Source organism: Acomys russatus, chromosome 17 (assembly GCF_903995435.1).
Source record: "Acomys russatus chromosome 17, mAcoRus1.1, whole genome shotgun sequence".
Lineage (NCBI taxonomy): Eukaryota > Metazoa > Chordata > Mammalia > Rodentia > Muridae > Acomys > Acomys russatus.
In genome coordinates, this window is record NC_067153.1 from 45,607,229 (window position 1) to 45,721,959 (window position 114,731).

The 114,731-nt window shown below is 50.5% G+C and overlaps 4 protein-coding genes and 1 non-coding gene across 8 annotated transcripts; 2 read left to right on the top strand and 3 right to left on the bottom strand.

Moving 5' to 3' along the window:
- The first annotated feature begins 15,686 nt into the window (after positions 1-15,686).
- On the top strand, positions 15,687-38,229 carry Serhl2 (serine hydrolase like 2). Of its 2 annotated transcripts, XM_051160093.1 has the most exons (12): positions 15,687-15,794; positions 17,434-17,583; positions 17,662-17,775; positions 18,112-18,153; positions 18,531-18,550; positions 18,892-18,966; positions 20,203-20,312; positions 21,024-21,103; positions 32,800-32,834; positions 36,281-36,363; positions 37,483-37,579; positions 38,096-38,229. In XM_051160093.1, the coding sequence occupies exons 1-12, from the start codon at positions 15,791-15,793 to the stop codon at positions 38,216-38,218; spliced, it is 933 nt and encodes a 310-aa protein (XP_051016050.1). In that variant the 5' UTR covers positions 15,687-15,790; the 3' UTR covers positions 38,219-38,229. The 2 variants fall into 2 exon arrangements, with proteins under 2 accessions (XP_051016050.1, XP_051016051.1); XM_051160094.1 differs by lacking the exon at positions 18,892-18,966.
- Positions 38,230-38,767: 538 nt separating this feature from the next.
- On the bottom strand, positions 38,768-46,316 carry Rrp7a (ribosomal RNA processing 7 homolog A). Its single transcript, XM_051160095.1, has 7 exons — positions 46,162-46,316; positions 45,438-45,580; positions 41,943-42,068; positions 41,256-41,373; positions 40,248-40,345; positions 39,719-39,917; positions 38,768-38,971 (listed from the first exon to the last, which is right to left on the bottom strand). Exons 1-7 carry the CDS (start codon positions 46,232-46,234, stop codon positions 38,886-38,888), a joined length of 843 nt encoding a protein of 280 aa, XP_051016052.1. The 5' UTR covers positions 46,235-46,316; the 3' UTR covers positions 38,768-38,885.
- A 6,981-nt stretch (positions 46,317-53,297) lies between these two features.
- On the bottom strand, positions 53,298-79,261 carry Poldip3 (DNA polymerase delta interacting protein 3). 2 transcript variants are annotated; one of them, XM_051160096.1, is made up of 9 exons: positions 79,095-79,261; positions 66,814-67,204; positions 66,044-66,130; positions 63,336-63,431; positions 61,068-61,247; positions 60,476-60,553; positions 57,379-57,508; positions 54,923-54,989; positions 53,298-53,814 (listed from the first exon to the last, which is right to left on the bottom strand). In XM_051160096.1, exons 1-9 carry the CDS (start codon positions 79,151-79,153, stop codon positions 53,637-53,639), a joined length of 1,266 nt encoding a protein of 421 aa, XP_051016053.1. In that variant the 5' UTR covers positions 79,154-79,261; the 3' UTR covers positions 53,298-53,636. The 2 variants fall into 2 exon arrangements, with proteins under 2 accessions (XP_051016053.1, XP_051016054.1); XM_051160097.1 differs by lacking the exon at positions 66,044-66,130.
- A 270-nt stretch (positions 79,262-79,531) lies between these two features.
- Positions 79,532-79,682, top strand: LOC127201908 (U12 minor spliceosomal RNA). The gene has a single exon (XR_007832244.1). It is a non-coding gene; the product is annotated as a U12 minor spliceosomal RNA (small nuclear RNA).
- Positions 79,683-82,928: 3,246 nt separating this feature from the next.
- Positions 82,929-100,924, bottom strand: LOC127201492 (NADH-cytochrome b5 reductase 3). 2 transcript variants are annotated; one of them, XM_051160098.1, is made up of 9 exons: positions 100,788-100,924; positions 94,200-94,331; positions 90,494-90,566; positions 90,102-90,208; positions 89,034-89,163; positions 88,617-88,700; positions 88,424-88,509; positions 87,325-87,424; positions 82,929-83,375 (listed from the first exon to the last, which is right to left on the bottom strand). In XM_051160098.1, exons 1-9 carry the CDS (start codon positions 100,806-100,808, stop codon positions 83,203-83,205), a joined length of 906 nt encoding a protein of 301 aa, XP_051016055.1. In that variant the 5' UTR covers positions 100,809-100,924; the 3' UTR covers positions 82,929-83,202. The 2 variants fall into 2 exon arrangements, with proteins under 2 accessions (XP_051016055.1, XP_051016056.1); XM_051160099.1 differs by lacking the exon at positions 100,788-100,924 and adding an exon at positions 98,460-98,610.
- Between the last annotated feature and the right edge of the window lie 13,807 nt (positions 100,925-114,731).

Sequence of the window (114,731 nt, forward strand, 5' to 3'; positions counted from 1 at the left end):
GACGTTGCCTTTATGCCCTTATCTAAACTAAGGCACACAAGTCATACGTGTGTCGCCTGTTTTGATGTAAAGCTTGCCCACTCCTCTCTTCCCCTGTCATTCTAAATTCCAGGCCAAAGTTCAAGCAGGACATGACTGCAAACAGCTGAGTCAAAGGTCCTGAAACCAGGTGACCTGGATGAGGCCCAGTCACCCACGTTTACTTCCTTGCTCAACCTCTTATGTCAAAATATGATTGGTCAATGCAGCAGCCCACCCCTGCACCCCCTCGCTTTGTGTTCCCATCCTTTTAAAATGTTGTGCAATTGCAATCTCCCTTTGGGGACGCCATTCAGATCCCTGAACTGGCTGCCTCCCTGCATGTGCGCAGAAAGTAAAGCTTGCATTTAAGCTTTGGTCTCTGAAGTGAGTGTTCTCAGCTTCCCCCCTGAACCCAACGTTGCTCATAGGTGGGGAGGCTTCCTGTCAGACACTGACCACAGTGCGCCGTGTCCTCCAACCTTCCCGGTGAGCAATTCAGACCATGGGACCTTGTACTGAGAAAGCCGATGAGGTGATTTGGGAAAGCTGGGAAGCGCCCATCCCGGATGAAGAGGGAAGAGGAGAGAAAAAGAAAGCTTAGGGTGGCCAGCTTTCCTGTAGCAACCGCCATGCCAGGAGGACAAGAGATGCTGGGCCTCTCACAGCTGGAAGGCAGAAGAGTTCAAGGTGTCAAATCAAGGAAGTCAGTCTTCTGCATCTAGCTCTGCCATCTCTGAGACTATAGACTGAGTGTTTGTGTGTCCTCCAGAGCTCACTTACTTATGGAATGCTGAGACCTAATGATTCCTGGTATCCAGCTGGTGGGAGGAGAGCAGGAGCTCTGGCAAGATGTCCCCTGAACACACGGGGGTGGAGTGGGGAAAATAAATGTAAAATTATACACACACACACACACACACACACACACACACACACACACACACACATATATATATATATATATATATATATATATATATATATTTCTCTGTGTTCCAGACGGCACCCAGGGCCTCTCATACTTTAGGCAAGTACTCTGCCACTGAGCGAGAATGCTAGCCCCCATATGGTGGTGTAAGAATTGGGAACTTTGGTAGTAAATGCATGCAGATGAGGTCATGAGGGTGGGGCACCAGGGATGAAATTAGCACCCTTACATAAAAAGAAATGGGAGACCTCCTCCTTCCCACCCTCCCAGCTTCTCTGCTCTACATGTAAAAGTGGAACAAGAAAGCAGCCACCCAAGCGCTCGGGAGGCAGAGGCAAGCAGATCTCAGTTTGAGGCCAGCCTCGTGTACAACCTGAGTTCCAGGACAGCCAAGACTACACAGAGAAACCCTGTCTCAACAGTACAGCACAGCCACCCTAAAGCCAGGAGGCAGGCTCTCATCACACACAAATCTGCCCACACTTGATCTTCAACCCATGAGAAACAGCTATGTTTAGGCCCGCCCTTCAGGCTGTAGTGTTTCATTACAACAGCGGACACCTGTGATCCTGGCTTGCATCAGCATCACTAATTACTAACCCCTGCCTTTGTTTTTCAGCGGCCTCTCCTCTCAGGGACATCTGTGTGAAATCTCCCTCTTAGGACAGCAGTCAGCCTTAAGCACCCCCCCCCCCCCCGACCCCAGCTAATCCAGTGTGACACTGTCCTATTTCTTTTTTGTTTGTTTTTTCAAGACGGGGTCTCTCTGTGTAGCCTTGGTTGTCCTGGACTCACTTTGTAGACCAGGCTGGCCTCAGAGATCCACCTGCCTCTGCCTCCTAAGTGCTGGGGATTAAAGGCGTGCGCCACCACACCCGGCTACTGTCCTATTTCTAAATCAGATTACACACTCTTGAGACAGGTGGAATTGAGGCTGGACAAGGGATGTTGACCATCCTGGTACTTTCATTTACAGATGCCTATTCATGGGTAAGGGTCCCCAGACAGCCTGCACCTCAACTCCGACCTCCTCACTCACCCCTTACCTCCTCACTCACCCCTACTTCCTCACCCACCCCAACCTCTTCACCTACTCCTACCTCCTCACCCACCCCCATCTCCTCACCCATCTTTACCTTTTAATTCACCTCTACCTACCTCTCACCAACCTCCTACCTCCTCATGCATCCCTACCTCCTACTCCCTCCCCTACCTCCTACTGCCTCACCAACCCCTGCCTCCTCACCCACCCCTACCTCCTCCCCTACCTCCTACCTCTTCCCCTACCTCCTACCACCTCACCCACCCCTGCCTCCTCACCTACCTCCTATCTCTTCACCCACCCCTGCCTCCTCACCCACCCCTCCCTCCTCCCTCCTCACCTACCTCCTACCTCCTCACCCACCCCTGCCTCCTCACCCACCCCTCCCTCCTCCCTCCTCACCTACCTCCTCCCTCCTCACCTACCTCCTGCCTCCTCACCTACCTCCTGCCTCTTCACCCACCCCTACCTCACCTACCCCTGCCTTCTCACCCACCCCTGCCTCCTCACCCACCCCCTGCCTCCTCACCCATCCCTTGCCTTCAAGCTCCCCTAGCAAACAAAGCCACTTGCTCAGAATTGCTTCTGTCAGCTGTGGCTCTGCACATAGGCAGCCCCTCCCCCAGCCTTTGATAGCACGAAATTATTTTTTTATCAATTCATCCTGCAGCCCAGTTTCAGAGAGGATCAAATGCAGTTATCATCCCTCAGATACGCCCCTTCAGCCTGCTTCTCCCTGCAAAGTACTTATCTTAGAAAATCTAGGCAGAATCGGCATTTATCTCACAGGTAATTGGAATAGTCTGCCAGGGTCTCTACCAAATGGTTCTGCTCATCCCAGCGGGGCCTGCCTGCCTTTCACTGCAGCACAAAGGAGGCTTGGGGCAGAGGACTGGCACTGCGTACAGCCTGTGCTCCCTGGATGTCAGAGGCTGCCTCTGTGGATGCTCAGTGTCATAGCCTTTCATTCAGGTCCACAGGAAGCACTGGCCTCTGCTACACCTTTAATCCCAGGCAGAGGCAGGCGGGTCTCTCACCCTGGTCTCCCGATAAGGGGGTGGGGGGAGGGAGAGAGAGAGAGAGAGAGAGAGAGAGAGAGAGAGAGAGAGAGAGAGAGAGAGAGAGAGAGAGAGAGAAGAGAGAGAGAGAGAGAGACAGAGAGAGAGAGAGAAGAGAGAGAGAGAGAGAGAGAGCTGTCTCTTACTTGGAACCGCTCTGGGGGCATTCTCTGTTCCAGAAAGACAATGGAATACATTAGCAATGTTTTGCTTCCCCTTGCTCTGCCAAGCAAAAGCTGGAAACCTTTGGGGAATTCACTTGACAAGCTAAGAACAGAAGGCCTGTGACTGCACTGTCACCATGTGTGTGCTGGTCCTGTGGCTCCTGTGCCTGGGAAGGCATGGCTGTGTGTTAGAGCTGTGTGTGTGTGGTTCTCAGGGGATGAAGGTGAAAGTGAGGAGTGCAATGGGTGGGTGCATGGCACAGTGGTTCCAAGCAGTGACTTCCCCCCTCTCAGTACTGAGGGTGTCTCCATTACTCCCTTGGAAGCAGACACTGCCAAGAGGATGAGGGGAATACAAGGCCTGGTGAGCCTGCTCTCCTCTTCCTCTTCCACGCTTCTCCTAGCTGGCCCTGAGTCTCTGCTGTGCCTTCGTCAGTGTAGGCATCTTCACTAGTGGGATGGACTAATGCTGCTTCCAGCACCACGTTCCTGAGGGAGCACCCAATTCTCATGCTTTGAAAATCCCCCTGAAGGCCAACGGGACTTGCCATGCAAGCTTGACCGTCTGAGTTTGAGCCCCAGAACCTACAGTGGAAGGAGAAAACTGACCCACAAAAGTTGAGAACCAACTCCCAAAAGTTAACCTCTGACTTCCACATGTGCGCTCCCCCCCCCCTCTCGCTCTCGCTCTCTCGCTCGTTCTCTCTCTCTCTCTCTCTCTCTCTCTCTCTCTCTCTCTCTGTCAGTCACGTTTTTTATACTTTAATTCCTACTTCAGTGATAGAGACTGGCCTTTCCCCCTTAAAGAAACTCAGCTGCCCCTAAGTCCTTTCGATATTGTCACTGGGCTTATGTTAGGAAAAAAAAATGAATGGGACTGGGCAAAGTAGCACATACCTTTAGTCCTCAGCACTTGGGAGACGGAGGCAGGTGGCTCTCTGAGTTCTAAGCCAGCCTGGTCCACATAGTGAATTCGAGAAGAGCCAGAGCTACACAGAGAAACCCTGCTTCTAGAAAAACAAAACAAACAAGCAGTAAAAAGACCTATTTACAACCAACTTTTGAAAAGATTTTTTTTAATTTTAATTATGTATGGGTACCTGTATGTGCTTAACGTGTGCAGAGGCCAGAAGACAGCAGTTATAGGCGGCTGTGAGCTCCTAATGTGGGTGCTGGGACTTGAACCCTAGTCCTATGCAGTAGACACTCTTAGTCGCCAAGCCATCTGTCTCCAGCAGCTTCACACTCCAGTCTTTTTTATTATTTTTAAATTATGTGTATGTGTGTGGATCTGTGTTAGTAACTATGTATATGAATGCAGGTATCAGAGGACGGCATCAGGTCTCCTGAGCTGGGCTTACCTTCAGATCCACCATGTGGGTGCTGAAAACTAAACCCAGGCCCTCTGCAAGAGCAGTGAGTGCTCTTAAACATGGCACAATCTATTCAGCCCCTAATTTTAGAAAAAAAAAAATATAAACGGAGGATGTAGTCCTCATGGAGAGGAGGAGGAAGAAGAGGAGGAGGAAGAGGAGGAAGAGGAAGAAGAAGAAGAAGAAGAAGAAGAAGAAGAAGAAGAAGAAGAAGAAGAAGAAGAAGAAGAAGAAGAAGTCTTGAACCTATTATTTTCCTTCTGTTCCTTCTTTGAGCATGACTACTAACAAACTGCCATCAACCCCCCCTGAATGACCCACAACCACCCACTATACCTCTCAGGGCCTAGCATTCATATACCCTCTGAAAAGTTCCCAGAATTCCAAAGGACACACAACCACAGAAACTATCTGCAGCTGGCAAAACCACGCCTCTGCTAGAGCGCTAGGCAAATCATTGTCAGCTGCTGCGGACAGTCTGTGGCAGCTCCACATTCCCACACCTGGGATTAAACGAAAGCGCGTTCTTATACTATTGCTATGATTTTAAAGAAACCAAAAAATCCCAAACTGTCACTACAGGAGGATTCAAAGGGTTTAGTTCTGATTGCTTAGGGACAGATTGTCCTTTACTGTGACAGAGAGCCTGAGAGATAAGCAGGCCTGAGGGTAGTAGATGGGTTTGTGGACTGGGGTGTGTGAAGTCTGAGAAAGGGGGGGGCTGTAAGAGCTGTCTGACACATGGAGGGGTTCAGGGTGAGGCTGTAGGCAGAGAGGGAGCCATGGGAATTGCTAGGCGTGATCAATCCTACAAGAAAGACCTTCTTCTAAAGAAAGGGTAACATTTTAAAGTTAATTCTGGCCAACATAGAAGTGTTAATACCACCCCCCCCCCAAAAAAAAAAAAAAAAAAAAAAACAAGGCAGCAGAGATCTCCCCTAGGAGTTTACAGAAAATCCTGCTTCTTTTCTCTGCCTGATGCCTCTGAGGTCTCTCATGAGGCCTGTCCTCCACAGCACTAGGTCACCTCTTATCTGCTGGCCGCCCTCAATGGCAGCTCCTCTCCCAGTGCCAAAGACATCAGGAAGCCACTAGACACCGTGGACACGGTGAGACGACCAGCTCAACAAGGTCATCGGTGAGCTGAATGGAAAAAAACATTGAGGATGTCATCGCCCAGGGTGTTGGCAGGCTCACCAGAGTGCCTGCTGCTGGGGCTGGGGCTGTTTCTGCTGCGCCTGGCTCTGCAGCTGCCCCTGGCTCTGCAGCCCCTGCTGCTGGTTCTGCCTGCCTGCCCCTCACCACTGCAGCAGAGGAGAAGAACTGAGGGGTTGGCTGGTGACACGGGCTTTGGCCTGCTTGATTAAATTCCAGCTCCCCTGCAAATAAAGCTTTTTGGGGAGGCAGCTTTCATGTATTTTTGCCAAATGTGGAGCTGGAGATGGGCAGTGGGGTCTTGTGCCTGCTGGGCAGTGCTCTACCCCTGCACCCTTGCACCTCTGCTCCCTTGCACCCCTACACTCCAACCCAGTCCCAGCCATTCCGAAAAAATAAAATATGGCACAAGCTATAACGAGCAGAGGACTCTTTCAGCTCTGCTTTCAGGTCGCTGCCCTTGAACTTATTCTTACCAGTGTTTCACAAGTGGGAAGACAGACGCAGACAGGTCCCAGCTGCCGAGACTGCAGAGAGACAAGATGCGAGGCCGCTTGAGCCTCAAGAATCAAGAGAGCAGCCGGGAGGCTCAGTTCCTTTGCTGTGATAAAAGACCCTGATAAAAGTGACTTAAAGGGGGCATCCAGTTCAGCACGGCAGGAAGACTTGGCAGCAGCCAGGGATGGCATGCTCACCGGAGCAAGAAGCTGCGCGGTCACACTTCATCCACTCAGAACGTAGAGATGAAAAAGTGCGCTGGCTGCCTTTCTCCATTTGCACAGTGCAAGCACCTCAGCCAGCGAACAGGTGCCAGCCACGCTGGACGGAGCTTCCCACCTCAATTAAAGCAATCTAGTTAACCTCCCGCAGGCATGCCCAGAGGCCTGTCTCCCAAGGAACTCCATGTTCCGTCAAGTTGACAACTGGCACTCGCAGGAGAGCGAGTGGCCTCGGGTCATCTTAGCTTCTACCTTCTTTCTTGAACCAGGGTCTTACTATGTAGCCTTGCCTGACCTGGCGGTGATGATGTACACCAGGCTGGCCTCAAACTCACAGCGATGCACCTGCCTCTGCCTCCCAAGTGCTGGGATTATAGGCGTGTGCCACCCCAACCAGCTTTTCTTTTTTTGTTTTTTGTTTTGTTTTTTTGTTTTTTGTTTTTTGAGACAGGATATCTCTGTGTAAGCCTGGCCATCCTGGAACTCACTCTGTAGACCAGGCTGGCCTCAAACTCAGAGATCTGCTCACCTCTACCTCCTGAATGCAGGGATTAAAGGTGTGTGCCACCACTTCCAGGCATACTTTCCCCCCTAAGATAGAGTCTCTCTCTCTCTCTCTCTCTCTCTCTCTCTCTCTCTCTCTCTCTCTCTCTCTCTCTCTCTCTCTCTCACACGCACGCACGCGTGCATGAAGCTGATGGTAGTAATAACATGACAATGCTGCTTTGCGGGGGAGAGGTTGTTTGGGGGTTTTGCTGGCTTACAGTGTGGTAGACATGGCTGAAGGTTTCCTGTTGCCATAACTGAGTAGGAGCTTCCTGGACAGACTTCCCTTCTCCTTCTGCTTCCTTTGAGCAACTTCATCCATTCTGTGTGGTGAGCACTCACGTATTGCTCCAGCCAGAGGCCCTTTCCCCAGAGACCTACCAGATGGACTGTCACCCTGGGAGAGGGTGATGTGACATTCCTGCTCCTGGAGCCACCACATGAAGAGGATAGAAATCACAGAGGCCCTGGGTCCCACATGTGGCCACCATATGTCCACACTTGGAGGCCCTGACTGTCCTCACTAACACCAAACACCACTGATGGGTAAATTTATAAAGAATCGTTGACTTGGTTCCTTGTTCTAGGAGCCGGGACAGCAAGCTGGAGGGGCAGCCCATGGGTGGGGTGGGGTGGGGTGGGGCTTCATGCTGAGCTACCGAGAGGACCAGAGCAGAAGTGGCCAAGCCCTCCCATCAGGAACCGCCTTCTCCATAACCAGCCCAAGCCACTCCTACACCACCAATCCAGTTGGGTGTGGTGGTACACGCACTTTGTTCAGTGCTGTGATCACAGAGCTGGGAAAGTACAGGTAGGTGGAGCTCTGACTTTAAGGCCAGCCTGGTCTACTAGAGGGTTCCAGGGGTACGTGGCGAGAGGGGGGTGGGGGTGGGAGTGGGGGAGAAGGGTAGAAAGGTGGTAGGGACTGGAGAGACGGCTAGGTGGTTAAGTACTGCTTTTCCAAGGGACCCAAGTCATTACTGGCTCTACGTGATGGTTCAGCTCCTGGCACTCATGTGGCCCCTCAGAAACCAATACCCGTGTCTCCAGTTCTGCAGGATCCAAAGCTTCAGGTCTGCACAGGCACAGACACTCACATGTACATCTGCCCCATCCACCTCCACCCCACCCTGCGCCCGGAGCACACACACGCACGCGCACACACACACATAATTAAAAACACTTTTTTAAAAGGCACTAATTGGTTCATAAGGGCCCTGACTTAGCCACCTGTTGGCTTCCACGGTTTGATTCTGCAGCCCACAGGTCCACACCTGATGCCAGCCAGGCCTTAAAAACAAAACATGTTCCTTAGATTTTGTGAACCACGCACACCTGGAAAACTTCACCCACGCAGATGTGCGGTCTTATTTATTCACGTAAAAAAAAAAAAAAGCAACCCCTCCTCTGGGTTTTTCTTTCCAAGTGAAGGCGAAACCACAGGACTGGTAGACACTGGATAGGCAAATAGCAGCTAAAATGGACAGGGGAGACTGGCATTCCCAGACTGATAAACTTAAGGATACCACCAAGTGAGCCCACTGACAACCCCAACTTCTGACCATGTGTCAGAGGCAGCAGGGGAGCGTGCTCACCCCGAACCAGCTGGCCCTGGCTGGGTGTGGTGGGTGATTCAGGAACTCACTTCTGCTTCCTAAATGACAGCAGAGAGCCCGGGATGAAATATGTTTCTGCAAGCTTGTCTGTGGACCTCTGAGCATCTGTGCCGTCTTCAGCCCGAGGCTTTCCAGGCTCTACGTGGGAACTGCCTGTGCTCTCGCTGCAAAGAGGAAGCGCCAGGTGCCAGGTGGAAACATTTGAGCGGCTGCTGCGCTAATGCTGCTCAGGGATCGCTAACTGCGGATCTGAGCAGTAGTGAGCCCCTCCCGGAGTGCCCCGCGGATAGTCAGGATCCCTTGCCTCTCAGCCCTAGCACAGTGGCATACCAACGGAGCTGAGGGCGGCCCGGGGAGCTTGACTTACCTGCGTGCTTCTAAGCTGAAGGTCCACCCTCAAACTGCCTTTCTTTAGTAAAGATTAATTTATCCAGGACCAGCAAAGACAGAGACCGCCCTTGCAGGCAAAGTGAGACCTTCAATTGTTACTTCCTAAGCGTCTTGGAGCAACTCTCCGCCTTCCGTCTGAGGTAGGTTTAGCTCTCCAGAGACTCTGTTGCGTCTGTGAGATGGGCTCTTTTGGGGCAGAGGAAGACGCAGGTCTAGGTGAACACAGCCGGGGTGTTCTCCACCTTCACAGACTGCAAGGATTTATAGAGCTAGGACCACCCTTCTGTGTTGTTCTGAGCCAAGAGCAAGGGCTGGGCCTTTGTACCACTGTACCCACTGGTCACTGCTACGAACTGCCCTCTGGAAAACATACATACCCCGGAGCAAGGCAGCTCCCCACAGTGAAGGACAGTTCCCTCAGCTAAGGGAACCTTTCTGCAGCTGACGAAAGCCCCCATGCATTGTTTCCCTCTGGGCCCTGAGCCTAGCTTCTCCACCCTCTGTTCTTCTGTACACTTATTTTCCTTTTGTCATGTAGTCTATAAAAGTAGAAAGTGGTCCATACTACAGCTTCTTTAGAAAGTTGGAGGCGGGGCGTTTATTTTTCTCAGACTGGTTGAGATTGGAATTAAAAAAAAAAAAAACACACCTAACTTTTTTGTTTTGTTTTGTTTCTTGAGACAGGGTTTCTCTGTGTAGCCTTGGCTGTCCTGGACTCCCTTTGTAGACCAGGATGGCCTCGAACTCACGAAGATCCACCTGCCTCCGCCTAAGTGTTGGAATTAAAGTCGTGTGCCACCACACCCGGCTCTCTTTTTTAATTTTTAATTTTGGTTTTTTGAGACAGAGGTTCTCTGTGTAACAGGCCTGGCTGTCCTGAACTCACTTTGTAGACCAGACTGGCCTCTAATTCACAGAGATCCACCTGCCTCTGCCTCCTGAGTGCTGTGATTAAAGGCATGTGCCACTACGCCTAACCCCAAAACCTAACTCTTAATTTCTGGAACAGAAACTTTGATCCAAGGGTCAGGTAGCCAACCCTGGTGACTGCTGTGACCTGGTGACAGTTACAAAATCGAAATGTGACTTTACAAGGCCTACTCATGTGACTCTGTTGATGGGAGAGGAGGGGACCCCCGCCCCTGACACACACACACATGCTCACAGAAGAGGTTTTTCAAATTAGGCACACACTTCAAAGGTAAGTCCTGCGTTCCATAGGTAACAGCACCCAAAATACAGTTCAGCTTCCAGGCTGAAGAAATACCATATGCCCAGGCACCAGCGTGTGAAGAGCTGTGACATGTTCAGAGCAGTCATGCATTTATTCATTCAACAAATATTTACTGAGCACCTGCTATACTCCAGGCGTGAGCTCAGGCTGGAGGCACAACTGCGAAGAAAACACAGCCCCTGCCCTGGGAGAGCTGACATTCAAGAAAACACACACGCGTGCGCGCGCACACACACACACAACTACCAAACAGGTGGCAACCACGTGGCAATAATAAACCTCTTGAGAAGGGAGGAATGTATATGACTGGTGCGGGTCAGTGGTGCCAATCCCACAAGGTCATGGAGACTGGTCTGAGATGGGAGCACTGGAGAAGAGGACTGAGATGTGGATGATGCGTGCCGGAGGCTGAGGCCCGGCAGGCTTCCACACGCTCTCAGGACCTTGGCTGTCTTTGGGCATGGAGGGTAGACAACACTGGGGCCAGCTCCAGGCCTCCTCTCGCATGGGAGATGCATGCAGTGAGTTGGGGCCAGAATCTCCTGACACCCTCCAAGTGTAGGACGAAGCCACACCCATTATCCCGTGTTAAGGTACTGGGAAGCTGAGCCATCCCCCAAGAACTCAATGGCAGTAACACTGAGTGTGAGACCAGGCAGTGAAGACGTATTCTAACATGGTCTGAGTGGCTCCTTTTCCAAACAGGATTGGAAAGAAAAAAAAAAAAAAAAACAACACCACCTCCTCCATTAGACAGTGGGAGTTGGAGAGTCTAGTCGATGTTTCCTAGTCAACCATACAAAATGCAAGGCCAGCGAGTTACTGAGATTAACGAAGAGGATGCAGGATGCCTGCAGAGGACGTGCCTGGAGGGACAGGAGCAATGAGACACACTTATTAGCATAACGATTTGTGTGGCTTTTGTGCTATTTTTTTCCTCTTTGGTTCAGGAACTAGGAGTAAAGAGAATTACAGAAATAAGTCCCTTTCATTGATTGTTTTTAGACTTATTTATTGTGTGTATGTTATGGGTGTGTTATAGGTCTGTGCACCGTGTATGTGCTTGCTGCTCTCAGAAGTAACAAGAGGGCACTGGACTCTGTGGAACTAGGGCTACGGATGGTTGTGAGCCATCACGTGGTGCTGGGACATGAACCCAGGTCCTCTGCAAAAACTGATCAGCGCTTTTAACTACGGACCCATCTCTCCAGCTCTTGTTTCATTGTTTTGTTTTTGATTATGTACATATGCTTATGTTTGTGCACATTGAGTACAGGGCCCATGGAAGCCAGAAGGCTTTGGGTGACCTGGATCTGGAGTGACAGATGGCTGTGAGCCTCTGTGTGGTGCTGGGAATTGAACCCAGGGCCTCTGAAAAAGCAGCCAATGCTCAACTGTGGAATCATTGAACCATCACTCTAGTTTGTTTTTTGTTTTTTGGTTGGTTGGTTGTTGGTTTTGAATGCCTTACTACGTTGTTCAGGCTGGCCTTCATCTCTTGGCCTCAAATAATCCTCCTGCTTCAGCTTCCTGAGTGGCTGGGATACTTACTGTGCCCGAGTTTCCCTCTCCTTTTTAGTTCTTGGAACACTGCTGGGAATTGAACCCAGGGTCTTGCGGTGCTGGGCAGGCTCTACCCCACAGCTCCCAACCTTTATTGGGTTTTGTTGTTGTAGCTCTGGCTGTCCTGGACTCACTCTGTAGACCAGGTTGGCCTCGAACTCACAGAGATCCATCTGCCTCTGCCATCCCGAGTGTCGGGATTAAAGGTGTGCACCACTGTGCCCCGGCTCTCCTGATAAGTTTTGGTTTTGAGACAAGTTCTTGTTACATATTCTACACTGGCTGGTTTGTGTGTCAGCTTGACCCAAATTAGAGTCATCAGAGAGGAAGGATCCTCAGTTGAGAAAATTTCCAGCTGTAAGGCACTATCTCAATTATTGATCAATGGGGGAGGGGCCAGCTCATGGTGGGTGGAGCCATCCCTGGGCAGGTGGTCATTGGTTCTATAAGAAAGCAGGCTGAGAAAGTCATGAGGAACAAGGCAGTAAGCAGCCACCCCTCCGTGGCCTCTGCATCAGCTCCTGCCTCCAGGTTCCTGTTGTGCGTGAGTTCCTGTCCTGACTTTCCTGGATGATGGATCTGGAAGTGTAAGCTAAAAATAAACCCTTTCCTCGATAACTTGCTTTTTGGTCAAGGTGTTTTGTGGTAACAATAGAAACCTTAACTAAGACAAATTGCTACCAACATAATGGGGTATCTCTGTGACAGACCTGGCCATGTATTTTGGGAGGACTGTGAAAGGACTTTGGAACTTTGGGCTAGAAAAGCCATTGAGTGTTGAGAGCTCAGCGGGGCGCTCTGTGGGAGCTTGGATGTAAGAATGTTGAGAGAAGTGCAGAGGATGGAGACCTGGCTTGTGAAGTTTCAGAGGGAAGGTTAAAGACTCCACCAGGGCTGTTTGTTATTTTGATGTAAGATTCTGTGGTCCTGGTTAGCTGGGGCTGAAGAATCAGTTGTGATTAACAAGATCCCAGAACTGCTAAAGTGAAACCTTTGCGTTCCTGAGACACACGAGTTAGAGTCATCAGAGAGGAAGGAGCCTCACTTGAGGAAATGCCTCCATAGATCCAGCAGTAAACCGGGCAGTGGTGGCACACACCTTTCATCCCAGCACTTGGGAGGCAGAGGCAGGCAGATCTCTGTGAGTTCGAGGCCAGCCTGGTCTACAAAGCAGGGCAGGCAAGGCTACACAGAGAAACCCTGTCTCAGAAACAAAACAAAACAAAACAAACACTGGCCCACTACTGTTAGCTACATTCTAGGCTTTAGGTAAACTCCCCAGCCTTTCCTCCAGTGTGCTTTCTCTGTTCCAGGATCCAATCCAGGATCCCAGCTGTGTTTAGTGTCAGGGGTGGGGACTTCCTCTTGCTGGTGTTTCTGGGGAGCTGTCATCTCTCTCAGTTGGGGATATGAGTGCTTATAAATCCTTTTAACCTCCCTGGAGGTGGAATTGGAACGGGGGGGGGGGGGGTGGACCTTGACCTAAGACCTTAAAAACCACTCACAAATTTTTCCTGCCCTCTGTGCTACTGCGGCTGCTGCTGCTGCTTGTATGGGAGAGCCTGGGGCAGCCTGCCCTTAGCAGTTCTCAAGCAATCCAATGTGCAGTCACTGATTAAGCACCTCCTGGGTACAAGGTTCTATCTCTGGTAGATGTTAGGGGAAATAGTTTGAAAACGACTGACCATATTCTACTGTTAAGAAGCCAACATGCGGGCTGGAGAGATGGCTCAGCAGTTAAGAGCACTGTCTTTTCCTCCAGAGGTCCTGAGTTCAATTCCCAGCAACCACATGGTGGCTCACAACCATCTGTAATGGAATCTGCTTACCTCTTCTGGTGTGCATGAAAACAGAGCACAGATTTAAGTAAATCTTTTTTTAAAAAATAAACAGATTTAGATAAATCTTAAAAAATAAAAAGAAGCCAACATGCATTCAGAGAGAGAGTCAGGTAGAGCCAAGTCGGGGTGCGAGGCAGGTGTAAACAGAGGCAAGGGGCGTTTCCACTTGGGAGGACTGAGACAGCACAGAGTTCTCATGTGAAGGGGGAAATGAGGGCCCCCACACCGTCTAATACTATGGCAGGAGATATACCCCTCAGCTGATGGCGAGAAGCACCTGGATTCTCACACGGAGGTAAAGATAAGAGCTGGGCAGAGGGGCTGGGTGGCGGTAATGTAAGTGCAGTGGAACGGAGAGTACGGCAGGAAGTGATTGTCTTATGGGGTCATATTAGACAGAGGTCACAGGAATGAAAAGAGGGAGGAAAGAGATGAGATAATAATGGAACACGTGGCTAAGAGGAGGAGGCTGGATGGAAGGGAGGGCCACTGCGGCCATGGGCCAGGAGGACGGACAGCAGCCGGCTGAGGCCAGGTCTGTCGAAGGGGCTGGTTGAACCAAGGGAGTTTTGAGGCCAAAGGTGCTAAGAATGCCAATTGCAAGTGTCCCTGGCAGTGTGTCCTCAGGGGGAGAGTGAGAAAAGACAGCAGCCTGCACGGTGCATGGCACCATGTTCCCAACGCCCCTGCTACGCAAGTATCTGCTGTCCTCCCCAACTCAGGAAAGATCCCTGGCCATTTCCTCAGCTGATAACACTGCTTGTGCCCTGTAGAAATGCTCTCAGGGGGCTGGGGTCATAGCTCAATTGGTAGAGTGCTTGCCTGGCGTATATGAACCCCTGTGTTTTGATCCCCAGCATTGCATAAACCTGGCATGTAACCCCAGTATTTGGGAGAGGGAGGCAGAAGTCTCAATCCAAGGTCATCCACAGTTATGTGGTGAGTTTGAACCCTGTCTCAAAAAAACAAAGAATAGAACAGAAAATTTTTTGAATCGTCCCCAGCTCCTAACCTCCCCTAAGTGAAATCGTTCAGAAAAGTCCTGTCACAACCTGGTGGTCCCACTTTCCAGGTCCTGCGTCTACCTTGGCCTGCTGCCCAGCCTAAACTTCTGCCCAGCCTCCCACTGCAGCCCGTGTTCTGCTTTCCTCAGGGTGTCATCCCTTTGGGTGAGCCCACTGTACAGATTTCCCTCATGCACAGGTCTGTGGTTCATCGGTTAGGGCAGTGAGCTGTTCAGCGTTGGGACCCACCTCCCGTTCCTCCAGAGGTTCACCTGGCAAATTTCAAAAGCCTGAGAGGTGTGAGTTTATTCTTTTATTGAAAAATTTAGGGCTTGCATGTGCCCGTTTTGAGAAAGCCTTGTGGTTTGGGTTCCTAGAGTTTTGTTTTAGGGTGGGTTTGCGGCGTTGGAAACGGTCTCTCTGTATACCCTAAACTGGCCTCCAATACCCATCCACCTTCCCCAGCATCCTGAGTGCATCATGTCCACAGCCTGACTCCGGGTTCTCCATCTTTTCTGGACTGAAACTGTTTAGGATCGATCCTTCTTTGCCTGGGGGTGGTTTCCTCCAGAGCCCTCAATTTATACATTCATTTATTCATTCAGGTGGTGCAATTGATTATCGAAGGTGCATAGTGCCAACTGCAGTTAAGGGGCCTTGGACACAGTGGAGGCACAAATGACAAGAAACATCATCGTCCCATCTCTATGAGAATAAGAGAGGTTTCTCCGGGAGCTTTGTTCGCTGTGGGGCGACAGGGCCCTAATCCAGATACTGGTGCCATGCCAGCCTGCCCAGGTATTGGTCCTGCCAACTGCTTGTCCTCCAGAGCCTGCCCTTCTCTGCTCGCTCTGACTCCGCTGGGCAGCCGATGTAAAGTCCCTAGCAGAAGAACACAAGAGGGCGGGATTGTGGGGAGAAAGGGACCAATGTCGTGGCGGGGCGGGGCCTGGGAATGGTCAGGGCCTTTTAGGGGTGTGAGGGTGGGTGAGGTTGGGGGTTGAACAGTGCTTGTGGGGCGGAAGCCACGGGGCAGAGGGCGGGACTGGAGGGAAAGTCGGTGGGCGGGGCGTGAGCTTCCCAGTCCTTCACGTTCCTGCGACCTCTGCGGAGTGACAGCCGCACAGAGGAGAGCAATGGGTGAGAATGCCCCACTGAGCCCCTCAGACCGAAGTGGGTAGGGAGAGGCCCGGCGAGAGCTCCCACGCACCCACCCACTCACTCGAGTCTGTCATCGCCCTCGCCCATTGGGTGTCCGAGCTCAGTCCGCCGCGCCACCGCCGGGGATCCAGCAGAGCCACACTGGGGTCTCCGGACCATCCCGAGAACCCCCTAGATCAGAGGAATGTGCGCATAGCTGACTGGGGTTGCACTTTGGGGCCCGGCAGCATGAGAAAGGCAGCTCTGGGGACACACCAGACTTGAGTAGGCCAAGCTGGAGTCCCGGAGTCAAGCTGTGTCTGCCCTAAAATCCTCTTTCCCCGACTCATCTATCCAAAAGAGCTTGGCCGCCTTCTTCACCTCTTTGTGCCTCAGTTTCGTGGTTTGCGCAGTGAGATAGCAGCTGTCCAATTCACTGCGTGGGCTGTTGGCTTGTACGAAGTGTCTGGCATCCACTCTGAAGGCTTAGAAAATATTGGCGTCTGTAGTCGCTCAGTTTGTTTCCAAGGATTCTGTTCCCCAGTGTCTAAAATACGTGGGGCAAAGTCCACTTTTGAGCTGCATGGTACTCTGATGCGTGTCTTAAAACCGCAGCCACCTTACCGCCTTACCGTCTCCCAGGACTGCTCGGGGTTTCTCTGTGTGTAGTTTTAGCTGGTCTGGAGCTCCCTAGACAAGCCTGTCCTGCCTGGTTGCAGTGCTCTTGTCTCTGCCTCCTCAGGGCTGGGATTGCAGGTGTGTGCATAGTATACTTGGTTCTTATACAATATTGTTTTGTTTTGTTTTGTTTTGAGACAGGGTTTCTCTGTGTTATCTTGGCTGTCCTGAACTCGATTTGTAGACCAGGCTAGCCTCGAACTCACAGTGATCCTCCTGCCTCTGCCTCCCAAGTGCTGGGATTAAAGGCATGAGCCACCACGCCCGGCATTATACAATATTTTTAGAGGCCGAGACCACTGCACAGATTTTTTTAAAAAGATTTATTTATCATATATACAGTGCTCTGTCTGCATGTACACCTGCATGTGAGAAGAGGGTACCATATCTCATTATAGATGATTGTGAGCCACCATGTGGTTGCTGGGAATTGAACTCAGGACCTTTGGAAGAGCAGTCAGTGAGTGCTCCTAACCTCTGAGCCATCTTTCCAGCCCCCCACTGCACAAATTTTTATTGCAGTATATTTGCCTTGTTTTGTTGCTTTGAAGGTTTATGACACAAGGTCTCATGTAGTCAAGGATGGCCTGAAATTCCTGACCTAGCTGTGTCCGCCCCTTGAGTACTGGGATGGCAGGCATGTACAATACAGTATATTGTTATCAGCATTGTATTTTATTTATTGTTGCGTATCTCTCTACTGTGCCGAATTTATAAATTAAACTTTATCATATGATAAAGTTTAATTTATAACCTGGAAAAAAAAAACCTATTCAGATCTTTCTCCTCCAGGGGATCCAGTTGTCTTTCCCTCCTCAAGGTACCTGGCAGTCTGTCTGTCCAGAGCCAGGCCGTAGGCCAGTAGCACAAATGCGCATGTGTGCTGACACATACACAAGGGTGTAGTTTGTGCTGGATTCGTGAATGCAGGGTGTGAGTGATTGGGCTCTCTGTCTTGCAGGTTTGCTCTCAGAGTTGAAGTTGGCTGTGCCCTGGGGCCACATTGCTGTCAAAGCCTGGGGCTCCCAGAAGAACCCCCCAGTTCTCTGCCTGCATGGCTGGCTGGACAACGCCAACTCCTTCGACAGGCTCATCCCTCTTCTTTCACAAGGTAGGGCTGAGGGCTGAAGGGCAGTGGAGGGGTGGAAGCAGCCGTGCAGACCTCCTTTCTTCCTCCTCTCTGCTGCAGACTACTATTATGTGGCCATGGATTTCGGTGGTCATGGGCTCTCGTCCCATTACAACCCAGGTCTCCCATATTACCACCAAAATTTTGTGAGTGAGGTCCGAAGGGTGGCAACAGGTGAGCAAGAGCCAAAGTGATTGTCATGAAGAGGTTGGGGAGGCGGAGGAGGGAGGGGATGTCCTCTGCGACGTCCCCTCTCATCGTAGGCTGCAGGATCTAGGGGGCCATACTGGCCTGGGAATGGATGCCTGGAGTCTGGCTCCAGGTCTCACATCATCTGAAAAGAGCTTGCTTCCTCCACTAGGAGCTTCCCACAATGGAGCTGAGCCCCCTCAGCTGGTCTCCTGGGTGGGGTGCTGCAGGTATTTGGGGGGACTCCCAAGCCAAGATACAGGAAAAAGAACAGAGTGAGCCTGGGCCATGCAAACCTCCTCTCGGGCTTTGTATTTTCAGCCTTTAAATGGACTCGGTTCTCCCTCCTGGGCCACAGTTTTGGTGAGTTGGCTCAAGCCAGGACCCCGAGTTCTGTGGTGGGCTTTTAGGAAAGAGGGAAAATTTACCACTGTGGTACCTGGGACTTTTCCCTGCCCCTATGAGGAAGGGTAAGAGAACCCTCCAATGCTCATCATGGGGACTGTAACCTCAGGCCTCAGATGACAGAGCAGTGGCTTGTGAGTGTTTTCTGATGGAGAGACTTTAGTGGCCCACAGAGAGGCCCAGAGTTCATTAAGATGGAGTCCTAACCCTGTGGTGGGGGAGGAGCTGCGGGGGGTGGGTGGGATAACCCCCAGGAAAGAGCTTGCCTGAGAATCCTGGGAGCTGGGGAGGGGGGGCGTCACAAAGGATGTCACCATTGCTCTCTTGTCTGGCAGGTGGCACTGTGGGCGGCATGGTGAGTAGCTGGCCGTGCTGCGGGTTGCCTGGGGACCTTTTGTGGGGTGAGGGGTTGACGGAGTGGGGGCAGGGGGTGGGGCAGGCGGAAGGTAGGACAGGAAGAGCCCCTTCACCGCTCCTTCTTAGCCAGGCAGTTTCCACACACACACAAACACACACACACACACGGTGTTCTAGTGAAGGCCCCTTGTAGAGTTTCCTCATGGTCCGGCTACCATCCCCAAGACTCTCAAGCCCAGGGTTGCCGGGGTCTACGGTCTAGGTGACGGGACAGAAGACTTCTGCTTGGGTGAAGCCTGCGCCTTCCCCACCCACTCACCTGCCTTGTCATTTCCCTAGTTTGCCTGCATCTTCCCGGAGCTGGTGGACAAACTTATCTTGCTCGACTCAACGCCATTTCTCCTGGACTCTAATGTAAAGAGAGGCTTCATGGAGGCTGCTGTGGGGACCCGCCCCAGACTTTAGGGGTGCCTTCAGCTCTGTGCCCTGCGGTAGACATTAAGGAGGCAGGAGCATGTGGCAGAGGGTGGACAAGTTAGCCAGGGATCTCCCCGCAGAGAACGGGCAGACCTTGACACTTATGCCCCCAACGATGTCAGGGACTCAGGGTATTGGGTACTCTTGGGAAGCCCAGAGTGTGGCCTGGATCCTGCAGAACGCTGGTGGATCCAGTGTAGACTGTGAAACAGCCGAAGCTGGATGAGAGGAGCAGCCACAGTACAGGAAGTTCCCGCCACAGCACATTCCCTGCACTAACACTTAGCCAATCCTTTGTGCTGTGCACACAGAAGTGACCATACGCATAAACCCCAGGGGTTGCTGTCCCTGAATCTGAGACTTAGCTCTCTCCTTAACTATTGTGTGACCGTAAGAGAGTTTGTTCCAGAGGAGTCGGCTATGTCAGTTTTCTTTTCTTTCTTTCTTTTTTTTTTTTTTTTTCCATTTACAAAATGGCTACTGCTTCCCTGAGGTCAAGAACTCTTGGCAATCCTCTTGCCTCAGCCTCCCAAGGGTAGGAATTACAGGCATGAGCCATCATTCCTGGCTCTGTGCGTTTGCATTTCTAGCTCCACGCCTGCAGCCCCTGTGCACTGTAAGCCCCTAGTAATTTTCCATTGCATGAACCAATAACTCCTGGGTTAATAGGTTACCACCAGATGGTGGTAAAAATTCATCCTTTGGCCTCTCTAATGTGCCACTGATGACACAAGTATAGAGCCTTGGGGCTTCCTTCTGAGTGGAGCTGGGTGCCAGTGAGCCCCCAAAAACCTGGACCTGCCAGTCGTCTGCCGCTGGGGACACGGAATACGGCAGATGGAATCTCAGACCCGACCCACCTGGTTCTAGTGCTTGTCATTAGCCATGACAGCATTGATTGAAATCCGTGAGGCTGCCTGTCCTCAGTGGAATCGTAGTGTCACACCTCTGGCAAGCACTTGGCAGTTAACAGAGATGCTCCATTCCTCCTCATCTGTTCCCTCTAGCTATCCCAGGCAAACCTGTGCTCAATGAGAAAGAACACTGAGGGGGCTGACTGGCAGGGCCTGATCCCTGAGAGGAGCACTAAGGACAGCGGTCAGGGACCAGGGGAGGGGCTGGGACCCCTCACTTGGGGCTTCCCTAACTCAGTAGCTGTGGCTGAACCCTTAGGAAACGGAAAACATATTGACCTACAAGCGGCGAAACATAGAGCACACGCTGCAGGTGGAGGCCTCCCAGAAGTCCCCGAGAGTGCTCAGCCCAGAAGAGATGTTACAGGGGTGGGTGCTGGGAGCAAGGGTAGGAGGGGTGGGTCGGGGTGGGGGTGGGGGTGGGACTGCCATGTCCTGGGAGGAAGCCCTCTAAGTCAGGGAGAAGATGCAGCCTCCTCTCCGGGGCGTGGTGGCGCACGCCTTTAATCCCAACACTTGGGAGGCAGAGGCAGGTGGATCGCTGTGAGTTCAAGGCCAGCCTGGTCTACAAAGTGAGTCTAGGACAGCCAAGGCTACACAGAGAAACTCTGTCTTGAAAAACCAAAATTGCAGCCTCCTCTTTACCCCCCCCCCCCGCCTGCTGCTGCTCCCTCTCCCCCAGGGTGTGTCACTCAGCACCCCCTGGACACACACAGAGTATCAGGCAGCCAGGCTGATACTGTAAGTACCCCCACCAGCTATGAAAGACATGCGCATCCTTCATGGGTCACCTCGTTCCCCTCCAACTCCCCTTCCTCCTCCTGTCCTTTCTGGAGGTTGAACCCTGAGCCCTGGCGGTGTGTGCTAGGCAAGCGCTTTACCCCTGAGCCACGTCCTTTACGCTTTTTGTTTGTTCGTTTGTTTTAGAGAGATTTAGGTGTAATTCAGGCTGGCCTTGAACTTGATTCCAGGTGTTGGAATCAAAAAGACACTGCGGCATATCTAGCTGCCTTTCTGTCTGACCCCAGGGCTTGATGGATGCCTGGTTCCTTTAGTGTCTTCCTGTCTCCCCGCCCCCAGGTTCCTGAGTAACAACAGCCATGTGAAGAAAGAGTGTGGGGAACTCCTCCTGCAGAGAGGAGCCACGAAGGTGGCCACAGGTAAGGACTTGGCGCCTGACAGATGACATGGGGCCTTGCATGGTGCCAGGTTGATGCTCGGTGTACACAGCATTACCCTGGTTGTTCCATTGCCTCATATACTGCCTTGTGAAAGCAGGAGAAACCGAACCTGCAAATTGTCAAGTACCTGACACACAGTCACATAACCATTGCATAAAGACCCTCTGAGAGGGTTGGCTAGGTATTGAGACTGAAGTTGATGACTGCCCTGGCCGTACCCTGTTGGGCCTATGTGGTGGTTTTCAGAACAGGTGGGAAAGATGCTCATGCCTTTTTTTTTTTTTTTTTTAAACAATGGTACTCTGCCTCTATGTACGCCTGTGTGAGGGTGTCAGATCCACTGGAAGTAGAGTTACAGACAGTTGTGAGCTGCCACGGTGGGTGCCGGGATTTGAATCCGGGTCCTTTGGAAGAGCAGCCAATGTTAACCACTGAGCCATCTCACCAGTCTTGTACTTTTTTTTTTTTTTTTTTTTTCATTTTACATCCCTTCTGCAGCCCCCTCCCTCCTCTCCTTCCCGTCCCCACCTTCCACTCTCTTCCCCTTTTTCCTCCTTTGTCTTGTCTTCAGAAAAGTGGAGCCCCACCACTACCAACCCGCCCTGGCATCGGGACTAAGCTCATCCTCTTCCACTGAGGCCCAGCAAGGAGGCAGCCCAGCTAGGGGAACATGATCCAAAAGCAGGCAACAGAACCCATGTCAGAGACAGCCCCTCCTCCAATTGCTAGGGGACCCTCATGTAGACCAAGCTGCCCGTCATCAGGTACCTAGGTGTAGGAGGGGCCTAGGCCCAGTCAAGGCATGCTCTTTGGTTGGTGGTTCAGTCTATGTGAGCCCCCATGTGCCTAGGTTAGTTGATTCTGTTGGTCTTCTTGTGGAGTTCTTGTCTCTTCCGGCGCCCTCTATCCTTCCCCCAGCGTTTCCACAAGACTCCCGGAGCTCTGTCTAATGTTTGGCTGTGGGTCCCTGTATCTGTTTCCATCTGTTCCTGGGTGGAGCCTCTCAGGGGACAGTTACTGCTAGTCTCCTGTCTGCAAGCATGGCAGAGTGTTGTTAAATAGTGTCAGGGGTTGGCTCTCTCCCATGGCGTGGGTCTCCAGTTGGGCCAGTCGTTTGACCCTTCCCTAAATCTCTGCTCCATCTTTATCTGCACACCTTGTAGGCAGGGTTGAAGGTTTTGTGGGTGCACTGGTATCCTACTTCCTCCACTGGAAGTCCTGCCTGGGTATAGGAGGTGACCACTTCAGTCTCCATGTGTCTCCCGCTGCTGGGAGTCTCAGCTAGAGTCATCACCATATCCTCCCAGGATCCTACCCCATCCAGGGTCTCCAGCTTGTCCCAGAGATGCCCCCCATTGGTTTCCCTTCTGTTTCCCAGCCCTCTCACCTCCCATCCACACCCTCCTCCTACCCGCATTCCCCCTCACACCCCCTCCCTATCCATTTGTCTCTCTTCACCCACTTACAATGTCTATTTTATTTCCCCTCTGAGGGAGAGTCGAGCATCCTCCCTTGGATCCTCCTTGTTACTTCGCTTCTTTGGGTCTGTGGGTTGTAGCGTGGTTATTCTGTAAGGTATGGCTAATATCCACTTATAAGTGAGTACATACCGTGTGTGTCTTTCTGGGTCTGGGTTACCTCACTCAGGATAATATTTTCTAGTTCCATCCATTTGCCTGCAAATTTCAATATCTCCTTTTTAAAAAATAGGTAAGTGTAGTATTCCTTGTGTAAATGTAGCACACTTTCTTTGTCCATTCTTCGGTTGAGGGAAATGTAGTTTGCTTCTAGGTTCTGGAAACCGCTGCGGGCTGGAGAGATGGCTCAGAGGTTAAGAGCACTGTCTGCTCTTCCAGAGGTCCTGAGTTCAACTCCCAGCACCCACATGGTGGCTCATCTATAAGGAGATCTGATGCCCTCTTCTGGGCTGCAGGTGTACATGCAGGCAGAGCACAATATACATGCTAATAAATAAATAAATCTTCAAAAAACAAACAACAAATCAGCTAAGAGCATAGTTGAGCAGGTATCCTTGTGGTATGATGGGGAGTCTTTTGGGTATATGCCCAGGAGTGTTATAGCTGGGTCTGAGAAAGTGCCAGATTGATTTCCAAAGTATCTGAACAAGTTTGCACTCCCACTAACAATAGAGGAGTGTTCCCCTTGCTCCACATCCTCGCTAGCGTGAGCTGTCCCTTGAGTTTTTGATCTTAGCTATTCTAAGAGGTGTAAGATGGGATCTCAGGGTCGTATTTCCCTGATGGCTAATGACATTGAACATTTCTTTAAGTGCTTCGGCCATTAGAGATTCCTCTGTTGAGAATTCTTAGTTTAGTTCTGTATCTCATTTTTTTTAAATACTTTTTCAAGATTTATTTATTTATTATGTATACAGTGCTTGCCTGCATGACAGAAAAGGGCATTAGATCACATTATAGATGGTTGTGAGCCACCATGTGGTTGCTGGGAATTGAACTCAGGACCTCTGGATGAGCAGTCAGCGCCCTTAACCTCTGAGCCATCTCTCCAGCCCCTGTATCTCATTTTTTAATTGGATTATTTGGTTTGTTAGTGTTTAATTTCTTGAGTACTTTATATATTTTGGATATTAGCCCTCTGTCGGATATAGGGTTGGTGGAGATCTTTTCCCAATTTTAGGCTGCCGTTTTGTTCTTTTGACAATGTCCTTTGCCTTATAGAAGCTTTTCAGTTTCAAGAGGTTCCATTTATTAATTGCTGATTTAGAGCCTGAGCTGTTGGTGTTCTGTTCAGGAAGTTGTCTCCTGTACCAATGAATTCAAGGCTATTTCACACTTTCTCTTCTATTGTGGAATTAAGTTTTGTGCAGGGTAATAAATACAGATCTATTTACTTCTACATGCAGACATACAGTTAGACCAGAGCCGCTTGTTGAAGATGATTTATTTTTAACTCATTAAAAGATCTATTTATGTATTTATTACATATACAGTGTTATGCCTGCACACTAGAAAAGGGCACCAGATCTCACTGTATCTGGTTATAAACCACCATGTGGTTACTGGGAATTGAACTCAGGACCTTTGGAAGAGCAGCCAGTGCTCTTAACCTCTGAGCCATCTCTCCAGCCCCCTGAAGATGCTTTCTTTTTTCCATTGTATGGTTTTGGTTTCTTTGTGAAAAAGTCAAGGTGTGTGAGTTTATTTCTGCATCTTCGGTTTGATTCCATTGATCAACCTGTCTGTTTTTATGTCATGCAGTTTTTATTACTATTGTTTTGTACAGCTTGAAGTCAGGGATGGTAATACCTCCAGAAGACTTTTTTTGTTGTACAGAATTGTTTTAGCAATTCTGGGTGTTTTAATTTTTACATATGAAGTTGAAGGATTGCTCTTTCAAGGTCTGTAAAGAATTGTGTTGGCATTTTGATGGAACTGCACTGAATCTGTAGATGGCTTTTGGTGAGACGGCCACTTTTACCGATCCATGAGCATGGGAGAACTTTCCATCTTCTGATATCTTCTTCAGTTTCTTTCTTCAGAGACTTGAAGTTCTTGTCATACAGGCCTTTCCCTTGCTTGGTTAGAATTACACCAAGATACTTTATATTATTTGTGGCTACTGTGGAGGGTTTTGTTTCCCTAATTTCTTTCTCAGCCCATTTATCATTTGTATAAAGCAGACCTACTGATTTTTTTTTTTTTTTTTTTTGAGTTAATTTTGTATCCGGCCACTTTGTTGAAAATGTTTATTAGCTGTAGGAATTCTCTGGTAGAGTTTTAGGAGTAATTTATGTATACTTTTGTTTGTTTTGTTTTGTTTTTCCAGACAGGGTTTCTCTGTGTAGCCTTGGTGGTCTTGGACTCACTCTGTAGTCCAGGCTGGCCTTGAACTCACAGAGATCCGCCTGCCTCTGCCTCCCCAGTGCTGGGATTAAAGGCGTGCGCTACCACGCCCAGCTTTATGTGCTCAGTCTCTTATCATCTGTGACTAGAGATACTTTGACTTCTCCCTTTCCAATTTGTATCCCTTGATCTCCTTTAGTTGTCTTATTGCACTAGCTAGAACTTCAAGCACTATGCTGAGTAGATATGGAAAGAGTGGACAGCCTCGTCTTGTCCCTGGTTTTAGTAGAATTGCTTTAAGTTTCTCTCCATTAACATGATGTTGGCTCTCAGCTTCCTGTATATTGCCTTTATTATGTTTAGGTATGGGCCTGTGTTGCTTCTCTGTGTATTTGTCAAGAATTCTTGACTGAGGGTCAGAGCAGTGCAGTTCCCCACCAACACTATGAGTGTGGCTGGGCACGGTGGCACACACATGTAATCCCAGCACCTAGGAGGCAGAGGCAGACAGATCTCTATGAGTTCAAGGCCAGCCTGGTCTACAAAGCAAGTCCAGGAGAGCCAAGGGTACACAGAGAGACCCTGGAGAGAGAGGGAGAGAGAGAGAGAGAGAGAGAGAGAGAGAGAGAGAGAGAGAGAGAGAGAGAGAGACTGAGACTGGGTGTGGTGATCAGCCACATTACCCCAGTCTCCATGGGGTCAGAAATCTATAGGGGTCCAACTCCAGGGGTACTTTTGTAGAAATGACACCTCCTAGGCCTGAGCAAGGAGGGGCCGAGCAAGAAAAGTACATTTTAGGAGGGAAAAGATGATAGGCAAATATTAGACACTTGTCTGTTGCTGCAGCAAATGACCTGACAACTTCAAGGAGGAAGGGTGGAGTTTGCCACACGGTCTCAGGCAACTGTCCATCATGATGGGGCGGGTATGTCAGCGGGAGCAGGAGGCAGCTGGTCATGTGTGTGCACAGCGAGAAAGCAAAGAGAGATTGACGCTGATGCTCAGATCACTTTCTCTTTTATTTAGCCCGGGCCTCCAGCCCATAGGAAGGTGCTGCCCAGAGTCACGGTGCCCCCAAAGAGTACCCCAAATCGGGTATAAAATCCAGGACTCGGTTCCTGTTGGTGCCAGCTGATCACAGGACTCCCCCAGTTTTGTCAGGAAACAGGCAAGGTCATTAGGTTGCTGCTCCCACAGGCTGATAGGGTTCAGTTGATGTTGTGAATATGACAGTTTCTGAAGAAGCGAAGGAAATAGGTATCACCCACCCACCCAGGGCCTGTTGTGGGGATGGGGCAAATGGTGAAGTCCTACTGGCCAGAAGGGGGACAGTAGGGAGTGCTGGGGACCGGAGCCAACAGACCTTGACAGAGACAGGTTGTCACGTGGGAACGTTGTCACTGTAGGTAAGGATAACCAATTATAAGGTGAGGGTCGCAGGGAGCAGGCCCAGAGTGTTTGGGTGCCACACTGCCATTCTGATCTATTGGGATTTGTCAGTCCTGAGCCGTTCACTGTCTCCCCTCCCTACAAACACATAGGAAGGTTGAGGGCCCCCGCTTCTGTGTTTGATAAAGATGACCAAACCAGGGGTTCCCTGTACCGAAATGGGGTAATCCAGAAGAGGCATGTTCCCAGCCAGCCCAGGGAATCCAGCTGAGCCCAGAGTTACCTGGAAAGTGGGGCACAGATGCTGAACAGTCACTGAGGAGACAAGTGGGCATTGCTGAGAAAGTGAGCCCCTGTGCTGGGGAGCACTGTGGTAGGAGCATCTCTCTCTAGTAGAATTAGCTTAGAAGAAGGTAAATCCAGATCCTGTTGGCTCTCCGGATATGGACAGTGTTAGGAAACCATTGTTCCGGGCCTGCCCCGTCCCTGTTCTGTGTGTGTGTCTCCGTGTCTCCCCTGCCTCTCTGTCTCTCTGTCTCTGTCTCTCTGTCTCTCTTTCTCTCTCTCTCTCTCTCTCTCTCTCTCTCTCTCTCTCTTCTCTCTCTCTCCGTCCTCTCCCGCTCCCTCTCCTCTCTCTCCTCTCTCTTCGTCTCTCTCTCTCTCTCTCTCTCTCTCTCTCTCTCTCTCTCACACACACACACACACACACACACAGGTGACTTCTGAGTAATTCAAGTAAGGAACTAGTCTTAGGCATCCACTTCGAGCCAAAGGGAGTTTTCCAACAAAGCCAAGACATGAGGCTCTAAAGCTGCTTTAACCAGAATGAGGAGAGAACCATGAGACCCAGCCTGAGGCACAGTCTTGTCTAAACACAAGTGTTCCAGCCCAGAGCCCCAGAGCTTGCTTCAAGCCAAGTGCGGCTACCGGCCTCCAGCCCTAGCACTTGGGAGGTTGAGGCAGGAAGATAATGCCGCTGAGGCCAGTCTGGGTTACATTTCAAGACTGACACAGGCGAACAACAAAAGCAACACCTCCCACCACATATACTCCTGGCTGGAAGTATTCTGGAAGGAGAGAGGACAGGGTTCTGTCCAGGACCCCTGAAGACAAAGGGGCAACCCCACATCAGGCTCTAGCTAGGGAAGCCCTGCCCCTCCCTCCAGGGTGCTGAAACCCTTATCATAAACCCAGCTGCATTCAGTCTGGCTTGAGCAGTTTCACAGAAACACTTGGCAGGGGAGCCGGGGACAGCTGCCCGTGTTTGAAAGAGAAAGGCTTTGTAGAAAAGCAGTTTTCTAGCTGCTGGTGAGAAATGGAGAGGCCTAACAACACAGTCGTCCCCCACAGGCAACAGGCAGAGGCTCTGAGGGCCATGTCCGTGGGCACAGTGCCCTCTCCGCCGGCCTCTGCTGAGTCTGTCTGTGACCTTGACTAGTCCCAGGGGAGACAGGGAGCAGGAAGATTAGGGAGTTTGCTCCTCCTCAGATAGCTGGGCCTCCTAGGTGGGAAGGAGGCAGGAAGGGAGAGGCACCCGAAGCAGAGTAGCAACCGCTGTCTCTCCTAGGGGCTGCCTGTGAGCCCTCAAAAATCAGGACCTGTTTGATTTTTGTTTTGTTTTCAATTACAGTCATGGCTGTGTGGGCACATATAGAGGTCAGAGGACAGCTTGTGAGAATAGGTTTCCCCCATCTATCATGTGGGTGCCAGGGATTGAACTCAGATCTTCAGGCTTGGTGGCAAGTGACTTTCCCCACAGAGTCATCTTAATGTCCTCAAGGGACTCTCAGTTTGTTAAAACACACACACACACACACACACACACACACACACACACACACACACACACAGTCCAGAGACAGGGACCTATGACCTACTTTCTGTCCCAGGTGGATGTTCCTCATCCTCCACACGGTTGGCACCTCTGTCAGTCCTGAGGCCAGCCTCTTCCACCCGTCCCTACAAGAGGAGCTATGCAGCCTTGCTTTGGGGGCAGAGGGGTGGCTAGGGTGACATCCTTGGTACTTCCAGTTGTATAATGTGGAATTGCCAGGGGGTACTGCTAAAGCAGGCACAGAGAAGACCAGCAGATACAGATGCCTCACTGTGGCAAGGACCTGCCAGAAAGCTGAGGGGAGGGGACGGTGAGAGGCTTCCGAGCACAGGGCTAGAAGTTAGACCAACCAAGGCCAAGTCCGCACTGGGGGAATCCATGGCTTCATGCAGTTCAACACAGCCTAGGCTGTTTTTCCGTCCAGGATACAGGCAAGATGGCAGGGACCAGGCACTGTAGTCTGAAGGTGTTTTAGGCATCAACGGGACTTAAGACACATAGCTGGGGCTCCCTGGAAGCCACAGCCCTCAGGGGACTCACCTTGCCTATCTTGAGAAGGAGTTTCCCCCACTTGACACCACCTGGCCATTGGCCATGGCTAGCAGTGTCCTTTGAGGGCCACCTTCATTCTCATCAACAGGTTCTCCAGTTTCAAAAGGGAGGAAGGTCCAGCTCCGGGACAGAGAGAGGTCAGAAGTAATGTCCACTTTGCAGCCACTTTTGTCTGTCCCCAGAGCCCAGGTGCCCTTGCCTAGAGGTGCACAGGGATGCGGCGGGGGGGGGGGGTCCCTTCTAGTGTGGGGGGTCACAGGACAGGGAAGGGGTAATGGTGAGGGGCAGTGGGCAGAGCTCTGGCACACTGAGGCATAGAAGTATGGTAGCTTAAGGTTTGTGGGGGTTTTGTTTGTTTGTTTTTGAGACAAGGTTTCTCTTATAGCCTTGAGTGTCCTGGACTCACTTTGTAGACCAGGCTGGCCTTGAACTCACAGAGATCCACCTGCCTTGGCCTCCCGAGTGCTGGGATTAAAGGTGTGTGCCACCACGCCTGGCATCTTAAGTTCTTGAATAGCCTGTATAGCAGCTGTGAGGAAAGGCCTCAGGAAGCAAGGTGAGGTTGTTCTCGGGAGCTGGGTTAGGAGCCCTAGGGACTGAAATGACTTGGACTTTAATTACTGCCTGTGGCCAGCAGGTGATCACCTGAAACCCTCCTGAGATTGGCGCCAGAAGTGACTCTCAGGGATCCCAGGCCGGGGAGGAAGTTGCAAGGTGCTTGAGTGGGATCGCATCTCTGGTCCAGCCATGCATCTCTTCCTGCTGGGAACTCTGGGCTTGTCCCTCCAGCTTGCTAGCAAACATGTCTTCTTGAATCAGATGCTCATTCAAGAAATCGGAACCTGCCCAACTTCTAGGTCTGAGAGATGCAGAGAAATGACACCTAGCCCCTTCAACCGGGAAGCTCCCTGTCCCACGGGGACAAAAGCAGCGAGCTAAGTGGTAGTTTGTGCTGGGGAGAGGGGTCACTTCCCCTGGCCTCAAGGCAGAGAAAATAGTATGTGTGATTTGAAGGGGGGGGTCCCCTGGTCTCTTAGGGTTACTCTAACACAAGGAGAACCCTCCTTATAATTGTGTGGTGTGTGTGTTCCTGTGCATTTGTATGGAGGCCGGGGGAGAATGTTGGTATCTTCCTTGATTGCACTCCAGCTTTAGAAAATAAAGTGCATGTTTTTATTTGTGTGTGTGTGTGTGTGTGTGTGTGTGTGTGTGCGCACACACATGCATGCGCCTGTGGGACCTGACTACAGCAGCGAGAACATGAAGAAAAGCAGAAATACCTGGGTTTGGGTAGACTGGGCTTTCGGCTGGAGAGGCTGCAGCACTCCCGAAGCTCAGCATATTGATTACATAGAGTTGAACAGAGAGGTGAGGTTATCGCATACAGCGAACAATGAGACCGGGTTATTACATCCAGATAAACAAGGAGGCGGGGGCTTATGGTAATACAGCTGGACCAAGGAGACAGGTTGAGCTAATCTTGGTGGGAGCAGACACTGGGGGAGAGCAATCTTCAGGCTGTGAATATCCAGGGGGAGAAAGTTATGGTGGTCGTTTGCTGCGCACACTGTCAACACCCACAGTTAGACCAGAAGCCTCTGCCGTTTCTCTCTGAGCGTCGGTGGCCTGTAGGGGGCGGCGGGGGGGGGGGGGGACATAGGGGACACCTTACCGTTCTTCCATGGGTGTGAGGCTCTGGGATCCTTGGCATAGTCATGCCCACGTCCACAGCACACATTTACTCATGTGTGTGTACTAGCTAGGTCAGAAGATAACCTGTGGGAACCAGTTCTCTGCTCTCGCCTTCCTGGCCCACCAGGACCGAACTCAGGTCTTCAGACTGCACAGCTTACCTGCTGACCATCTCTTCTGGCCCTCCACCTCATTTTTTGAGACAGGCTCTCACACTGAAAGGATTCGGGTAGATTGGCTGGCCAGCACTACCCCAGCACTATAGTACAGCCACATGCTGCCATGTCTGCATGTCTGTGCCGGCATCAGACTCAGGTCCTTGTGCTCGCACTGCAAGCACTTTACCGCTGAGCCATCTCCCCTATCCCAAGGACTCTCTTCCTGAAGCAGTTTCACATTGAGCAGCCAGACCCCAGACTCCAGATCTGAAGGGAGGTCCAGGCTGGAGCAGGGCTCCACCCTGCAAGCACAGAGAGGACCCTTCGTCTAGCAGAGAGATTGGGTGACAGTGCAGGGTGGCACTGTGCCTCCACCTGGGATTGATTAGGCTGAGGTGTGACAAGTGTAAAACCTCTCAACCACATGGTCCCCTAGCACAGAGTCACAAGTGCCTGGCTAGAGCTCTGTTAACAGTTAAACATTTCATTTATCATCTAAGAGTTCCAGGGTCTCTAATTAGAGACAGAATCCTAATAATTACAGAAAATAGCATTCCTAAATGTTTCCATAATTGCTTTTTCTCTCACAAAGTAGCAGCTAGACTCATGCATTGCTTTTCCTATGCAGAGGCTGACTTGTCTCAACCTTTCCCAGATGTCTGACCAGCCCAGTCGTTGTTTTGATATCTTTCTTTTTCTCCTCCTCCTCCTCCTCCTCCTCATGTTTTTGGTTTTCGTTTTTTGAGACAGGGTTTCTCTGTGTAGTCTTGGCTGTCCTGGACTCACTTTGTAGACCAGGCTAGCCTCGAACTCAAGAGATCCGCCTGGGATTACAGGCGTGTGCCACCACTGCCTGGCTTCTTTTCTTAAAAAAAAAAAAAAAAAAAAAAAGATTTATTTTGTGTGCATTGGTTTGTTTTGCCTGCATGTGAGTTCAAGGCCAGCCTGGCCTACAAAGTGAGTCCAGGACACCCAGGGCTCTATTACACAGAGAAACTTTGTCTTGAAAAGAGAGAGAGAGAAGTTAAGGTTTGGTGTGTAGCTCAGTGGTAGAATACTTGCTCAGCATGCATGAGGTCCTGGGTTCCACCCCAGCACTGCAGAAAAAGATTTAGTTGAAGGCCCTGGAGATGGGAGGCCTCGAGTGCAGTATGGGCACCCGGCCTGTCTTTATCCAGTCCTTGGCTTTATCTGAATTTAACAACTTTCCATGTTGGGGATGTGGAACTGTACACAGTTGTCCTCCACTGTCACTTATCTCTTCTCCTGGAGGGGTTTCTCTCTTTTCTTCTTGAGTGCAGAATTGTGGTGTTGCCATTGGGTGTGTATCCTTTTTTATGGATTCTGCAAATTTGAATCATTTACTTGTTTGGTTCTAATGTTAGTTACGGCTTATATTTGCGTTTAAGGCTTAACACATGGGTACTTAGCAGACATGCATTTGGATCTGACTTTACCTTTTCTCTGGTGGCATGCACAAGGTGGTTGAGCAGACTTGTGGAAGACCTGTCTTCTCTCTGCTGACACTTGCAGCCCGCCCCATTTCCTTTGCTGGAGCTTGGTCTTCAGAGTTGGCTTTTTCAGCCGCTGCCAGCTCCTAGAATCTCTCCCAGGGCTTATGAGTTCCTACAGGGTGGCAACAGGGGCTGCTCATCCCCTCCCCATCTCTACCCTACACAGTTCTTCAGGAATCATAGATGTGGCACGGGAGGGCGTGGCCAAGCCTTCCTGGGGGGCGGGGGCGGGGAAGCTGTCCATCATCCATGGCAGGGCCCGAGTTGGAGCGTGAAGTTGGTGACGCGCAGCCTCTCCATTCCTCTGACAGGGGAGCGCCATGGTTTTCGGTTGCTCTCTATTTCCTAGTTTTAAGTGTTTAAAGATCCAAAGGAGATGAGAGCTGGAGCCTAGAGTGCTGGCACATGTCTTTAATCTCAGCACTTGGAGGCAGGCAAATCTCTGTGAGTTAAAGCCAGACTGGTCTACAGTAGTGAGTTCCAGGCCATCAAGGGCCACATGGTGAGAGCCTGTCTAAAAAAGGAAAGAGAAGGAGGGAGAGAGACTTCTTGTCTCCTCCATCATCCTGCATTGTCCCTCAGGGTCTCAGGAGGTACCCACTTGCCGTGGGCAGACAGCGTCGGAAGTCCAGGGCTAGCTGACATCAGGGTGGGAAGCCAGGCGAGTCCCTTCCTGTGACACTAAAGCCACCGTGCTTTGTGCATTCTCTAGGTCTGGTGCTGAACAGGGACCGGAGGATCTCCTTGGTAAGTCCACTGTCGTCCATCTTTATTTGTAGTTTTCCTGTGGTCGCTTTTTAAAAATAGTTTTAAGGGGCTGGAGAGATGGCTCAGTGGTTAAGAGCACTCTGCTCTTCCAGAGGTCCTGAGTTCAATTCCCAGTAACCACATGGTGGCTCCCAACCATCTATAATGAGATCTGGTGCCCTCTTCTAGCATTCAAGTGTACATGTAGATAGAGCACTCATACACTAAATAAATAAATCTAAAAACAAAAAAAAAAATTGTTAAAACTATTAGCATAGCATAGTATAGACACACAGGTACATTACTCATTTTAGCTGCCTGAAAGTGCACTGTTGGGTGGTATTAAATACATTCTGTATCCATTACCAACACCTGCACCCCAACCTTTGTCATCCTCAGTAAACGCTTGAACCCATTAAACACTTAAGTCCTCACTGCCCATCTCTCCTGTAACCTCAAATGCACTTTGCTGTCCCTGTGAAGTTCCTGTTAGGTACTTTGGGCAAGTAGAATCAGTATTTGTCCTTCTGTGCCTTGCGGCTTCCGCTCAGCACCATGCTTTCCAGATCCTTACATGATGAAACACACACCCACGTTCTCTGCTTTGTGAGGCTGAGTGTTAACTATGCCTTGTGGTGTCTTTAATCCCAGCACTCGGAGTTGAGACCAGCCTGGTCCACTACCTTTTCTCTCTCTTTTCTTTCATCTGTCTGTCTTTTTTTCTTTTTCTTATATTTTTGTAAAGATTTATTTATTATGTATATAATGTTCTGCACGCATGTATGCCTGCAGGCCAGAAGAGGACATCGGATCTCATTATAGATGGTTGTGAGCCACATGGTTTCTGGGAATTGAACTCAAGGACTTTTGGAAGAACAGAGTGTGCTCTTAACTTCTGAGCCATCTCTCCAGCCCCCACTATGTTTTCTTTAAACATTTTTAACATTTATTTATTATTTATCAATATATTTATATGTGTGTGAAAGAGAGAGGGGAGGAGGAGGAGGGAATGTTGTGTGTAAGTCGGAGGACAACTTGTGAGTCTATTCTTCTACCATGTGTCATGGATCAGACTCAGGCAGCTTGGCAGCAAGCATGTTTACCCATCGAGCCATCTTGCTGGCCCCACACCACATTTTCTATGTCCATTCCTCAGCTATGGACATCAGGGATTCAGGCTTTGGCAATTGAGGACACTGCTGCTGTAACCTGAGGTGCGAGTGTCATAGTCCTTGCTTCCAGTTGTTGGACGTGCCAGAAATGGGCCGCTGCGGCCCATGCTAACTTGGCACTGATCTTTTGAGAGACTGGGGCTGTTGTCTATAAGGGCTGCACTATTTTATGTTCCCACCAATGATGCACAAGGGTTCCGGCTTTGTCCGGTGTCTGTCTGTCTGTCTGTCTGTCTGTCTGTCTGTCTCTCTCTCTCTCTCACACACACACACACACACACACAAGCCCTTGTACAGGCTAGCCAAGCATCTACACTGAGCTACATTCCAGATCCTTTTCTCCCATTTATGTCTTTTCATACATGGATATGAACACACACCCTTGTCTCGGGACTTTGTGTTGTTGCAACATGCCCTTGCTAAAGGAAGTCTCTCACAGACATCTGCAGAGTGAAGGAGAGAGAGCATAGAAGTTCTCCCCTCGAGGAGGATCCCCCTGAGTCTGGGACAATAGCAGGGCACATTGATCTGGATACAGGTCTCACACCCTGTGTCCAGTGCAAAAGGCCCCAAAGCTGGCAGTTTCACTTTGACCTTGCTGTCCATCTAGGGCTACACAGAGAAACCCTGACTCGAAAAACCAAAAGCCAAAAGCAAACACACACAAAAAAAGTAGATCTGGACATGAAACTGGAAGAAGCTAAGAGACAGATGTTGAGGGAGAGAGGCAGCTGACAGAAGGACACGGGTGAGGCCCCCAGTGTGGTTTTCATGAAGGAGTAAGCTGCCATAGAAATTTCAAAGACCTCTCATGTCTGCAAGCATGTCCCTTAATCCTTGCCTTGGGACAAACTTAACATTAAATCTGAGGCCTGACCTGGTGCCCATGAGTGAGATAAACCCAGTTCCTGAAGCCAAGGCCTAAGCCCCACACCTGACTGCATCTGGCGCCACCTCCTGTGAGCTATCGGCTTTGGCCAGGGCTGTGGCCAGGGTTTGGAGCCTCTGCCACCCCTGGTCCCCCACCTTGCACCCCATCCCCCACCCCTGTGAAGCTACTGTGCAGCTTGCACTCCCCGGGAGGCAGCCTTGTCACAGCTCTGAGATGTGAAAACCAGAACGAGGCTGAGGGTGACGTGGGTGATGAAGGAGCTCTGTTTTTAAGAATGGACCCATGGTGATTTTAGTCTAAGGAGCAGGACAAAGAGTGACTCTGTTGTGTGTGTGTAAGTGTACATGTCTGTAAGATGTATTTGTGCATGTGGAGGTCAGAGGACCAACCTTCAGTGTTGTTCCTCAGCCACACATTTATTTATTTATTTATTTATTTATTTATTTTTGAGATGGTCTCGAACTTCCCAGATAGGCTAAGCTGGTCGTCCAGCAACTCCAAAGATCTACCTCTTAAGGGCTGAGATTATAGGAATGTCATACCATGCCCGGATGTTTTTTATTTGTGAAGTCTGAGGATTAGATGCAGGTCTTGTCACAAGCACTCTACTGACCGAGCCATCTCTTCAGCCCAGGAGTGACTTTTTTATGGTGTGTATAAGACTGGGTATCAGATATTCCCGAGGGCCCAGAGCTGTCTGCTGCTCACCTACATCCTCAGCCCCCTACATCATTTCTCCTACGAAGTCTCCTAATTCTAGCACGCATATCACGTCTGCTGTGCAGGTGACCTACAGTATCCGGCAGTAGCTGCATGGGGCTGGGGGCCTTCGTGTTGCGCACGGCAGCAAAGCCATATTAAACAGCAAGGACACAGCAGTCAGGGCTAGGTGGGGATACAGGTATGGTGGACCCACTCTGTGTTGTGGTCCTGACACATTTCTCACGGGATGCTGTCTCGAGAAGGCAATGAGCCCTGCCTGACAGAATCCTGAGCCCACAGCTGGACTGTGCACTGGGAAGGGTCTGCAGGAAGGCCCCTCAGTCCTGAGCAGGTCTAGAAGTAACCTCTGTTGCTTCTCTGCCTCCTCCCCATCAGCCATACCCAGCTGTAAAGGATTCCGTGAGTGGAGTCTGGCTGGGCAGCTATGGTCCCACCAAGAGGGAAGACTAGATAAGGGCGGTGGGGGATGGAGGTGGGAGATAGGACTTTGGTGGATGGAAGCTAAGAGCCCTTAGTGAGTAAATGACTTAGTGGACACTGGCCTCCTGGGTGGGTGGCCCAGCTGGCCTCCCTGGAACCCAGCCTCCCTAACCTAAGGACTCTGACTGCAGCAGCACGAGACTTTGCGGTAAGGACTCACCCTGGTTTTGTCTGTGCAGCCAGAGAACAGCTTTGAATTCATGAGCAGGGAGCTGTTCGTGCACTCTACCAGGAGCCTGCAGGCCAACGTGCTGCTCATCAAGTGAGTGAGACCCAGAGGTAGGACACCACAGCGTTGCTAGCTCAGCCTTTCTCAGCCAGCATCTTTGTCAGCGGGTGCTGGGAGGGTGGACTGGGAGCAGGGGACAAGGTGAGGACAGCACAGGGGCTCAGCTGGTCTCTGGGAGAGCCTGACTTGTGGCTGACATCCTCGTGCACTTCATAGGACTGCAGAGGCAATCTTGGGAACGAGTGTTAAGTCCTACTCTATTAGGAAAGTGTCCTCTGGCTGAGCTTCAGGAGGGATGCCCTTGGAGGGATAAGGAAGGGGACACGTCCCTAGCCAGATCAGCCAAGAGTGGTCTAACAGCACAGTTGTCGGCACAGCTGGGAACTTTTCCTGGGCTAGCAATACAGTTGGTCTAACCTGGTCCCTTCTTGATGCTTGGCAGCAGCAGCAACAGTGAAATAGATCAGAGGGAAGTCTGACACTCTGCAGCCGGCTGTTGTTATGCTTTTAACTTAGATTCTCAACTCGTTATGGAGTTGGGGGCATGTCAACACCATCAGAACTCAAGGCACATCTGAACTCAGAACCATGGAACTGGCTGGGCATGGGGGCTCACACCTGTAACTCAGGACTAGGAGAGCAAGGCAAGGCTGGGACAAGTCTGAGGCCACTAGGCTACAGTAGGCCTCAGATGGAGAGGGGGATGGCTGAATGACATGCACATTACACCTCAGTAGGTTTTGGAGTTTCTTTTTGTTTTTGTTTTTTTTCCTCCAACAGCGTTTCTCCGAGTAGCACTAGCTGTCCTGGACTTCAAACCCAGAGATCTGCCTGCCCCCACCTCCCTCGTGCTGGGATTAAAGGCCAGGCAACAATAGGTTTTGTTTTAAAGAAAAGCCTGGCCTTGAGAGATGGCTCAGAGCCCTCTGCACAGCACTGAAAGCCACTTCCTGTCAGGTATTCAGCGTGTGCCAGCCTGCTACCAGCTCTAAGAAAAAGCTGGTACTAGAGGCAAATCTAGGCTCAAAGGGACATAGCTGAAAGAAAACTAGGGGGCAGCCCAGGCTTGGCCTCTTCAAGGCCTAAACCCCAGACAGGGCAGAAGGCTGTGAAGATGCAGAGCTAGGAGGCACCCCACTTCTTGCTGCCCAGAGCGATGTCCGGGTACTATGACGTGAGACGAACGAATGATGACAACAAGGAGCCCGTGGTCTTCATGGTGGACACACTGAAAACCATCCTGAGAGAGGTAAGGTGTGGGGACTGAGGGGCCAGTGGGCTGAGCGCATCTCTCTGCTCTGAACCCGTCATCCAGTCCAATTGCTTTATTTCTCCTGGGCCTGTAATCAAGAGTTCAAGAGAGACAGCTTTGGTGGCAGAATCTTGTTTTATTGTCCTTCTGTAACCCCTGGTCAGGCTGAATTCTGGGCCGCACCTCCCGGAAGCAGCCTCACGCTTGCCTCCATTGCTCCTGGGACCATCATGTTGGCTATAGGCTAAGGGGAGGCTTGGGCAGGTCCTGGCCCTTTATGGTCATCATCTACACACAGCTTGATGCTATCACAAAGGGGCAAGCTCCAGCAGTGGCCTGCCTTCCTCCAACAGAACTGATCGTGGCTGTCCCAGTTTGGTACAGTAGGGCCACAGCTCAGATGGCTCTGAGTCCCAGGCTACTGTGAGCAGATGAGAGGCAGTCAGGGGTTGCCTCTGACCCACTCTTGAGCAGTGGGCAGCCAGCATCTCACCACCAGCCCCCTTTCTCCAGCGGTTCCAGTTTGTAGAAGTCCCAGGCAACCACTATGTCCACCTGAACGAGCCCCACCTTGTGGCTGGAGCCATCAACTCCTTCCTACAGAGTCAATCCAGGATGACCCACTCGAGGCTCTAGCTCTGGACCAGACTCATTCTCAGACTCTAGCTCTGGACCGGGATCCTGTTCACACACACACTCTCTTGCTTCCACTGGGTCTCAGGTACCCTCACCCTACAACATGGGTGGGGTGGGGTGGGGGTGGCTCTCACTGGACTTGAAGACGAAGAAGGGCGGCAGAGAATCCTTTGGCAGCGCTAGGGGCAGGGAAGAAAAGATTCTGACCTAATCTGTGATTTTGAGAAGGGGACAGGGAATCTAGAAATATGTGGTCAACTGAACTGAGTTGGTATCGCTGAGGAAGCAGGGCTGGGCCTCTGGGCTCGAAGGCTTCTGGAGCCTGCCCTTGCCACCAGCCTGTGTGGAAATAAAATCTCTCATCTTCACCGCGTTCCAAGTGGCTGCTGCCAGCGGGACTTCATGGGGGAAGGGAGAGGGGCAACCGTGTCAGAGCAGGCAGTCAGTCAGGTTCCCTGGGAGTGTCTTTACAGGCACAAAGGGGCAGGGGCAGCTCTCTGAAAGCTAAATCCTCCCCCAGGGCAGCCCTGCGCTTCACTTGCAGCCTGTGTGGGTGCAGAGATGGAGCTCTGGGGCACAGCGGCTCCTTGGCTGCTACTGGCTCCCTGGAACATGGTTCCTCAGGGAACAGGCCTGCTGGTCTTTGTGCTCTTGCAGTCCGAGCAGCTTAGTAGGGTCGGAACTTGCGCTGGGCACGCATCAGCTCGATCCTCTGCTTGTCCTCCTCAAACTTCTTCCTTAGCTGCGCCAGGTCTGAGGATGAGGGGACACAAGGTAGGTCACACAACATATCTATGCAGGAACTGCCAGCTACCCCACTGAAGGGCACTCCTTACCCCCATATCCCAGGTGGCTCTCCACCCTACACCCCATATTTTTGTTGCACCCTCGGTCAGGGTCAGGATCCTGCAGGGAAGCAGAACTGGACACTTGAGCCACTCTAGAGGGCTGGGCTGAGGTGGGAGATGGATGATAGGCCCAGAGAAGAAAGTAGGGTTCCTAACACTTCTGCTCCCAGAAAAGAAGTAGGCCCCAGGGCACCATTCCCTGGATGCGGCCTTAAAGTAAGGGGCTCTAGAGTTCAGCAGGTAAGTGGTCACCAAGTAACCAACCAAGTCAGAGGTGGGTGGATAGCACCTGCTCAGGTGAAGGTGCAGCTTGGGGCTTAGGAACAGGGTAGGAAAGACAGTAGGGCAGCTGGCAGTGCCAACAAAGAGTGGGGTATGAAGGCAGCTGCTGAGCCCACCCCATGCTCAGGAGGGGACCAGGGCCTTCTCAGACCTTCAGGGGAAGTGTCCTGTGAGCAGGGTGCTTATTGGCAGCACCAAGAGCATGCACTCCCACCTGGAACATTCAAGTAGGTCCCCCAAGTACCCAATCCCCCCACCCCCCGGGCTAGGTCCCTCAGCACAGTGACCCTGACCGCAAGCCTGGAGGATGTGCCTGAGGACGCCCGGGTTCCTGCCTCAGACTTGTGGGGTGCCCTCAAGAGTCTCTTACGCTCCATCTTGGTCTCTCGGTGCTGCCAGGCATAGAAGTTGAGCAGCTCCTTGCGGGCACGCTTCCGTTTCTCCTTCTCCAGAACGCGTAGGCTGGCCGCTTCCGTCCGAGGAAGCACAGGCCTGCGGCCCCTGCGAGTCACCTTCACCCAGCCCTCCTCATCAGGGACCCCCTCCTCCTCCTTGGCTTTAGTCTCCTCCTGCACAGAAGAAGCTGTTGATGGGCAGGGCTCTGCAGCAGGAGGATGCCCCTGACTGGCTAGAGGCCCACTGCTGCCTCCTACATTGACGAACACTTTGGGCACACAGTGTCTGCTGGTCAGAATGCCCCCACAATCAGTGTTGGGGAACAGACATATCAATGATGCTTCCATGTCACCCAGCTGGCTCAGGTTTCAGCAAGTAAAAATGGAAGCCTGTATTTCTTGTAACCAAGGGCAGACTACCACCACCCCAGCCTCACGGGCACCACACTACCATATACCTTCCCACGGGAAGGTGTCACCCGGGGGACCTGCTGGAGCCCCTACCTCAGCTATCTTCTTGTCATAGGCCTCCATGAATGTGTCTACTTCGACCCTCAGGGCCTCGGGGTCGAGCACTGACTCTTCATAGTCACTGATCCACTCTGAGGGAAAAGGGGACATGGTGTCATGTGATCTACCTTGGGAAAGCATCATGCGCTGTTAAAGCTTGTTCAAAGTGGGCAAGATGGCTCGGCTGAGATGAGTACCGGTTGCTCCTGCAAAGGACCCAGGCTCAGTTCTAGGAATCCACCCTCACACACACACACAAAATCTTTAAAAAAGAAAAGTAGACTCGAAGAGGCCCTCCCCTGTCTCCTCCAAAACCTCATCCTGGGTCAGCCTGGCTCCCTGGGCTTTGTACCAGGCAGAGGGAAAACCAACAGGCCACTAAGAGTCCCTGAAAATAGCTAGCAGACAAATACTTCCAGCAGATGGCACTATTTTCCCATGGGGTATAAAAGCACTTCAGTAGGAAGTCAGGAGGAGCCTCCCCAGTCACCCTCGGGCCCCATTTGATGCTGTTACCTTGGCCTGCTCCCAGCTAGGCTACTGCAGCTGCCTCTGCTGATGTTCTATCAGTCTGCTGCTTGCTGCCTGCCCTCGCCCTTTACTTAATAAACACTCAAAACCAAACCCCACAGTTGCCATAGAGTATTCTCCAGGTCATGCAGAACACAAGGAAGTGACTGACTCAGAGTGGACACTCAGGCTCCACCCAGGTATGGCCGGCAAGCTGGGATCCTCTTGCAGAGGCCCCTGAGTCCAGGGACTTGAGGCCCAGGTTCAGGTGCTAGGAAGAGTCTAGTGGCCGCATGCTGGACCCCTACCTACTTACCTGGTGCCAAAGGCTCAGGCTATTTCTGATGTGTCTCAGAAACAGCCCCACCAGCCCAGGCCCTTAGGAAGAGGAGGGACGCAGCTTGTGGCATTTACAGATGCTGCCCATGGAAAGTATCTCTCACCAACCCAAGGCCCAGGGAGGAAGCAATGGATGCTGCCAGCATTACTGACTATGAATCCCGCTCTTCACAGGGTGGCTCTCTGTAGAAACCAGCAATGGGCCCTTGAGGTTCAAGGCAGCTGACACTCCACTTGGCCTCTGGAACACCACATACGCTACCTGGAAGCCCTGCAGGGAGAGAGATGTCTGTGTGGAGCCTTCCCACTGTGGCCCAAGGTCCCAACACCTGCCCAGGGCCAGGGGAGATGACGCTAGGCAGTTTCCTGTTACCATCCTAGTCTCAGGGAGGGACAGCCATGCTCCTAGCTAGTCACTGCTGCTGGGACACTTGTTCTAGCTGTTCCCTCAGGAGGGGCACATGAGGACTCAGTGAACAGCAGGCTCAGCCCACCCTATGGCAGGTCATAGACAGAGTGCAAACTCAGGGTCAGACCCCCTTGTACCTACCCCAAGGACATATGAGGGACCTGGGGAGAGGGGACAAGTGCAGGGCTCCTGCAGCCAGGGCACTAGCCCTGAAGAGGAAGCTGTGGACGTGGGAAATGGGCTCTGGGAGACTGCAGGACAAAGAGGGAAGTCAAAGAATGTGGCGCATCTGAGAGAATCAGAGGCCACCACCCTCAGAGGCCACCCCAGGGCCACAGGGAGTGGTCTCTCTGAAGGTCTACTGCTGAGCCCACCCGGGGCCCAGCCCCTGCCCCCACTCCAGTGGACTCTGGTATTACTGGGCAGCCTACCGGCACAGGCTTTGGCTGAAAAAACTTGGACTTCGGCTCCTTAGGGCTCTCTGAAGGGTCAGGCTTCTCCTGTAGCTCTACTGTCTTGATGGAGCCACAGGAGGACAGAGATCGAGACAGGCTCTCCTACCAGGGCCAGAGGGCAGCAGAGCGTCAACACCCACAGGCTCCTCAGAGCCCCCTGAAGGACTCAGAGTCCAAATCTACGAAACGGGGCACGCGCGCACACACACACGACACCTAGCTTCCCTAACCCTGACCAGCTCTCAGAAGAGCATGGAGTCAGGTGTTCCCAGGCTGGGACGGAAGGAAAGGGCTTTCACATGACAGCTCATTAGGCTTTACAAGCTAAGTCTGAGAATATCACTCCTGTGTCAGTCTCAGGAGCTTGGGCAGAAAGAGTATCGGGATTTCTCAGATCTGTGCTGATTACACCAGGTGTGCTCAGGGTTAGGGTTAGGGTTAGGCTACACACCACACACACACACACACACACACACACACACACACACACACACACACACACACACACACACACACACACACACACACACACACACACACACACACACACACCACACACACACACACACACACACCACACACACACACACACACACACACACACACACACACACACACACACACACACACACACACACACACACACACACACACACACACACACACACACACACCACACACACACACACACACACACACACACACACACACACACACACACACACACACACACACACACACACACACACACCACACACACACACACACACACACACACACACACACACACACACACCACACACACACACACACACACACACACACACACACACACACACACACACACACACACACACACACACACACCACACACACACACACACACACACACACACACACACACACACACACACACACACACCACACACACACACACACACACACACACACACACACACACCACACACACACACACACACACACACACACACACACCACACACACACACACACACACACACACACACACACACACACACACACACCACACACACACACACACACACACACACACACACACACACACACACACACACACCACACACACACACACACACACACACACACACACACACACACACACACACACACACACACACACACACACACACACACACACACACACACACACACACACACACACACACACACACACACACACACACACACACACACACACACACACACACACACACACACACACACACACACACACACCACACACACACACACACACACACACACACACACACACACACACACACACACACACACACACACACACACACACACACACACACACACACACACACACACACACACACACACACACACACACACACACACACACACACACCACACACACACACACACACACACACACACACACACACACACACACACACACACCCAGATGGCCCTTGAACTCACTCACTCTGTACCCAAAATGGGCCTAGGGTTAGGCTACACACCACACACCACACACCACACACACACACACACACACACACACACACACACACACACACACACACACACACACACACACACACACACACACACACACACATCCAGATGGCCCTTGAACTCACTCACTCTGTACCCAAAATGGGCCTTGAACTTTTGATCCTCCTTCCTCCAAATCTGATTTATGTTGTGCTAAGGATCGAACCCAGGGTTTCAGGAATGCCAGGCCAGCACTCTGCCATTGAGCTACATGCCTAGCTTTAACATTTCACAAGGAAGGAAGGAAGGAAGGAAGGAAGTTAAGTAACCCCACCAGGCATGTTGACACACACAGGCCTGAAACCCCAGCTCTCATTGTGTGTATCTGTGTCTAAAATGCAAAAAATAAGAGTCAGGCGTGGTTGCCTTTAATTCCAGCACTTGGGAGGCAGAGGTAGGTGGATCACTGTGAGTTCGAGGCCAGCCTGATCTACAAAGCGAGTCCAGGACAGCATGGCTACACAGAACCCTGTCTCAAAAAACTAAAAAGTAAATAAATAAAAATGCAAACAATTAAAGGGGAAATATAATCTCAAGCCGAGCAATTCATTTTTCTTCTGTAAATTTACATAATAATATAAGTCTGTGAATGTGGAGGGCTGGCCTAGTATGGAAATGCCCTGGGTGCTTTCTCCACCATAGCAAGTACATAAATTTAACTTCTTACATTTTTTTTTTCCTGTTTGTTTTTTGAGACAAAAGTTTCTCTGTATAACCCTCTGTGTCATAAAACTCTCTACAAAGCAAGTCCAGGACAGCCAAGGCTACATAGAGAAACCCTGTCTCGTAAAACAAACAAACAAACAAAAAACCAACAAAAACAAAAAAACAAAAGGAGGCAGAGGCGGGTGGATCTCTATGAGTTCCAGGCAAGCCTGAATTACAGAGAAAGTTCCAGGACAGCCAGGTCTACATGGAGAAACCCTGTCTCAGAAAACAAAGCAAATCAATATTTTTAAGTTGGGTTTGTGTGTGTGTGTGCATGCACAGGTGTATGTTGCTTCCATGTTACATGTGCGGAGGTCAGAGGACAAGCTGGAGGAGTGAGTTTTCTCCTTCCGTGTGGGTCTCAAGAGATCAAATTCAGGCCATGGCACTTGGTGGCAAGTGCCTTCACCCGCTGAGCCATCATGTTGATCATCATCTTGCCAGTCCTCAGCCTCCATTTTACACTAAGAATAATGGTACATGCCTGTAATCCCAGAACTTGAGCGGTAAAGGCAGGAGGATCACAAGTTCAAGGCCAGCCTCACCTACATAAGGAGTATGAAGCCACCTCAGGCTACAAGAGACCCTGTCTGAAACAAAACAAAATAAAAGTACATAGACCTGCAGTAATTTTTGTTTGACTTGTCTTTAAAAAAAAAAAAAAAAAAAAGAAGAGGAGGTAGAGGAGAAGGAAGAATTAGAAGAAGAAGAAAAAAATCCTTGGGCACACCTTTAATCCTAGCACTTGGGAGGCAGAGGCAAGCAGATCGCTGTGAGTTTGAGGCCAGCCTGGTCTACAAAGTGAGTCTAGGATGGCCAAGTCTACACAGAGAAATCCTATCGCAAACACACACACACACACACACACACACACACACACATCCTTGGAAGGATAATTTCCAAGGCAGACGTGACCACTCTTAACTGTAATGGATGTGAAGGGGTAAGGAGGGGTGCAGAAATACAGCAAATTTGAGGTTAGCCTGGGCTATGTAGTGAGTTCCTAAAGAGGGGGGTGGGAGGTCATGAGATCCTGTCTAGACAGGACAAAAAAGCCCATATTCTCATTCTGAGAGCCCCAGTCTTCTCGACATCCTAACCGGGGGCATGTTGGCATGTCCACTTGACCGTCAGGATTCCGTGGGGGCCCGTGGCAAGCCCCCATTCAAAACCCACTAGTCCCCTGCCAGATGCTTACCTCTGTGCAGTAAGGGGGCACATTGAGGATAAAAAGGGTGCGATTGGGAGGCCACGTGGACTGGGTGCCTTCGCGAACTCTGTGCTGTCTCACGTAGAGGTAATGAGACGCCTGCTGCTTTTCTGAGAACTTGACTGGAACAGCTAACAGGAATCGAGTGGAAGAGAGAGTTTGGGGTACCCTGAGTTGAGGCCTGTGTCTACGTCGCACACTTTCCTCTCTCTCCTTTTCTAGCTTTATCGGCCCGTCTGATCCTCCACCCAACCAAGGGAAGCTAGGGCGGGGCGAGGGGGCTCAGTGAGCCGGCGGCTCGGTTCAGGTGCAGCGCTCTCAGGGTACCCGCTGCCTGCCCCCATCACACAGGCTGCTGCGCTTGGCACAACCACTGTCTTCCCTCTACCCATCCTTCAGATTAGGGGGCTGACGGTCACGGACCCCTCATCCCGAGCTAGCCCCACCTTCCCAAGTCTACACAGGTGGGTTGGGGGTGATGATACAGCTGCGGCCTCCACCCTCAGGAAGCGCTTGTTAAAGACGCGGGTGGCAAGCTCCTGTGGAAGGCGAAGGCGCACGCTGGGCGCCAGGTACCGCCTGGGGGAAGCGCTCCCAAGGCCGCTCTCAGGAATGCCCGTGGAGTCGGTACCCAGAGCTGGAGGGGCCGGGTCCTGCGCCCCGAGACCTGACCACTTCCCCGCGAAAAGGCCCCCAGGCCTCAGTTGCTCACCTGAATAGCCCGGTGGGCTCGGTATATTCCCCTCGTGGCCGCACGCTTTTGATTTCCTCTTGCGGGACACCATTTTGCGGACCAGAAGCGCTGGGGGCAGCTGGGAGTTGTAGTTCTGCTTTCCGGCACGGCTGCGTTTCTATGACCACGGCGCTACGCGGGGCTCCGCCCTCCCAGTCGTAGGACCGCCTCCCGGAACTTGCCCAGCCCCAAGGTTCAGCCTTGTCAAAACCGGAGGAAAAGGGAGGCTGGAGCAATGAATGGCTGGAAGGTTAAGAGCACTTGGCTGCTCTTCCAGAGGATCCGAGTTCGCCTCGAATCACTCACAACTGTCTGTAACCACAGCTCCAGGGAGATCTGACGCCCTCTTCCGGCCTATGTAGGCACAGCCCAGTATACACGTGGTCCACAGACACATAACAAACAAATTAACTGTGAGAGAGCAAGGGGCTGACCAGCCTGGGCCTGGGGCTGAGATGGTAAGCAAAAAGCCATGGCAGTAGGAAGGGCAATTGCAGCCAAGCCTGACAGCCCGAATTACATCCATGGAAGAAGAGAACTGACTTCTGCACGTTGTTCTCTCACCTCCACAGGATTCCATGGCATATGCCTCATGGCATGTGCTCTCTCCCACAAGAAATAAAAGTTAAAAAAAAAAAAGTATGTGTTATGTTTTGAGACAGGATTTCACTATGTAGCCTTGGCTGGTCTGGAGCAAGCTATGTAGATCAGGCTCAAAAGATCTGTCTGTCTGCCTCCGCCTCCTCCAGTGCTGGGATTAAAGGTGGACATGACCACACCATGCAGATTTTTTAATTTTTACAAATTGAAGTGAGTCTAAATAAATTTTTCCTGACACTTTCATGTTCCAGGCTGTCTCAGGTTAAAGCAAGACCCCGTGTCAAAGCTTCGAGGAGGTGTGTGTCATGTAGCCCAGATGGGCTTGATCACCGATCCTCCTGCCTCCGTTTCCCAAATGGTGCACGCCTTTAATCTCAGCACTTGGGAGGCAGAGGCAGGCGGATCACTGTGAGTTCGAGGCCAGCCTGGTCTACAAAGCGAGTTCAGGACTTGGTAGGGCGGGTTCATCCTAGCCCAGTTTCTACTGTTTAATCCCCAAATTCACTGCCCTGTTCCTTTCCCCTCCATTGCTTGTTATCTTAATTCTAAAAGATTATTCTAAGAGCTGGGTGTGGTGGCACATGCCTTTAATCCCAGCACTTGGGAGGCACAGACAGGTGGATCTCTGTGAGTTCAAGGCCAGTGAGGGCTACAAAGGGAGTCCAGGAAAGCTAGGACTACAAGAGAAACCCTGTCTCAGAAAAAAAAAAAACTTCTTGGCTAAGACTTTCAAAATTTTATTCAAGTGTGTATTCATAGTTGCCCATTAAAGTATTTTTATGATAGTTACTTAAAATCCTATTAAAATTGGGAGTTGTACCCCATTTCTAATCTCCATGAAAGCCCGGGGTTAGAGGATCAGATTATATGTTCAAGGCCAGTCTTGGCTAGATAGTAATATTGTAAAACCTTGTGAAAAAAAAATAAGTAGCAAGAGAATTTAAAAGCCTCTTCAGGAGTTGGAGAGATGGTTCAAAGGTTAAGAGCACTGGCTGCTCTTGCAAAGGTTAATTCCCAGCAACCACATGGTGCCTCACACAATTTATAATGAGATTTGGTGCCCTCTTCTGGCAGGCAGGCAAACATACAGGCAGAACTCTGTATACACAATACATATTTTAAAAAAGAAAACCTTACCAATCCCATCACCTCTGCCATGTGGGGGTTGGTGTCCTTCAGAGATTTGCTGATTCTTGTTGTTACTGTCAACTAAGACATAAACATTTTGGGTATTGTATAGATTCTGGATTTACTTAAACCTGCATTACAGCCAGTCTGCTGCCTTTTCTCAACTTTGTCTTTTCTCAAACCTTGATTCATCAACATTCAAAATGTCCACAGCTGATCATGACAGGATAGGGCTAGGTACTATTCCATCCTATCCCTATCAACAAATAACGACATTTCTGATGCCATAGATGACCCAAGCAGTGAGGTAGTCATGTGAGATTAAGTTCTTCAGAGCAAGACACCGCTCCCTTGTTCACTGTCCACAAATGCCTAGGTCTGTCTATAGCGGAGCAAACCAGGCTGCGCAACTAGTGTGCTGGCTAGTTATGTCAATGTGAGCCAAGCTAGTTACGTGAAAGGAGGGAGCCTCTACTGAGAAAATGCCTCCATAAGATCCAGCATTTTCTTAGTTAGTGCTCAATGGAGGAGGGCCCAGCCCATTGTGGGTGGGGCCAGCTTTGGGCTGGTGGTCCTGGGTTCTCTAAGGAATCAGGACAACCTGCACCCCTCCATGGCCCCTGCATCAGCTCCTGCCTTCTGGTCCTGACTTGAGAGTTCCTGCCCTGTTTTTGATGAGCTGTTATATGAAACTGTGAGTGAAATAAACCCTTTCCTCCCAAGTTGCTTTTGGCCATGGTGTTTCAAGACCAAAACAGTAGCCCTGATGAAGACACCTACAGTCTCTGTGCAGGCTTCCCAGCTATTGCTGTTTATTTATTTTCTGTTCTATACCGAGCTTCAGCGTCACAGGTGAAGGTCAGAGCTGAACTAAAAAACGTAGAGGCAATGGGGCTGGAGTGATGACTCAGCGGCTGACAGTGGCTACAGCTTGTGAATTCAGTTCTCAGCACCCACGTCAGGTGCCTTATAACTGCTTTTATTTTATTTATTATTTTGTTTTTGTTTTTTTTTAGACAGGGTCTCTCTGTGTTAGCCGTGGCTGTCCTGGACTCACTTTGTAGCCCAGGCTGGCCTCGAACTCACAGTGATCTGCCTGCCTCTGCCTCCCGAGTGCTGGGATTAAAGGCATGCGCCACCATGCCCGGCCTATAACTGCTTTTAAACGCCAGTTCCAGGGGAATCCAGCATCTTTGTCTTAGTAGGCACCTGCATTCACATGCACAAACCCACACCTGGACATGCGCTCCAGTAGACACACATAATTAAAAGTTTTTAAAACTTTGCAAAGGTAAAGGGAAGAAGTGCTTACTTTCTGGTGTAAGCTCCACTAAGGCCACTGTGATGCTTTTTATTTTTTTTTAAAGGTTTTTCAAGACAGGGTTTCTCTGTGTAGCCTTGGCTGTCCTGGACTCGCTTTGTAGACTAGGCTGGTCTCGAACTCACAGCGATCCACCAGCCTCTGCCTCCCAAGTGCTAGGATTACAGGTGGGCGCCACCACGCCTGGCTTTTTTTTTTTTTTTAAAGATTGTTTATTATGTATATAGTGTTCTACCTGCGTGTATATTTGCACACCAGAAGAGGATATCAAATTTCCTTATAGATGGTTGTGAGCCACCATATGGTTGCTGATATTGAACTCAGGACCTTTGGAAGAGCAGCCAGTGCTCTTATCCTCTAACCTCTGAGCCATTTCTCCAGCCCCTAGACATCACTTTCAAACATGGGTGCTTCCTTCTTCATTGTTTGGGATTCAAGGCACAACTGGCCCTAAGTGTTTCTCTACTTGGAACTTGCTCTGTACCAGGCTGGCCTTGAACTCAGGTCTGCTTGCCTGTCTCCTGGATTAAAGGTTATGTTTGTATTCCAGCAGATTCACATAGACCTAGGTCTTTGGATATGATCTCGTCAGTACAGCCATGTTCTGAATTAAAATTCCTTTACAGCACACACCTTTAATCCCAGCACACTAGGAGGTAGAGGCAGATGGATCTCTGTGAGTTTGAGGCCAGCCTGGTCTCAAACTTTGTCTCAGGAAACAAAAAACCAAAATGTTAGAAACAGAGCTTAATAGACCATTCTGGTGGGAACTCAAAGGATAACACTCAGAGAAATATGGACAGCAGGGGCCTGGCTTTTGAGCTTTGAGGGGGACGAGGACCCTAACCAGAAACAGGGCTAGGAGCCAGTCATGTGGTAATTTGGCAAAGAATCTGCCTGCATTCTGTGTCTTGAGAACTTATCTGAGGCTGAATTTAAAACAAACAAACCAAAAGCCAATTTCTAGAACAGTATAACCCTGAGTGTGCAGCACGGTTATCGTGGTGGTTTGAGTAGGCGTGGCCCCATAGACGTGTGGGTTTGAATAGTGCCCATAGGGAGTGGTACTGTTAGTAGGTGTGACCTTGCTGAAGTATGTCACTGCGGGGAGGGCCTAGTGTGGCTGGGATTTTTGCTGCCTGTGGATCAAGATGTAGAACCCTCAGCTGCCTCTCTAGCACCATGCTGCTGTGCTCTGCCATGCATTCCGCCATGATGATGATGGACTGAAACCATACGCTAGCCCCAGTTAAATGCTTTCCTTTACATGAGTGGTCACGGTGTCTCTTCACAGCAATAAAACCTTAACGACGACAGTGCTCAATGGTTTACTCTGATGCAGGCCAACAGAGCAAGTGGGGCAGGGAAAAAAAGGATGCGCCACTTAGAAAGGAACAGCTTGAGGAACCTTATGCTGAGCAGCTCAGTCATGTGCTGAAAGAGGCTGTAACTGTTAAGAGTAGTGGAGGTAGAGACGCCTCCTGCTCTCCGCCCACAAGACCACTCCCAGCTCAGCTTCTGAGTAGAGGACAGGACACAAAGTGGTTCCCGGCTCCTAGAAAGCAACTGCCTAGCCAAGTCTACTAACTCCCATACAGAAGCTGCCACTGCTGTGCTCCACGGGGCCAGGACGCAAAGAGGTTGGCCAGACCTGGCAGTGCCCTTCATGTTGGTACTGGAGTATGTAACGGGTGGAGTGAAGCAAGGCTCTTATAAAGCACAACTGTTATGGCGAAGCCTGGTTACCAGCGCCATGGATATGCGACAGAACGTTGCATATAAGAAATGGAACCAGCTGAAGAGTTATTGCAGAGAGCAAAGCTGGAGGGGAGGAACTATCTAAACTCTGACACTGAAGCCTCCATCACCATCACTGGACGTGGAGGCACGAGGTTTGGTGTCTGTGCTGCACGCCTTGGTCTTACTGTGGTCCAATCTTCTGACTATGCCCTCATTCCTTTCCTCCTTTTTGGGATGGAAATGCGCACTCACTCTATGACACTGTACATTGGAAGTACATGATCTTTTTTGATTTCAGAGGGCCAGTTAAGAATTTGCTTTGAGAGCTGGGCGGTGGTGGCACATGTCTTTAATCCCAGCACTTGAGAGGCAGAGGCAGGCGGATCTCTGTGAGTTCGAGGCCAGCCTGGACTATAGAGCAAGTTCCAGGACAACCAAGGATACACAGAGAAACTCTGGAGCGATGACTCAGTGGTTAAGACGACTGCTCGTCCAGAGGACCCAAGTTTGATCTCAGCACCTCAAGGCAGCTCACAGCTTTAACCCCAGTTCTCCAGGGAGGTCTGATGCTCTCTTCAGGCATCCAGTATGTCATCATATCATCCATCGTCGTTCCCTCCCACCGTCCCCCCCACCCCCCAGAATGGGAGACAGAGAGGAGGGGAGAGGGGAGGGGAAGGGAGAGAGAATATGAATACATAGGCTACGGCCAATAAAATGGCTCAGTAGGTAAAGGTGTTTACTTTAAGCCTGATAAACTGAGTTTGATCCACAGAACCCATGTGGTGGAAGGAGAGACTTGGACTACCCCAAGTTGGCCCCTGACCACCACACACGAATCATGAAATGCACACACACAATGCAGTAAAGGCAAGTTTAAAAGACATTATAGCTCAAAGTTAGAAATAACAAACATTTATTGAGAAATGGAAAGTAACAAGCCCCTCCATCCTGCTTTTTCTCTCCTGAACAAGACAAAGAAGTGATGCAAGGGAGTGGGGACTCATGAGGGCTGGCCCATCTTTTCTGTTTCCCAAGATGGTAGTCTGAAATGCAGGAGGAACAAACACCACACTCCCCAAAGTACCACATAGCCAGGAGGCCGAGATTCACTCAAAACTAAGTCCAAAGCATGCCTGGCTCACAAAGAGCAGGGAACCAGGAAAGCTTCGGCCATCCCTTCTCTACACAAACCAAGAGGCCAACTGTTCCCAGTGGCAGAAAAGTCAGGCCCTAGTGTCTAGGGGTGTTCTCTTGGGCCAGAAAGGGTGAAACATGGAGGAATGTCTTCCAGTTGCTGAGAAAACTGTAGCTTGTACCCATTTAGAAGGGTTTCCAAGAAGCAAGGTTCTTTAAGTAGGAAAATGGAGCGCCCAGATGCCATTGCTTGATTGCTTGGCTGGGCAACCTCAGAGCTCAAGGACTGACTTTGACTCAAACTAGAGCCTTCTAACTGGGCAGACCTAATTCAGGAAAATATGAATTAATTGAAGTTCTCTTTACTGGCCTAGCCTTGACGGTGTCGAGGTGCCTTAGCTTCCTTTACAGCACACACTACTGAGATGCGCGCCCTTAGAATCTTGTTCCAGCTATGACAGCTTAGAATCTCTGTTCCCACCATCAGGGGACTACTGACCAGCTCTGGACTGCTGCTGCTTGACTCTCAGCAGCTGCCCCACAGGTGAGCAGAGTCCCACAGTTCTACACTAACAGTCTAAGAGCATGCTGTAGAAAACAGCCCCACAGCTTGCCTGGTAGACCGGCTCCACTGGAAGACCACTCGTTGCAGCGTGGATCACTTACACTAGCAGAGACAACGCCCTGGTGGCAGCTGCACTTTGGGCAACCCTCATCGCTGTTCTGTAGATAGCCGAAGCCAGAGAAGCAGAGCCAGAGCAGCCAACAGCTCTCATTCAGCCTCCCCCGAGCCCTCTGTGCTGCAGCAGCCTGGGATGGAGCCTGGAGAAAAGACCAAGTAACCTGGAGCTGGCACCTGCATCAAACCAGGCTGTGATGTTGTGCTGGCACGTGAGACCAAAGAGGGCTAATGGCACAGGTCCCTTCCTCACTCCCATCTGAAGCTGAGAGAGCTGGGCACATGGCCTCTGGGATGCTGGCTTTTGGACTACCCTGCCCCTGTCATAGAACCCTGCACAGTAGCAGTCAGGTCTGGAAATGACAAGAGGCCAGCGACCTAATGCAGGCCCCAAGCTTGACCTAGTGCCCACCAAAGGGCAAGAGGTTCCCTTCGTCCCATTTTGTTTGAAAACTTGAACAGAACAAGAAAACTGAAAAAAACAAAACAAAAACAAAACAACAGTCCCCTGTGTCCTGTGTCCCATGAGGCCACAAGAAGGCCACCCAGGGAAACAATGCACCATTTCTAGGGAAGAAATCAGCTTGGGGCCAAGGGTAGGGGAGGCACACCAACAAACACATCCTACCTTGGTGATGAGTGGAGGAAAGAGCAAACACTACAGAAATACAACTTTACACAGAGGGCAAAGTGTAGAACAGAGAAAAGTGGGTCCCGTCCAGTGAGGAAGCTCTCCCTGGTGCCTTTCCTTGCTCAGGGGGCTTCAGTCCAACGGCCCATTGGGCTCAAGCTTTGCCTTAGGAAACAGAGCCACCCTCTGCCCTGTTTCTGGCTGCCTCGCTCCCCTCCTCAAAGTTTGATTTTGAATTCTGTGGGCTGCGTGGTCATAGAGGCCCCCGACGACTTGAAAAGCGCTCTGAGAATGGTGTCAGGGTCCACTTCAGCAGGAGGGTTGGAAGAAGAGGCAGGGTTTCCCCGCCTAGGTGGCTCACTCTCCTTTTTCACTGAGGGGCTGTCACTCAACCTCCTGTGAGAGCAGAGAACAAAATCCCTGTCAGTTTCCCCTCAGGCGGTGCTAGGTCCCAGGGAGCATCTGACGGGAGCCAGGAGAGGAGTACCATGCTCCCACCCCTATCTAACTTCACCTGGGAGGAAACTGCCATTTTTTTTCTTATTTACTGTGAAACAAAACAAAACACCTAGCTGCAGGTGGCTGAGTGCTGAGTTTCATATCTGGAAACACTGCGTGTTCTCCTGGGTGGTCACACATGGCGACATGTTACGCAAATCTTTCCAAGTCAGCCACACTGACCTGCCTGTCCCAGTGATTTCCTAACGTATCAGGTCATCAAAACCTCCAATATTTTTATTTTTTTAATTTTAAATTATGAGGCTGGAGAGATGGCTCAGCAGTTAAGAGCATTGACTGCTCTTCCAGAGGTCCTAAGTTCAATTCCCAGCAACCAGGCTGGCCTTGAACTCACAGCGATCCACCTGGCTCTACCTCCCAAGTGCTAGGATTAAAGGTGTGCACCACCACACTCAACTTAGTAGTATGTACTCTTCATAACCGAACTGTCTCTCTAGCCCCTTTCTAAAACATTTCTAAAGCACAACTTACTCCTGGGTCAGTTTTATTGACTGGTCCAATCAGCATCTATTACCCAGGTTCAAATCCTGCCTTTGCATGTCCAAGTCCACTCTAGCCTGCCTGGCACAATTCCACCCACCCTGGCATTCTCACCTTCCCCCTTTCAAGAAAAATGCTATCCTGCCAGCCTCAATATTCTATGCACCTGAGGCTCCAGAAAGTCCTCAACAGTGAGCCAGGTACATGTGCCCAGATGTGGTCCAGCACCGCCTTAACACAGTCAATTACACGGAAGTGCAGTTACTTTCCACTAGGAAGATGGCGATCATACAAAGGGGATGTGAGAGTTGCTCTCCACTTCCTGCAGAGACGCTGGACACTGTCATATTAGTCCACTGTAATCAAACCCTGGGGAGAGTTTGAGACAAACCGCTTGGTTCTAATTCAAGCATCCTGACTGACCACTGAGGATCAGAATAGAAGAGGTGACTGTGCAAAGTAAACCAGCAAGGAATCTGTCCCAGCCTGTCCCCTTGGCACTTACAGCAGGATGGGTTGGTCTGAGGTGATGACATTCCCATTCATGTGAAGGTTGCACTTCATGGGTTGCCCTGGAAACCAAAAAAAGAAAAGGCTCCATCAAGAGACTTGTTCCTCATCAGAGGGGAAGGATAACCGACTCCATAACCAAGGGTCAAATTCTACCACTGAAGCCAGGCATGGTGGCACAGCTGGGAGATCTAAGTATTGGCAGAAGCTACCTAGCACGGGAGGTCTGGGGCTGCAGCTACCTGGCCATTTTCTGAACGTGTATCCTACAGAGCTGTGAAGTCTGATCTATACCTTGGACTACAACGAGTCTTTCACCCATTAGACCCTACACTCTATGCTTGGAAGGCATTGAGTGTCTCTCCCCACCTCCCTGCTTGAACTTAATAACCCTGTCATCTTGTGTAAAGCACATGGTCACTGAGGACGGCACACTATGTGACGAGAACAGGCCTAGTTAGTAAATCCTTGTCTAAGCCAAACCAATGTCAGTGCTGCTCTGAACACCCCAAATACATTTCTTTTCTGTAAAAAGAATACAGCCTCAAGTATTTTATCACAGCTACAGAAAACACACTAACATGTAGACACTAAGGAAACCTGGGACTGGCAGGTCCTTAGTAATGAGGCCAGGAAACAAAAAGGCCAGAACTTTGCTTCACAGTGGAGATGAGGACTGTGGGGCAGGAAGGAGCTGCACAGCGAGAAGCCACTCTAACAAGTTTGTTAGGCACAAAGTAAATGTGTAGCTACGACCCTGTGTGAAAGGCTTGTTATACGAAGCTTGCCTTGTCCATCAAGGATCAAGTGCTAGGAGGCTGTACTCCACTGTGAGACATGCTGTGCAAAGGGACCAGATGCTGCAGGAGAGCATTCTGTGCCCAAGTCAAGTCACTATTAACCTGAAACTAGTTCTGATCAATTACAACGTGAACCCTTGAGCAATCACAAGTAAAATGACTCAAAAATACACATTGAACTCTTTCAAGAAATCAAAAATCTGATTATTAGGAATGCCTGTGGAGATGACTGAATCTGCTCAAAGGAAGGAGAGGGTGCAACTGGACTGAAGCCACTGCTAACCACAGGCCCAGCCCATCACGCTGTGTGTGCTCTGCTTTACAGTGCCTGGCAGGGTTAGGCCCTTCCTTTCTTCAAAGTAAAGGTTCCTAGTCCCTAAATGAAAGAGGAGGTTATCAGTGCTATTTTCTTTTTTTTGCAGGACCAGTACTCACTCTATGTCCCTGTCACATTTGGTAAATCTGCACTGCCTGGAACTGCCTCAGTATTATCACGTCTGCCATCAGATACAGTAAGATGTACCCAGACGTGGCAGAGGCAGGCAGAGCTCTGTGAGTTCAAGGCCAGCAGACAACATTCTGCCAAGTGAGAGAAAATAAGCAATTGTTCACCCTTTACTTCCTGAAAGACCTGACCTAAGAATTACATGAGGAACCCTGTGCATGGCCTAAGGATAGGCCTGTGTTCTTGTGGAGCCAGAGGTCAACATCAGCACCTCACTCTACTGCGCTTCACCTTACGAGCCTTTCCCAAGCCTTGTGATTATATGAAGAACCTTTACAACTCAGGATTTTCGTTTGGTTTGCTTTGGTTTTTCGAGACAGGATTTCTCTGTGTAGCCCTGGCTGTCCTGAACTGGCTTTGTAGACCAGGCTAGCCTCTGCCTCCCAAATACTGGGATAAAAGGTGTATATCATCACAGCCCAGCTTTTTTTTTTTTTTTTTAAATAATCCAGTTGGGCAGTGGTGGCACACACCTTTAATCCCAGCACTTGAGAGGCAGAGGCAGGCAGATCTGAGTTTGAGGCCAGCCTGGTCTACAGAAAGAGACAGGGCTACACAGAGAAACTCTGTCTCAAAAATCAAAAACAAACAAACTCAGCTACAGCCTGCGAAAAACTGAATAGACATTTCTCTAGAAGACACGCATATGGGCGACGCTCGGATCAATACCATTAGCCACCAGGGAAATGCAAATCAGAGCACCAAGGCCACCTTTCTTATTCTCTGCCTCCCCTGATCTGATGCAGGGCCCTGATCCTCAGCAGGCTCTCAGCGCACACACAATGAGCCAGTGGAAAGAAGCCTGGCTCAGAGCTCCTCTCAGCCATTTAGCTGAGCTATAAAAAGGACGATCTCATCCAGAAGCCAACACATAGCCAAGAGCCCCGGCCACTGAGAAAGCTGGCTCCTAGCAAGCCCACAGGTGAAGAGAGAGGCTGTGGCATCTGGCTTTTAGAGCCTTTAAGAGACTCATCCACAGAGACGCACTACTCAGTGCACATCACTGCCTCTTCCTGCTACCCAGAAGGCCCTAAGGGATGAGTTCCCTAAGATGTCTTTGTAGCAATCTCAGAGGACAGCTTACTCCACAAGCCTACTGCTTTCAGACAGAGAGGGAGCGTGGTGGCAGGTTCCCCTCTAACTTACCATCCAGACATCGGTTATTATATTTCTTATAAGCAGTGATGGCATCATCCTTCTTCACGAACACAACCTCTGCTACCCCAGGATGGACCAGCCGAGCTCGCTTAAGGGCTCCACACACACAGAAAAGCTCCTGCAAGTGAGCACAAATGAGGTCGGGAGGGAACTCCTGACTCCCTGCTGTTAACTCTCCCCAAGGACTGCATGCAGCCTCATGCCCAGGACTTCAGGGCAGGGCCTTTGCTGCTGCAGCTCTTCCTTTCTTGGCTTGCAATACCTGTGACCCCCCCACAAAGTCATGTCCCCACCCCCAAGTTCTCCCTGTGCAACCATGGACCTCACAGCACTCCTTGTCAGAGCAGGGCCCAAGCTTATCAAATGACTTTCAGAGAGCACTGTGATAGAGCCACAGGACAGGTGCAGAAGCTCATTAAAGTCAGCTGCTAATGCATCCCAGGGAGGAAGACTGTTGGAACTATGCGTGCTGGTGTTCTACTCAGCCCGGGGTGAGTGAGAGTCACGGGGTGCCTGACACTTTGAGCACTAGGTCAGTAGAGCCCCAGTAAATTAGGCACAGACGGACAATGGGTGCTGCCTTCTGCTGGCTGAGTGATTACTACTCGTAGGCTGTGTCCTCCCCTAGCTCCCTTCCTGCCACAGCCTTTGCGACACTTAGCACTGACTACAATATAAGTGTGAGCTACATACCAGCTTCAACTAAAACCTTTTTTTTGTTTGTTTTGTTTTTGTTTTTTGGGCTTTTCGAGTCAGGGTTTTTCTGTGTAACCTTGGCTGTCCTGGACTCACTCGGTAGACCAGGCTGGCCTCAAACTCACATCAATCCACCTGCCTCTCTCTGCCTTCTGAGTGCTGGGATTAAAGGCGTGCACCACAACCGCCTGGCCCCCCCCAAATTTTTTTTTTTAAAGATTTATTTATGTATGTATATGAGTGCTCTATTTGCATGTACACCTGCAGGACAGAAGAGGGCATCAGATCATATTACAGATGGTTGTGAACTACCACGCAGTTGCTGGGAATTGAACTCAGGACTTCTGGAAGAGAACTTAGTGCTCTTAACCGCTGAGCCATTTCTCCAGGCCCAAAAATCATTTTTAAAGGAGTGCTTTGTACGTGCTGTCTTCATTTTCTAACCACCTCATCTTAGTGACAAGGGAGGCAGAGGCCAGAGAGGGACTATCATGTGAAGATGTATGAGAGAGGCAAATCAGAACTTAAGCCACTTCTGCCACTCACTTCTGCTTCTGCCACTCACGTCTATAATGCTCTGAGAACAAGGCTAATGACAAGATCTCTAAAATGATTTCATGAGCCGGGCGTGATGGCGCACACCTTTAATCCCAACACTCAGGAGGCAGAGGCAGGTGGATCACTATGAGTTCGAGGCCAGCCTGCTCTACAAAGAGAGTCCAGGACAGCTAAGATAACATAGAGATCCTGTCTTTAGATAGGTAGATAGGTAGGTAGGTAGGTAGATAGATAGATAGATAAGATAAGATAAGATAGATAGATAGATAGATAGATAGATAGATAGATAGATAAGATAGACAGACAGACAGGCAGACAGAGGGCTAGAGAGATGGCTAGGAGGTTAAGAGTACTGGCTGCTCTTCTAGAGGTTGGGAGTTCAATTCCCAGAGATCACATGGTGGCTCACAACCATCTATAATGTGATCTGATGCCCTCTTCTGGCCTGCAGGTGTACATGCAGGCAGAACACGGTATACATAATAACAAATAAATAAATCTTAAGGGGAAAAAAAAAATGATTTCACTATGCACCCTTGGCTGTCCTAGAACTCACTACGTAGACAAGGCTGGTTTTAAAGAGCCAGCAACCAAGAGCTGCTGAACCTAAGATGTGGCTGCAGGGAAAAGCTGGAGTCTCCAGTTGTAGTCATCACCATAGGACAGTCCAAAGGACACTTGAGTCTCTAAATGAATAGCTCCACTGAGTGCATACTATCCCTGCTGAGTGAAAAGGAAGCACTGGCTGCTTCCAGGCTCACATTTATCAGGCATATTAGCTATGCTCATAACTCTTATGAAGGCAATCTACAGAGGTCACCCACCAAACCTGCCAAACCATCCTGCTCCTTCAGATAGCAAAGGAGACAGGATGCTACAAAGACTGAAGGGAAAATACCAACCAGCAACCCTGCACAATGACAATGCCCCCATAAGCTTGCATTTGAATGCTTGGTCCCCAGTTGGTGGAACTGTTTGGGAAGGTTTAGGAGATGTGGCCTTGTTGGAGGAGGTGTCACTGGCTTTGAGGTTTCAAAGAATTCTCTGCCTCCCACTTGTGGAACAAGATGTGAGCTGTCAGCTGTTCCCACTGCCATGGGAACATGGCTCTCATCATCGGAAACCCTAAGTCCCTTTTAAATGCTTTCTTTTCTAAGTTGTCTGGTCATGGTGTTTTGTTACAGCAAAGTAAGACAGGTATGAAAGGCAACCTCCTAGTCCTGTCATGAAAGACACTCCATGATGCAGGCAGGCTGGGCGGAAGCTGTCTAGAGGTTGTGCAGAAGAAAGCAAACAGAGCTGCACCAATGCTGTGCTCTCAACAGCTGCCTCCACTGCTCTTTCCTCCTAAAGATCACTTTTGCCACCCCAAGACAGCCCATGTGAGGCCCTTGGCTGGTGTCTGAAAACTGGGCCTCCCAGTTTTGTAGCTGACGGAGCAGCTCACCAACACCAATCCGTACAGTACAAGTATGGTTTATAGTGAACACCTACTTTGCTTCTGCACAGTATAGAACTTTGGTACATGCTAAGCACATGTGAGCACCAGGCTCCAAGAAAGCCTTGGGCACTGAGTCTTTAATAGGCCCTTGGTGTCAAGTGCTCTCATAGCTTGTTGGGAGAATAAGTAGATCCTGTGTCACCCTGCTGGGAGTGATACCTATTAGCCCGACCCCACCCATTGGGTGGTAAAAAACAAACAAACAACAACTCACCCTGAGCATAACCATCCTTTAAGTTCCAGCAAATCACTACTGGGATGGTCCTAGGGACACATACCACAGAAGCAGATGGTGACTTAAAAGGTCAGATGGCCCATGATGGTACTTACAACAATGTCTTCCTCTGTGACACGAGGGTGCAGGTTATTCACAGTCATCTTGGTGCCTTCCAAGGGGCTGAGCACAGGCTGCCACAGAGACAAGAATGTGAGGAGGAATCAAAAGGCAGCATGCAAACACACAAAACTCACTCCAGACAACTGCCTAGAATGGCAGGAAACCCCATTCAGAGTGCATCTACCACACTGGGTCTCCTGGACTGTAGAAAGCAGGAGACTTCTGCTACTTCTTAAATGTGCAGGCCCTTCAACCCAAGCCTCTGCATGGACTGCTGTCCATACTTCCAGATCCAGTCAGCTCAAATGGCATGGGCTTAAGTTTCTGCGAGGCATAAAATGCCATCCCCTTGTGGTTCTCAATAGGTCTTTTCTGGGACCCCCATGCCATGTCACTCACTACCTAGTGTGATCTCTCTGCAATGGTCCTTCCTTACTGGCCAGCAAGCTGACTGAGAACACGGGTTTGTTTATTCATTGCAGAGAGGAGTGGTAACATCTACTTCACAGGGTATTCTTAGGACACACAGCACAGTGACACCCAACACAGGCTGACACTTAGCTGGGATGATAATGTTCACCTTACCTCAGAAGGTGGCAGCTCTTTGGGAGGCTCCTCTTTGTTCACCAGTGTCCGAGACATGTTGGTCAAGGCTTTGGTTCGAACAGAGGAGGGGAGAACAGGAGCGGTGTAGGCATCATTCTGAACCACTTTTGTGAGAGGAAGGGCCTTGGATACAGACAGCTTAGAGCTGCTCAGTCCAGTCTGAACAAACAGGAAGGATGGAGTCTGAGAAGCCAGAGACACAGACCATTGTCTGAAGGGCTAACAATGAGCTAACACAAGATCCCCAAAGCCTCTCAGTCCAAGCCCAAGTGCAGGGGCTGGCTGGCTGCCAGTACCAGTAATGGACAGTCGGGAAGAGTAAAAGCGAGAAAAGTACAGAGCCATGCACTGACCAGAACCCTTGCTGGGAGGCACATAGAAGGCACTTCCCATAGAGCTGGTGCTTAGCAAGAGGATTCCATACAGACTTGACCAAGAAACTCACTTAAGAGCCACAGGCTCAGCCAGGTGTGGTGGTGCATACCCGTAACTCTAGCACTTGGGGAGGCAGAGGCAAGTGGATCTCTGTGAGTCGAGGCCAGTCTGGTCTACAAAATGAGTCCAGGACAGCTAAGGCTACACAGAGAGACCTTGTCTTGAAAAGGGGAGGGGGGAGGGAAAGAGGAGAGAAGGGGCTTGAGAAAAGGGGGGGAAAAAAGAGCCACAGGCTTCCACTACAACAGAATGGCTGGTCATAAGAACTGTCTTTTTAGCCAGGCGTGGCAGCACATGCCTGTGATCCTAGCACTCTAGGAGGCAGAGGCAGAAGCAGGTGGATCCCTGTAAGTTCAAGGCCAACCTGGTCTACAAAGCAAGTCCAGGACAGCCAGGGCTACACAGAGAAACCCTATGGGGGTGGGGTAGAAAAGAACTGTCTTTTTCTTTTCATTTTTAAAAATTAGTTTTTATTTTCTGTGCATTGGCGTTTTGTTTGCATGTGTATCTATCAGATCCCTTGGACCTGAAGTTACGGACAGTTGTGAGCTGCCATATGGATGCTGGGACTTGAACCCTGATCTTCTGGAAGAAAAGCCAGTGCTCTTAGCCTCTGAGCCATTTCCCATGCCCTAAGAACTCTCTTAGGAAGGCACAGAATTCCTAGCTTTTGGGCTCTGATCTGGCAATGCAGAGGCACCATACACAGCTATAGCCTGCATAGTTCCCAGACTGGAGGACAGGCTGCAGAAAGCTAGCATGTACAGCCCATCAGAATCAGCCCCTCCCACACAGAGGATGTGGTCTCCTGGAAACAGAAACTCAGTCTCATGTCTAGAAGATGCATGAACTAAAGCAGCAGGTGGCTTGCTGACTTTAAGGCTTGCTGTCACTGAACAGGAAGAAAGGAGGGATGCCACAGAGGGTATGGGGAAGGGTCAACTCACCAGGCTTCTCCAAGTCTGGCTGAAGCATCCTCCCCATGCCAGATCCACTCTCAAGCCACTCTCTATGTCTCAAGAGTCTGAGAAATTACTTGGGAGCCATGCTGACTCAGCTCAACAACTCCACTGACGACTCATAAGCTGGGTAATGAGGAAGAGGTTCATCCTCCTCTCTGTGCTGCTTCCTTATCATAGAAACGAACCCATGTCCCTGAAGACGAGCAGGAGCTGCACACGAATGACTGCGAGCACTGCTTTTCCAAGTGGAATTAGCCATGGACTAAGCCAGCAGATAGGCAGGCAGACCCAAATGGTCCAATTACTGGAAAGGCCTCTTCCCTTTGAAAATAAATGAACTGGCAACATTCAGCTTTACAACCACTGCAAGAAGTGCCCAGGAGATTGCTTCACACTTGGGATCATGGCCAAAGCTGTGTCTTTGCAGCAGGACCCTCAGGTTCCCAGACACTGCTCTCTCATTGCTCTGCATGATGTGTGACCAGAGCCCTTACCAGATGCAGCCCACCTTTCCTGACTTCTGGTAAGATCATACTGCTTACAGGGACCCAGGCTCATACTGCGTACAGTGGACCCAGCCTGCTGTACTGCTATAGGAGCAGAGCATGGACTAAGACACAATTCCCTTCAAGGGTCTCAAACCTAACCCCAGGAACTGCAGCTCATCACTGCTGTAGGACCTTGAGCAAATCCTGGACACTCCAGTGTCCAATGACAAGATCAAGGCACTGGCTAGTTATAGTTCTAAAAAGCTCATAGCCCAAATCAATGGGAGGCCTGATTCTCTACAACCTCATCCATCCATTTGATCTAATGTGCAGAGTGCAAGGGAAAGGAAAAATTGCCATACCATGTGGTGGACCAAGTTGCCCGTGGCTGCAAACTTCATCTGTTTAGTAGGAACAGGTGTTGTAATGTCATCATCTTCATCTAGGTCGTATAAGTTCTGAGAATAAAGAAACAGTAGCTAGCCAGGCATGGTGGTGCACACCTTTGATCCCAGCACTCGGGAGGCAGAAGCAGGTGGATCTCTGTGAGTTCAAGGACACCCTGATCTACAAAGCGAGTGAGTCCAGGACAGCTAAGGTTACACAGAGAAACTCTGTCTTGGGGAAGAAAGAAAGAAAGAAAGAAAGAAGAAAGAAAGAAAGAAAGAAAGAAAGAAAGAAAGGAAGGAAGGAAGGAAGAAAGAAAGAGAGAAAGAAAGAGAGAAAGAGAAAGAAAGGAAAAGAAACAGTAGCTGGGGCTGAGATGTTGCTCAGCGACCCTCAGCACCACAGAATAAGCATGTCGATCAGCTAGGTAAATGCTAACATGGCACTCAGCCTTCAACACACCTCTGAACCAGAGCAGAGAAGTGGCTGCTGGAATGAACAGGACTAAGGAAGGAGGTGGACACACGAGCACAGGACAGGGGCCTGGAGAGACGTGGGCTCCCATCCTCACAAGGGGACTCCTACCCACAGAACCCAGTAGAAACAGCTAAAAAGAACTCCTGCTTATAGGTGCTCCCAAATTCCTTTTTGGCAGAAACATCCATGTAACCCAGCTGGCCTAAAACTCAACCCTCCTGTCCCCAGCCTCCCAGGTATTTAATACATGGCCAGAAATACCTTCTCATAGGTAGCAAATGCATATCCAGAATCTCTACAATGTATTATATTCAGCTAATGATAGTCTGAGAAAGGACTTCATTGTGAAACAACAAAGTATACTGACACTACTTACACAAGCCTAGATGGTGAGATGGTAGAGGCCACTACATAGCTAGTCCGGTACATGCTCTGTAGGCAGTCTACCTGAGCACAGTGTCACTGTGGAGTACATGACTATCATTTGGCTTAGAAAATCATCCCAGTTTGGTCTGTAACCTAAACCCTACAAAGAGTTTTACCCCAAAGATGTCCACAGCAGAGTATTTCTAGTAGGGAAAATGTCAAATCAGCAGATTATCCAGTTTTTAAAGATGTTTTTACAAAGTTGAAATGAATTATTAAAAAAAAAAAAAAAAAAAAAAAAGGATGTTACAAAATTGGGTGAGAACATAACCTCAATGCCAGGCAGGTAATTAAAAAGTAGCAATAGCAAATGAAAAACCAGGAAGCAGGGCTGGAGCAGAGCATCAGTGGTCCAGTACCTGTCTAGCACCATAAGGCCCTGAGCTCCACTCCCAGTGCCTAGAGACTGCCCTCAGTTCCCAGCACCCACATGAAGGGTGCAGCTCTTCCAGGGACCTTCTTCTGACCTCCACAGCAACAGGCATGCGTGCAGTACACATACATACATACACACGTACGTACGTACACACACACACACACACACACACACACACACACACACACACACACACACACACACACACACAAACACTGATACACATTTTAAAAACAAAAAGCCTAGCCGGGCGTGGTAGTGCATGCCTTTAATCCCAGCACTTGGGAAGCAGAGGCAGGCAGATCGCTGTGAGTTCAAGGCCAGCCTGGTCTACAAAGTGAGTCCAGGATGGCCAAGGCTACACAGAGAAACCCTGTCTCGAAAAAACAAAAAAACAAAACAAACAAACAAACAAAAAGCCTGGAAAGGAGCCACAGCAGAATAACAATGGTGCCTAGCTTGCTGAACAGGCACATGAGGCTGTTTTTCTACATTAGACACATGTAATGTTTATAATAGCAAACAATTTAATTTTCCTGTCTTCTACTGTCCTTTATACCTCTCCTCTCTCAAGAAAAAATTTCTTCTCCGAGGCTGAGGTGTTGCTGTTTAGATGGTAAAATGCAAAAGCTCTGGTTTCATCTGCAGCACAACACACCACCAAGGTGGAGGCAGGAGTAGCAGACCACACGGTCTACGTGAGACCCTGTTTCAAAAAAAAGTTTCTTTTTGGAGACAAGGTCTCCCTAGTAGCTGAAGCTATCCTAGACTTTGTGACCCTCCTGACTCTGATATACCATGCCTAGATTAAGAAGTTTCTTTCTGGGCTGGAGAGACGGCTCAGAGGTTAAGAGCACTGACTGCTCTTCCAGAGGTCCTGAGTTCAATTCCCAGCAACCACATGGTGGCTCCCAATCTTCTATAATGTGATCTGATGCTCCCTTCTGGCCTACAGATGTATACACAGGCAGAGCACTGTATAATAATAAGTAAATAAATCTTTAAAAGGAGAAGAAGTTTCTTTCTTTTTTTAACACAAGGTCTCATTCTGTAGCCCAGGCTGTCCTGAACTCACTATATAGGCCCTGCAGGCCTCAGATTCATGAGCTCTGGCCCAACCTCACAGAACTGAGATTAAAGGTCATGTCTCCAAAGGGGCAGCTGCTGCTTTTTCACTATGTAGATCAGGCTGGCCTTGAACTCACAGCGATCCGCCAGCCTCTGCCTCCCAAGTGCTGGGAATAAAGACGTGCGCCACCACAGCCAGCACAAGTTTATTCTTAAAACTCACAAACTTCAAAGTGAAAAGTTTCTTCTAACACTTTGAAATAGGAGCCCTAGGCCAGTGCTCAATCGATCTACCCAAGCAGACCTCATGAACACACGCATGCACACTCACTCTACCTGTTTAGCCTGGTGGTTATTGACAACATTGATCCTCATTCCAGCACGATGGGCATGAAGTGGCACCATGGCCTTTTGCTGTGGAACCTAGAAACATCCAGTGGTCACAATCCATCCCAGAGGGTTTATGTGCATTCCGAGTAGGTCAATGAACTTGATATAGGTTGGCATGTACAAGCATCAGCAAAGGTCATACAATAATGGACGTGAAGGGCTTAGTGAACTTCCCTCAGTCAACAACTGGTGCTTCTATCCCAAATTAAATGCAGTTTCCTTTCCTTCTAGAGTGGTGGCTGTGTGGGGTGGCCAGGATACTGGACAAGCAGTCACTTCCTGGGCTCCTATCCTGGTCCTTGCACTGATTGGCTGAGTGAGTAATGTCAGATACACTATTTCACATTTCTTACAGATCCTTTCTTATAAAACTGAAATTTTAATTTAATTACTAATTCTAAATTTTGAGTGAGGAACAAATAAGATAGAACTTGTAAGTACCTGCCCAGCATGCGCACAGCATGCTTTGTGTTCTGTTTTTTTCTCTACTTCTGTTTCACTTTGGAAAGTCAGTTCATTCTGGTGAGCCTCCTCTCTGAAAGACAATGTCCTGTGCTCCACAAGACTGTCTTATGTGCTTTATGCCTTTTTGTAAGCCAGAAAGAGCTGGATCAACACTGGGAACAACTGCATTTTTGCCATTCCCCACTTCTTCCAGCATGCTTCTCACTTTCTTCCCAGGTTTCTGGAAATGCAGGATAGGAGCCACAACCTACCTGGATAGTTTTGGTGAGTTTCAGAGCAGGGGTCACAGTCCCAATGGGTGGGCTTGTGAAGGTGGCAGGGGATCTCCTCTTCAAGCTGATCTTCTCCCGGGCGTCAGCCACCTGGCGGGGCGTCTGGGGCACAGTGCTCTGCTGCTTTCGTGAATTCAGCATCTCTCTGGCATCCTGTACTTTCCCTTTAATCCGAAACCGGGCATCTTTCTGCAGAAGCTTCTCCCGGGCGTCTTTGACTCCCAGCTTGAGGCGAGCATCTGAGAGGCCGATCTTCTGCCGAGCATCAAATCTCTGCTGGAAGGTGGCCGTGCGCGCCGGCTGGCTGAGAAGACTATGCTGGATCCCAACTCGAGAGCGGACACCTCCAACTCCTGGTCTGGCACTGAGCCTGCAAACATAAACCGCAGCAGTCAATGGGTCTGGGGATCAACAGCAGCCCATGGAGGAGAGCTGGGGATACCTAGCATTGAGCTTGTCCTGGAATTTCCAGAACCCTGCTTGCTCCCAAATACACAGAAACGTACATACTTCTTTCTTGTCTCCGGCTTCTAACTTTGCCTCAGAAACAAAATTATGGAGACCCCATCACCAGTTAAAACCGTTTGCTCCCCTGACCATGCTTTCAGGCACTCCTTTATGTACCCTGGGGTATCTATTATTATGCCTGCTCTCCCTGTGGAAGGCAGACCTGGTAAAGCTGCCTCCTTTTTGTCTGTTTTCAAGACAGGGTTTCTCTGTGTAGCCTTGGCTGTCCTGGACTCACTTGCAGACCAGGCTGGCCTCAAACTCACAGATATCGGCCTGCCACTGCCTCCCAAGTGTTGCAATCAAAGACATGAGCCACCACTCCCAGCTTGTAAAGCTGCTTCTTAAAACAAATGGTGCCTCTCTCCTGGCAGACACCTCTTACTAGGACTGAGAGAACCAATGTGTAGGTGTCAGCACTCAGAAGACTAATAATAGAATGAAGAATAAATATTTAATAGCCAGGCATTGGAAATGCTTGTAATCACATCATTCTGGAGACGGAGGCAAGAAGACTGTGAATCCAAGGCTGGTCTGAGCTGCAAGACACAGTTCAGAAAAATAAAAAAGAAACAGGCTAGAGACAGAGCTCAGTGGGTAAAATTGCTGCTCGAGCAGCAGACCTAGGTTCAGTTCCCAGGACTGGCACGGTGGCTTACAGCTACCACCACCGCCAATTCCAGGGAATCCAATGCTCTCTTCTGACCTCCGAAGGGCACCAGGCCCACATATGGTGCACATAACACATTACATACATTCATGCAAAACATTCATACACATAAAATAAGTAAATCTAAAAAAATTAGAAAGTAGCTATGCAGTAACAAAAATGTACAATTTCAGAAACTCTGAAAATTAGAAATGAAGGCTGTAGAGATAGCAAAGTGGCTAAAAACACAGGCTAGTCTCCCAGACTCGTTTGGTTCCCAGCACCCACACCAGGTGGCCCACAGCCAACTGCCTGCAACTCCAGCTGCAGAGGATCTGATGGCTCTACCCTCAGGCACCGCACACAAGGGAGCACACAAACAAGGGCACGCACATACATATAAATAAAATTTTAAATTGTTTTTAAGAATTAGAAATGAGGGGGCTGGAGAAATGGCTCAGAGGTTAAGAGCACTGTTTGTTCTTCCAAAGGTCCTGAGTTCAAGTCCCAGCAACCACATGGTGGTTCACAACCATCTATAATTAGATCTAGTGTCCTCTTCAGGCATGTGGGCAGAATATTGTGAAAATAATAAATCTTAAAAAAAAAAAAAAAAAAAAAAAGCTGGGTGTGGTGGCACACGCCTTTAATCCCAGCACTCGGGAGGCAGAGGCAGGTGGATTGCTGTGAGTTCGAGGCCAGCCTGGTCTACAAAGCGAGTCCAGGACAGCCAAGGGCCAAGGCTATACAGAGAGACACTGTCTCGAAAAACCAAAAAAAAAAAAAAAAAAAAAAAAAAGAAAAAAAAAGAATTAAAAATGAGCCAGGCGTGGTGGTGCACACCTTTAATCCCAGCACTTGAGAAGCAGAGGCAGGTGGATCTTTGTGAGTTCAAGGCCAGCCTGGTCTACAAAGTGAGCCCAGGACAGCCAAGGCTACACAGAGAACCCCTGTCTGGAAAAACCAAAAAATGAGAAATGAAGCTGGGCATGGTGGCGCACGGCTTTAATCCTAGCATGGGAGGCAGATCACTGTGAATTCCAGGCCAACCTGGTCTACAAAGTGACACGGCTTATTTATCAATGTTTCCTCCAAAGCCTCTGATCTGGGTCAGGCTAGCCCTGACTCCATGACAGGGAGGAGAATAGAACAGGCCAGGAAAAATGACAATACACACAAACAAGAGGCAAGCTATTTCCAACAGAAATACCATTGGCTATTTCATGATGTCTATAATCAAAGCAGCGACATGGTGGCCATACATGAAATGGATGAAAGGGACCTTCTGCCCAAAACATCTCAGTAACAACTCCAGCATCTCAACTTGAACAGGGCTCTGGCAGCCGATATAAACTGCATTTAGTGATGATTATGATTAAAACAACAACAACAACAACAACAACAAACCACCTTTACACGCTAAGTTATAAAGGCTGTCTTATGTTTTCTATAAGGTTTTACCTGGAAACTTACAAGGTCTAACGGCTTTAACGAATGTACACATGTGATAATGACTGTGCTACTCTGTGTGTAATTTGACTTCAACTGTCTCTTATTAAGGTGATGTTGCACAGGGCCTTCTAAGCTAAACAATGGCCATCTTCAGAATGCCAGCTGTACCTGCTTAAAACAGCTGGACTTGCCGGGGGATGTGGGGGGGGGGGGGGGGGGGGGGGGATGGCGGCGCACGCCTTTAATCCTAGCACTCAGGAGGCAGATAGACTGCTGTGAGTTCAAGGCCAGCCTGGTCTACAAAGCGAGTCCCAGGGAAACCCTGTCTTGAAAAACAAAACAAACAAACAAAAAACACCTGGATTTGTTCAATGTAATAGTGCTTTAAAAGGAAGAAAGAGGTAGGGTCACTGGACTTTCAGTCGCTCCTCCTAGCTGGCTGTGCACAAGTAGGCCCTAGTTATATGAGACCTCAAAGTTTTCAGGATGTAAAAACGGGAAGGAGGCCCACTATGCAGCAATGAAAATAAACTGAGTAAAGGCTGCAATTATTGCTCAACACCTCCCCCTACAAAATTTCCTTACCAAAAAATGATGAATGTTGACTGTCATATCTCATAATTTTTTTGTTGTTTTGTTTTTTGAGACAGGGTTTCTCTGTGTAGCCTTGGCTGTCCTGGACTCACTTTGTAGACCAGGCTGGCCTCAAACTCAGAGAGATCCTCCGCCTCTGCCTCCCTGAGTGCTAGGTTTACAGGTGTGCACCACCACACGTAGCACGACACATTTTTTTTTTAACCAAGAGAGATGAATATATAAAAGTTAAAAACACTACACTAGGGGTTAGTGGCTCTCTGAATATTTCTCCCACCATCTAAGTAATTTAAAACCTACCACAAAAGTTAGTAGTTAACAATTCATATGCAGGTCTGGAGAGATGGCTCAGGGGTTAAGAGCACTAACTGCTCTTCCAAAGGACCTGGGTTCAATCCCTAGTACCCACATGGCAGCTCACAATTGTCGGTAACTCCAAGATCTGACACTCTCACACAGACATAAATGAAGGCAAAACACCAGTGCACATGAAATAAAAATAAATTCTTTTTTAATTCATATGCAAAGCAGGCTTTGAGTTGGCATACCCTAACACCTACCCCATCTACAAACTGCTGGAGCACATGAAGGGCTGGTCCAACAGAGCTAAAGCTGCAGGACCTCCCATGACAGGGCAACAGCAGGATATCAGAGACGGGGTCCCAGTGAAGAGCCAGGATTGACAGTGTAGAAAAGCCAGAGGCCTCAAACCAGACCAATGACTCACTGCAATGAACATGGCAAGTAAAGCTGTTTGGGCAAAAGGGTGTGCTGTGTGACATACAGTTCCACAGTGAGATTCATTCTTTCTTTCTTTCTATCTATCCATCCATTCATTTTGGGTTTTGTTGTCGTTGTTTTGTTTTTTCAAGACAGGGTTTCTCTGTATTTTGCTTTTTTGAGACAGGGCTTCTCTGTATAGCCCTGGCTGTTCTAGAAATCACTCTGTACACCAGGCTGGCCTCAAACTCAAAGATCCACCTCCCAAGTACTGGGATTAAAGATGTGCACCACCTACCCCTAGCTTTTTATTTGTTTGTCTGTCTGTTTGTTTGTTTGTTTGTTTTTGTCTTGAGGGAGGAGTTGCAAGGATGGAGGGTGGATATGGTGGGGTGGGGAGATGAGTGGGATTGGGGTACATGATATAAAAATCACCCCCCAAAAAAAATCAATAAAAAGCTGTTTTAAATGAATGAAAATTCAATGAGCAAAGTGGCTAGATTTATAATACACTTGCATGGCATGATATCCACAGGCCCAGGTAGTTCCCTTGGAGGAAACACAGCACTGGAGTAGGTTGCATGCTAGCCTCATTACAGAACAAAGATGCACTGGAAAATAAGACCTGCCAAAGTCCACTGCTCCTGTGCGTGGCTGTGTAGGCCTGACCAGAAAAAACTCCTTATCTGTAGTGCAGGTAAATTACTCCTCACATCTCACAAGACAGGGGAATGGGTTCTCTGCCTGGAGGATCTTAGAGTCTACATCTATATCCTAAATACTTCAAACAACAGAGGCAAATAGCAATTGCTCTGCCCTCTGCCTCCTAAAGTGACATATGAGGAGGATATTGTGAATAGGGGGACCTGTACCAAAGATGTTCACCTGACTGGTATAGACCCGTATGACATTTCAATAGGCCTTGTCCTTTATCCTGGCTTTCAATTCTTCCAAAAGCTAATTCCAAGGTCACACCCTAACCACCCACTCCCCCATTAAAGGAGGCTGCCATCTACTCTGTTACCAAACTTACAGTTTGGGGTATTTATTCAGACTACCCAAGTGATGTCTTTGAAAACTTTGCTATGCTGGGCGGTGGCCTTTAATCCCAGCACTAGGGAAGCAGAGGCGGAGGCAAGTGGTTCGCTATGAGGTCGAGGCCAGCCTGATCTACAAAGTGAGTGCAGGGCAGCCAAAGCTACACAGAGAAACCCTGTTTCAAAAAACAAAAACAAAACAAAAAAAAGGAGAAAACTTCGCTAGACAATCCTATAAAAATGACAAGAGTTCTATTTCTCTTCTAAACTACCAATTAGATGCTGAATGTAGCAGACTTCCAGGTGCTTGTTCCTTATGCAGGAGTCTGATGTAATAAACTGCTAATTAGTTATCTTTCTACAAAACTCAGGTCTATGGTCTGGACAGTTGTGCAATTGCATTCAACCTTAGTAACCAAAATCTATCCCTTAATGTTCCCCCACAAGGTTATACAGTTATTACCACCTGACCTTTTCTGGATCTAGCCATTTGTCAAGTTTTATTGTGGTCCCTTGGATGGATCCTCCTCTGAGGGACTCTAACTGTTGCCCTTGCTACACTGTCCCTTTCGTCAGCTCAGAGAAATCCATAGCCCAAGCCTCTGAAACCAGCTTGGGTGACCTCTGACGGAGACTGTCATTCAATTCATCACTCTTTCTGCTACTCAGAACAGACAGACTGAAGCCTTTCCACATCAGCTCACCTCTGTCTTACCAGCTCTCAAACACGTAAAGAGACATTTCAGATCAGCTTAACTTGTTTGGCTGCTGCAGGAGTGCATGACTAGCTCTGACTCCTGCTAAGGATGGCACCTGTGCCCTCCTCCAAAAATGGCGCTGCTTCCACACCAACAAAGCCTAACTGGTTTTAGATGGGGCCCAAGACACAGGGACAAGACAAAACTTCACCCACAGCCTCTTCCAATGTGTGTATGAGTTTTAGTTCCCTCCACTCTGGCTCCTCCCCATCACTTCTTTCATCTTTATTATCCTCATGTTCACCATTTTTACCCTGTTTTTAAAAGTGTTTTACCCTCTGAACTTCCCCTACATCCACACAAAATGTTCATGTAAGCCCTGCTCAGCTGGCATCTCTGGTTGCCCTTCCCTCCCCCACATGGTCCAGTAAATCCCACTCCTATCTCCAACCCTGCCCCCTCAAAGGAAAGCTTCCACATTCCCAGCATTCCTGATGACCGCCCCAACCTGGAGCCACCGGCTCTCCAAGCCCAGCAGGTGGCAGACATGTCATCTTCCTTCACCTGCCATCCTTAAAAACCCCACCAAGTCGAGGTGCTCCAGAGGCTGCTGAGCCTCATTCCCCAAATAAACCTGCCCTTTTTACACTTTTAATCTGGCTTCCACTGGCTTGTTTCTTCAGCGGAGATAACCCATCAAGCCCTCCTTCCCAATGACAAGTGATGGGGCTCCAACAGGTACAACAAAGCCAGTCAAATGAAGGAAGATGTAACCTTGATACAACAAAACAGTTAGCCTACACAGAGGACTAGACTTTAGTGACTGCCAAAAGGGAGGGCATCTGGGCTTCCTAAGAGAAGAGTGCTGTTCTTATGCAAACCAATCAGGCCTAGTAGAGAAAATACTAAACAACTTTAGAAAGAATCCAACACTGAGCTGGGCATAGCAGCAGAGGCCCATAATCCCAGCACTCAGGAGGCAGAGGAAGGCGGATCTCTGTGAGTTCGAGGCCAGCTTGGTCTACAACGTCCAGGACAGTCAAGGCTACACAGAGAAACCCTGTCTCAAAAAACCAAAAAAGGAAGAGACAGACAGACAGACAGACAGACAGACAGAGGAAGAAAGAAAGGAGGTAAGGGGTAGGTACAACTCCTACTCCTTTTTACTCTTCCAAATTGGGATCTGTTGGGTAATAGTCTCAGGTCACGAGGAAGTGGCTCAGGCTATACGGAGCACTAGCCCCTAGCCATAAAGAACAGTTTAGCCCCAGTCTGCTCCACTTGCATAAACCACATGCCCAGTATAAAAAACAACCCAACCTGCTCTCAGTCAAACCACAAAAAATAGCTTTAACTTCCCGGTAGCTACCCATATATATGCGCACATGTATAGACTAGTCCCCTGCCCCTTTAAACGTATTCAACTTCCACCCCTCAGGAAGGCTGTAGCCCACGCTGCTCCAATGAAGCCGCCTCAGCCAGGTGAGACTAAGTCTGTCTGCTTCCCTACCTCAATTTTCTGAAACAACCTAACAAAGGGAAATGTGTGACATTCTAGACCCCATAACATCAATGCTGCTTTTTGAGAAGTTATGTTATCCATTCCATCAGTCAGTTAAACAACAAAACATCAGTCAGGAACGGGGCAGGGGCTGGAGAGAGGCTCAGTACCTAAGAGCACTTGGTGCTCTTGCAGAGCACCAAGGGGATCTGATGCCTTCTTCTGACCCTTCAAAGGCACCAGGCATGCATGTACGTGCAGGCAAATAATCAAAAACAAAGTGTAGCTCTGGCTGAACTGGAACTTGTCATGTAGACCAGGCTGGCCTCAAACTCAAGATATCAACTTGACCCTGCTTCCTAGTGCTGGGACAAAGTGTGGAATACTACACTGGTTAGGTAAATCTTTAAAACAAAACAAACCAGTAAACCCTACACCACAAACTTGTAAGTAGGGCTACAATAATATTCAGGAAGATTGCCCTAATCCTAGGCACTACAGGTGAAGAACAGATCTGAATGTCCCTCAATCTATTAAAACACCAACAAACAGCCACTATTAACAGCTTCAAAGTACAGGTGACTACTGTCCTATTCAGGGACAGAGACACTCTACTGCTGCTCAGGGTGAGAACGCACATGAAGAACACCTGACAAAAGTGCTCAGCTGCTCACAGTAAGTCACCAAGATAACCTGGACCGACATTTTAATCTACAACAATGCCTCACTTGGTGACAGGGCTATACTGAAAAACACAGGATAGTAATGAAAACAGCTCAGCACTGCCATGTCACATAACCCTAGGGGCCACCTCTACTCATGCCATTTGTCATTGGTACACCTAGGGTGCATTTGTGGAGGGGAGGATCTGGCAGTCAGGGATGTAGGCACTGCTCCGGCTGGGAGTAGCTACTTTGCAATTCGATGCATTCATTGCCCGGTTACATGCATTCTTTCAACTCCTTTTGAGGACCTCTGTGTTCCAGCTTTCTATAATCACATCTCCTCTTCCTGCATGAAAAGACAGCTATTCATCCCAGCGGGCAGCAGCACTGGTTACAGGGCAGGCATTAGTCATCAGGAATTCTTCAAATAAACACTCCCGCTAAGGCAGGCCTCTAAAACAGAGTCAATTATGTTACCCACCCCAGAACTGCCGAAGGCTCTGTAACAAAGCCCTCCCCTATGGGTGGTCTCCAGCCTCACATCCCATTGTAGAGACTACTGAGTTTCCTGAATACACTCACACAGTTTTCTTTGGGAAGGTGAAGGAGGGTAGCTTTGAGCAAGACTCTGCCCTGCCCCACCTTGGACAACAAGATCAGTAGTGAAACTTCGCAATAGGTTTCTTTCTTTCTTTTTTTAGATTTATTATGTATACAGCATTCTGTCTGCACACCAGAAGAGGGCACCAGGTCTCATTATAGATGGTTGTGAGCCACCATGTGGTTGCTGGGAATTGAACTCATGACCTTTGGAAGAGCAGTCAGTGCTCTTAACCTCTGAACCATCTGCAATGGCTTTCAAGTCCCCCAGCACTCCTTGAGATCCTGGGAAAGGGTGCTGCAGGCCAATGAGAGGGCAGGTGCCCACTGGACCCTTCTTACTCCTATTCTCCAAATAGAACCTGGCATACCCTGAGGGTGTGTAGAAGGACTGGGGATGCCTTGCCTTCCTGGTTCTGTGGACTACAGAGCCAAGGCCACCTCCAGATGTCTGATACAAAAGAGGACCATGAAGGTAGCCTGAGTTATATTTAAAAGAAACAGAACAAAACATTTATTTGTATATGTGGGTGGCTACGCATGCACCCCAGCACAAATGCAGAGATCAGAGTACAACTTTCAGGAATCTATTCTCTCCCTCTACCAAACAGGTCTTGGGATGGAACTAAGGCTGTCAGGCTTGGTGGCAGGCTCTTTAACTTGGTGATCAATCTTGTTGGCTCTGAGGTGGTTGTTTGAAGATTTATTTTTTATTTTGTATATATGAATGTTTGTCTGAATGTATTGTCTGTGTACCGTGTACATGTAATGCCCAGAGAGGCCAAAAGAGGGTGTTAGACTCCCGGAGACTACAGTTACAGTTGTGCACTGCCATGTGGATGCTGGGCGTCAGGCCCAGGTCCACTGGAAGAGCGGCCAGTGCTCTTAACCACTGACCCAGCCCTGAGATCACTTTTATACAGAGAAACAAATACAGTTTAATCCAAATTAGTAACAAGGACAAGACACCAGGACACACTCCTTTTCTGAAGAATCTTCAGCTTCCTCCCCATGCTTTTTGTGTCTGGAGCTACGTCTGCTTCAGCCTATCTCAGCAGGAGAAACATGAGGGCCACACGTAGATGGCCGGCCGCCTGCCCTCTGTGGCTCCAAGCACTCCGGAAATGGGACACGCAGCTCTCAGCTGACCGACTCTAGCACACTCTAACTGGACCCATCGAGAACTACACCAGTCGAAGGAAGGAGAGAGGCTGCCTCAACTAACTTAATCAGAGGCTCGACAGTCTAAGGCAGAAGTCAACAGGAGGCACAGCCAACACACAGCTGTCTGCGCAGCGCAGACTCAGCAGAGGGTTCTTCACAACCTAAAATCACTGGTGGCACGTGTGGGCGGGACAGCAGGATCTCCTCAAGAGATGGATGAGTGTCACTCAAACCACTCTCCTTATTCTACAAATAGGCATTCATCAAAGCATCTTTTCCTGATTAGTGGGGGGAGCGGAAGGGACAGGGAACACCGACCCTTCCGCTCTGGAAGACACATACTCCAAAGGCAGTTGGTGCCGGGCTCTCCAGCCTGGCTACACCACACAAGCTTTGGCTCCCAGGTTGGTGCTGCTCTCAGATTGTTTGCCCTAGATTCTGACTGCATTTGGTGTGCTTTGGGGTCCACAGTCTTGTAATAAGCAGTGAGGAGGGCTTAACCAGCGGGAGAGCTTTAGAAGGCTCTGCCGTTGCCACACCCACTAAGAAAGTAGCTGCCCCAGGAGCCACATACTCTAAGTTTCTAAACACAAGGCTCTTCCTGGGATAGCTACATAATACTAAAGCTGAAGTTGCCAGAATAGCGATTTCTTCTAGGAAGCACTAAGCAATGTGGGAAATGACATTTACTTACTGAAATTGTTCAGACTCTTCACAGAACTTGACATGGAGCCTCTGGTCTAGTGTTTGTTGGCTGTGCAAGTGAAATGGGATTTTAGGAAGTTTGAACCCTTGCACTGTCTTCTGGTCTTCCAGAATACTCTTGTTCCAATCCAATCTTCACATAAAAGCAAAATTCTCTGCTGGGCATGGTAGCCTAAGCCTTTAATCTCAATACTTGGGAGGGAGAGGCAGGAGGGTCTTTGTAAGTTTGAGGCCAGCCTGGTCTACAGAGCTCCAGGACAGCCAGGGCTACACAGAGAACCCGTTTTGAAAAACAAACAAAACAAAACAAAAAAAGTCATGTAGGTGTCTGGAAAACACAACCCAGCTTTTCAAGAAAATACATGTTAAGCCAGGCGTGGTGGTGCACGCCTTTAATCCCAGCACTCAGGAGGCAGACAGGTGGATCTCTATGAGTTCGAGGCCAGCCTGGTCTACAAAGTGAGTCTAGGTCAGCCAAGACTACACAGAGAAACCCTGTATGTGTGTGTGTGTGGGGGGGGATATGTTATTTGGCCACCCCAGATTCCTCACTAATGTGACCCCCTGCCCCAGCAGTCATGTAACTGGTTTACCCTTTCTTTTTTCCATATACATTTATATTATTACACATATACACCACAAACTACCCATAGCAAGAAGAACCATGAAACAATCAGGACTTATATAAATGTTACATTCTTAGTGTTTTGGCTCTTTGTATTTGACAGCCTTGAAGAAAACATCTTTTAAAACCATGTACCCCTGAGCTTGATCGCCAGGACTTTTCAGAGGTAGAAGTCTCTCTTGGCCCGGCCGTTATAAAAAGACCGGAAACTTTTAAATGGCTTAATGATCGTGGCTGTCAATAACTATGTCCTCAGGACCATTTCACTGTGACCCAGAAGGCAGATGAGCTGGATGGAGATGACAGGCTGCAACGCTGGGATTAGAGGGGCATAGGCTTCAGTATGGAAGACGAAAGCGGTCACTAGACAGGCGTGGGAGAAAGCCTTAGCGTCCGCTGGGCAGATCCACGTCTGGGAAACAGCGTACCTAACTCGAGCAGGGCGTTCACAAACTCACTAGCCCAGTTACCGCTTCCTCACACTCAACGCCAATGCACCCTCTCCCACTGTTTTTCTATCTCTGCCCGAGGCCACCGAGGCCAGGGGTGGCACTCTGTGGCCTTGGGAAAGTCACCCTACCTTCTCCCAGGCTCCAGCTTCCCGTTCGTGAAAAGGGTGTAAGACAATTAAACACCACCAAAGTGTCTGGAGCCCCAGCTACCGAGAGGCTGAGGCGGGAGGATCGATGTGAGTCTAGGAGTTCGAAACCAGCCTGGGCAACACAGAGGAGGCCAGACACAAGCACGGCTGACATCTCAGCACTTGGGAAATGGGTGGGGTATCCAGGCATTTAAGGACAGCCCCAGCGCCACAGCGAGTCCGAGGCCTGCGCCGGCTATGTTGAGAACCCCGTCCCCGTCTCAAGAAAACAAGTGAACAAAACAAAACAAAAAATATATATATTACAGATATTACAATAAAAGGAACAGGCACTTGGCATCGGAAAGCTCTTAGCCCCTCAGCGGGTCGCGGTTAACCACAGTGACATAGGAGAACCCGCAGAATACGACACGTAGAGCCCTGGGCTGGGGTCGGCTCAACTTCCGTCCTCTTCACTCCAAGGGCCCAAAGGCGGGGTTACCGTGGACCCTGCGACCCAGTCCCCCGGGATGAAGGCCCGGCCCAGCCCGGCCCTCGGCCTGCCTGCGGCCGCGGCTCCCGGGCTCGGCAGCCAGTGGGCTGGGGAGCCGCTGGGCCCGCGCGGACCGGCCAATAAGGAGCGCGGCGAACGCAGGGGGCGGGCACAAGCGGATTCTCGCGCCGCGTTCGGGCTGCTCCCTCCTCCGTCCCCGAACCCCAAGAAGAAAGCAGCGAGCCCCACATAGAGAAAAAGGCCGCTCACCGTCCCTTGGTCGTCGTCCCGCGCTTCCGGATGAGCTCGTCCAGCGAGATGTCGGCCATCTTGCGCCACCAAACTAGCGGAGAGCGGAGGAGAGGCCGTCAGCAGCGAGCCCGCCCCTTGGCCGGAGCGACGAACAGCTTCCGACACCGCGACGACGGACTCTCGCGATAGCGCGAACGAAACCCGGAACGGAAGGGGGTGGGGCCGCTCCCCGTGAGCCTTTGCGGTACCTACTTCTAATCTGCATGTGGAGGTCAGAGTGTTGGGGTTGATTTTTCCCTCCTTTTGCAAATGAGGGGGTTAAAGTGATGTAAATCACAAAGCACTAGGAAAACTGTCGAGGGACAAGACTATTAATTGAACAGACGACCTGAAATTCACCATAACTGCTAAGAGACGGTAATTCCTTACCCTTGAGGATTGCGGACGCGTTTTTCATGCCTTAAACTTATGAGTAAGGAAAATAACGATTCGGGGTGACGCCCGAGTCCTCACTGCTCATGTGAGACGAATTTTTGAGCGGGTAAAGGTTGCCACCTGCGGCGACCCGCCTACTTTGCGGGATGCCTGGGTCTGGTGGCCTGCCCGACCCCGTACAACACAAAGAATAGAAAGCTTGTGCGTCCCGCTAGCGCTCTGCGCCAGGAAGCCTCAGCTAGTGAGGATGTGTGTGACCTACAGCTGCGGAATCCAAAAAAAGTCTTAAACACTGAGCCGCCCGTCTAGCTTGTTCTAGTGTTTTTAACTTAGCATCTCACGACTGGGCCTGGTGTCTCACACCTTTAACCCCAGCAGGGACAGGTTGACCTCTCTGAGTTCGAGGCCAGCTCTGGTCTGCAGAGTGAGTTCCAGGTCAGGGGAAAATTCTTGAAAAACAAGTGTGGGCTTATGACTGCAAGTTTGCCCAGTACAGTAGTTCTTATCACTTAGAAGTTGGAGTCCTCTAGTAGTTTCCATGTTAGATAGTTTTCCACCAAACATCTGTGCATTCATCCTTAGGTGACTGAATGCTTAAGAAATCTGTGTGCATAGTTACTAAGATTTTATGAACTGTTGTGTCCTGTTAGTGCATATTGCCCTGTGACTCCAGTATATCTCACCTGTACTGACCAAACCTAAATAAAAAGTTTATTATGCCGGGCGTGGTGGCGCATGCCTTTAATCCCAGCACTCGGGAGGCAGAGGCAGGCGGATCGCTGTGAGTTCGAGGCCAGCCTGGTCTACAAAGCGAGTCCAGGACAGCCAAGGCTGCACAGAGAGACCCTGTCTCGAAAACCAAAAAAAAAAAAAAAAAAAAAAAAAAAAAGTTTATTATGGAAAAAACAAAACAAAACAAGCTGGGCGTGGTGACGCACGCCTTTAATCCCAGCAGAGGCAGGCAGGTTACTGTGAGTTCAAGGCCAGCCTAGTCTACAAAGTGAGTCCAGGACAGCCAAGGCTACACAGAAAAACCCTGTCTCAAAAAACCAAAAAAAAAGAAAGAAAGAAAAATAAAAGAAAAACAAAACAAACAAAAATCTGATGCAAGATCTGGACAGATTGCTTGGTAGTTAAGAGCACCTGTAGATAACAGGACCTAGGTTTGGTTTCCAGCACCCACATGGAGGCTCGCAACATATGTAACTCCAGTTCCAGGAGAGCTGATGCCCTCTTCTGGCCTCCGAGGGCACTGCATGCATATACATACAATATACTCTTGGGTCAGACGGCCATGCTCCCTCAAAAACTTACATTTTGTGAAAGGAAAGCTATTAATAAGAGATAAGAACCAGTTTCCCATAATATTCACGCGCTTGGCTCTCCCAGGCCGCTAGTTTCAACCTGGAGTGCCCTCACTCCAAGGAGAGAGAGCGAGAGAGAGCGAGCGAGCGGCGAGAGCGCCCCAGGTTTAAATAGGGAGCTAAGCAGGAGCCAAGAGAGTCCTAGGGTTCAGGACTGCATCTGATCCTGGTCCGAGAAGTAGGATTGAGACTGGGCTTGTCCTCTTTCCTCCAGCACACGCGCGTGCGCGCGCACACACACACACACACACACACACACACACACACACACACACACACACACGCACCTCTAGGCGTGCATGAGGAGCAGGATTCCAAAGTAGGCAAAGGGATAGCTTTAGGTTTAGGCTCCGTGCTGGGGCCAGTTGAGCCACGCAGGGCACAGGAGCAGGCCAGAGTCTTGTTAAGAAGGCGCCGACTCCTCTTGGCAGCAAAGGTTTTTCCCCCCTCCAGTACGTAGAACTATAAGGAAATCATCTAATTTCACTGTTGGGACTAGGGTGGCTTTTCTGTGGAAGCAGCCCCATGGGCTCCCCCATGACAATGGAGGTCTGTGATCAGGAAGTCCACGTTTGTTCAGCAAACATTGCCCCACCCCCACCCCCTTGCTGTATTTGAAAGCAGCTTGCTCCAGCCATGAGACTTTGGGACTCATTTTCACCACCTGATCATCTGCCCCAGCAGGACCAGGTCTTCACATCCCAACCATGACAATCAAAAGTGCTGCACTGGCTGGTTTTGTGTCGACTCCACACAGGCTAGAATCATCAGAGAGAAAGGAGCCTCAGTTGAGGAAATGCCTCCATGAGATTCAGCTGTAAGGCATTTTTCTCAACTAGTAACCAATGGGAGAGGGCCCAGCCCACCGTGGGTGGAGCCATCCCTGGGCTGGTGGTCCCGGGTTCTATAATAGAGCAAGCCAAGTGGGGCAAGCCAGTAAGCAGCACCCCTCCACTGCTCCCGGAATCCTGGCTTGTTTGAGTTCCTGTCTTGACTTCCTTCAACAATGAGCAGTGATGTCTAAGTATAGGCTGAATAAGCCCTTTCCTCCCCACCCTGCTTTTTGGTCATGGGATTTCATTGCGGCAACAGAAACCCTAAGACAGGGGGCTTTCCTGCGCCCAGTTTAAGAACAGCCCTAACTTCCATTAGATCTATCTCCACGTGACCATCTTACAAATGTTACTGGTCCAGCATCTTTCCCAGCAGAATCCAGAGCTGGGGATGAGGGACAGGAGGGCAATGGCGGAGGTATGACCAGGAGGCACTAGCATGGGACAGTGAACCAGGGAAGAGCACAAACCAGCCTCCAGCTCTCCCACAGGCTGTCCTGACATGGAAGTGACAGTCATCGCTGAGGAGACAGCACAAGTCTGGCCTCCATGTGTTCTTCCCCTCACTTCCCAAACTCTGGAAAGGCAACACAAAAGCGTATCTGAAACAAAATACATGTGGGTCCCACATAGCCCTCCTGCCCCTCCCTGGCGATTCCCATGGAGGCTCCAGAGGGGTTAGTATTAGCAAAGTTTTACTTTAACTTTTTTCTGCCCATAAATGACTTAAAAAAAAGAAAAAGCCAGTGTGCAGGAGGCTGCCACCGCGGGCTGGAGGCAGCGCCAGGCACCGGGTCTATCTCTGAGATATGAGGCACTGCTCAGAACCCCCCCAGGCTGGGGACCAGACAGGGGGTAGGTTTGGGAGGGAGTAACAAGCCAGAGTGGTGGCTCCAGACCAAGCCTGGGACCCCAAGGTCTAGCACACTCTGTTGGGCTGACGAATTAGGGCACCCAAGGCTGCAGCAGGTCATGGAGTTTCAGAAGGGTTCAGGTGCTGCCAGACACCTCCCTAAGAGAACCTCTGGGTGTCACAGTCTAATGTAGTGTTAGGGGCACAGGCCAAGCCATGGCCTAAGGCAGGTGTTGGGGGGCAGGCATTGGTGCTAGGACTATAACCCTTTCCCTTCCCTTTTTCTTTCTATAAACTGTGGTCCATGGCAATGGGTAGACATGTTACTGATGCACACATGTGTGCACATGTGGGGTGTGTGGTGTGTGAAGGTGTTGGTCATGGGACATCTCTGGTAATGGCCAGACAGGAGCCTATGCAGAAAGTGGTCGCCAGGGGCCACCTGATACACAGGTTCGCTCCCAAAGTGGCCCCTCAGGGGCCAGTACAGCTGGATGGCCAGGGCCGGGCAGGCCAGGCTGAACCCAGGCCCCAGCATGGATGTGGGCATATGTTAGGGTGAGGGACCTGGGGTGATGAAAGAAGGGGTGGACAGATGGCTGTGGTGAGTGCATGAGCAGCAGGCATGAAGCAGCCAGCCATCAGAAAGTGAAGCATCGCTCCTTGGGGTGGCCCGCACGCTCCAGGTTTGGCAAACAGGCAAACTGGATCATTGGTGGGGGTCCACACATCAGTATCAGCGGCTCCTCCCCGGGAGGTGGAAGGTGGTCCCTGATCATCTCCTCGTTCACGAAGCCCTGGCTGTAGTCCCAGGCTGTGGAGCAAGAGATCAGGTAAGTCGGAGGGGGACTCTCCTGCCCACCCGACCCACAGTCCTATTGTCCGTCCTGTGCTGTCCCAGATGCTCTGCTTCCTTTTCAATAAACCCATCCTGCACTAGGGCCCTAAACCCACTACTTCCTGACAGCCTGCAACCAGAACACAAGGCCTTCATGGCTCCCCTCACCCACCTTATAGTGAGAAAACCTGCCCCATAGACCCCCACAACTACCACGAGATTATTCAGTCTTGTAGTGCTAAGAATGGCACTCGGCCCATGCATGGTAAACACGCATCCCCCTGGCTCAGGGTACGGCATATGGATTTCACCTTACAGAAACGGAGGCCCAGAATTGGTCAAGGTCACACTAACTAGTCTCCCTAAGGAGGTGCCCAGCCCAGGCCGGTCAGAGTGACAGTCTCTATACCCTGAACCCCACCTACCAGCTCACTGCCTGACCCGTCCCTCACAGCTGCATTCTGGCCCCTGGCCTGACACTGTTACACTGACACGGTGAGCAGGCCAGGTGAGATATGAGACTCGTGACTGTGGTGCCAGCACTTGAGAGAGACAAGGGAAGTGAGGACGTGAGTTCAAGGCCAGCTCTAGGTTCTCTGGAAGAAGCAGCATGTGAGATCAGCCCAGGGTCTGACACCAGTGAGGTTGGGACAGACTCAGCTTCTAGGGCTGGGCCCTGGGGTGACAGCCACTCCCTCCATGTCCTGCCACCTCGCCCTCTCCTGCCTGGGCCTGTGAGCACATCATTTCTACCCATCCCGTTTCTCGTCACAGGCAGTGCGTCAGGGCTGGCTGGCAGGTTCAAGCTACTCAGAGAAAGAATCCTAACACCTCTCGGTCCAACTGAGAGTACCCTGCTCCAGGCCAGTCCCTGAGCTGTGCCCAGCGGGCCCAGCCTCTAGCTTGGCTTCAAAGGTGGACAGGAAGAGGCAGCAGCAGAGGAGAGGGGCACCGGGTCACTGCCATCTGCCAGTGAGGCTGCTTCTGAGACCCAGGACTCTATCAGGCCTGGCACGGGCCCCTCAATTCTTCCAGCCCCATCACTCAGGATTCTCTCTGGCTTGTCTCTGCCTTTTGCAACCCAGAGTTACCTCACATCCCTAAACACCAACAAAAACAACACAGACGCTCAGGATAAAAAAGGCACTGGAAAGCCCCCTTTAATCCCAGTGCTCTGGAGGCAGATGCAGGGGGATCGCTGTGAGTTTGAAGCTAGCCTGGTCTACAAAGCAAGTCCAGGACAGCCAGGGATATTACACAAAGAAACCCTGTCTTTAAAAAAAAAAAAAAAAAAAGCCCTGGGGTCACAGAGATGGCTCAGTGGGTAAAGGCACTTGCTGTATAAGCCAAGCCTGGTGACCAGAGTTCAATTCCTGGAACTTGACTACATACTTTGTCCTCTAACCTCCACACATTTGCTGTGGAATGTGCACACACACACACACAAACACACAATTAAAAGCTAGTCGTTTTTTGGTGTGTTTTGGTTTTGGTTTTTTACTTAGTTTTGTTTTTTGAGGCAGGGTTTCTCTGTTGTAGCCTTGGCTGTCCTGGACTCACTTTGTAGACCAGGCTGGCCTTGAACTCACAGCGATCCACCTGCCTCTGCCTCCCAAGTGATGGGATTAAAGGCGTGCGCCATCACGCCTAGCATAAAAGCTAGTAACTTTTTTAAAGGTGTTGGCTGACAGGCAGGCACTGATTATATGATGTCTCCTGTGTGGGTTCCCAGGTACAGGAGCGACCAACACAGTCCCAGGAGACCCTAGGATGGGGAAGGATCCACTGTGTTTGACCAGTGATGTCCTCCAGCCCGTGGACCCCATGAGCTAACTCACGGAATACAATTCCCTTTACATCCTGGCTGCTGGGAATGCCCGGGCATGGCAGGGGGCCACCACAGCCATGTTTGGTGTGCGTCCCATCCCTGACTGCACTTTAGGCCAGCCCTTGTTTTCTTCCATTCCTAAATCCATTTGTACCCCTCTGACTCAGCTCCTGAGTCACTGCGAGCTTCCTAGGATCCCTCTGGAACAAGGCGTGGCGCAGACAGACAGCGGCCTGGGAACAAGCCTTCTGCGAACGTGAGGCAAGGCTCACGGGGCATTTTTGGATGGTGTTGCCTTATCTAGGTCCCAGAGATGGCCTTCAGGAAACCTAGCATTTGCCACATGTGTGGGCTGCTGGCCCAGCATCTGGGTCCTAAGGGCCTGTTGCTGTTTCCTTGTGGGTCAGAGGGCTGAACAAAAGGGAACGGCCTGGTGATTACCTAATTCTTTCCCTAAACCCTATTAGGGAGGCGACCTGCATTCCCACAGACCACCACAAGGGGCAGCACTGGCCCTGACGCCACAGGAGGACAGTCTCCAGTTAGCTGCTCCCTGGGCAAGCCTACCTCCCACTCACAGCCCTTCAGATGCCTACACCCAGTGCCCCGTTGACTCACACAAACATGGCTTGGCGGGCATCGCTGTTTCTTCCTACTGACACTCCTTCCTGCCTTGGGGTGGGGAGCACAAGGCTCTTAAAGCTCTAGAGATCTGGGGGACTCACCAGGGCCTCCCTAGGGTTACAAAGGCAGTAAAGTGGGCGGAAAGAGCAGGCTCCTCTGTGGAGCTGCCTGCAAGGTGCACAGGGAGCTCCTGGGATGCCATGGTTATGAGTGGGCATTAGCTCCTTGCTGATGCGGCTACTTTTGAGTCACCACATACCTGTAAGTGACCCCTCAGCCATACTGCTCAGTAACCCTAATAAACTCCTTGGGCACTAAGGTGTACTTGGATGGAATTGTTCCTTTGCTCTATCTTTGCTCTCTTTACCCAGGATAAATACAAACAGCCTATCTGGTTTTTTTGTTTTGTTTTGTTTTTTTGTTTTTTGTTTTGCCCCCTCTCCCTGGGGTGACTAGAAACAGTCTATCTTTGCCCTCTCTACCTGGGGTGACTAGAAACAGTCTATCTTTGCCCTCTCTACCTGGGGTGACTAGAAACAATCTATCTTTGCCCTCTCTACCTGAGGTGACTAGAAACAGTCTCAGAGGATGTAGAGGTGGGGGCTGCTTTCTTTACAGCAAAGAGGACACAGTGTTGGTTTTTGTTGTTGTTGGTTTAAGGGGACAGAGTCTCATGTAGCCAGGGCTGGCCTTGAACTTGCTATGTGGTTGAGGATGACCTTGAACTTCTGATCCCTCTGCCCCCACTTCTCCAGAGTGCTGAGACTGCAAACGTATGCCACCATGTCCAGTATTTGCTATGCTACAGGTCGAATCCAGGGCTCCATGCATGCAGAGTGAGTGTTAGATCCAGGCCTCTATGAGTGCAGAGTGAGCGTTACAGCCAGGCCTCCATGCATGCAGAGTGAGCGTTAGACCCAGGCCTCCATGCGTGCAGAGTGAGCGTTCCATCCCCAACACTGACGTGGTCTCTTATGCCCTTATTTTTACCAAAGCAGGAACATGAAGGACAGCTCAATTCCCAGAGAGCACTCTTAAGGGAGTGTGGGGGCCTCGTCCCCTCTTCCAGCATGGGCCTGCTCCCTCCATAGCACACTTACTTGGCCCACAACTTGCAGATGCATGGCAGAGTTAGGGTAACCAGAACAGCCTAGCCTCTCCCGAGATTGACCAGAAAAAAAAAACCACATACAAAGGCTGTTGCCGGTTACAAACCACACAGAAGCCGCCAGCCCAGCCCTCGGCACTGCCCCAAAGTGAGCCAGACCCCAAGGAGCTAAGTGGACTTCGCTATTTGGCAGGGGTCCCTGCCCTGCCTCTGTTGCTTCCTAGCTGTGGGGTGTGGGCACTTACTTCCTGTCTCTGAGATCTGTTTCCTCCATAGCTATGAACAGGCCGTGAGGGCTGAATGAGCCTGATGAAGCTCAGGGCTGAGGGTTGCCTCCCGCTCCACCTGGGGTTTCCTGTGCTCACCATCAGGGGCTCTGTCCACTGTGTACCAGAGCTTGAAGCGGGCGGAATGCTCGTTCCTCAGTTCCTCCAGCTCAGGCCGCAGCAGGATGTCTTTCTCGGACTGCAGGAGACAGGCCACCCAGTCAGGACAGGTGACTCAGGGGCTGCCCTTGAGGACCTCTACAGGGACAGGCCCAAGGGTGGGTCATCATGACCCCCTGGGCCACACTCATCATCCTTGAGGCAGACGATGAAGCTTGACGTAGTGGCCCTCTCCAGCCACCTCGCCTACACAGCCCTTCCAAGCAGCTGACCAACAGCTTCCTTATGAACAGAGCCTGTGAGGGGGGCATGGGGGGCACAAGCCTAGGATCCCAGCGCTCAGAGGCCAAGGCAGAAAGGTCCTGAGTTCAGGACCACTAGGGACGTTTACAGCCAGCTTAAACTTTCTCTCTCTCTCTCTGGCCTAGCCAAGGCTCCTGAGCGGGCATCAAAGTGTTTCCTACAGCTGCACAGAGACCAAAGCCCTTCTCCTGGGCTACACACATGGGCAGTGCAGAGCTGGGCCAGATGGACCCTGGGGACAAGATGACCTGAAAAGTATCTGAGAAGCACGAGGTGCCAGCATCTGGCCTCTACCCTGCTGAGACACGTGGGACTCAGCTTGGTCTCCCCAGACAGGTCATATTCTTTCATGTTTGGCTACAAAGCATAGGCCCCGAGGGGGCTCTTGCTTCCCTGTCCTGTTCTACCAGTGAGCAGTGCAGATAGGGCAAGCCACTCATCACCGGCCATGCAGCAGGTCACAGAAGCCACGTTTCAAGAGTGCTCACGGGGCTTCCGGGGCTTGTGTCCTACTCAGGTACTTCTGTCTCTGCCCAGGCCAGTGTCCCCCACTCTCCCAGAGTTCCAAATCTGCCAGAGGTGCAGGCAGTCCCCAGTAGGAGGAGATGCATGTCCTAGTGCGCCCCCTTCAGCAGCCACCCACATGTCTGCTACCAGAATGTTCGCCCTGCCCCTCATTCCAGACATCCTTGGAATCTCTGCAGAGCCATTCAGACTGCTGCACAGGACCTGGCCGAGCCCCAGGCCTGCATGTCCTGAGGGACTGTTCACTGACCTGGTTGGCAAAGAGCAGGTGGCACACAGTGTGGTCGTTTGGGTCCTTCATGACAGCACGGATCACTTGCAGCATTGGAGTGATGCCTGTGGAACAGGGTCCCCACACACTGAGCAAGGGGAGGTGAGGGAAACCCAGGCCTGGCCTCAGACCTCCCTCCTCCCACCCCCACAGCTGCGGTTCCGACCCTTACCTGTGCCTCCTGCAATCATGCCTACAGACTTCACCTTCCTGACAACAGGGTTGGACTTCTTGTCTGCACGGATGGCAAACTTCCCTGGGAAGAGACGGAAGAAGTAGCTGAGCCCTGCAGGGTCCAGGGAAGGGAAAATACCACACAGCCCCAGCCAGCCGGAACGAAGACAGGAATCTGCTCAAAGACCTCTCATGGAAGAGAGAGGGCAAAGGAGTGGAGGGTTCCCGCTCTGTCGGCTGGCTGCTTAGGGCACATTGAGTCAAGCAAAGCAAAGCAAAGTGGTCTGCAAACGAACCCCCACGCACAGCCAGCGACAGGTAGGGGAGAACACCACCTGTCTCACCCCACAACCACCCCCCAACTCCTAGCTCTCCAGAGTCCTGCCCTGTCCCCAGAGGTGCCTGTTCCAAGCACCTTTGCCCTGGTAGACCAGCAGCCCGTTGGGGCCCCGGAAGTCAATGGTGTCTCCGATGTTCATGTTTTCCAGGTACTGGGACATCTTCCCTCCAGCAGGAAACTTGGGATGGGTGTCCTTGAAGTACACCTGCAAGCCAAATAGGTATCTCTTGATCCCCACCCAGCTTTGGGGCACCCCAGCCTCAGGGGCAGGGGGGAAGCCCCTAAGGTCCCATTCGCACAAACTTAAGCCTTCCACCCAACACCTCTCAAAAGCAAGGCCACACAGGGATACTTGCTGGAGGGCCATGTCGGTGCTGAAGCAGCTGAGGTTCCAAGACCAACACAAGGAGGCTCTGGGCATCAGCTCAGCCCCACCCCCCCCCTGCTGGTACAGGCTTCAGCAGTCACACAACATCCCTCTTTGAAGTGACTTCCTGCTGGGCCCCTGTGGGATTATTTTCTTGGGAAATGGGAGGCCTGTGGGAGCATGGCCTAAGAATATGGGGACAGAGGAGCAGCAGTGTCCCTGTCAGGGCTGGGCCATATTCTAGACCTTGGAGAGAAGCAGAAGTCTGAGAGTCTGAGGGGTGGGGAGGGGGAGAGGGGGGCAGAGCACTGGCTTAGGCTCTGCTGCAGGATTTAATGTGATTGCTATTCAGGGCCAATGGGAGCCATGAAGCTCAGGTCAGCAGAGGCCCGTGTCATCTACGTCATCTACGGCTCCTCTCTGTCTCTGTTTCTGCTAGCCTCCCCCCCTCCCTGCACTCTTCTCTTTCTGACCACTGTCTCCAACCCAACAGACACTCGGTCCATGACCATTTCCCTTTTTCTGGACAATGTCCCTGCCCGGCACTCTGGATGTCTCCACCTCTTACCCATCATCAAATCCCCACTCTGCATTCTTGGCTGTCAGTTCTCAAGCCCTCTGACTTCAGAGCCTTTCTGCCTAGACAGCATCTCTCCTCCCTCCTCACCTGGACAACGCCCATTCCAGTACAGGTGTCCCTTTCTGTGCTACCTGAGTAGGAGGCAGGTTCTCACATACACACCCCACCCCCTGCAGCCATGCCCTGGAGACCCCACCTTGACAACCAAGTCCACAAAGCCCTTGTCATCATCGCTAGACACGGGGGTGTAGGGCCGAATGACCAAGTTCCCATCAATCCTGGTCGAGAGGTAGATATGCTGGCCTGTAAGACAGGGAGGGGTCGCTTGGGGTCAGCTGCTATTCTCCCCGCCCCCACCAGGACCGTGTCTTTCCATTGGCCTACACCTGTGTCCCATTCAAACTCTGGCCTGGCCTTGGCTCCCACTGTTCCCTCCCACCTCCTGAGGGATTCGTAGCACACCTCGGCACTGGTCTCTACATCTGGGCTGGTGCCCCTGTCAGGGATACAGGCCCACTCTGCAAGGCCAGGCATTGCCCCCTCCTCCCTCTCTTGACTCCAGGGAAGAGATGGGCTGGGCAGACTCACCAATGGGAAGGCCCAGGATGTGCTGGGGTGAAGGCAGGGCAAATCGGAAGCGCCGAGTGTCGTGACTGATAATCTGCAAGGAGACAGAGCTGCTAGATCTCAGAGCTCCCATCAGCAGTGACAGTGATGTCACTGGCATACACACATGGGGGTGCGGGGGTGGGTCAGGTGCACATTTAGTGGTCCTCTGTTCTTGCTGGCCCAGAAAGGTCCACATAGCAGGGCAACCAAAGAACGAACACATTAGCCGGGCGTGGTGGCGCACACCTTTAATCCCAGCACTCGGGAGGCAGAGGCAGGCAGATCACTGTGAGTTCGAGGCCAGCCTGGTCTACAAAGGGAGTCTAGGACAGCCATGGCTACACAGAGAAACCTTGTCTCAAAAAACAAAAACAAAAACAAAAAAACAAAAAACAAAAAACCAAAAAACCCAACAACAACAACAAAAAAGAATGAACATGTGGTCTCAAAGGGAGAATACCAAACAACCCAGAGAATTCTGGGAATTCATGTGGTGGGAAGGGTCCACATCTACTCTCAGCTGGAGCCTGAGGTAACAGGAACATCTTATGACTAGACTAGAAATGGAGTGGACCTAACACAGAGCCACATGTGCCAAGCCTGGCAGTAGGAGGTTCTAGAAGTCAAGGCAGCCAAAAAACCCACAAAAGTGAGTGGCTATGGCTGGCCTGTATAGGGCCAGGGGCTATAGCAGCGTCCACTGGCTGAGAGGTTCTGGGGTTGCCACAGTTAAGAGCCCAAACTCAGGTCACCATCCTCCAAAGGCTGGGCACCAGGGTCTAGTCAAAAGCTGGACTGTGGTGACCACTTCCCTGCCAGAGACGATAAAGGACTGCTTGAGAGACCATGGAAAGGGCGGAGAAACAACCCTCCAAGGCTCCCATGCAAGGGCCAAGAAGTCTGCCAGTGAGTTCTGCTCAGAGCTGACTGTGGACCCTGCTCCTGGCCCCCAAGTTGGCTGGGGGAAGAGCCAGCAGCTGCAGGTCCACACCCACATGGCACTAACACCTGGGGTGACATGCACACTTCCCCGTATTAGCTCAGTCTGAGAAGGAAGGCCTTGCCCCTCAGGAGGAAGTCAGCACAGGGAGGCCGTTGGTGAGGGGAAAGCCCCATCCCTGCACATTTGAGCTGAGGAAACATTGAAGCCCAGCAGGGCACCACTCAGGGCAGAGCTGCAGCCACCCTGCCTCCCAGAACCTTTGGACTGGGCCAAAGGCAGCCTCACACTGACTAGGAACAGAGTCCAGCACTATTGACTGGGCCTAAGGGCCAAGGACACAAACCACCCTTCAGGGCTTTTTTTGGGAGGAAGAACCGATAACTGCTAAGACAACCTTTTGCAGGACAGCTTGGCAGCACCACAGAGCAGGCCCAGCAGCTGACTGCCAAGGGCAGCACCAGTCTGTGGAGGGGGAGGCGGGGAAGAAGGTAAATTCCAGAAATGCCATGTGCCCATTCAATGGGAACAGAAGGGTCCCCATTGTGTGGCCTTGTATCCTTATAAAAGACATTAGACTGGTCACCAAACCACCACCACCAACAACTAAACAAACCAAACAAAACAAGGCAGCTTTGAGTTGATTAAAAGCCATCTGCATTGTATGAGTAAAATGGAAGCAGACTTCAGGTGTCCAAAACAACCCACTGAGGGGCTGGGCCCGCCACGGGTAGGGAGGAGAAGCCCCACTGCTCAGGCAGAACTTGTACAGTGCCACACTAATCATGTCACGGTTTAAGAATTAAAGGGCAGCGCCAGGCGTGGTGGCGCACGCCTTTAATCCCAGCACACTCGGGAGGCAGAGGCAGGCGGATCGCTGTGAGTTCGAGGCCAGCCTGGTCTACAAAGTGAGTCCAGGATGGCCAAGGCTACAGAGAGAAACCCTGTCTTGAAAAACCAAAAAAAAAAAAAAAAAAAAAAAAAAAAAAAAAAAAAAAAAAGAATTAAAGTGCAGCATAGAGAGGGGAGAAGATATGATAATTAAAAACAAAAACCACTTAAGAGGATGACAATGAGGGGCAAAGCCCTGAGTACCACGGTCAAGGCCCTGGTGTCCATCCTCAGTGACAGACAACAAACCAGAAACCTGACAAAGAACAAGGTTTAAAAGCATGATGCTGCACCGGGTATTGTGGCACACGCCTTTAATCCCAGCACTCGGGAGGCAGAGGCAGGAGGATTGCTGTGAGTTCGAGGCCAGCCTGGTCTACAAAGTGAGTCTAAGACGGCCAAGGCTACACAGAGAAACCCTGTCTCGACAAAACAAAATAAAATAAAATAAAAACATGATGCTGTCTGGGGGTTGGGGGATGGGAGGGTGGTGGTGGTCCTGGTGGTGGCGCACGCCACTCGGGAGGCAGAGGCAGGAGGATCTCTAAGTTCAAGGTCAGCCTGGTCTACAAAGAGAGTTCCAAGACAGCCAGGGCTACACAGAGAAACCCTGTCTCGACAAACCAAGAACCAACCAACCAACAGTATAAGTGTGCCTGCGTGGGTCTCAGACCCGCCAGGAGCTGCGGGGCCTCACGGGACAGGGCCTGCTTTTTTATTTTGACTTTTTCCCTTCTGTCGCCTCTACAGTTCTGCGAACACCACAGACTTGCAGCCATGTGTCCCATCAACCCCCACTTGTCAGGAATACAGCATAGAGGGCTGGGCCCTGGGGCCTGAAGCCAAGGCTTCTCCAGTCCCTCTAGCGTCATAGTCTGTTTTCTGACTCAGTATTCCTGCCACACCCCTCTGGAAGCAACTAGGGGAAGCCAGGAATAGAGCAGGGAAGGGCCCTGAGGGAAGGGAGGGCAGCTGAGCAGGAGGGACCAGAACTGGCCTGGTATAGATGCATGTCACAGAGGCAAGCAGAGGCAGACATCCAGGCTGACAAAGGCCCAACTGTATCTACCACAGTGAGCAGGGGAAAGGATGGGCTCTTATCTCTAAGGGGCAGGGTGCTCAGCCTCTCAGCCTGCTCCCCAGGCTAAGTAGGGGTGAATACCCCAAAGGCCCAAAGAGCCTCTCCCATCCTGATGGGACAGTGGGAGACTGTCATAGGGTGTTATTACCCTCTGGGATCATCTTCATCAGAGCCTCGGTGACTACTTGCAAAGGCACACCCTACGCAACAGACTGGGCCTGCGGGTGACTTTTCCTCACAGAACGATGGGCTGGGAGGGTCATAGGACCCTCATCTGAGGTTCCAGCCACTCCCTCCTGCACCACCCAGACATCTGTGTGGTTCTGCCCTAACTGACCTGGCCTTGGGGGTCTGTGAGGGTACTATAGTGTACAGGCAAGAGAGGGTTAACTCAAAGGGGGCACTCCACCTATGCTATGTGGGGAAATCGATCACCCAGGTGGGGGTGGTGCTGAGGCTTTTTTTGGTGATAAGGCTGCTTTAGGGTCACCCACAGTCAATCACACTTTGTAAGTAAGCCCATGGGTTCCCCGGCATGGCTTTTGATGACATGGCACTTTGGTCTGTCAAGGGAGCAGGTGTTTGTTTCTATCTCCCCAGGGAAAGAGCCACACCATAGAGAGCAGGGTTAAATCCCTCTGCCACTTCTCCATGGTACTCCCTTACTCTCTACATCTGCAAAATGGGCATGTGCAGGGTGGGGGGGGTGGGGCAGGAGGCAGCTCAGGTACCCAGGAGCCACAAGGATGCTGGGAGTGGGCCGAGACACTCACCTCCTTGTCGATGAGCCGCAGCGGGTACTTGACTTCGGGGTTCTCGAGGGTGATGGCAGGTGAGGAACGCTGAAACAGCTTCATGAAGAGGCTGTAAAGGAACCAGACGGGGGAGAGCGCTACGCGACTCAACTGCAAGGATAGAGTGGAAACCAAGGTCAGCACAGGGGCAGCAAGAAGCCATGCCCCCTCCTTACAGATGACACTTCACCAGAATCCCTGGGCCATTCCACTAGGAGCTACCAAACCAATTGCGTCACCTGCCACATACTGGATTGTCTGTACCCAGCACCATGCGAAAAGCCTTGAAAAGCCTTGAACGTCTGATCCTCCTGCTCCCAAGCATAGAGGCAGGCGTGCCATGCATGCTGAGCGGGTTCTCTACCGAATCCCAGGCCCAAGTTCCAGGTTTCAGCCTGGCTCAGAATCCACCGCAGAGCCCTACTGAGCACAGGGCTCCAATGAGCGCAGTTTCCTAGGGGCCACAGCCTCCATATTTTCTCTTCCTCTTCCTCCCAGAGCCACGGAAACAAGCCAGTGAGGATGGATACATTGAGTCTCTCCCTGGGTGCTGGGCTCTGCCCTGGGCCCTGGGCTGGGCATTGCTCCTCACTGGCTGAGGAGCCCTGGGCAGCTGTTTTGGGAAGTTGGGCTTAGTTGAAAAGAAGTGAGTCAGTGGCCCTGGCTCCTGCCCTTTCTCTGCTTCCTGGTTAGCAAGGATGTGAACAGCCTCGGCAGCAGGCTCCTGCTTCCATTGCCATGGCAGACTGTAATCTCAAGCCAAAAGATTTTTCCTTTCTGGTTATTTCTGTTGAGGTATTTTGATTACAGGAGAGGCGGTCCCACTCAGCTGATACTCTCAAATCTCAAGGCCCAGCCCTGCTGTCTCTCCCTCTCAAAGCTGTCAGGACTCCCCCACTTTCTAGTAGCACTCTGCCTGAGCCTCTTGTCCCATCAGCAGGAAGAATGTGAGGCTAAGCACGGGTTACTCCTCCCCGGGAGCTAAGCTGGGGCCCCCAAATTCCCAGAGGGGTAAGCAACCTGAGAAGCGGAGGGACCATTAGCCTGACAAGCTCCTTATCCCCTAAACCGGCCCTGCAGGTTCAGGCAGCCCCAGCAGCCAAGGCCCTTCGTTGGGCCCTGAACAAATTGCCTCTGCAGCAGCCACAGCCTTGCCCCACAGGCCCCTGGTATGTTACTCAAGAGTTTACAAAGAACCAGTTGCTGGGCCCATAACACTTACATATCAGGACCATAACCCATTTAATGAGCACCACTCCGCCCCTCACCATGAGAGCACTGTCCCAGGGCTTGCTGAAGGACCAAGTTGACACCATGGTGTGCAAACTCAGAGACCCATGTTTGAGGCCTAGCCCAGAACTCAGAAGCCTAAGATTCCCTAGGGCTTCTGGAAAGGAAAGTGAATGAAGCTTCCAAAGACCATGCAGAGAGCAAACACCAGCCATGAATCCTGAGCTGGCACTGCTCCAAGGACAAGGCCTTGTGTCCCTAGGACCAGCCCACTTCAGCTCTTGACTGCAGGTGTAGCAGCTACTCCAAGCCACAGGTGGCAAACAGGCTAGACAGAATTGCTCTGCCCCAAGTCACACCAAAGTCCCAGGACCACACTCCGTATCACTAGATTGTCACCTGCTTTCTCAGGGTAGGCAAGTGGCTGGCCAAGGTGACAGACTGTAATTTGAATTCAGAACTTTTCAGTCCCATCTCATTGTTCCTGGACCACCTCGGGGGACAGGTCCTACTGTGACCCTGTCACAGTCTGCAGCCCAGATCCTGATACTCCGTGCCCCTGCAGAAGGCACAAGCACATTTCTAAGCCCAGCTTCCCAAAGCTACAAACTGCTCTGCACCCCTCCAACATGCATTATGGCTGCTGCCTTTAATACACCTATTCTATGTAGCTCTAACATGGGGCTTTTCTCCCAGCTCCCTCCATACCAACTTACCACCCCCCACTCCCCTTCCCCCCACCCCACCCCCACCTCCACGGCCTGCCTCTGACCAGGAGACTCCTATGAGTCCTTCAGAAGCCAATTCAAATGCTAAACCTTCCCCAAGGAGCCATGCCTAACTAACCAGAAGCTTGGTAACTTTCCATAGCCTTGGCCTCTCTGTCAGCTCTCTGGCAGTGAGGACCATTCTGGCGATTTTTCTGCTATAGATGATGCCATGGTAAGAAACAAAACTACAAAAAAAAAACAAAAAACAAAAACAAAAAACACATCCACCACTGTTGGGAGCCCTAGGAATGAGCACCAATGACTGTGCCCACGCTCCGTGTACCCTCTATTATCCCCCCAGCAGGACTGTTTGCATACACAGTCAGGTTCGCTAGCTGGAGTCCCCTTGACCTGTAGCTGGCCTCCCAGGGCCTGCCACACACGGATTTGTTCCTGACCCTCCACTGTGGGCTCCTGTTGTGGTCTAGAAAGGAAACATCCCTCACAGGCTCATGAATTTGAACACTTGGCCCGCAGTGAGGTCAGAGAATCTTTGGGAGGATGTACCTCACTGGGGACAGACAAGCTATCTTCACTTCCTGTGTGCAGTTGAGATGTGATCCCTCAGCTTCCTGCTCCTGCTGACACACCGTCCCTTGCCATGATGGCCTCTAGCCCACGGGAAGCATAAGCCACAATAAATTCTCCCTTGGGCTGCCTGTGGTCCTAGCTAATACAGAAGTTAATGCAGGTGCTCCCACATCTGCATTTAACAAAGGAGGCCCAGAAAGGCCCACCATGGAGGTGGCCATGTGTGGACCAGCGCTCGCTCTCGCTAAACCTAACAATGCTACCCAGTGTTGAGGGCAATGTCTACACAGACACCCCTACTGTCAGGACTCTAGGTGGCTCCCTGAACATAATAAGCTGGAGTCACCACCCAGAACCTCCACCAATCTGGGCTCAGAATGGCCTACCTCTCCTGTCTCCAGGTAACTCAGGGTTGCCTGGTCACCACTATCCCAGCACGCAATGCAGGAGGTACTCAGCAAATACACAAGGGCAACAGCACCCCTCTCTCCTGACCCCTTATGTCTCTCTCTGACTTATGTTGTCTAAAAGGTTCCAGAACCATGGCAAAAGCCAACACTGCTCTCTGTTGAAGGAAGGGCTCAAGCTATGCTATTTGCCTTACAAACCTTAGGTACAACACAGGCTGTGGAGGGAGCCTTGCCACCTGCCCATGGCCCTGGAGCATATTCAGAAAGCACAGGCTTCATGAGCCAAGAACTGCCTCCTGGCTGCTCCCTATAGCCACTGCCCTCTTACCTCAGCCCTCAGGCTGCATCTGGGAGGTGCTACTATCACTCCCATTTCAGGTTAAGAAACAGATGCTTTGGGGACAAGCCTGTGCCCAGGGACATGTCTGGACTCTGAGAGGGGAGGGGTGAATTTTTTCTACATAAAAATTCCTATCTAGAAAGGCAGCTGTGACAAGCCACACTAGCTGTCATTCAGTTGACAATCCCAGCAGGCACTCCTGTGTCTAAGGTATGTGTGTAGCCCAGGCCTAAACCTCATGTCCAAAGGGTCCAAATTAGAGAAGGAGAGCAACCTAGTCATGGGGGGGGGCACTGGGGGGGCACAGGGGGTGGGCGCTGCACCAAGGCCAGAAGCAGTTGAGTGAAGGCTTGGTCTCCAAAAGCGAGAGGCCGAGCACTCACTCATAAGGGGAATGGTTGTATTCTGTCCTCATTGGCATGGAGCAAACAGATTGTCACCCATCCCTTCACGGCACCACCCTAGTCTCTGCAGCAGTGGCCAAGTAAACAGGAGGTAGATACTGAGGCCAAGTCCCTGCCCCAGTTCCTCCTCAGCTGTGTACACACACATACACACACACACACACACACCACGGACAGCTTTTTACCCCACCAGTTTCAAGTCCTTTAGGGCAGCTGCTTCCCAGACCTTGACCCTGCAGGCCACACTCCAGTGTAGCAAGGAATGCCTTCCTCTCCTTGCTCTGACAAACAAGGAAGGAGAAAGGAAACTGGGTGCCAGGGTCCCAGGAGGGAGCCCTGAGTTCACCCACCATAGCTAAAGGGTGCGCAACCTGCTCCCCACCCACAGGACACCCTGCCTGGCTGTTCGTGCTGGCATTTCCCCCCCTAAAACCCTGGAAGCCACTTGGCCCAGGCTGGATAAAGAGGGTGGGCAGAGAGCCCAACCCCCATCTCTCTCCGGGTGCCAGCTCTCTGACCTGGGGCTTGAAGAAGCCCATCGTCAACTGCCTTACCTGCCCACCACCTAATCTCTTGCTGTCCTGCCAGGATCAAGTGACCACAGCCCTCCTGGTCTTGTTCTAAGTGGGAGGAAGTGGGAGGAAATGGAGGAAGTCCTGAAGCAGGGGGGCTCTGGGCTGGGCTCCAGACTATGGGGGAAGGGAGCCCAGGAGGAGGAACAGGTGGATAGCTGAGCCACCCTCTGTGGATGGTAAGCCACCTACCAGGCTCAGGATTGCCAGAAGCCAGTGGGAAGGCCTTATATACTCTACAAGAAGAATGGGTCTGTCGGGGCTTGCTGGAACTCACAAACAGGCAGAGAAGCAGTCCAGAGCAGCTGGCCAAGCCCACAGTGTTTTCCAGACGGACAGCAGACTCAAGTGCCATCCTCTGGGTTGGGCCCCCCAATATACGCAGGAGGCCTCCCATAGCGCCTGCGTGGCTCAGATAAGACATCTGGTTCACGCAATGCCCAACAGCCACACATATAACACATGGGCCTCCAGGACAGGAGGCTGGTATACCGTAGGCACCGGGGACTAAGTGGGACCCCAGTCGGTCCCACAAACCAAGGATAATACCAAGCAACCCTTGGACAGATTAAACCATGGTCGGGTCTCCTGATAATTACACAGAGCTCTGCTGCCTGCAAGAAACTGCTGTTGACTTAACATGAATGGATAGAACAGCCAGGCACTGGGGTGCTGTGACACACCTACCAACATGGCCCAGAAGGTGAGGAAAGCATGCAAGGCTGGGAAGGGCAGGAGGCCATGGGGAATGTCTGGGGAAACTGGCCAGAATGTCATTTTGGGGTGATGTCACTTTGGGGTTTGCCTTGGGCCAGGCTGCTCCTTAGATGGACCATCCTGGATTGATCACTCTCTCAACAGCAAATGCCACTGGGTGGTGGTGGCACACACCTTTGATGCCAGCACTTGGAAGACAGGAGCAGGTGGATCGCTATAAGTTCAAGGCCAGTCTCACTCTACAGAGTGTGTCCAGGACAGCCAAGCCTACACAGAGAAACCCTGTCTTGAGAAGGAAAAAAAAAAGAACAAATGCCATGGCAAGAAGCCAGTTGCCTGTCTTCACCAGGAGCCCTGTATCTTGCAGAGAGGAGAGCACCTTCCAAGAAGGTGCTGACTTAATCTTGCCACACCCAGAAAGCTGGGCACCTTGAGGGTGTGTTTGTGTTTGTGTGGTTGGGGCATAGTGTACATGGATGCTCTTTGTTTTGTTTTGTTTTGTTTTTTGAGACAGCGTTTCTCTGTGTAGTCTTGGCTGTCTTGGACTTACTTTGGAGACCAGGCTGGCCTCAAACTCACATTGATCCACCTGCCTCTGCCTCCCAAGTGCTAGGATTAAAGGCGTGCGCCACGACACCCATGGATGCGCTTTAAGAAATCAGGGAGAAGCCAGGCAAGGTTGCACATGCCTTTAATCTCAGCACTCAGGAGGCAGAGGTAAGCGGATCACTGTAAATTCAAGTCCAGCCTGGTCTACAACACCTAGGACAGCCAAGGCTACACAGAGAAAGCCTGTCTCAAAAAAAAAAAAAAAAGGAAACAGTGAAAGGATAGACTTATAGATGTTAGAAGGTTGCAGCATCCTCAGTGCCCTGGGCTGATGGCCAAGTCTAAGTGACACTTCTTCAGTGACAGCACAATTCTGTGAGTAATAGGAATATTCAGGGCTTTGGGGGTGACAGCAGGAAAGATGTGAGCAGCTACTGCCTTGTTTATTTCAAGAAGACGCATCCAATCTTTGGTCAAGAGACATCCTACACACTTCTCCCATGCACACATGCACCCCAAAGTATTCCATGCCATGCCAGCTCACATGTGTCCACTATCCACACCTACGTTTCTCCACGCCCACACCCTCATTCTGTCTGTCTCTGTCTGTCTCTCTCTCTCTCTCTCACACACACACTCCTATTTGCGCCTCCACGCACACAACCGTGCATCCACAGTCACACTCCACATTTATATTTACACGTGTGCGCTCATTAGTGATGCACGCGTTTCACATTCCCACAGGCTCAATCACTCCAACTTTCTCACTCTCACAAGCCACGCCCACTCACGCGGGTGCAACACGTCACTCATTCCCTGTCACATTCGCGCACACATTACGAGGCTCCCCAATGTCCACCCCGCGCTCGGGGCCCCTCTGGCTTGAGGCAGGGCCTTGAGTGGCGCAGTCACTACCCAGGGCATGAGTCACGGTCCGCAAGGGGCCGGGTAGGGCGCGGTCCTCGTGAACGGGTGATGGGCGCCCCGGATCGTACCGTGTCCCCACGGTACGCGCCTGGCGATCCCAGACCCCTGCCCGCCTACCGTGCTCAGCTGGGCCCCCATGGTGGCGGAGAAGACAGTGGCCGTGCCGTTCTACACCCGCTACTCAGACGGCCGCTCCCCTAACGACCCGCCCCTGCTTCAACACCTCGGAGGCGGGGCCGCTCTGCGGAGCCAGTCAGCAGCGCGGAGGTGGGCGGGTTGGAGGCGGGGCCTCCTCGCATCCCCGCCCACTTCCGCCCTGTGAAGATGGGAGCGCACTCTGAGTGGCTGGCTACGCTGCACGGAAGGGGCTCGGCGACACTAGCTACTGTGGCGCCTCTTTGTGGCCTCGGGCGGTAGATCGTAGCCTCCGGGCCTGTTTTGTCCTGGTGAAGAGAACAAGACGTCGCCCCCCGCGATAGCGTCTCAAATCCTGAACCTTTGGTCCTGCGAGCCTGCAGGAGCTGACTGTGTTGGCCAGGGCTCACATCGCGTCCAGGGCATGTAGCCAACCCAACCACTGGCCACCGAGTTCAGGCCACAGCCCTGCCCTGCCCCAGTTCAAGCCTTTGAACTGGTTGTTCGTTTCTGAACAAATCTTCGAGTGTACTGAGGCCAGCTCCGGATTAAAGTTCAGCTGTCACCTCTTCAACCAGGCCAGCTCTGGCCCTGTGCTCCCTCAAGGGACCCCGCTGGTGCAGAGCGGTCTTAGTAAGCGCTTAAGTTATTTCGCCTGTTCATTCTCCGTGCTCTGCGTCCACATACTCATCGCACAAGACTGTGGGGCTTCCCTCAAGTCAGAGCTCTGCAGTCAGTCAGCTCCCTGGGAATCAAGAACACAGCCCAGCACATAGGTACTTCATAAACACTTGCTGAATGTGTCATCTAGTGGGGAGGTGACTATATCTCTGGGATTCTTCAATGTGGTTCTGGCCAGAGAGGGAAGGGAAGACAGCTTTCAGAGCACCCGAAACCTGCAGGGCCTGGAGGTGGGGACAAAGTGGGTAGAGGCTGGAGGTGAGCAAGGCTAGAAAGGCTGAGATGGGTGCGGGACCTGGAGGAACACGGGAGGTAGGAAGGAAAGCAAGCGAGGCAGTGAGGAAAAGACCTAGTTGCTGCTTGAAGATACCGGCGTGGTGAGCCATGCATCAAATACCGGAAGAGGCAGGTAGATCTGTGCGAGCTCCAGGCTACACAGTGAGACTTCGTTAGGTATTTTTCTGTTGCTGTGATAAATACCATGACCCAAAGGGAACTTCAGGAAAACAGTGTTTATTTTGGCTTCCAGATGCAGAGAGGTAAGAGGCCATTACGGGCCCACCCCAGGGACCGTCCTTCCTCCAGCGAGGCCACACCTCCTAAACTTGCCCCTCAAACTACCACAAACTGGGAACTAAATGTTCAACTACCTGAGACTATGAGGGACATTTCTTCCCTTTTTAAAAAAATAATATTTATTTTTATTTTATGTGCATCGGTGGTTTGCCTGCATATTTGCCTGTGTGAGGGTGTCCGATCTTGGAGTTACAGACAGTTGTGAGCTGCTGTGTGGATGCTGGGAATTGAACCCCTGGGTCCTTTGGAAGAGAGTCAGTGCTCTTAATTGCTGAGCCATCTCCAGCCCTGAGGGCAATTTCTTATTCCAACCACCACAGAGATCTTGTCTTAAAAATAAATAACAGGGGTTGGAGAGATGGCTCAGAGGTTAAGAGCACTGACTGCTTTTCCGAAGGTCCTGAGTTCAACTCCCAGCAACCACATGGTGGCTCGCAACCATCTATAATGAGATCTGATGTCCTCTTCTGGTCTGTGGGTGTACATGAGACAGAGCACTGTATATATAATAATAAATAAATCTTTAAAGAAAATAAATAAATAAATAAGTAACAGCCTGGTCTACAGAATGAGTTCCATGACAGCCAAGGCTACACAGAGAAACCCTGTCTCAAAAAACTAAACCAAAATAAATAAATAAACAAATAAATAAGGAACAATGTCTGAGGTCTGCAATTCCAGACCTTGGATAGTGGAGGCAGAAGGATAAGAGTTTCAAGATTATCTTTGGCTACATATTGAGCTGAGGCTACCCTATGCTACATGAGACCCTATCTCAAAAAATAAAAATAAAAAAACAACTTTAATCCCAGCACTTGGGAGGTAGAGGCAGGCAGATCACTGTGAGTTCAAAGCCAGCCTAGTCTACAAAGTGAATTCAGGACAGCCAAGGCTACACAGAGAAACCCTGTCTCGGGCAGGGGGGGGGGACCCAAACAAACAAAAAAAGCAAGTTAAAAAAGTAAAGATAGGAACTAGGATGGGGGCGTCACCTACTACCTTGGAATATGAGGGTGGATGTGACATCAGTTAAGCATTGTTCTGCTCTTAGTCTCAGCACTTGGGAGGCTGAGACACAAGGATCACAAACACAGGCCAGTCTGTTCTACAGAGTAAGACCTTGTCTCAAAAGGGGTGGGGGGGGGGCGGGCAAGGGCAGGGGGACTCTTCTTGCGCCCAAAAGTAAACCACCTAGGCAATGTGCCCCGGAGAGCTGAACTGTGGTCTTCACTTTTCCACAGCAAGTCCTGCTCCTGGTTCCATCAGAGCTAGCCTTCTTCCTTGCCTTCACTGCTGCCTTCCTGAGGATCATTATTGACTCTCCATTTCTTTCTATCTGGCGGAACCTCTTCACCGTTGCTTCTCTTCATGAAGCATAGCATGGATCACAGTCAACTTTCCTAACTGAGGCACCTCTCTGCTCTCTCAGATCCTGTCTGCAACTCCTACTGGCAGTATTTCAAATGGAGAGCCAAAGAGATTTCACTGCCGATATTTCTATGGACCCTTCCAGAGCAAAGGAACTGGGTATCGCAACAGGCCTCACAGTGGCCTGGCCCCGTGACTGGCTGTGTGACCTCCAGGCTATGTTGACTCATGACCTGGGGAGACAGCATTGATACCAAAGTGGAGAAGGCGGCTGGAGAGATGGCTCGGAGGTTAAGAGCACTAGCTGCTGTTCCAGAGGTCCTGAGTTCAATTCCCAGCAATCACATGGTGGCTCACAACCATCTATAATGTGATCTGGTGCCCTCTTGTGGCCTGTAGGCATACCTGCAGACAGAACATTGTTTACATAGTAAATAAATAATAATAACTTTTTTAAAAGTGGAGAAGGGTGGAAGCTGACACCAAAAATCTCGACAGATCCTGTCAGCTCATGGGAGGGAAAGTTCCTGGGACCACTGGACTGTGGAGGGGATGAGTCACCGGTTGGAGAGATGACATGGAGGTTAAGAGCACTTGCTGCTACTCTTTCAGAGGACTAGAGTTCAGTCCCCACTTGCAACCACAGAAACGTTAGCTCCAGGGCAGCAGCCTGTGGGTCGCAGCCCCAAAACACCATCGAGAAACACGGGGCATTTACATTACTATTCATAACAGTAGTGGAACTGCAGTGAAGAAGTTGCAACGAAAATAATTTTATGGTTGGGGCACAATGTGAGGAGCTGTATTAAAGGGTTGCAGCGTTAGGAAGGCTGAGACCCACTGCTCTAGAGGAACCAATGCCTTCCATGAGCACTTTGCCCACATGTGCTTATAAACAGACACATTTTTTTAAAAAATATTTATTATTATGTATACAGTACTCTGCCTGCATGTACACCTGCACTCCAGAAGAGGACATTAGATTACATCATAGATGGCTGTGAGCCACCATGTGGTTGCTGGGAATTGAACTCAGGACCTCTGGAAGAGCAGTCAGTACTCTTAACCTCTGAGCCATTTCTCCAGCCCCCCACAGACACATTTTTTTAAAAACCCCAAGACAGCCAAGGCTACATAGAGAAACCCTGTCTGGAAAAGCCAAAACAAAAAACAATCCTCCTTTTTTTTTTTTTTTTTTTTTTTTCTTTAATTGCCTGAGACCCCTCTGGTCTCTTCACTCTCCAACTGGCTGGGTCCCCAGGCCGACCAACCCAGTGTTTGGCTGCCTCCAGCCCCGGTGAGAACTGAGCTCCTGTATTCAGTGTTGTCAAAGTGTCTGTTTGAAGACAGACTATGCAGTCCAAGCTAGCCTTCAACTCCCAGTGATCCTCCTGCTCCTGCCTGCTCAGTCCTGGATCACAAGCTCATCCCACCATGCCTGGCTTGTCTGTTTGATTTTTTTTTTTCTTGTACTCTATCTGCATGTACACCTGCATGCCTAAAGGGAACATCAGATCCCAGTATAGATGGTTGCAAGCCACCATGTGGTGTCTGGGAATCAAACTCAGGACCTCTGGAAGAGCAGCCACTGCTCAGAGCCACTGAGTCATCTCTCCGGCTTCCTGATTGATTATTGAACTGTCTCAACTCTTGATGAACTCTCTTGCCAGGACTCAGATCTACGCAGTGGTTGAATGCTGCGTAAGAGTTGTTGCTTCCCAGGGGCACACTGTCCCTCTTCTCGTCACCGTTCCTCTGAGGCCCGGCCTCCTCCCCACCCTGTCTGATGTCGCTCCAGGGATGATAGGCAGAGCAGGCTGAGAGACTATGGTCCACTACCCATGTGGAGGTGTGAAGACAGCCCATATGTAAGACCCTATCTCAGGCACAAACATACACATACACACACATACACACACACACACACACACACACACATACTCCCAATCCCATGCCACAAGAAAGCATAACAGTCCCTATGACTCTAGGAGAGGCTGAGTAACTGAAGAAGCCAGGGACCAATGAGGGAGTGATAGATTTCTTCCTGCTAGGAGCTGACACTAGGCCATCCTGGGGCATTAAGAAAAGGAAGCAGGTGCCACTGGGAGCAGTTAGCAGGCAGTAAAGCTGTTTTTCTTTCTATACAGCTGTGTCTTCTCTCTTTCCCAGACTTTCAGTTCATCCACTGGATGTGACCATCAGAATCCCTGTTACAGTTCTTTGGTGGGTTTTTTGTTTTGTTTTGTTTGTTACAAATCTTTGTTTGTTTGATTTTGGTTTTTTTGAGACAGAGTTTCCCTGTGTAGCCTTGGCTGTCCTGGACTTAATTTGTAGACCAGGCTGGCCTCGAACTTACAGAGATCAGCCTGCCTCTGCCTCCCGAGTGCACGCCCTACCATGCCTGGCTTGCTGGTGGTTTCGTTGTTGTTGTTGTTGTTGTTGTTGCTGACAGGGACTCAGCAGATAGCCTCACCTGGCCTGGAACTCACTTGTAGCCTAAGCCAGCCTTGCCCGCTCTGCACTGCTCCAGGCTCAGCCTCTTGAGTGCAAACTTGCTGCTGCTGCATCCAGCATCAGTTGGTCTTGCTTCTTCCTTCGTCCAGGCCAACTGCTCTGCTGCCTTCACTGGGCAGGTCTCCTTCTGTCTCCTTTTATCTAGTGAAAGATAAAATCAGGGGTGTGGGTTGCCAGCTTTCTTCACTGTTCACAGCACCTGGCAGACCTTCCCAGGGAAACACAATACTTTACTTTGAATCCCGTGTGACTATCTCAATCTTACGGGGACTTCATGTCAGGTCTCGGTGTCCTCCCCTGACATGATTGTCAGTGAACTGGCTTAGGACCTGCTTTAGGGGAAGAAGAGACCTGTGACCTAATCCCTCAAGGCCCTGCTATGACCTAAGACCAGAATTTCCCTCTTGTTTCCTTCAGGCCTTGGCAGAGAATCCTTGGCCCAGCCCAGACCCATGAACCTCAGAAAAGCTAAACGTCAGTCCTTTTTTTGTTTGTTTGTTTGTTTTGTTTTTTGGAGATAGGGTCTCTCTGTGTAGCCCTGGATGTCCTGGACTTGCTTTGTAGATAAGGCTGGCCTCGAACTCATAGAGATCCCCCTGCCTCTGCTTCCCGAGTGCTAGGATTAAAGGCATGTGCCACCATGTCCAGTTCAGTCCATTTTTGGTACAGGAATGAGCCAGGACGCAGAGAGAACAGTGAATTGATTTCATTTATTTGTTTTTCTATTTTTTTATGTGGCAGTGCCACTACACATGTGGTGGTCTGAAGACAGCCCATACGTAAGGCCCCATCTCAGGCACAAACACACACACACACCCTCCCAAACCCATGCCACAAGAAAGCATAACAGTCCCTATGACTCTAGGAGAGGCTGAGTAACCAAAGAAGCCAGGGACCAATGAGGGAGTAACTGCTGTGACCAGCAACATACCAAGACTTGGGCCCTTGGTCACAGAATAACAGAACATTCCTGGACTCTTCAACTTGGGGCTCACCAGGCAAGGCATGGGGCCACTGGATTGAGCAAGGTGCTGGACAGTGGCCTGGCATGGGAGACAGCGGGAAGGATCAGAGGGGCTGTAAGGGAGGAAGGATCTGGGAGCCCAGGAAACACTTGGGTCCAGCAGTGGAATGAAGGAACAGGCAGGTTCAAGGAGGAGGGAAGGTGAGGCCATCCCTGGAGAGACTCTGGGGTGGCTTAGAGTGCTGAGCTGCAAGAAACCCTCTAGAAAGAGAGAGGTGTTTTAGCTCAAATTAGCCCACCAATGTCATTTGTGCTTCAGGAGACTCCCAGGGGACCCAGGGACCTAGGAGGGGCTGGGAGGGCAGGATCCTCACCCCTTGGGAGAGGAAGCAAAACTCAGACACACAACCCCCTCCAGCTAGATCCATGCAGGGCCTGTGAAATGTTCTGTCCTGCTCCAGCGACATAATCCCTGGGATTTCATAGTGTGGAAGAGATTATGTTACAAAGTTTTTTGTTTTTTTGTTTTTTTGTTTTTTGTTTTTTTTTTTTTTTTTGTTTTTCGAGACATGGTTTCTCTGTGTAACCTTGGCCATCCTGGACTCACTTTGTAGACCAGGCTGGCTTTGAACTCACAGCGATCCGCCTGCCTCTGCCTCCCGAGTGCTGGGATTAAAGGCGTGCGCCACCACGCCCGGCCACAAAGTTTTTATTTTTATTTTATTTTATTTTTGGTTTTATGAGACAAGCTTTCTCTGTGTAGCCTTGGCTGCTCTAGACTCACTTTGTAGACCAGGCTGGCCTTGAACTCACAGAGATCTGCCTGCCTCTGCCTCCCAAGTGCTAGGATTAAAGGCATGCACCACCATGCCCCGCTGTGACCAAGTTTTAAATAGGAAAGCAGGGCTGGGGATGCTCCAGTGAAAGAAAAGATAGACTTAGGCCAGTAGAAAATCCAGGTCCCTTGGGGCTGAAGAGATGGCTCAGTGGTTAAGAGCACTTGAGTGCTCTTCCAGAGGTCCTGAGTTCAGTTCCCAGCAACCACATGGTAGCTCATAACCATCTGCAATGGGATCTGATTGCCTCTTCTGGTGTGCATGAAGACAGAACACTCATACATAAAATGCAAGAATAAATAAATCTTGTAACAAGAATAAATTAATTTTAAAAATTTTTTTAAAGAATAAATAAATCTTTTAAAAAGAAAAGAAAAGAAAATCCAGATCCCTTCCTGTTGGGTGTGGGAAGGACCCTTGGTGGAGAGGGAGTGCTGGGGTGATGAACTTGTCTCTGGTCTTACCAAAGCCGCCTCTGAAGCCTCGTTTGAAATCAAACAATCCATCCTTGTGAAATCCCTAAGCAAACAGACACAGTTCGTCCTGTTGAAACAGGTATTGGTGCCCACCTGTGTGTGTATGGAGTGGTAATCTCGAAGCTTGCTGAAGTCTACAGAATAGCTCCCAGCCTAGCAGATTTGTTACCCAGGGTACTTAAAAGAACCCTGTCCCCCAGAGAGCAAGTAACCCTTAACCCATAGCTTGTGTCTCTATCTTACAGAGGCAAGGCCAAGGCTCAGAGACACAGAATTTTGCCAGAGGTCACACAGCCAGGGGTGAAACTACAGTTCCCACCTGCAATCTACGCACTTCCCAGACTGCTAGGAGGCACCTGTCTTTCCTCATCAACGTGGAATGTCAGGGTAGCCAGGGTTGACATGTGACTGAAGTGGGATTGGAGAAGACAGCTGTGTCATTCTACCCACAATGCCAGAAATTTCTAACTCTTGGCAGTCGACTGTGACCAAAATCTTGACCTTGGATGAATCCTCTCTCCCAGCCTCATATTCCTCAGCCATAAAATGAGGGATCGCTGAGCAGTGGTGGCATAACCCTTTAATCCCAGCACTCAGGAGGCAGAGGTAGGCAGATTTCTGTGAGTTTGAGGCCAGCCTGGTCTACAGAGTGAGTCCAGGGCTATTACACACAGAAACCCTGTCTCGAAAAACCAAAAAGAAAAAGAAAGAAAGAAAAAAGAAAATCCCTCTGTGAGTTCGAAGCCAGCTTGGTCTATAGCAAGAGTTCTAGGACAGCCAAGGATACAGAGAGAAACCCTGTCTTGAAAAAAATTAAAATAAATACATACATACATAAATGAAGGATTACCTGGAATCTAGAAAGATCATGGGTTACCTGGTCTGGTGGAGGCAAGAATATCAGTTCAAAATAGTAAATTTGAAGGGCTAGAGAGATAGCTCATCTTGAATTCCAGTTCCAAGGGACCAGACACTCTCTTCTGGCTTCCCAGGGCACCACAAAAACATGGGGTATAGACACACATGCAACATAAGACATCTTTTAAAAAGTTTCCCAGGTATGGTGGCACACACCTTTAATCCTAGCACTCAGGAGGCAGAGGCAGGCTAATCTCTGTGAGTTTGAGGCCAGCCTGGTCTAGGAAGCGAGTCCAGGACAGCCAAGAGAAACCCTGTCTCAAAAAACTGACAACAAAACAAAAAGTTTGAGCCCAGCCCCGAACTATATGACAGCCAGGCCCAAAATCTGCTTTAAAAAAGAAAGAAGAGGAAGGAAAAAGGGAGAAAGAAAGGAGAAATGTGTGCATGATGTCAGGTAGAGGAGGGGAGAACATGCTAGTAGGCAGTGGGGCCCCTTAAGGTGGGGGCAGGCAGGTGTGGGAACAGTCAAGTAGATAGATAACTGAGGGAGAGGAAGAGTGCATGCAGACTGGAGAGTTGGCTCAGTGATTAAGAACACTGGCCGCTCTTCCAAAGGGCCCAGGTTCAATTCCTAGCACCCACATGGCAGCTCACAACTGTAACTCCAGTTCCAGGGGATCTGACTCACACAGACACACACGCAGGCAAAACACCAATGCACAAAAAATAAATCTTTTTTGGTTTTTCCGAGACAGGGTTTCTCTGTGTAGCCTTGGCTGTCCTGGACTTGTTTTGTAGACCAGGCTGGCCTTGAACTCATAGCCATCTGCCTGTTCTGCCACCTAAGTGCTGGGATTAAAGGTGTGTGCCACCAAGCCCGGCACACAGCTGTCTTTTAATTTTAAGACCTGGCCAACTACAATGGTTGGATTTGGGGCCACCAGGGCCCGCAACTGCTTACCCGCATCTTCAAGAAGTGGTGTTCCATCCACAGCCTGAAAGAGAGCCACTCTTGCCAAGGAGTCACTGCCCTCCCCTCTGAGGCCTTCTATCCCATCCCCTGGCAGAACTGGAGGAAATACTTTGAAGATATCAGCTCCGAGGAGCTGGCCCGGCTGACCAACGCCACCTATGCTCTTCACGTGTGGAACAAGAAAAGTCAGGGAACACACCTAGAGGCCACATCCAGGGCCCTGCTGGCCCAGCTACATGCCCGCTACTGCCCCACGACACATGAAGCCATGAAGATGTACTTGTGAGGACCCTCCAGGCCCTCATTACATCAGCATTATCACTGCCTTTCCCCGGGAGGCAAGATGACCATGGAAAACAGATGGCTGGAGCTAGGAGCAGAGCTCTGAGGAGTCTGGATAGAAATGCTGAGGGAGAGGGGTCCAGTTCTCCTAGCCTCATGAGCCCAAAGGGAAGGGCAGAGGCCCTGGGACACTGCTCTGAAGATCTGCCACAGCCCATTCTGGTGTTTGGTGGATGTGCAAATTCTTCTGGCTCCAGAAAAGGGTTTTAAATCCCCTCCCTGTTGTAGATTCTGGGGGCTATAATAAAAGTGACTCACCAACATCTAATGCCTCTTGACCACATAGTACACTTGCGAGCATAGACTTCTGCACACGCCATTCAACAGATGGGTGCTGGCCTGGAGGTGGCCATCTCATTGGGGTCACAAAATTCATTGGGAGAGGCTGTGATTAGAACTGGGTGGCTGGCCGGCATAGCATGGGGGCAGTCTGTGGTCCCATCTCACTTCTCAAGGCTCACAAATAGCCAAAGTGGAGGCCTAGTCTACGCGTGCCCCTCTATAAGCCTAGATTTATCTGCACGCGGGACTCAGTGTGAACACTGAAGGGTGAGGAGCCGGAGTAGCTAGCCACAGCCATGCCCGGGAGGGGACTCTGGCCTCACCCTGGAAGCCTGGCCAGGCTCTGGGCAGCTCAGTAAGGAGGTGAGCTGCCTGGCTCCAGAGGTACTCAAGAACAGATGAGGTATTCAGTGAACAATGAATTGTAAGTCAGTTATTTCTCCAGTCAGTCACAGGATCACTTGAAAAGACCTCATGTTATGCTGGGGGTGGTGGCACACACCTTTAATCCCAGCACTGGGGAGGCAGAGGCAGGCGGATGGATGTGAGTTCCAGGCCAGCCTAGTCTACAAAGAGAGTCCAGTACAGCCCAGACTAACACAGAGAGACCCTGTCTCGAAAAACCAAAAAAAAAAAAAAAAAAAAAAAAAGAAAGAAAGAAAGAAAAGAAAAGAAAGAAAAAAGAAAATGAAAAGACCTCACATTGCAGGGGTTGGAGAGATGGCTGGTCCATTGAGAGCATTTTGGCTGCTTTCCCAGAGGACCCGAGTTCGGTTCCGAGCACCTGTAACTTCAGCTCCAGGGGATCTGATGTCTTCTGGACTCTGTTAGCTCCTGAACAGGCATGTACACATATACACATATACCCGAGAATAGTCTTTTTTTTTTTTTTAATCTCCACAGTACAGGCTGGCTGGTGTGGAATTTACAGCAATTCTCCTGTTTCAGCCTCCAAAGAGGTCGGATAATAGGCATGGGCTGGTTTTCTCAGCTTCGTCAATCTTTTTTTTTTTTTTCCCTTTTGGTTTTTCCAGGCATAGTTTCTCTGTGTAGCCTTGGCTATCCTGGAACTCAGTTTGTAGACCAGGCTGGCCTCAAACTCACAGAGACCAGCCTGCCTCCTCCTCCTCCCAAGTACTGCAATTAAAGGTGTGTGTCACTATGTCTGGCCCAGCCAATCTTTTTAATTTCTTCCTTTCCATATTAGAATTACAGGCTTGCCGGGCATGGTGGCGCACGCCTTTAATCCCAGCACTCGGGAGGCAGAGGCAGGCGGATCGCTGTGAGTTCGAGGCCAGCCTGGTCTACAAAGTGAGTCCAGGATGGCCAAGGCTACACAGAGAAACCCTGTCTCGAAAAACCAAAAAAAAAAAAAAAAAAAAGAATTACAGACTTTACTCAAAAAACAAAACAAAACACTGTAAAGCTGGGCGTGGTGGGGCTGGAGAGATGGCTCAGAGGTTAAGAGCACTGTCTGTTCTTCCAGAGGTCCTGAGTTCAATTCCCAGCAACCACATGGTGGGTCACAACCATCTGTAATGAATCTGGTGCCTCCTTCTGGCCTGCAGGAGCACATGCAGACAGAACACTGTATACATAAATAAATAAATCTTTAAAAAAAAAAAAAAAAAAAAGAGCTGGGCGTGGTGGCACACGCCTTTAATCCCAGCACTAGGGAGGCAGAGGCAGGTGGATCACTGAGAGTTCAAGGCCAGCCTGGTCTACAAAGTGAGTCCGGGACAGTCAAGGCTACACAGAGAAACCCTGTCTCAAAAAACCATTAAAAACAAACAAAGGAAAAAACCGCTGTATGTAACTGTGTACACTGGAATAAGCGAAATGGTCTCTTAGGGTTGGGTTGTTCAGCTCAGCCTATGATCATCATAAGCGACACCCTAAAGCACACGCCAACACACAGAAACGAAACACAGCACCCCCCTCCCCATAAGCTCTCTCATAGCTCCCTGCTGCCTGCAAAACAAGACACTAGTGCCAAGTGCAGCTAGCAGTCCCTCAGCGTCCCCGCGAGGGCTATGGGCAGGAGGCTGTGCCCACTCGTTGGAGCAGGCAGGTGGGAAAACAGGCTGTAAAGCCCGTCGTCCTTTACCTGCCTCTGACCCAGGACTCTGCTTCCTAAGAGCTAACCACATGGGAGTAATTAAAGACTTTCTAACGATGTTAATGTGAGGATAGAAGTGGGGTCCGTTGGCCATGGTGTTTGTGAAAGTGGGAAGGTGGGAACCCCTTCTGGCATCAAAACGGGAAGCTGTGACGCCAGAGAAAGGGGCTGGACACATGAATCCCGGGGCTTCACGTCGCACAGAGTCATCCTTGGCTACCCATGGGCCATTGCGCTAGAGTCCTAGAACACTAAAGCGTTTATGAAACCTCTCGCATTTGCCTACCCGCATCTTTATTTTAAAAGTCATTTCTTTAATACTGGCTTGGACCTAAGGCTTTGTGCATTGTCAGGTCCAACGAAACCCAGCACAGAGGCCACTCGGTCACTGTGGTCCTCCCAGCACGTCGCCAGCAGCCCCCTACCGTAAACCTCCAGCCCACGGCTGGACTTCACTCCCCTTCCTGCGGCTTCTGGTCCTAGATGAACCTGCCATTGTAGCCATGACGTCTCCTGGTCCTGTTCTTCTTCTGCTCCTCGGCTTCTCACTGGGTCCACTTGCCCTCCTCCTCTTCCTCTCATCTACACGGGCCGCGTTCAGTCTAGAGGCTTCCAGATGCTTCTGACCGTTCCCTCCCTCATAGCCTCACCTATCCCTCCCCTCCAGGAACTGTGACCAAAACCTGCTCAACCTAAGACTATAAAAACCCTAAGATTCTTCTGTTCGTTGCCGTCTCACTCCTGTGTGAAGGTGGACCCCAGTGTGCCCTTTTGCATCGACCGGGTCTCTGTCTCTCTCACTTGGTACTTCCCAGTATGGACTCTCCCGATCAGAGTCTTACGCTGGGACCTCCCGAGGGCTGGGATCACAGGCCAGCACCACCGCCATGCTCAGGTGTTGTAGTGAGGAGGCATGATGCTCTCCGCAAGCACCAAGGCCAACAGAGTGAACAAATGGAGCCCGCCTTTCCAGTATTTAGCTGTCCCTCCCAACTTAAACCCGACCTCACTGAAAAATCCCCCTCACCCAAGGAAAAAACCCCAAATCAGCAATCTCTCCAGGTCAGCTTGCAACCATGTACCACCATGTCCCTGGCACGGTCTATGGCATATCCAATGAGGCTTAAGACACCCTGGACATAGCAACTCCACCTGATCACCCCGCCTTGCCCTCATCCCATGGCTGTTCTACAGCAAGGGCTGCACTGCCCCTGTGGGTCTAAGGACTAACTATGTCTGCCTGCTAATTGGGAAGTATCAGGTGAAGTGAGAATTTACTTCAAACCCGCAGGGGATATCACACATCCCATTCTGGCAGACACCCAGAAGAGACCCCCCTTAACAGAAATCTTTGCAGCATGTACAGTCATAGCATTTCACACAAGCTGTCATCTGTCAGTGTCCTGCAGGTTCCAACCTCAGGTTATATGGTCAGCAATTAAGCATGTTTTATAGAGACAGAATGGAAGGAGACGTACACAGCAGAGGTGCCAGCACAGCTATCCCCAGAGCTCACCAAAACGGGAAGATTCATGAAGCAGAGCCTCTCTCGTCGTGTTGTCCTGAAGAAGCTGTTCGTTCACCCCTGACTGATGGAATCATGCTATCCCTGGTATGAGAAACAGTGTTGTTCCGTGTCCTGAGGGAGCCTGGGCTATCCTGGGCTGCTGCTGCTACGTTCCTAGTGGGAACAGAGGAACCTCAAGATCAAAGGTTCCATTTCTCTCAGGAACTGTTGTGACCCACTTAAACTTTTTTGCATTGCATAATTATAGCCCCTCCACTGAGCTCTGTTTTATTTATTTATTTATTTAGGTTTTTTTTCGAGGCAGGGTCTCTCTGTGTAGCCCTGGCTGTCCTGGACTCTCTTTGTACACTAAGATGGCTTTCGAACTCACAGAAACCGAACTGCCTCTGCCTCTCAAGTGCTGGCA

What these genes read in the sequence shown, in the direction of transcription:
- Poldip3 (XM_051160096.1), bottom strand. Translation starts at nt 79,153, where the DNA reads ATGGCCGACATCTCGCTGGACGAGCTCATCCGGAAGCGCGGGACGACG. An exon ending in TAATAACCGATGTCTGGATG is followed by an intron (nt 54,990 to 57,378) that starts GTAAGTTAGAGG and finishes TTTGGTTTCCAG; the next exon opens with GGCAACCCATGAAGTGCAAC. An exon ending in TCAGACCAACCCATCCTGCT is followed by an intron (nt 53,815 to 54,922) that starts GTAAGTGCCAAG and finishes CTGCTCTCACAG; the next exon opens with GAGGTTGAGTGACAGCCCCT.
- Serhl2 (XM_051160093.1), top strand. An exon ending in GGTCCGAAGGGTGGCAACAG is followed by an intron (nt 17,776 to 18,111) that starts GTGAGCAAGAGC and finishes TTGTATTTTCAG; the next exon opens with CCTTTAAATGGACTCGGTTC. An exon ending in CCTCCTGGGCCACAGTTTTG is followed by an intron (nt 18,154 to 18,530) that starts GTGAGTTGGCTC and finishes CTTGTCTGGCAG; the next exon opens with GTGGCACTGTGGGCGGCATG.
- LOC127201492 (XM_051160098.1), bottom strand. Translation starts at nt 100,808, where the DNA reads ATGGGGGCCCAGCTGAGCACG. An exon ending in CATGATTGCAGGAGGCACAG is followed by an intron (nt 88,510 to 88,616) that starts GTAAGGGTCGGA and finishes CCTGTTCCACAG; the next exon opens with GCATCACTCCAATGCTGCAA. An exon ending in AGTGGACAGAGCCCCTGATG is followed by an intron (nt 83,376 to 87,324) that starts GTGAGCACAGGA and finishes CTTGCTCCACAG; the next exon opens with CCTGGGACTACAGCCAGGGC.
- Rrp7a (XM_051160095.1), bottom strand. Translation starts at nt 46,234, where the DNA reads ATGGTGTCCCGCAAGAGGAAATCAAAAGCGTGCGGCCACGAGGGGAAT. An exon ending in GAGCCCACCGGGCTATTCAG is followed by an intron (nt 45,581 to 46,161) that starts GTGAGCAACTGA and finishes GATTCCTGTTAG; the next exon opens with CTGTTCCAGTCAAGTTCTCA. An exon ending in TGTGAAGAGCGGGATTCATA is followed by an intron (nt 40,346 to 41,255) that starts GTCAGTAATGCT and finishes CTTTTCCCTCAG; the next exon opens with AGTGGATCAGTGACTATGAA.